The sequence below is a fragment of the Mustela erminea genome, chromosome 18 (assembly GCF_009829155.1).
Source record: "Mustela erminea isolate mMusErm1 chromosome 18, mMusErm1.Pri, whole genome shotgun sequence".
Lineage (NCBI taxonomy): Eukaryota > Metazoa > Chordata > Mammalia > Carnivora > Mustelidae > Mustela > Mustela erminea.
The window spans coordinates 50,536,264-50,679,139 of NC_045631.1; the positions used below are offsets into that span (position 1 = coordinate 50,536,264).

The 142,876-nt window shown below is 45.4% G+C and overlaps 2 protein-coding genes and 1 long non-coding RNA gene across 8 annotated transcripts; 2 read left to right on the forward strand and 1 right to left on the reverse strand.

Moving 5' to 3' along the window:
- Window positions 1-8,312: 8,312 nt before the first annotated feature.
- PRKAR1A (protein kinase cAMP-dependent type I regulatory subunit alpha) lies at window positions 8,313-30,300 on the forward strand. 6 transcript variants are annotated; one of them, XM_032320225.1, is made up of 12 exons: window positions 8,489-8,822; window positions 10,768-10,806; window positions 11,681-11,863; window positions 17,208-17,378; window positions 18,226-18,317; window positions 18,520-18,581; window positions 22,285-22,331; window positions 23,240-23,398; window positions 24,662-24,722; window positions 25,896-26,017; window positions 27,376-27,457; window positions 27,779-30,300. In XM_032320225.1, exons 3-12 carry the CDS (start codon window positions 11,687-11,689, stop codon window positions 27,949-27,951), a joined length of 1,146 nt encoding a protein of 381 aa, XP_032176116.1. In that variant the 5' UTR covers window positions 8,489-8,822; window positions 10,768-10,806; window positions 11,681-11,686; the 3' UTR covers window positions 27,952-30,300. The 6 variants fall into 6 exon arrangements, with proteins under 6 accessions (XP_032176115.1, XP_032176116.1, XP_032176112.1 ...); XM_032320223.1 differs by lacking the exon at window positions 8,489-8,822 and adding an exon at window positions 11,340-11,433 and having other exon boundaries at window positions 10,788-10,806; XM_032320224.1 differs by lacking the exons at window positions 8,489-8,822; window positions 10,768-10,806 and adding an exon at window positions 8,313-8,457.
- Window positions 30,301-34,384: 4,084 nt separating this feature from the next.
- FAM20A (FAM20A golgi associated secretory pathway pseudokinase) lies at window positions 34,385-82,057 on the reverse strand. The gene is made up of 11 exons (XM_032321229.1): window positions 81,666-82,057; window positions 44,325-44,509; window positions 43,557-43,607; window positions 42,005-42,083; window positions 39,762-39,854; window positions 38,857-38,972; window positions 38,172-38,352; window positions 37,550-37,659; window positions 37,081-37,162; window positions 36,610-36,669; window positions 34,385-34,997 (listed from the first exon to the last, which is right to left on the reverse strand). Exons 1-11 carry the CDS (start codon window positions 82,055-82,057, stop codon window positions 34,733-34,735), a joined length of 1,614 nt encoding a protein of 537 aa, XP_032177120.1. The 3' UTR covers window positions 34,385-34,732.
- LOC116577668 lies at window positions 65,556-70,089 on the forward strand. The gene is made up of 3 exons (XR_004280573.1): window positions 65,556-65,900; window positions 67,671-67,813; window positions 69,198-70,089. It is a non-coding gene; the product is annotated as an uncharacterized LOC116577668 (long non-coding RNA).
- Window positions 82,058-142,876: the final 60,819 nt, after the last annotated feature.

Below are 142,876 nucleotides of genomic sequence, written 5' to 3' on the forward strand. Positions count from 1 at the left end.
CAGCCTTAAGATCTGCTTCATTAAGCCTCACCAACAGCCATCATTAAGATGAGCGCAAATAAGATGCTTATTTCAAAGTGGAAAAGGCCCATAGGTTTTCCCAGTGCAGAAATTTGTCTATGCTTTTCTCCAGCTTGCAGCAGAGAATTTTTTTTTAATGGTCCTCTACAGTTGAGATGACCACTGCACTGTACAGTGTTGAGTTGTAAGTGATAGCCATGGAGCCGAGCCCCCTGCTCTGGGTTCCCACCTTCAGGCATGGCTGGATCAAGGTGGTCAAAGTGTGGCTAGCCAGCCTGGGCTCTCCACATGGCTGTAATTTTAACTGGGTGAGTATCTCACTCCCTGACCTGCTCACCCGCTGCTGTCTCACGGTCTTCCTTTCTTGAATGACATAAAGACTGCACTTGAAATAACATGTTGCTTTATAATTATCCGCACTTGATCTTAGCCAAAAGGCCGAGAAGCGATTGCTTTATAATTATCCAAATAGAAGTTTAGAGACTTTTATACTGTTGTTTTCCAGAAATTTATATCAGTCAGTGTTCTCACATGTAAGCAAAGAAATAAAGGCTGGATGACCTAAGTAGGAAAGGAATTTATTGAACGGGTATTGGGTAACTCATAGAAGTTCTGGGAAGGCTTGACGACCAGGTTTGGGGAAGGTGCCAGTTGGGGCAACACTCAAAATGACACTGCGGAAATAGTTGGGTAAGGACACCATTCAGGATTCACTCTATGGGATGTGACTAGAAAAGCAGTTAATGAAAGCAATGCAGTCTTGACATTCTATGTGGTTTCCCTGTGCCTTTGATACAGATCGCAAATGAACATTAAGTAGCCTGACGGCTTCCTGATTATTTATTCTTTAATCTCTCCCTGGCTGGTCAATGCAAATGAGTTCGTGTGGAGAGGCAGCCCAGAGCATACTTCCTCCCTGATGGCAGATCAGAAGTGGCATCTTGGTTTCCGGTGTCCCACCTGTGCTGTGAATTGTCCCAACTCTTCACGTCTCGCGCCATCGCTTTGTAGCCTTGGTTTCCTTCTGGAAACACTTGTTTCCTTCGATTTCTGTGACTCCATTCTCTCCTGGTGTGCTGCCTGCTTTCTAAAAGTTCCTTCTGGATCCCCCTCTTCCCTATCCTGTCAACCTTGGTCCTTCTCAGGCCACCTTCCTTCTTCCCTTTTCTTCTCTCAAAACACCTCCCCCCCCCAATGGTTTTGTATTGAATAAGCTGGTGATTTCCAACCAGCACCTGGATGGTCCCTCACAGGGGTCCCAAGGTCCCCGCACACTCCGTGTGTTCCCACGCACCTTCGCTGTCCCAGCTGTGTTCTCTGAATCAGTGAATGGCAACAGCGTTACCCATTGTCTAAGTCAGAAACCTCGGCGTCATCTCTGGATGTCCTCCTTTGTACCCACACATCAGTCCCTGGGTTCTGTCCCTCTTGTTTCCTTAATACTTAATATCTCCGGAACCTGCCCAGCTCTGCTCACCTGTATCGACGCTTTTTTTTTTTTTTTTTAAAGATTTTATTTATTTATTTGACACACATACACAGAGACCACAAGTAGGCAGAGAGGCAGGCAGAGAGAGAGAGGGGGAACAGGCTCCCCGCTGAGCTGAGAGCCCGATGCGGGGCTCGATCCCAGGACCCTGAGATCATGAGCTGAAGGCGGAAGCTTAACCCACTGAGCCACCCAGGCACCTCATCAACTTTTTAAAAATTTAAGCCATCACTATGTTTCACCTGGATCACTGCAACAAAACCCCTAATAGGTGTCCTTGCTCCAGACCCCTCATACTTCCTACTTCCTCCCTTGCTTCATTACAAGCAGTGATTAAGTGGATAGTGGGCCACTTCTCTTTACTGCACGTGACCTTTCAGTGAATCTCCAGAGGCTCTAAGAAGAAAACCCAACTTCTGCAGCAGAGGTTGGCCCATGCCAGGCCTGTGGGTTGAATCTGTCTCACCACGTGTTTTCGTATGGCCCACAAGCTGACAATTACTGCAACTTTAGTTTATTTTTTATTTAAATTCAATTAATTAACGTATAATGTATTATTGGCTTCTGAGGTAGAGATCAGAGGTTCATCAGTCTTGTATAGTACCCAGTGCTCATTACGTCACCTGCCCTTCTTAATGTCCGTCACCCACTTACCCCATCCCCCCCCACCTCCCCTCCAGCGACCCTGTTTGTTTCCTGATTAAGAGTCTTGTATGGTTTGTCTCCGTCTCTGCTGTCATCTTGTTTTATTTTTAGCTCTCTTCCCCTATGATCCTCTGTTTTGTTTCTTAAACTCCACATATAAGTGAGATCACATGATAATCTTCTTTTTCTGATTTTTACATTTTTAAATTGTTGAAAAAAAAATCCAAGGAATGTGACATGTGAAAAGGATGTGAACTTTGTTTAAAATATACAAAAAACTCTAAGAACTCAACAAATAGAAAACAAACAATTGAATTTAAAACTGGGCAAAAGGTCTTAGCAGACATACCTCGCCAAAATACAAAGATGGCAAATAAACATACAGAAAGATGTTTAATGTCATACGCTATGAGGGAATTGCAAACACAAACAATGGAGAGATGTCGCTACACACCTAACAGAATACCTGACATCCCAAACACTGAAAACGTGGAATGCTACTGAGGACATGGAGGGGCAGGAACTATCATTCACTGTTAGGGGGAATGCAAAATGGTGCAGCCGCTTTGGAAGACATTTGGGTGGTTTCTTACAACACTAAACATACTCTTATCCTATGATTCAGCAGTTGTGCTCTTTGGTATTTATCCGAATGAGCTGAAACATGTCCACATAAAAATCTACACAAGATGGGCACCTGGGTGCCTCAGTTGGTTAAGTGTCTGACTCTTGGTTTCGGTCCAGGTCATGATCTGAGGGTCGTGAGATCTGCGTCTGCCTCTGCGCAGGACATGGAGCCTGCTTGGGATTTTCTCTTCTCTTCTCCCTCTACCCCTGCCCCCCAAAATACCCTGTACATGAATGTTTATTGCCAAGTCATAATTGCCAAGACTTGACAGCAAGATGTCCCTCAACAGGTGAATGCATAAATAAACTGTGGTCTGGCCACACAATGGGAAGTGATCGGTGCCAAAAAGAAATGAGCTATGAAGTCATGAAAAGATATCAAAGAACCTTATGCATAATATCATGTGAAAGAAGCCCATCTGAAAAGGCTACATGCTGTAGGTTTCCACCTGTATGACGACGTGCAAAAGGCAAAGCTCTGGAGACAGTAAAAAGATCAGGGTTTGCTAACAGCTCAGGGAAGGCAAGGAGGGATAAACAGAATCTGGTGGACCTTTAGGGCAGTGAAACTTTCTATATGAAAACATTCTATAGGATACTATAATAGCAGACGCCTGTCATTATACATTCGTTAAAACCCATGGAATGTGCAACACCAAAAGTGAATCTTAATATAAACAGTGGATTCCAGCTGATAACATTGTATCAATATTGGCTCATCATTTGCTACAAATGTCCCACACTAATGCAAAATGTTAATAGGGGAAAATGTATGGTGGGTGGGGGTGAGATGGTATCTGGGAATTCTCTGGATTTCACACTCAATTTTTTTTGTAGACCTAAAACTCAAAAACTAAAGATTACGGATTTAAAAATTACATCAATTTCAGTGTTCCCAATGTATTATTGGAACCTGTGCATGTCATTCATTTACATGTTATCTATGGCTGTCTTTGGGCTACAAAGTCCACCTTGAGAAGTTACCATGGTGACCAGATAACTAGAAAAGCCTAAATCAGTTACTTCCTTGCTCTTTTTGGGAAAGACCGGGCTGACCCTTGGTCTAAGCCTTTCTGCGTGAGGCTGTCATTTACTCGTCCAGCTCCCTCCGCACCCTGCTGCCTCCCATCTCATCCTTCAGTCATCCGGAAAAATATTTTCCCTAAGAACCCAAACACTCTCTTGTCCATCAGTTTCCTCTACTGGAAAGACCAGGCAGGACTCCAGCAGAATTTTATGTGTCGCAGCATCTCTTTGGGACAGCCTTCTCTGACCTCCTGAGTCTGAGTTCGGTGCCCCTTTGGTGCTCCTTACCCTCTCTCACAATTCACCCTGTCTTTGAAAAATGTTATGTTCTTGCTGATTCCATGAGACTGTGAGCTTTTGAGGGTGGGGCCATGGCTCATTCTTCTCTGCATCCTTGGCGCCCGAGTGCCTGCTGTGTGGATGCCAAGGGAACATTTTTCAAGGCTTCTGAACCTGGCATGCATGCATGGATGGGCTTCAGAGTACGTGAAATCAGGTGGTAAATGTCATATGTGTGTCTGTTGAGGCATATTTTCTGGGCAGGAAGCCTGTTGTTTTATGAGCTTCTCCAAAGGGGTCAAGACCAAAAAATTTTAAATTAAAAAAATTAGATTTCCTGGAAGAGGTATGGATACATGGTTAGCAAATTGCCAATAGGGATACATTAACAAGATTTGTTGACTTCATTCATTTGAGAGAATGGAAGTTCCGGACCCTACTCAACACAGCCAAAAGGTCTTTGTGGATGAAGGACCCACCAGTGTTTTTGTTAAGCCCCATTTTCATGACCTATTGATATAAAGTTAGCATTAGTTAAAAATAACATAGGCATAGGAGATGGATGTCCAGAGGAAGAATATTTAGAAGAGATATATACAGATATCTGGGCTGAACTTGATTCATGTTTATGATGATTCATTTTACATGTCAAGTTGGCTAGTCCATGAAGCCCAATTTTTGGCTAAACGTTAAGTCTGGTTGTTGTTGAGAAGGTATTTAAGGTATTTTCCAGATATGATTAACCTTTAAATTATAGACTTTAAGGAAAGCAGATTACCTTCCGTACCATGGGCGGGCCTCACCCAATCAGTTGAAGGTCTTCAACGAAAAGATTGAGGTTCACTGAGGAAGGAGTTTGGCCTCCAGGCTGCCTTGACACTCAAGGCTGAAACATCAACTTTCTCTGGGGGTTTCTATCCTGTTGGCATACCCTGCAGACATTGGATTTGCCAGCCCCCCACTATTATCCAAGCCAATTCCTTACAATAAATCTCTGTACCTTACTTAATACAACTCTCTCTCTCTCTCTCTCTCTCATTGAAATTCATGGATTTAAATACACTACTTTGGATAAAGCTATGTTTTGGATGAAGCTGTTTTCACTTGGAAAACTCTTTATTAGACCCAGGATTGCCACTCCTCTGGTTTTGTGTTTCATTATTTTCAATTAATGCTCAAGGTAAACACCTCTCCTGAGTTTACATAAGCATTTGCCAGTGAGAAAAAGTAGGAAGACTTTTGTCATTTGAATGCTTGCTGGATTTGGGTTATGTTTGAAATCACAACCTTGAGTTCTTTCAGAAGCACAAATAATACTCAGCCCTCCCGTGTACTACAAATAGGATTTTTTTAGTCTGAAAAGTTCTCCTTGGAGATCTGAACTATGTGGATCTGTCCTGAGCCACTGGAAACTAAGCATAAGAAACAGGAAGAAATGGGCTGCCAAAATATTCCTTCCTTCTACATATAGGCTTTCTTGCTTCTACTTCTGCTTCCTGAATGCACCACTGATATTTATTTTGCTTTTAAAGTTGTTTGCAATCATTTCGCAAACATTGTAATGGCAACTAATGGGTTTCTCTTTTTTTAAAGAGAAAAATTTAACTGTAACTGCCTTAGAACCCGCTTTTTAAAATTTATTTTTGTTTTTTAAAAGATTTTTATTTATTTATTTGACAGAGAGAGAGAGAGATCACAAGTAGGCAGAAAGGCAGGCAGAGAGGCAGGCAGAGAGAGAGAGAGAGAGAGGGAAACAGGCTCCCCGCTGAGCAGAGAGCCTGGTGAGGGGCTTCATCCCAGGACCCTGAGACCATGACCTGAGCCGAAGGCAGCGGCTTAACCCACTGAGCCACCCAGGCGCCCCTAGAACCCGCTTTTGTTGTATTTTGCAGGGACATAGGCCAACGGAAAGGCTGACAGACCTTGGAATCAAGGGCAAAGGCCTCTGGAGGAGAGAAAGTGGCACAGAAACTATGGTGGGACAAGTGTCACTTCCGAAGTGTAATTTACAAGTTGTTCCTCTCCCAGCTTCGTGGCGTCACCGAAAGAGCATTTGCACGATTTGGAAACCACGGATGCTGTTTAGTTTTTCAGAACAGCTGTCTCCGTGACCTCTCCCCAGGCTCAACTATCTACTGCCCGTTTCCCTTTTTGTCTTTTAAAGCCCCAGCATCTAAGGATTTGGCAGCCTGAACAGGGTTGAGCACCACTGACACAGGAAATGGTCCATGGCTGGACTGGTGCCTGAATGCAGCTGAATGGGGACACACACCCAGGCCTTAGCAAGGAAGCAGCTGTCACTCAAAGCACTCAGCGGCTCAATGTCACCAGCTTGCTCATCTCCCTGTTGGAAGTGTCTTGACTGTCTTAGGAAGGTAACACTAATGATGGGACACAGGATAGCTTGGGCTTTGCCTTGTAGTTTGGGTGGCTCTTTGGATAGAAGAACGTGGGAGATACACTTGCACTTATTCATTGTATCCCACACTGTGCTGGGCACTTAATCCCCTATGTTCTGCAAAGGCAGAGATCCTTGCCTGGGTGTGAGCCACAACAGCCGCGTGGTCTTGGGCATGTCACTGCACTTCTCTGGGCCTCATTTTCCTTCTGCAGCACAAGCAACAGCACCTACACCACAGAGTTATTATGAGGACTAAGGTAACTATCATGTGGGAAGCACTCTGGGCAGTGCTGGGAACATGTGTGCCATTATGAGCTTTCTGGGTTAATTTCAATACAGCCCTGCTTATTTGTTTAAGATTGGGGAAACTGAGGCTCATGGAGATTAAGTCAATTGCCAGAGGTGGCAAAGCCTGCAACCAAGCTCAGATTTATCTGCCTGCCGTGTTTTCTTCTCATAACATGACTGGGCCTGCTCGGTGCTATCGAATTCCCTCTCCTGCCTGCCAGCTCAGCATTCAGTTTATTAAGCCGTTCTTTGTACCGACAAGGGTGAAATCCTATATGACTGAAGCTCTGTCTTTAATCTCCCAGTCCACCCATCCCTGGTGAAAGGCCAGTGGCCCCCCAGTGGGGGCCCTGCGGGGGAGGAGACACTTTCCTTCTACATTTCCCTCCTGCAGGCCTCATCAGCCCTTTCCGATGGTGCCTATGCTGCGTACGATTTTCTGAAAGCAGGAGTAGCCTTAACTAAATAAAAGACATATTCTGATGAGCAGGACCCTTCCTTACCAGCCTGGTGGATTTAGGAGAGCGGATGGCCCAAACCAGAACACACACACATACACAAAACACAAAACTAAATAAAAAGTAACAAAGGTGAAATTAATTTTCATACTATTTAACCTAGTCTATCCAAAAGGTTACCATTTCAACCTGAATCCATATAAAAATTATTGAGATCTCTGTGTATATTGTGTCAAGTGTTAAATCCACTGTATTTTACACACACAGCCCTAGAGCTATATGCCATGTGAATACAACAGGTACCAGACAGGAGGATACGTGTTCCCCAAGGGCCTTCTTTATCCATTTACGGATTTTATGTCTAAAACTGCCTCCCACTGCCCCTTCCTTCCTCCCCGGGCAGATACCCCGATGGAAAACATGGCTGAAGCGGTAGAGGAGCCGCCTTTTCAGCCCCCTCGAATCCGAATCATCCTTGATGAGTGGTTTTTGCAGGCAGCTGGGATTTCTCGTGGGTTCACAGAGAGGGCTGCGTCTATCTGCTCCCTTTGTACTGGTCACCACGCCGGGTCAGGCGTCCTGATGGAGGGGGGCAGTTCGGGTTCTACAAGTGCCCTGACAAGTCCTCTGCAGGGTCTCGGGCCCACAGGGACGTTGAGACCTCCACTGGCCACAGCACCCCCGGAGGGGAGAGCGGCCCGATCGGCCAAGCACACACTTGGCAGGGCTCGGATTTCCTGGACCGGATGGCGGGCCCGAGCCCGGAGGCGGGCGAGGAGAAGGCCGGGCACAGGATGCGCTGGCCGGGCGTGCGCATCCTGGGCACCCGCCCGCGCTCGGCCCGCGCCGCAGCTGCCGCAGATCCGCCGGGGCCGCCGCCTCCTCCGGGGCCTGGAAACGGCAGGAATCTCCCCACCCCGGCACCGCGTCCTCCCCCTGCGGGGGCCGCCGGGCGGAGTCGCCCACCTGTCATCCGAGACGCCCCACGTGGGGCGTCTCGGATGGGGGGGGGGAGGGGAGGGGGTGGGGGTTGAAAAGGGAGGGAGAGACGCAGGCTGAGGCGGCGAGGGGGGAAGGCCGGAGCGCGAGCGGGGCGGAGCGGAGCGAGGCGTGGAGGCCCGGGGCCGGGGAGGGAGAGCCGGGGGCTCCCGACAGCCGCGCCGGGAAGGGGCGAAGAGCGGAAGGGAGAATCAAGGGGACCCGCGGCGTCCAGGGCGGGACTGGTAAGGGGGCAGCGCCGGGCTGGAGAGAGCGGAATGGATGAGACGCGGCCGAGAGGAAAGGGCTGAGAACAGGGACGGGGTTAGAGGGAAAGAAGAGCAGAAGAACGATTCCAGGGCGTGGAGGGGCGGAAGGGGAGCTCGGGCCGCCGCGCCTTTAAGGTTGCCAAGGCGACGGCTCTGGCCAGAGCGAGGCGCATTGACGTCAGCAGCCGAGCGCTGATTGGCTGCGGCAGGGTCGTTTCCGGTGGAGCCGCCGCCGAGCCGCTATCGCACAGTAGAGCCGGGCTGGGAGGGAAGCGCCGGGACAGCTCAGCTAGCCGTAGCCTCGCACCCGCTGCCCCGTGTCCGCCGCAGCCCGTCCCCAGGTGAGTGGGGTCGGTGGGGAGCCCCGACGCGCCCCGCTTCGCCACCCCGCCACCCGTTCGGGGGCGCTGGACCGATCCAAGATGGCGTCACGGGGAGCGACCTGCAGGGGGACGGCCGCACCCCCCTGCCCCTCCCCGGCCCCGGCGGGCGCCTCCCCGCAGGCCTCACGCCCCGGGCCGCGCCCCCGACCCCGAGTCCGCGGCCCCGAGGCCCCCAGGCCGCCGGGGCTGCTCCGGTGCCGGGCTCACCGGCCGCCCGGGCCGTGCGCCCTCCCCGCGCTCCGCGGCGCTCGGGCCCCCGGCCCTCTGCGGCCATCGCGCCCCTGCCGCCTCCGCCCCCGCGCGCAGCGGCCTCTTCGCTCGCCCTCCCCCATTTCCTGAAGGACATCCCTTCGATTTTACTGGAATCCGCCATCGTTTTCCCCAGCCCTGCTGCCTGGTCTTGAGACTCGGCTGTTGTCGTTTTTCTTTCTAGAGAGTGTCTCCTTGTCATCTCCAGCAGGGGCTTGGCCTCTCCTTCGTGGGATTCCACCCCCATCCCACCCCCACCCCCACCCCCCCCCCCTGATTGCAGCCTGCCTCCTAAATTTGTCCCTGTTCCCCTCCCCTTTCCCGATCTGCCCCTCCCTTCCCTTCTCCGTCCCCCCGTCTTTTCGCCACCATTGTGGCCGTCCGACTAGAGGAGGATGAAGGAAGGATAGGCCTCCCTTCTTCGTTGTGTAGCCATGACTGTGGCAGGAGTGAAGTGAAGGGCACTCTGCTGTCCTTCCTCTCGAAAAGAAGTACGTGGTACCTCTTAACCCCTGCAGCGCAGCGCAGCGCAGGTGAGATACCAAACCGCTACTCTCAGAGGTTCTCAGGAGCCTGGGCTTTCTGACCAGAGGAAGGAAAAGAGAACAGTTCCTCGGGAGGACCCCAGAGGAGGTGTTCCTGGCAGGTCTGAAGGGGCTGCGGTCTGAATCAGCACGTTTCTCGAAAGTGTGCTAGGTATTTCCTCGCGTGAAATCCCTCTGCAGCTGATTCGGATCGCAATTGAATTGACGAAAGAAAAGATCGGAGTTGTCATCTTAGGAGTAGATACAATGCAGTGAAAGTTTGAAAGTAGTTACGTAATTTTTGGGGTTGGGGAGAAGCTAAAATGTTGGGCTCTTTAGTTTTATGAACAAGTACGGAGTTCATCTAGGTGTATTCGATTAAGAGTATTCAGTCTGTTAAATTTGGATTAAGGGGTTCACATGATGACTGCGTTAATCTTGGGGCATTTTTTTGTTAAGGTGCTGCCTTAAGAAACCAGTGTGTTCTTTTTTAATACATAATTTTGTTTCAAACAAAAAGCCAGTTTCACTTCTTAGACATGGTTCTCTCATTTCTACCAGCCCAAAACCTGATCTTTGAACGGTTTCTCTGATCAGTTGAATAAATGTATTGGTATTCCTGAAATACTTCTGAGTATTTTGAAGCATAAAAGGTCTGATTTATCATTGTTCTTGGTGGGCTTTGGTATTTGAAATGCAGAAAATTCTACTGAAGTGGATTATTAGTTCATAGGATTGTCTGACCTGGAAAAGTGTCTGGTATAAATCCAAAGTAAATGAAGCTTTTTTTTTTTGATTGTATATTTTTGAAGTAGCATGATTCTTTTTCTGTGACTTTTAGTTTAGTTGCTTGTCAGGGAGCTACAGACTTTCTCATGGTCATTTAGTCTGTTATCACCTTTATCATGAAAGTTGTCAAAACAAAATGAGTAACAGTGTAGCACTTTGGCTTTTGACCCTGGTATTTTATATCTTTTTTCTTTCAAATTTACAATTTCATCTCTGATGCGTATTGAATTCAGTTAGGGGGAGAGGACCTCACTTTTATTTTCTAATCTCAGTTGCTTAATAATTAGGAGTTGCAAGGAAGATAATTTATGACTGTTAAATTATTATGTTTTTAATTCCAGGGTAAAGTCTGCTGCTCACTCTTCTATTTTTACATCAAGGTAGTTTGAATCCTCTAAAATTCATTAAATGCAGTTTATCTGTTGACTCTTCATGTAAGTTTAAAATTTAACCTATTCTAGCATTTTTCTGTCCAGTTGAAGAAAATGTTTTGACATTTACCTCTCCAAATCTTTTATGATTTTTACTTGGTAAGGTTTTTTTGTTTGCTTTGTTTTATTTATTTTTTTTCCCGTTAAGGATTTTTTTCTCTTACCAGTGTGTTAGTGCAATGTTATTTAGGGCTGGAATTTTATAGAAGTGTCTGGAATAAAAGGCTGCTTTTATTGGGGGTTCCTTTTTTGTTTTTAAAATTTTTGATTATGCTTGTAGTTGGCTAATCAGATCCTTTGCTCCAGTGGTTTGCTGGGTGACAGTAGGACACTCCCCCAGGATAGGAGGTACATACAGGGAAGGTCAGATGCTCTTGATTGTGCTTACTTGCTTTCACTTAGAGCCAGCTTGTGTGCCCTTGTAATTCTCAGTCCTGTTTACCATTTACACACTTCCTACGTCATCATGATTTCTTTTGCAGGGGGAGAACTGAATGAAATTCCCTTAAGGGCCTCACTCCTCAGCAGTTCACCTCTGCAGGGGATAGTGGCTCATACTTCCTCCCAGGAGCTCAGGTTCTTGCCTTTTACTGTTGCTTCCTGCAGAACCCAAGTGAAACCCTTCTTTGGGAGAATGCTGTTTTCCCAAGTATTTTATTCCTGAGCCCCCACTTCCCATGTTAGGAAAAAAAAAATCTTCTTAGGAAAAAAAAAAAAGTCCTTGTGAATCAGTTGGCCGATGACTTTATTAAGCCAAAGGCCAAATTGGCATTTGCTCTTTATAAATAGTTCACACAAGCATATGTGTGTTTCTTCCTTGTAGAGAACCATGGCGTCTGGCAGCACCACCGCCAGCGAGGAGGAGCGCAGCCTCCGGGAATGCGAGCTCTATGTCCAGAAGCACAACATTCAGGCGCTGCTCAAGGATTCTATTGTGCAGTTGTGCACTGCCCGACCCGAGAGACCCATGGCATTCCTCAGGGAATACTTTGAGAGACTGGAGAAGGTAAAAATAAATGGGGGGAGAAGATGACCCTGGCAATTGTTAAACGTGATGCTGTAGAATGTTGTTAATCTGTACCATTTGGCAGAAAGGAATTCTGACCAAATAGGAAATCTGAAACAGAATTTCCAAAAAGAAATGCAGTTAAGGCATTTGTAGTGACTTTTAACTTTGTGATCAATAGAATTTATCAGAAAACAAACCCATATGCTAAGTTTAGTTGGGTAACAGAGGGCTTCTGCATGTAGTTCCTTGTAACTATTTTAATCCATAAAATTGATTAAAATAACTAATTATATACAATTGATCAGAAGTAGCAGTTGTATGACAAGAAATTCTACAGTACTTGAAAGCAGTGAATGCTTCAGCAAAACAAGTAAACTGGGTAAACCTTATCTCACCTTTTAAAACCAATGTAATGAAGCATTTGAGTCCAGTTTCTGACTGATATGTCAGAAATTCTGAATTAGAGATGTCCATATTAGTACAGATACCAATTTATCTCAGATGAGTCCACTCTGAGGCAGAGATGTTAAGATTGATGGTTGTCAGAATTTTACTTTATTTACAGTTTGGGTCAGGACGTGATTCCTCTTGAAAAAAAATTAATTCAGTTTTTATTCTTTGTTCATCCTCATTGTGTGTATGTCACTGTGACCTAAGCATATAGTTTATGCTTTTCTAAGCAAAGTGATAATCAAGAGCAATGCTTCGATTCGCTTCCCTTAAGACATGATGAATGAGAAGGTCTGGAAGGTTAAATGTTTTGAGTAGTTTGATTTGTGTTTTTGTGAATCAACAAGATGAGTTCACAGGTTTTCTTATGCATATTGAAGTTTTGATGTGGTTCATAATAATTGTGAACCAATAGGGATGCATTTCTTAGGTATATGATCATTAATTATCTAATTGTATAATAGAAATGTTTGTAATACATCCGCTCTGTTTGGACAATCTTTTAAGTAGCGTACTTTATTACTGAAAGAATCTGTTTATACTGGGATTTAAAAAATGTTTGGTAGCTCCCTGATCAGACATTTGCTACTGTTTTCTTGAAAAGCTGTTTGTTAAAATTGGTGTTTAGTAAATGATTAAAATAATTAACAACAAAAAACAACTATTCAGCCCCCATAAATATAGCCTTGCTGTCTTAGAATTGTGGTAGAAAGTCTGTTTTTCTCCTTTTTAAGCAATTTCCAAATAGTTAGTGAAATACTGTAGAGCCAGGCTGCAGTGGGCGTTCCCTGTTTTGAAATAAAGTGTGTTCCTGGAGATCTGGTCCTGAAATGGGTCACTGTAAGGTGATCCCTCTTCCTTTCGGACATCAATAGAAACCATTAAATGAGGGAATGAAGTTGGTGAGACATTAAGTGTGTGTCTTTTTATAGGGAGTGTTGAATGTGTGGTGCTAGTTTCAAAGCCTGGGCTTAACTGTAATGCTGTTTAAGCACTAACCAGCAGGGAAGGCAAGAAATCATTATTAAATAGTTTTTTTTGCGCATGGGATTTTTACATTTAACGTATTTTATTTGGCTTCTCTACCTTTTTAACAAAAGTCAGAGCTGAACATACTCTTTCCTGTAACTCCAGGATCTTGATTCACTCGTGTACATTCCTTTAGCGGGGCTTGAATGTTTCTCTCTGGGCTTTTAAGCAACCAGATTTTTAGCTTTTCAGCAGATCATTGTTCTGTACATTAGGTGTTAGGTTTATATGTCTGAAAATATACAATCACGTTCTTGTCCCCTCCTTCCCTGTGTTAGCCATGGGTCATGTACCCTCAGCTACTCCATGAGAACTGTGCCAGAAGAGTCACAGTTGGTCCATTGAAAGTGTCTGCATTTTGCTTCAGGCTTTCTCCTGGAATTTAAATTCTCATTTCCTCATATATTGGCACTTTGCCTGTCTGATAGATCAGAGGAATTTTAATAGCTGTGTCCACTGAGTGGCTCCTGCGGGCCAGGTACTGTCTGAAGTGCTTTGCATACACACATACTCATTATTTTAAATGTGTGAGGTAGGTGATCACCACCATTTTGAGAGGTAGCAGTTAAAACTAAGAAATGGAGTAATGTGGTTGTGGTCTTGCGGTGTAGAGTTAGACCTTGTGGCAGCATACAGGCACCCCCCCCACCGGCCCCCAGTTCAGTGGCTCACTACAAAAGATCTTATTTCTGTATCGCGTGTAGCCCTTCTGGGCTCAGCCCATCCTGCCTTCTTGACTCCACAGGTCTTGTTCTGGGGCTGAGTGGAAGGAGCAGTCGCTCTATAGAGCACGCTGTTGTCAAGGCAGGGAAGGGCCCGAAGCTCAAGGGGGCAGACCGCAGAAGGGGACAGTGTGGCATGTCTGCTTATATTCCATGGCCAAGGCAAGTCATATGGCCAAGCCCCAAGTCCATTTGGAAGTTTATTTCACCTACAGGGTAGAGTGGAATGGCAGTGGCAGAGAGGGAACGAGTAATTGTTGAGAACATGTTAAGTGAGTGTTGAGGGGAGTGTGGACTTAGAACTCGAGAACTTCAGAAGTGCCAGTGTCTAGTTTGTTTGTGTCTAGTGTTTTTTGTTTTTATTGCTTTTGTTTTAATAAGTGGGACAACTAAAGAGGGAAGAGACTGACAGCCGAATGACAACAGCAAGAAAAAGGATATAAGAATGTATCATAATCTGTACTAGAATGTGATCTCAGTTAATGGCTCTGAGTGGTCAAGATGAGGTTGTATCTGATTGCCGTTTAAAGATAATCCATGAAACAGTTAAAAATCACTATGCTTTCAGTACTTGAAAATTATTTTAAAAATTCACTTAGGTGTAGTTCCAAATGAGATGTTATTTGTATAATTTTTCATGAAATTTTTGTGAAATGCCAATGCCTGGTTTTGAGGGATAGAGTGTGTTTTACTTATGGTCTTAAACTAAATTTGGGGAAACTGGATTTTTACAGCTATAGCTATAGTTTTAGAGTATGAAATGGGAGAATCTTACTGGTGTTGGCATCACCAACATTGGAAAATGAAGTGAGTTTTCTGAAAAATGTATTTTAAAATATTGGTTACATATTTGCTCATGGTTCAGAATTTTACAGGTACAAAGGGTATGACAATTAAATAGAATGGAATATATTCAATATACTGCATTTTCTATTTAACTGTGTGTTAACATAGCATATAATATGTAAGATATGTTTTATATATGTACAAATTATACATTATTATATAATAATATATAAAATATTTTAAAAAGTCTCCTTCCCACTCCATTGTCTTCCTTGAATATAGCCAGTTTTCCATAGATTATATAAAGGCATTTACCTACAAATTCAGTTATAAAAGAGCTGCTTACTTTCCCAACAGGTGCATGGCATTCCATTGTATGGGTAGACTATAGTTTATTTAATCACTCCCCTGAAGATCATTTTGTTTCTACTGTTTTACTATTATAAACAACGATATGATGAATAACTTTGTACGTATGTATCTTTCCATATCTTGAAATAAATTTCCAGAAGTAGAATTAACGGATTATTTGGTCAAAAAGTAGACTCAGGCATGCCTGGGTGGCTTTAATTTGTTAAGTGTGTGCCTTCTGCTCAGGTTGCGATTCCAGGAACCTGGGATTGAGCCCTGCATCCGGCTTCCTGATCAGTGGAGAGCCTCCCTCTCCCTGTCCCTCAGCCTTTCCCCTCTGCTTGTGTGCCCACGCGCCTGCTCACTCTCTATAAATGAAAATAAATATCTTTTAAAAAAAGAAGTCAGTGCATTTGTAATTAAGTAGACAAATGTATTAAATGTTTCATTATATGTTTTTCTTACGGTGGTTTCTTTTTCTTAATTTGAAAATTAGAAAATCCAGAGAAAAGAGAAAAATAAATCCAAACCTTCCTTCCAGAAAAGAATAAAAATCAGGCATGATTTTACTAGTAGAAAATAACATCATTAATACCTTAATGGTTATCATCCTAGGCTTTGTTCCTGCATGTGTAAGTTCTTTTCTTTGTCTTGATGCCTAAAGCAGGGCTAAATACCATGTAGGAGAAAAAGTAAGCATCTTAATTTCTTTTATTATTATTATAAGTTTTTTTTAAAAAAAGACTATTAGAGAGAGTGCTTGTGCACAAACCAGGGGAGGGGCGGAGAGAAAGGGGAACCAAATTTGTGGCTGAGCAGGGAGCCCACATGAGGGGCTCGGCCTCACGACCCGGAGATTATGACCTGAACCAAAACCAAGAGTCTGACGCTTAACTGAGAACCCAGGCACCCTTCTTTTAATTTAAAAGAAATTAAAAAAATTTTTTTTTATCAAAACGTTTTCGGAAATTATCAGTGAATGCTAATAAGTTCATTTAGAATTTGAAAGATGGTTTTGAAATACTGGAGAATGAGTTAAGTGAATGAGAGTATAGTAGAGAACATAATCTTATTTATATGAGGCATAATAACTCATTCTTTACTGCAGAGTTAAGAGGAATTTCTAAGCCCTAGATCTGAAAAACAAGAATGTTAGAGTTTAGTTCAGTTTTTATATGAATTGGTTTAATGAGTTTGAAGACAACTAAACTTCTCTTGGTTTTAATTTTGTCATAAACTCTGATAATAAGAAGGCTTCCAGTTCTCTAGGAGAAGTATTGGTAGATCTAATCTTATTTAAATTCTTGGTTACCATCACATCATTTCATTGTTTGTTTCTCTTTGAGACTCCAGCAAGAATATAAATTCCACAGGCTTAGGACTCTTTCCTGTTAGTTTTGACAATATTTTCCTAGCATATACTTGACATGGCAGATCTAGAGACTTCTTCCTGAGTTAATGAAATAATCCAGTAACCCCAACATTCTTCTATCACTTTGCTGTAGCTTAGTGGTTATTTCTAGGTAATATGCTTCTTGTGTGTGTGTGTGTGTGTGTGTGTGTGTGTGTGTGTGTGGTATGTGTATGTTTGGTGGGGGCGGTTCATGCTTCATGCTGTCTGTAGCAGCATACAAAAACCCCAAGATTTTGTTTTCAGTTTTGTTACTATTGTGTACATTATAAAGCCTGTTGTCATAACAAGTGTCTCATTTTTTATTTGTGGGTTGTGTCTGTATTAATGGCTTTTCATTAAAAAGTATAGTATCTTTACTGTCTGAGGAAACAGTATGTCCTTTCAGAGTATCTCTTTTCAAACTTGACTCACTGTTTTTGCATTTGGAATTGGTATTTCCCCCTTTCACATCGGTAATAGAGGAAGAGCTTTGAAGTGATGGAGATTGGTTCTTACTGTGATAGGAGAATACCAGATTTACATCCTGAACGATCTCGTTGTATAAACTGGCAATGTTTTTGTTTTGTTTTTTGTTTTTTGTTTTTTTCAGGAGGAGGCAAAACAGATTCAGAATCTGCAGAAAGCAAGTTCCCGTGCGGATTCGAGGGAGGATGAAATCTCTCCTCCTCCGCCCAACCCTGTGGTTAAGGGCCGGAGGCGCCGCGGTGCTATCAGCGCGGAAGTGTACACGGAGGAAGATGCCGCATCCTACGTTAGGAAGGTAGGCTTGCTGCCCTCGCCCTGGGGAGGCTTGTCCAGGACCCTGTGGTCTCAGCTGACCTCCGTGGGTGAATGCAAGTGCTGTTTTGAAGAGTAAAGCGTGGACAGGAGGGGCTGTGCTTCACGCTTCACAGTTCTTGGGTACTGGCGAACAGGATTGCTGTAATCACGTGCCGTCCGAGCAAGTGACTAACGGTGATGGTCAGACAGTGAGTGATGGCGTTTGGGGGGTTTCCCTTTCCATGTGAGGTTGCAGTAGAAGAAGCAGGCCGTACTCTTTTTTCTCTTGAGTCCTGGTTTGTTTTTTGACATCCTATAATTCATGTTGTGATTTTTTTAACTGTTTATCATCTAAGTTTCATCCTTTTGACTCTTCTTTAGAGTTAGCCATCCATTTCGAGTTACGGTGTTAAATCAAATGGGGAAGAGAATTGTGCTGGCAAGAGGCTTACGAAACTAGTAGTACGTGATCACGGTTAAGAAATGGCTAAGTGTCTTAAAATGCTTAGTGCTGCCTCAGAACAGTCACCTTGGTTAAGGTGCCGATGGTTTGTTTATTTGTTGACTGAAACCCAAACATCAGCCTTTAAATACAGGCTTGGTTGTAGGCAAGGGGATTAATTAGTCAGTATTTATTGAGTACTTTAATATTTAATAAAGTACTTTAATATTGAATAAAGTATTGAGTACTTTATAGATCAAAGATACTACAAGTGTGTTGTGTTAAATACTTAACACAAAGTGGAGTTGTTTAAATACCGTAATGTATCTTGACATTCAGTTGAAATGCATGTTCAAACATGCTCTGCTTTTGATTTATGGAATTGTTACTGGACCTTCTTTTCTAGGTTATACCAAAAGATTATAAGACGATGGCTGCTTTGGCCAAAGCCATTGAGAAGAATGTGCTCTTTTCTCATCTTGATGATAATGAGAGAAGGTACGTGCAGGTTCTTTATTATTTCAGTACAGTGGTGGCCCCACACTAGTCGCATCATTGTTGCAAGTTTTAAGACTCTTAATAATTGTTTTCCTGAGGACAGTCCAGGCTGAAAATCTGGGCGCTTTAAGTCTAAAGTTAATGTTTGCAATCTGTAGAAGACGCAGATGGGGTCTAACTGGAGGCCTTCTCTCTCTTGCAGTGATATTTTTGATGCCATGTTTCCGGTTTCCTTTATTGCTGGAGAGACTGTTATTCAGCAAGGTAAGGGCTGCTCCCCTGTGTCCTGTAGTGCTGTGGGAAGTTGGTGTTCCTCCTCAGTCTACCATTTTCTTCTGTCTTAATACTACTGGATTTTCCTATTTTTCTTTCTTTCCTTTTTTTTTTTTTCTGCGAGTATAGTTGACACACAGTGTTATTTTAGTTTCAGGTGTGCAACTTAGTGGTTTGACAAGTTTATACATGATGCTGTGTTCACCGCATTTATAGTATCATCTGTTCCTTTATCACTATTACAGTATTGGTGATTGTATTCCTTATGCTGTCTCTTTTATTCGTATGATTTATTCATTCCGTAACTGGAAGCCTGTACCTCCCACTCCCCTTCACCCATTTGCCCAACTCCCCACCACCTTTCTCTTCTGGCAACCATCAGTTTGTTCTCTGTATTTATAGGCCTGATTCTGCTTTTTGATTGTTTATTCATTTGTAGGTGTGTGTGTTTGCTTTTGGTTTTTTCTTTTTTTAAGATCCCACTTAGGAGTGGAATCATGCGGTATTTATCTTTCTCAGTCTGACTTATTTTGCTTAGCATAGTACCCTTTGGGTCCATCCATGCTGTTTAATACGGCACCATCTCATCCATTTTTATGGTTGTATAATATTTCATTGTGTATATACACCAAGTTTTCCTACTCCATTCATCTACTGATGGCCGGCCGCTTCGGTTACTTCCGTATCTTGGTTATTGTAAACAGTGCTACAGTAAATAATAGGGGTCCATATATCTTTTCAAATTAGTGTTTTCATTTTTTTCTGGTTAATACCCAATAGTGGGATTATTGGATTATATGGTATTTCTATTTATAGTTTTTTTTTAAAGATTTTATTTATTTATTTATTTGTCAGAGAGAGCGTGCGCGCTCGCACGCGGCGCGAGCGAGTACACAGGCAGGCAGAGCGGAGAAGCAGGCTCCCTGCTGAGCAAGGAGCCTGATGCGGGACTCGACCCCAGGACCCTGGGATCATGACCTGAACCAAAGGCAGCAGCTTAACCGACTGAGCCACCCAGGCATCCCTAATTTTTTGAGAAACGTCCATACCTTTTAAATAGTGGCTGTACCAATTTATATTCCCCCCAACAGTGCAATGAGGGGTCCTTTTTCTCTGCATCCTCCCCAGCACTTCTTATTTCTTGTCATTTTGATTTTAGCTGTTATAACTGGTATTAGATGAAACTTCCTTGTGGTTTTGATTTGTATTTCCCTGATGATTAGTGATGTTGAACATCTTTTCATGAGCCTATTGGTCATGTATATGTCTTTGGGAAAATGTTCAGATCCCCTACCCCATTTTTTAATCAGATTGTATCTTTTTTGGTGTAGAGTTTATAAGTTCTTAATGTATTTCAGATATTAACCCCTTATTGGATATATGATTTGCACATATCTTCTCTTGTTCGGTAGATTGTTTTTTTGTTAGTGGTTTCCTTTGCTGTGCAAAAGCTTTTTATTTCGATGTAGTCCCTTGCTTTAGGAGACATATCTAGAAAAATGTTGTTACAGCCAATGGTAGAGAAATTATTACCTGTATTACACTCTCTTACAGGATTTTTATGGTTTCAGATCTCACATGTAGGTCTTTAATCCATTTCGTGTTTATTTTTGTGTATGGTGTAAGAAAATGGTCCACTTTCGTTGTTTTCCATGGAGCTGTCCAGTTTTCCCAGCATCATTTTTTGAAGAACCTGTCCTTCCCCCAGTATACATTCTCGCTTCTTTTGTCATAGATCAGTTGGTCATATACTTGTGGGTTTATTTCTGGGCTCTCAATTCTGTTCTATTGATGGGTGTGTCCCTTTTTTTGCTGTACTATTTGGATCACTACAGCTTTGTAGTGTATCTTGGAATCTATCTGGTATTGTGATACCTCCAGCTTTGTTGTTTTTTTCTTCAGGATTGCTTTGGTTATTTGGGATTTTCTGTGGTTCCATACAGATTTTAGTATTACTTGTTCTAGTTTTGTGAAGAATGCTGTGTTGGTATTTTGATAGGCATTATATTGAGTCTGTAGATTGCTTTGGGTGGTAGGGACAGTTTAGCAGTGTAACTCTTCCAGTCTATGATGAAATATCTTTGTTTTTGTCATCTTCAATTTCATTCATTAGTGTTTTATAGTTTTTGGAGTATAGCTCTTTCACCTCTTTGGTTTATTCCTTGGTATTTTGTTCTTTTTTGGTGCAATTGTAAATGGTGTTTTTAAAATTTCTCTTCCGGCTTTGTTGTTACTGTATGGAAAGGCTATTTATTTCTGGCTTTTAATTTTGTATCCTGCCACTTTACTGAATTCATTTATTACTTCTGATAATTTTTTTGTTGGTGTCTTTAGGATTTTCTGTATATAATATTGTGTCATCTGCAAATAGTGACAGTTTAAATTTCTTTACCCATATAGATGCCTCATTTGTTTTTCTTGTCTGATTGCTGTGGCTAGGACTTCCAGTACTGTGTTAGAAAAAGTGGTGAGAGTGGACATCCTTGTCGTGTTCCTGACCTTAGAGGGAAGCTGTCAGTTTTTCACCATTGAGTATGATGTTAGCTTAGCTGTGGGTTTTCATATATGGCCTTGAATATATTGAGGTATGTTCCCTGTAGAGTTCATACCTCCTCAAACTATTCCAAAAAGTAGAAGAGGAAGAAAAGCTTCCAGATACATGCTATAAGGCCAGCATTACCCTGATACCAGAACCAGACAAAGACACCACCAAAAAAGAGAACTATAGTCCAATCTCACTGAGAATGTAGTTGCAACAATCCTAAACAAAGTAATAGCATGAAGCAATGCATTAAAAAGACTGTTCACCACAATCAGGTGGATTTATTCTGTGGATGTGAGGATGGGTCAGGATTCACAAATCAATCAATATCATACACCACATCAGCAAAATGACAAAAGTCATATCATCAAACTAAGTGATCCTATTTTTTTTAAAGTTAAAATCCTTTGAACTAAAAGGTACAATTTCCCTAAAGGACTACTATTTTTCTAATATCTGATACAGTTTTGTTTATACTAACGCTTAAAAAATATTCTTATGTTTTAATTTTGAATGTCGTGTGGGATTTCAGAACCATATGTCTTCCATATGTCCTTTATATTCGTTATTAAGCACGTGCAGAGTAAAATAAAGTAGGAAGTAGCAAAGCATTTGCATTCTTAATCATACAGCCCATCTATTTATAAGGTTCTGGGCCTTCTACTGATTCTTAACCTTTTTGCCCAGTATATGGACATGGATCTAACTTTATGGGTATTTGCCTGTTCCCCTCCCCGCCCCAGCCTTTTAAAATGCCTTTTAAAATTTATTCTCGAATACTTTCATCACGGGTCTCCGTGATCCATGTCTTCTCCAGGTTGGTGACAGTCTGATGTTTTGTTACTTTCTGAGTTGTTTCTTGTTTTGTGGTTACAAATGATGTAGCAATTAAAATATTTGTACACACGTGGCTTTTTTTTTCCCCCAGAGATATTCTTCAATAGGAGATGACTAAAAACATTGATCACTTTTATGGCTTTAAAAACATATTGCTGGACTTTTTTTCCCCTGAAAGGTTATGTTAGTTTATAACACAGTTTCTCTCATCACCTGTATAAAATAAGTTTATTTATTATTTTATATTAACTTGGTAGTTCTAATATATGTTTCTTTAATTTATATCGCACATCTGACATTTTTACTCTCTTTTAGGTGACGAAGGTGATAACTTCTATGTGATTGATCAAGGAGAGATGGATGTAAGATTTAATAATAGCAAAAATATATTGATGATTGTAGAAGTTAATGTGCTGATATTTATTACTATTAAGAGTTTCTGAAGGGCTTGTATAACTCTTACATGTCAAATTCCATCAACATTTTTGCTAAATATTTTAATGATACAGAGAAACTTTAAACTACTGAAGATAATTTCTTTAGCTAGACATTAGTTTTTTTTTTTTTTTTGGAGAGAGAAAGCATGCATGCATGCTTGAGAGTCGGGGGAGGGGGAGGGGCAGAGGGAGAGAGAGGCAGATTACGTGCCCAGCACCTATGTGGAGCTCTGTCCCACAACCCTGAGATCATGACCCGACCAGAACTCAAGAGTCAGACGTTGAACCAGCAGCCACCCAGGTGCCTCTTGGTTTAAATCTTGCTGGAGTCACGGTTGAGGTGTTTGTGTGTGCTCTGTGGTAAGACAGATGAGAGAGTCTCAGTCCTACGTGGTCATTAGCTCTGAGACTTGGTATAGCTTTCTCTATTCTGTGAGTCTTGTTTACAAGTGAAATGCGGATAATAACAGCATTGCTGTCAAGGATTATTAGACAGTTCAGTGCCTCCTGCAGGTGAGATGCTTAGCACAGTTCCGTGACGCAGCACTCTGAGTGTACGTGATGGTTAATGCTGTTTACTTTTTTGTCCTGGTCATCCCTATGGGAACCTTTTTCTTATCTGGTAATTAAACCAGGTAATTCACAGACATTCCGGGTTTATTTAATTCACCCTCAAACAGCAACTGCTTTGCTATGCTTTCTCAAAACCATATATTCTATTCTTTGAAACAAAGTTCAAGATTCTGCGCCCTTAGAAAGTTTTGTGGATTTCTAATAGTCCTTTGTTTGCTGTGTATGTGGAAAAAACTCATTCTTTGTCATTTGTGTTTTAGGTCTATGTCAACAATGAATGGGCAACCAGTGTTGGGGAAGGAGGGAGCTTTGGGGAACTTGCTTTGATCTATGGAACACCTAGAGCCGCCACTGTCAAAGCAAAGACGAATGTGAAATTGTGGGGAATTGACCGTGACAGCTACAGAAGAATCCTCATGGTGAGACAGCGTGGATTTTCGCGTGCAATTTAGGATTTCAGTCTGTGTAACTGATGTTTGAGTAATATCACCAGATCTTGTAGAACGAATGTCTGGCCAGAAAAAGCATAGGAAACAGTTGTGTAATGGCCAGGTCCCATTTGGAGGTCTGTCCAGTTGCCGATCTTTACTTACTTGATCTTTGCGCTGAGATAGCTTGATAGGTGTTACTTCTAAGTGCATAAAGTGACTTAAAGCTAGTCAGAAGTAATCCGCTTCCCTAAACTGCGGGTGAGTTATCTGTAGTGCAGATGTCCCCTTTCACTGAAGGAGTAAACAAATAATAAAACCACTGGAATATTCTGCTGATGTAGGCAGACTTTTTGAGAACTTCTCCGTGGATTTATAGAGTAGCTGTAGATTTAAGTGCCAGCTAATGGCATGAGTCCTCTTGAGTGATTTCTGTAAATTTGCGCAGTGCCTGTCTGGCTGTTTGACAATATGCACTTGAGTGTATTCTGAATATTTGTGTATTTGGGGAATATGTGTGGACAGTTAAATATATACGTGTGTGTGACGACATTGCAGAGGACGGTGTTTCCCTCTCACCTTCCCCCAGGTGTATTTAACCTCACAGATAAGACACCTAGGGTTAGGTTTGGGTGATGGCACTGTTTTTGGTGGGAGGTCTAGAAGTGGTAGCAGTTTTATTTCCTCACTTCTGTGGAGGGTTGGGGTTGTGGGGAAGAACCCTGGGCTAGAAATATGTTCAGCTATAGTCACACATATAACTTTTTTTTTTTTTTTTTTAAGAACTGATTATTTATTTGGCATTTCACTAATTGGTGATTTTAGGCACCTTCTTTGGCCATATGCCTGATGTTATACTTTTTTTTGAGGAGGGGAGTGATGAGGGGGAAGGAACAGGTAGAGAGAGAATCCCAAGCAGGCTCCATGCCCAGCACACAGAGCCTGACCTGGGGCTCGATCTCACAACCCCAACATTACGGCCTGAACCAAAATCAGGAGTCAGACTCAACTGAGCCATCCAGGTCCCCCAGCTTGGTGTTACTTTGAAGAATGAGATACTAAGCTTTTTATTGAGCTGAACAGAGGATTTACCATCAGCAACCAGAAGAAAAATAATCATTTATCAAGAAGCAACAGCAAGCGTTAACTATTTTTTTTTTTTTTAAGTTTACTTAATACTCAGTATTTATTAGCTCACAGCATTATGTGATAATTAACACATTTTTGAGATGACTTTGTTTTTTTCGTTTATAGGGAAGCACTCTGAGAAAGCGGAAGATGTATGAGGAGTTTCTTAGTAAAGTATCTATTTTAGGTGAGTTTTGGAAGATTGCACAGAGAATCAGTAAATTGAAGTGTTGGTGATAGTTAAGAAGAACCTATTGCATTTCATAAAAACTGCTCTGGTTATCACCTTTTTTCCCCCCCCTTTTTTTTCTTTCTTTCTTTCTTTCTTTTTTTTTTGCTAATAGTAATGAAAAACACGTGGGATACAAAGTTGAAGTTTGACTAAGTTAGAAGTAATTTTACAGCATATTTAATTTGATAGTATATGACAGACCTCTTAATTAGAAATGGTGGGCCTGAGAAAAGCTTCTTGGATTTGTGTGCTCTGCATTCCTCTAGGAGAGGCAGAGAGGCTGAAAGTGTCCTCCTTTGACAGTGAACACTAGTAATCGTTCCCCCTGCGGTGTCTGTCTCTTTCGCTCCATTGGTGAGTTTATTGATAGGTTCAGGACAGTGAGTATTGCTAAGAATGCCTTTTCCCTGTAGAAAGATTAGGTGCCATTTTTTGACTTTTCTCTGAAAAAGTGCTAGAATTGTGAAGTTTAGAGTAAAGCAGGTTAACTTGAGGTAATTGTATATATTTTCTTTTGTGGCCTTAGGGTGTGGTTACAACTTGTTCTTCCCTGGGAGGGGTTGTGTGCTGATTCTTAGGTAATAGCCTTCTGCCATTGTTTTGTTAGAGCAAATGGACTTTTTCCCTTATTTTTCCTTTCTCCAAAAGGATTACATTTCGTTTGTGACTTGAGTTTCAGTTTGGCCTTTGAGAGCTAATATCACTGTCAGTTCTCCTTGTTGGCTTCATAAGTAAATTCAACTTGGGATTTAAATAGATAAGTTATTTCCGTGAACCTTTGGAATAGTACAGTTGATACTTTCACTTCTGGGTCTTGTAGGTTAGATTCGCATTGATGGTATTCATTAGGAAGACTTACTGATTACATTTTTTAAACTCCTTTACCATTGAGTGCAGTTGGTACAAATTAAAATGGCCACTGGACTACTGAAGTAAGGGTCTGAGGGTCGTCTATAAGTAAGGAAGATCTGGCTGAGATTTGAGGTAATTGAAGAGAGGTCCTGTGTTTAATCTGTAACACTGGATATCGAATGGGCATGGCTGTTTGATTGATTCTCCTTGTAGTTTATTTTTTGACATTTTTAGCAGTGACAGTGTGGAGAAATTCTTTTGATTCTTGCCTTTCAGAATCTCTGGACAAGTGGGAACGTCTCACGGTAGCCGACGCACTGGAACCGGTTCAGTTTGAAGATGGGCAGAAGATTGTGGTGCAGGGAGAGCCAGGGGATGAGTTCTTCATTATTTTAGAGGTAAAGGGATCTGTGTTTGATGCTTAAAAAAAAAAAAAAAGAAAAATTGTAAGAGATTTTGTAAAATTATAAGAGAAAAAAAGGGCCCAATTCTGATTTATAGTTGGATTTTTTTTTTTTTAAAGATTTTATTTATTTATTTGACAGACAGAGATCACAAGTAGGCAGAGACAGGCAGAGAGAGAGAAGGAAGCAGGCCCCCTGCCGAGCAGAGAGCCCGATGCGGGGCTTGATCCAGGACCCTGAGATCATGACCCGAGCCGAAGGCAGCGGCTTAACCCACTGAGCCACCCAGGCACCCCTATAGTTTGATTTTTTTAAAAGAATACCTGACAGTTTTATTTAAAAATTATCTTTCACTTTGAAGTGGTGCTGTTTGGTTTTCTCCCAGGTCACAACATTTTATTTCATTTATTAATTTTTAAAAAGATTTTTAAAAATTTTTTTGAGAGGGAGAGAGAGGGGAGTGGGGTAGGCAGAAGCTGACTCCCTGCTGAGCAGGGAGCCTGATGTGGGGCTCCATCCCAGGACCCTGGGACCATGACCTGAGCTAAAGGCAGACACCTGACGGACTGAGCCACCTAGGCGCCCAAGTCACCACGTTTTAAATGAGTTTGAGTCAGAATTCTGGAAGGGATATTCATGAAGTAATAGCCAAATTCTGACCTACTCAGTCCTTATGCAAGCCAAATGAAACTCAGCCATGTAGCTTAACTCTTACGGATCTGTACCATCCTTGTTAAAATCCTGCGTTTGGACTGTTTGGCAAACAAGGATTAAAGGCAGGTATTTCAGTTGTAATAGTTACTATGTTTTATATCTTCACAATTCATGGAAGTGTGTAACAGTTGCTCTCGCCTGCCAAGCAGAGCCAAAGAGCAGATTTTCTGTGACAGTGACGCAGTAGGTGCTGACGGATAATTCAGGAGTTGCTCTCTTTCTCTGGAGGGCCAGTTGGGAAGTCATCGAGGCTTTTGTGAACCTTCGGGTTTGTATTGCAAAGACTCAGCTCTTGTTAGAGTGCCAGAGTGACAGACAGTGTGTAAATGAATGGGTATGCTGTTCCTTGTAACATTTTATTTATAAAAACTGACCTTGGTTCTGGCCCTCTGGCCGCAGTTTGCTAACCTGAGTCTGAGCCCCCGGGGTTCCTCCGTGTGATGAGGAGACCCTCCCAGTGGGGGCTCCTGGTGTGACGCTTCGCAGTCGTCTTTGATATGGGTGGGAAGATGGAAATCGCTGCTGAATCATTTTTTTGGATTTTTAAGTTTTTTTTTAACAAAGTAGCCAGAATTGCATTGGACATTGTCACCCTGGTTTTAAAGTATTTGTTTTGCTGTTTGGTGATTGTATTGTAGGGTTCAGCTGCTGTGCTGCAGCGTCGGTCAGAAAACGAAGAGTTTGTTGAAGTGGGAAGACTCGGGCCTTCTGATTATTTCGGTATGTGGATTTCCTTGAACTAAATACATAGTTAAGTCACCTTTTCAGTGAGATAGCGGTCTCCATAGTCTTTCTTAGTTTTGTTGAAGTTTATTTTTTAATCGCAGTCTCTCAGAGAGAGAGAGGTTTTGGAGTGCCTGCCTTTAACCTGTTAATACTCAAGTTACTGATTGTCTCCTGTCTACCAGGTTGTTTTTTTTTAAGTGCAGATGTGTGGTTTGTCCTAGTTTACTGAGTCATTAAGACAGAGAAGCCTTGCTTTCTCACTGCCGGCGGTCCGTGTCGGTGCTCACCGGCCCTGTGTCTTTCCCCCCTCGCCAGGTGAGATCGCGCTCCTGATGAACCGCCCTCGCGCCGCCACGGTGGTGGCTCGTGGCCCTCTGAAGTGCGTGAAGCTGGACCGACCCAGATTCGAACGTGTTCTCGGCCCGTGCTCAGATATCCTCAAACGAAACATCCAGCAGTACAACAGTTTCGTGTCTCTGTCTGTCTGAGATCGGCCTCCTGTGCCTCCCTTTCCTCCTCCCCCACCCCCGGTCCGGGCTTCACCCCTGCAGACTGCTTTCTCTTCTTCGCAGCGCCACGTGGCCGCTGGTACCGCAGCTTCTCGTCTGTTTCTATTCAAAGTTGCTTTTATTGCACTGTTTTTAATTTGGAGCATTGATTGAATGCTCAGGCACAGTTAAATAAATAGAAAGAGTTCTGTGGAGACCTCGCTGTTACTGCTTCTCTGTGTGCAGTGTTAGTGTTCGACCCAGGCAGCGCGTGCCCTGCTTTCCGGTGAGGGCGCATCCCTGCGCTGCGCGGAGTACCGTAGAGTAACGGTGTCCCAGTGCGAGATTTGTTTTTTTAAGTGACATGATTTTCCAGTTATCATAAGCATATTTTAGACTGTGGCCATATATGCTGTGTTTCTTTATAGAATAAATGATTTCTCATTAAGCTCTGAGGATTAGGAAAAACAGATCTGGAAAAATCTTACTATAGTAGAAAGACATCTGCCTGTGTTTAAACTAGTTTAAGGGTGGAAAAGTGCCCATTTTTGCTAGTTATTGGATGGATAATGGTCTGTTGAGTTTTGTTTTTTGTTTTTGTTTTTTTTTCCTCTAAAGCAGAATTTTTGTCAAGCTCATCCGCCTGGTTTTGTCTGTCTCCTGTTTGTGTTTCCTCCAATTCTGAAACGTGTGGGTGTGGCTATCTGTGCCTGCCTTTGGAGTTTGAAACCAAATCGTAGACTGCAAATACTGAGTTGTGATTTAACTGTGTCTGCCTCAGCTCAAATATTGCGATTAGACCTTTCTTTATCCAGCTAGTGCCAAATATTGATCACCAGATGCTGAATCGGGAGCGAGAATTTGAGGTCTACAGTCTAGGTTAACTTAGAGCTTTGGCTGAGTGTATGACGTCCTTCAGTTGGCTCCAGGATTCTCTCCTGTGCTCCCTGGACGCTGGCTGCCGGAGACGGAGTTGGCTGGGAGAGGGCAGGACAGATGAAACAGACGTCCCAACAGAAGAGTGGAGGTGATGTTGGTGAAGGAGAAATGCCGGGGGGACACAGTTCAGTGTTGGGGACTCTGTCCCACTAACTTCACTGGGACACGAGATTTGGGAAGAAGTGTTTTATTTTGGTTTTCCCTTTTTCCCTTTTTACATCAGCTAGAATTTGTGGTGGTTGGGGGGTGGGGGTGGGTGTGTCTGTGTTGTTTCAGAGTGGTCTACAAGGCCATCCTGCTGAAAAGGTCTGCTTTTCTATTTAGCGTTTATTTTCTGTGGCAAACTTCTTTTGTAAAAAACTTGTTTTGAGTCTTAATTGTTTTCCAGTATTTTCCAGCCTTATCATCCTTATATGTTACATTATTCCATGTGCACCAATGATACCCAGCAGTTTATTTTTATTATTGTTGATTTTTTTTTTTTAAAATTTCAAAATTTCACTGTTCTGTAACGTTAGGCACTTTTATTTTCATTATGATTTATATATAATGTAGGGGTTATATTTGGGAGTGACTGCAAGCATTTTTTTCCATTTGTGTGCAACTGGCTCTGATTATTAATCCTCTCTCCTACCCTGTCCTGGGTCATTTAAATTGGTCGTGATTTAGTTTCATAGATTTGAACAGTTTTAGGTTGTTAATAAGTTTGGAGGATAGATCTGGGAAAGAGGTTTTATTTACATTTTAGTGTGAGATAGAAAGCCGCCTTATTACAAATTCTTTTATGTTTCAAAATAATCTATATTAAATGAGGGTTTTCTGACCTGTACTTTGTGTTTAGCTACCTTTTTCTATTTAAAAAAATTAAGAATAAAAGTTATGTTCTTACTAGCTTAAAGCTTGATTTGATCTTTGTTTAAATGCCAAAACTGTACTTAAATGAATTATTTAGAATGCCATAAATTTGCACAGTTCTCATATGTGTATATAATCATGTTCATGTATATTTAGATACATTTAATGCTTTCTAAATGAGTTTTGCTCTTAAATCATTTGGCTTGCTGTTTACTCCCTTTTGTAGTTTTTAATCTAAGGAATTTTAAGTCTAAATTTAATAATTAATCACATTTAAAGCTTTCTCTTTGTGCAATCTAAGAAAATGTGAGAAATCACAATTGGTGTAGTTTGTCTTAGTTGATATTCAGGGCTTTAGAAGTCATTATTTCTGGGCGTGGTGAGTGAATTTAAGAGACCTACTGCTCTAGAAAGTATAGATGGCCAAAGGACCATTTTGTATCGTTTCCTGGGTACTAGTCTGATTATACTGTGTGTGCTAATATACTCTATTCTTTTTGTTATAGATTGTCTTAACGGTAGGTGAAGTAATAAAAAAAGATTAAATAATTTAAATCCTTAAATGAATCAGTTTTTCTTCCCCTCTTCCTTTCTTTCTTGTCTTCTTCCCCTTCACCCCCAGAAACTTTGAATCTGGTGGGCAAGAATGAAAATCAAGAGTGAATTATGGGGTTAGTGTTTTGAAAGAATGTTTGTTTTCAGTGTTTTCCAATCCATTCCAAAGAATGAATCTCAGATCCTTACCTGAAGTGTGATTGAGTTGAAGCAGATCTCTTTACTGAGTAATGGAAGGAAAAGATTAAATCAGAAGCCAAAAGAGTGCCTTTTTATTCCAGACGGACTGGTTCTCTGGTCTCAGAACTTTGCCAGACTTCATGGGAGCTGTCATTTCTGGATCAGCATACTTTGTGGTTTAAATTTAATACATGCCTTTGGGTATTTTTAATGTATATTTTACATTCATGAAGTCTTACTTCTGATAGTCCTCGTATTTCTGAGATGATTAAGTTGTACTCATTAGTTAGTTGGTATTCATTCCTTCATATCCAGTGAAGTTGGAGGTGTGTCGTATTCTAGAACATTCTTTAATTTGTGCTGCTTTGTAACAGATGTACTTTTGTCTGGATTTAGTAGCCCCTTCCCTTAGCCCACTGGAGGGGGGAACATTCAGAGCCACCACAGAATATAACTGAGAAGAACTTCTTCAGATTGACTGTCCTGGTTCTAATTTCATTCTCCTAGAACTCTGGCTCATGTGGAGTTGTTTTTTGTTTTTTAATGACTTAAATATTGACATTTATTTATTTATTTTTAAATATTGACATTTTAAAATTGAAGTAGCATGATGTTTTATTTCCTTAGTACTGCTTTATCTCCAGAACCACAAATTAATAACTGAACGTTTTTGTATTTTTGTTCCGCCCAGGCAGAGTATTTCTAAATGGGCGAGGACACCATCGAGAGGCAGTGGCCAGAACACCACTTAATGTGTCCCCCACAGTCATGTCATACCGCTGCCAGTGAAGGCTGCAGCTAGGAGATTGTGAAAGGGAGTCTTAAAGCTCCCTTCTAACCTTGTGGAGCTTACACGTAGAAATCAATATTATTGTGTACATTTAATGTTAGAATTTGTTAACATTACGTTCAGAGCTGTGACTTCATCCTGAGTCGACCTAAATCTCAAACCCCTAATGAGTTTAATTTTTTCGTTGTGTGACAATTTCTGCCAATTTAGCTCAAGTAGCTTTGTGATTCTCGAAGCCACCACTAGATGGAGGGTGTTTGTTTTTATCCTCTTGGTGAACGTCAAAGGAGTTACAGTTCGTCATCCTCATTCATGGTGCTGTCTTTGTGAAGTCTGTGAATTTGTCTACCTGCTAAAACTTATTAGTAACCCCCAAATCAGTACTCGGAGCACTTTCCCTGTTCCCCACATGTGGGCGGAGCGGCAGAGACTTTGATTCTCCTGACCTGACGTGCGCGTCCCTCTGCGCTCCGAACAGCGCCGCTCTGCCCTGTGCTTCCGGCGCTGCTGCTGCCATCGCGGTCCGCCTCGCGGTCTGTCCGGGGCTACGCCAGCATTTTTGCACTTCCTGTTGGTGATGCCAGTACTTAAAATGGCTCCCCGAGTGTCGTGCTAAAGTGCTGGCTAGTGTTCCTGAGGTCGAGGAGGCCGGGATCTGTGTCTTGTAGAGAAAGTAAGTGTAGTAAGTAGCTTCTTTTAAGGCCTGAGTTATGTTGGCTTCAAGGTCAGTGTCTAAATCAGCAGTACATAGTGTGGTGTCTTGAACACACCCTAACACCTCAGACAAGGTTATGTACTGATTTAGGGCCAAAATTTAACTAGAGTCTCTCCGGAACCTCAACCTGTATTTCCTCTAGGCAGACGGGTCTGTCTCCACTAATCTGGTGTCGGTGGTGACTTTATAAAACCACCATGAGTAAGAGAACCTGCCTGCATTTTTTACAGTCTTCAAACTCAGATTGTCCTCCTGGCTTTTGGGCAGGCAAAGCTGAGTTCCTTCATGCCTCTTTCCCCACCAGTTTTTGTACTGACCATTCCCTTTCATTTTTCGTTTCATTGTCAGTAGTAATGTGAAAAGTTTTATAAAGAGGAGAATTTTTATGTGATGGGAAGTTGAACGGCGGTCCAGAATGGACATGTTGGAAGAACCTGACAGTTCTAAGAAAGTAGTCTTTTGTCCCCCGGCGTTTTTGACAAATGATAGAGTCTTAGTCTTTGCATTATTGAAAAAATAATGGAGTATTTAAGTAAAAAATTAGGTAACTTGGTACCTTACATATTGTGGTCAAACTCCATTCTATTACTCTTTGCAAAATACACCACAGCATTTATTCTAGGCCGTATAAAAGCCAGTGCCTTGTCCTCCAAGTGGCCGGATTTGAGACAGAGCTGTGGCTTACCTTCCTGTCCTCAGGCTCAGCGGTTGACACCCCAGGCCACTCTGTGCTGTTCTTTGAACATCTCTGCCTGAATCTTTTTCTGCCGTCCCTCTGTGTGCAATTACCTGGTTTCTCCGCCCGAAGACAATTGTCTGGAAGTAGGAGACCGTTCCCGGAGTGGGAAGCCCTGATCGCGGCAGAGCCCGCAGGTGATGGAAGTCTCGGGGGGAAGGGTCTACCAAAGGGTTGAGTTTGTTTTTGTTTTTGTTTTTTTTACATAAACCAACATAACTTCACAGACTGACTGAAGTGCTGTTGGGTTTTTGTAGGACTGTGGAAAGAAAACTTGAGCGTACGCTTAAATCATTGAGTTGTGCGATTTTGTGAGACCATTATTTCTGTGACCCTCGGAGGTCAGGGATTCAGCGTGTGTGTCGGGGAGGCTGGGAGAGCTGTCTGCCGACACCTGGGAAGAGCCCCGCGCAGGGCACTGGCGTTACTGTCCTGGAGACGTAGGATCGGGGTAATGCACCAGGGATGTGGGGTACCGGCTGGGTCAGAAAGACTCATGTCACTTTTCAGCAGATGACCTCTCTGCTCCCTGACCTGGCAGCCCCCTGCCTCACACTTCTAGAATTTGAGCTACTGGCCTTTAATGGGGAAGTGGATGTGCTGAAAGCAACTGTTTTTACTGGTTGGTTGACTGATGAGTCACTCCATAGTATGAATACATTCGTATCATTTGGGTTTTCAGACATGAATTACGGGATAAGAAACAGAGCCTGCTGTGACAGTTCTCTCAGATGTTGGCAGGTCAGTAGGGAGAAGGCGGAGGGGGTGGGGTCCCTGATGTGTCCATTTTTAAGGGAGGCTTCAAAAGTCAACTTGAAGGGCGCCTGGCTGGCTAAGTTGGTGAAGCATCTGCCTTCGGCTCAGGTCACAATCCCGGGGATCAAGGCCCCCATTGGGCTCCCTACTCAGTGGGGAGTCTGCTCTCTCTCCCTCTGGCCCAGCTCGTGCTCTCTTTCTTTTGTTCACTCTCAAATAAATAAAATATTAAAAAAAAAAAAAGGTCAACTTGATTGAGTCCTTTCTTGATAAAGCCGCTGAGAGGAGGGACATCTAGAGTGTCAGGCCTCTTCAGAGAGCCTCCTGCTGCTTTTGGGGGTAGGGGGGGTGACCGTTCCAGGACCTTACGGGAAAGAGGATTGTGGTGGGTGGGCAATGGGAGGCCCTGGCTTTTCTCCTGCCCGAGTCCAGGCTCATGCACCTGCTGGGCCCATTCTGCTGTTCCCCTTCAAGACTACTGGTTTTCCTTCCGGTACAATTCTTTCTCTCGTTGCTGGAGGCTAAATCTGACATAGTTGTTGTTTTGGTTGGTGTTTAAATATTCTTCAGATTGAAAACATCCCTTTTCAGATATTCTGAGCAAATTCCTCTGTTATTTTTACCCCTTGTAAAAAAGTTTCCAAGAAATTACTTTTGGACTGGTCAAGGGATTCCTGTATTCAGCTGGGCCACAGTGACTGGGGCAGAAATAGAAAGGGTGAAGTCTACTTCGGACCAGTTTGAGAGCTACCATATTTAGATTTTTTTTTTTTTTTTGGTCTGCTCCTGGGATGCCAAGTGTTTTATCTGGGTCAGAAATTATCCTTGTAAACAATTAAAAGAAAAGGAAAGAAAAGAAAAATTATCCTTGTAGATACAGTAAGGATCTGGAGGTCAGCTAGGTGTCCATGATGTCTTTTAATTTTATTTGTTCTACTCTTTCCTGGGACAAGGCTTCCAAACCTTCCAAGCCCGACTCTTACCCAGATTTCCCAGTGGACTCAGGACATGGTCTGTGGCGTTGATGAAACGGTACTTTCTGGGAAAGAGGGAGCCAAGGAGGTCCACTAGAGAAGCCATGCACCAAGGAAGAAAGTTCCGCGGATCCCTCTTGCTCTTGTGGAATCATCCCAGTGCCCTACCTCTTCCAGAGCTCTTGACCCAGCCCCTCCTGGGGCTGCGAGGAAGCAGTGGTCCGCACCCGAGTACATGGTTGGCTCCGGGGTAGTTCCTGAGGTCTGGCTTCATCCCGCCCTTAGCTTGTCAAGTTAGCCTGGCTAGAGTCTGGGGCGGACTGTTGTGCTGGGTCAGTGGCTATGACATTCTGCTCTCCGTGGGCCTCCACGCACCCCTCCACTGTCTGCAGGATGATTTGGAGTCTCCGGTCCAGGGCCAGGAGGTGGGGCTCTGTGAGGACGGGGCTGAGCTGGTCTTCTAGCAAAGACTCCCGCATCACGTCACTGAGTCTGTATTCGGCCTGGGCCAGCAGCTGCAGGTGCAAAAGCGTTTTCTTTTTTATCCTGGAAGGACAGAGCCATAGGAGGCAAATGAGTAAATGTGAACAGAAAAGCTTGCCTGAACTTCTTTCCCCACAAACAGCTGCCGTAGCTGATGTTCTGGAAGCCTTCTCCCCCAGTGTCTCCTCAAGCACATGTTATTGAAAACCAGAGAAAGGAAATAAATGACAGTTAACGGCATTTGAAGGAGATTTAAAGCCACCGAGAGAATTTTCTCGTAGGCGAAATGATGAAGAGGTTTGCCATCTCAAAAGCCATAGGTACCCTCAGCCTAAGTTGTTTCTTGCCAGTTTTCTATTTCCCTGTGTCAGACTCTTAGAGGGATGGAGATGGGGTGGAGCCAGTCTCGACTTTATAGGATCTTGATTTCTTTTTTGAGAATCTGACTTGCACTCAGATCTGTGAGCAGCTTAAGTGTCCGACTTGTCATCAACAACCACTGCCTAGCCTACTTGTAGCAGGGGGCGCTGGAGGGAGGCACGTTTAAATGAACCAAAGAAGCGGATAAAGAACATGCTTTGCTCAGACTTTTCCAGCTAGAAATGAATGAGGCGGTTTTGCTAGGCGTGCATCCCGTATTTCCAGTTAGCTCTGGAAACCGCCCCTGAGCCGGCGGACCCATTCACCAGCCTGACTCCCGACACCAGGGAGGTGTGGGAGTGGGTTAGACATTCTCTAGAGCGGAGAGGCCACGCTAAGCCCAAGTACTTCCTTTCAATCTGACATGAGTTTATAGGGCTTTTTAAAGATTTTTATTTTACTTTTATTTTTTTTTAAAGATTTTATTTATTTGACAGAGATCGCAAGTAGGCAGAGAGGCAGGTAGAGAGAGAGAGAGAAAGGGAAGCAGGCCCCCTGCTGAGCAGAGAGCCCGATGCGGGGCTCGATCCCAGGACCCCGAGATCATGATCTGAGCCGAAGGCAGCGGCTTAACCCACTGAGCCACCCAGGCGCTCATTAAAGATTTTATTTTTATTTTTTTAAAGATTTGTTTATTTTAGAGGGGGGAGGGGCAGAGGAAGAGAGAGAGTCTTAAGCAGACTGTGTGCTGAGCCCAACGTGGGACTCGATCCCTCAAATCTGAGATCACGATCTGAGCCAACACCAAGAGTCAGACATTGAACTGGCTCTACCCACCGGGCGCCCCTAAGGTTTTTATTTTTCAGGGATCTCTGTACCCAACATGGGGCTTGAACCCATGACCTGTAGTCAAGAGTCGCCTGCTGTACTGACTGAGCCTGCCAGACGCCTCTGGTTTATGGGACTCTAATCAGAATTTTACTTGGAGGGTGAACAAACGGTATTTACGAGCTGCTCTGAGTGCTGAGCGAAGCAGAGCTCTGATGAGTCGTGTCGGAGACGATCAGCCTCTGCAAGGGTGAGCCCTTCTCCGGGTGGGCTCGAGATAAACGTTAGCGACTGAAGGGTTTACAAGGTGAGGTCCTCATGCACCCTGCGCGGCCGGACGGAAGAGGGGTAGGTGGACAAGGAATGAGGTCATGCCTGCGCCCCTACCCCCTGGGGCCCTAGATCAATGAACTCGAGGACCTCCGGAGCCTCGTTGCAAGTGGGATGAAGGGCACAGTTGCCGCCTGCCCCGGCACTGGGAGCTCACCTGCAGCACTGGGACAGCGGCGACAGGATGGAGAGTTCGTCCTGGGAGTGTCGTCCAAACCTGGAAGGGGAGACGGGCTTTCAGGGTAATCCCTTCACCCCTGCACACCTTATTCCGAATGGTTTCCTCTCTCCTCTACCTCAGCCTTGTTCTGACTCCCAGCTGGGGGTTCAATGCCAGGGGTCAGCCCCTTGTCCTCAATCAGCTCCCCAAGGCCTCTGTGCAAAGAGGCTACTACCAAGCGTCATTTGTTCAGGACTGAGCCACAGAGTGAAAATGTGGAAACCTGACTAGCAGACTCAGGAAAATCCACCGTTCCTTGGCAGAGATCTGGGAAAAAGGGAATGGGACGAGGAGGGCAGGGCAACTGGGTACGTGAGCATGGAAGGGCCTCGTCCTCGTGGGCTTCCCGTTGGCCTCGAACAGCCCCACCTGGGCCACGGCAGGGGACAGCGGTGTTGTGACACTTACCCTCTGGCATTGTCAAGGTGAATGAGGAACCCATCATCCCCGAATTTGGTGAACATCTCGTAATGGTGCCGGTCCATATTTCCTGCAAAGGAGGGCAGGTGCGTCTGACCTCTCCATCCTCCCCGGGCCCGGAGGCCGGTCCGCAGTTGAGTTGGGAGTCTGAACCCAGGACTCCACGCCGTTTCCCACGGTTATTAGTGACGGTACAGCGGGAGAGGGGAGCTAAGCGAGCAGATAGGCCCTCATGTGGACGGGTTTCCCACCACGTGCCCGCCTTCTGAGGTCCTCTCTAAAGAGGGGAGCGTGTTAACCTCTGTCCCCTGGAACCCCCACCACTTCCGAGGCTGTGGGCCGTGCAAGGTTGCACAGGCTTCATGGTCCAGGCTCGAGCTCATGGCCCAAGGTCATGGTGAATCCCAGCCCCACAGCTGAGGCCGCTGCTGCCAAGCGCCTGCGCGTGGGGACCTACCTATCAGGAAGTCGAAGATGGCCATGTCGATGATGTTGAGGAGGCGGTTGCTGCTGTTGTACGGGTAGATCTGCTTCACGGTGTCACAGTAGAGTGGATTGACCTCCCACCTGAGGGGGAGAAGAAGTCCTGGGGCTGGAAAAGCCAAGATGGCAAGGTGTTGGGGGCCCTCCTCATGCCTCCCTGCACCGCCCCCCGAAACCCCGCCTCCCTGATCCCAACTCGGGGGCCTGGGCTTCCCAGGGTTTACTCAGGAGGAGCAGGTGTCCCTCCTGTGGGCCTCCCACTGTGTCCCTGTACGACAGCAAGTGCGACACCCGTGTTTTCGTGATGGGCCTGCTCGTCTGACCGTCCCCCTAGGCTGGGGAAAGCCTCTGTCCCTGGTCTCCGTACCCCCAGCACGTAGGAGGCTGTTTGTAACTGAATGCGTGAGCCAAAGGGGGAGAACAGACACCGCTGGCCCTAGGATCGGTGTGAGATCAGGAAATGCTTGGGGCTCAGGGGTCCACGAGCCAGGCTGGCAGCGAGGCCTCGGTGCTGGGGTGCAGCTCCTCTCGCCTGCTCCCCCAACCCCAGGCGGCCGGGACGTGGGCGTGGCATCGTGGCCAGGGGGCCAACTCACTCCTCTTTCCCTGCCAGCGAGTAGGATCGGATCCAGGGGTTGGGCACAGACAGCCTGGGGGCCAGGTTGAGGGACGGCAGGAAAGCGGAGAGGGAGCCCTCCAGCAGGTGGGGGTCGCCGCACACGGCGTATTCGGTCTTGCACATGTACGGGCACTTGGCAAAGAAACACACGTTGCTGGCTGGAGGCCACGGGAAAAGAGAGAGAGAAGGAATAAGAGAAGGAAGCAGCAATGCCGTGTTCCTGTCCCCACCCCACACCCCGGGAAAGTCCTCCAGGAGGGTGGGGAAGGCCTCAACTCACAGCTCGGGCACAAGCAGCAGGGAGAAGACAGTATCGCCCTCCCAGATGCCGGGGCTCGCTAGTGCTCTTAAACTGAGCATCCTGGGTGCCAATTTTTCAAATGTCTCCGAGCAGAGGAAGTGTGGGCCCCAGCCTCCCATCCAGATAATGAGAATGCTGTGCTCTCATGGGTGACATCTGAGTCCAGGGGGGCCGGCCTTGTCCAGGCCCACACAGGCTATGTGGCATCTCACCCGCGACCCTTTCCCAGGGTGGGAGAGTCTGATGCAGCATAGACGCACCCCAGTGAGGGCTGGCAGGTGCTCAGACCCCTGGGAATGCATCGGTGGCCACAGGGCCCGACCCTCCTACACCCAGAACGTCGCTCGGGCCAGTACTCTACCTGGAGACACGAAGAAAACACTCTGCAGGATTTCATTCTTGGTGACCTCTAGGATTTCCTTGGTGACATTGACTAGCCTCCCCACTGTGGGTGGCACCCGCCGGAAGTCCAGAATCCTGAAGGAGAGAGAGCCCTGTTCACGTCGGGGGATCGTTGAGGGGGTTGGATGGTCACCCCTTAGGAATGGTTGGGGGTTCCTGACCACCCCCAGCTCAGGGCGCCCTGCAGTACCGAGCTGACGGTGCCCAGGGCAAACCTGTGTCTAAGGGGCTGGGAAAAGGGGTGGCAAAGGAATCCCGATTCCAGCAAGCCTCCTGGACAAGCCTTCCTACAGTCCACGCTATGTTCTAGGTCAGAGCTCTTCATACATCACTGGGCATGCGAGTGAGCTGGGATCTCTTCCCCATGCAGGCTCTGATTCAGACCGGCCAGGGTGAGCCCGAGCTTCCGGATTTCTGAAAAGTTCCTGGTGTGGGGCCCTGGCTGCCAGTCCTTAGAACACACCGTGAGGAGCCACGACGGGCAAATGGGAGGGGAGAAAGTTGAGGATGTGCTTTCACCTCTGGGAGAAAGGGAATCTATGGGAGTGAAAGCGTTCTCCCTGTTATCAATCAGGAAACTAGAGCGGAGGGCAGGGTCAGGTCCAAGGTGGCAGCCTGAGCAGCCTGGCAGGGTGGTTAGCTTTCTTCTGCGTCATTCTTTTTACTACATGAGAGGCCTTGTGTTCTTCAAGCATGGGGTTGAACGGGACATGTGTTGAGTTCAAAGGCATCACTGAGGTTCGTGAGGAAGACAGGATGCGGGAAGGAAGAAACGCCAGGGAGGTCCCGCCTGAGGTCCTGCCCGGCGCCCGTTGGGCTGGCGGCCCTCGAGGTCAATGCCATGTCCCTGGGGCCCGACCCTACCTGTCCAGGTGGAAAGCTGCGATCTCAGCATTGTGTCTCTGAAAGTCAATGAAGTAGAAGAAGTCGGCGGGTGTCTCTTCATCTCGCTGCTGTCTGGAAAGAAGGGAGGACTCACGCCCTGGACCCAGACTCGGAGGGAGCCTGAGCGGAGGGCTGAGAAGCATGACTGGAGGGAGAGGGAAACAGCCTTTCGTGCTTTCAGTGTCCATGTGTGCCTGATGGAACGACCCGCCAGGGACGGCCCGTGGCTCCCTTGGCTGGGAGAAGATTCTCGGGGTTCCCGCAAGACCCGGTCCTGCAGACGCTCCCCGGACCACATCTCCTATCTGAGCCACTTTCGGGGACCGCGGCTGATCCTTCTAAAAGGTAGGTTAGTTGGGAAAATACACAGACATTCTTGGGCAGGTGTAGACAGAAGAGAGGCACCTCTGCCCAACCAAAGGGGCAGAGACCCAGACGTCCAGAGTTAGAGGTGGGGGATGAGGCGGGCCTTTTCTAGAAGGAAAAGCATCCTAGGGATGCAGTTTAATACAGCTGACATTTGAAGACCAGAAACTGTCCAGGTCTTAGGGTGATGGGGTGAAAAAATAAGCCCGTCCCTTCGGAGAAGCCTCCGGCTGGGTCCCGAGAATGAGCCCAACCGGAGGCTCGAGGGAGGCTGGTTCAGAGGATATTGATTTATACACATTTTGAAAATCGCTAATGGATTCCTGAACAGCACCAGGTCTGCCGGAGGGTGACGGGGCTGCTGGGTATGAATGTTCAGAAAGGTGCCTCCCAATTCTTCTGGCCCCAAGCTTGCCTTGCCTTGCTGTGAACACCCGTGCAAGAGAGGTCGGCCCTGGGGGGCAGGGTGAGGGCTGCAGAAGCAACTCAAATGTAAATATGTGTAATGTTGCCCAAAGCAGTAAACAGCTCCAGCGGTCGAAACAGTGATGTGCACTTCACCAAAACACACACGTCCTGGAAACCACGGCGAGGCGCTGCCAAAGCAGGTGTCCTGTTTTTTTTTTTTTAAAGATTTTTTCTTTATTTATCTGACAGAGATCACAAGTAGGCAGAGAGGCAGGCAGAGAGAGAGGAGGAAGCAGGCTCCCTGCCAAGCAGAGAGCCCGATGTGGGGCTCGATCCCAGGACCCTGGGATCATGACCTGAGCCGAAGGCAGAGGCTTAACCCACTGAGCCACCCAGGTGCCCCGCAGGTGTCCTGTTTTTAAAAGGTGCGGCCACCTTGGAAGGACAGGCCTCCGCGTGCGGGCGTGCCCCTCTTCTCCTCACCAGCGTTGCCGCCCGGCGCCGGGGCAGCAAGGAGCGTGTCCATGGGGCCCCCTCCGCACATTTGAACCCCTGAATTTCATCCATCAGGATCCACTGTCTCTCCAGCACCTTTTAGAATTTTCTAAAACATCATTTCCCCGTTTCTGTATGGCCCACCTAGATGGCACTTCAAATTTGAAAATCATTTTTACATCAGGGCTTCTCAGGCTTCGACAAGGGCTGATGCATTTCTCAGGGTCTCTAGTCCATAGATGACATGAAAAATACGATCTTTAATTATGGCCATAGTTTATGTTATCCAAAGATAAACTTGTACTTTCCCTTTTTAATAACGGACACGTTTGTTTTTTTGTTTTTGTTTTTGTTTTTACTTTAAATGACGTATAGAAAAAAAAAATGCACGCTTTTCCAAGAAATACGTTTTTTAAAATGATGCTGTTTGGCTTTGGACGAAATTTTATACAAATGCAGATTAAAGTTTGTGTTATGGCCCCAGGATAGACAAAAGGGCTTCTGTGACCCAATGCTGGAATTTTTGCATTCTATCCAGGAAGAAAACCAGTTGGTTTGGACAGTCTCTGCCGGTTGTTTGTAAGTGACGAGGTAGAGACGGAGGAGGGGCCGGCACTCCCGGGCCTCTCCCGCACATAAACCATGGCCAGTGTGAGTGGTTTTCCTGCCCACATCTGAAAAATGACAGTAAAGCTCCCTGCCGTATAATTAGCTCTAAGTTTTAATAAAAATCACTGCCATCCTAAGGGGCCAGATAAGATGTTCCTCAGAGAATACAGCCCCCGGATCTGGTGAGGGGTGGTGAATGGGTGAATGTGCAGATTTATTATTGTTTTTATGCCCGAATATAGGAGGAGATCCCCTTCCCAGCCTGCCCACATTCACTGATTTTTGTTCCGATTCCCTCAGGGCTGCCGCAGCTGGACGCGGAGGTGAGGAAGGCGGTCACTTACCTCATGGGTTTGAACATGGCCTTCCCGAAGTCTGAGAACCTGAGGACCAGCTTGAGGTGGACCCCGCTGGGTTTCACAACTGTGAGGGGGAGAAGGGAGAGTGAGCACTGTCTCTGAGCCTAACCTCAGGGATGCGACCTTTTGGTCCTTCAAAAACAAAAACAAAAACAAAACCCAATTGATTTCTTCTTTTTGTTCTTATGTGGTAAGATCCCGAAGACCAGCATTTGCTTTCGAAACCTGCAGGGTAAATTCTAGTGTGTCAGGACATGGAGAACGTGTCCAGGGAGGGGCTCAAGACAATCCCAAAGTCTGTTCTTACGGGAAGAGGGTAAATGCCGCAGGTTTCCCGAGATAGACCCTCACTGAAAACCCTAAACGATGTTTTCCTAAGAAGAACTGATGTCGTCCCCTCTGTGCTTCCCAGGGACCCCTGTGGATTCTGATTCTGCCACCTGTTACATGGCATTGGACTCGTTTATCTGCATCTCTCTCTAGTTCCGACCGCACACCTGGGCCGGGACAGGGTTTGGGGACTGACACACCCGTGGCGCCCCTTCCTCACCCGGCACTTGGCCCTGCCTCCTGATACTTTGCATTCTGGCTGCTTCGCTCGCTTTGCCCCGTCCTGGCCTTGCTGTGAGCCCCTCGTGGGTTGGGACAACACCTTACTCACCTTTGTGTTCTGTAACACGGCAAATGGTGGGCAGGTGCTAAGCCAAAGCAAAGGGAAGCCCCGGGCCCTACAAACGCTCTTCTTGAAGTCTTACCATCATGGCACATACTGGAATTTCTGTGTGTGATCAGTGTGTTGAAGTAAATGGATGAAGTTACTCATCACGGGCGGTGACTTGCCAGTGGGTGGCCTGGCCACTCTGGGGGCTGGGGAGCTCCGTTTCTAGGCACAACTGAACCTGACTCATGGCACCCTGGGAGCTGCTCTATCTCCTGCCTGTCTTTCTGATTCTATTCTAGTCATCGTTTACCCCAGTGGGTCTCCACTTCGGCTGCATTGGACTCACCTGGAGGGCTTTAAAATTCTGATGCCTGGACCCACTGAGCCAAGACCTCCTGAGGTGGAGACAGTCCTCAGTACTTTCTAAAGATCTCCAGGTAATTCTAGAATGTGGCCAGCTTGGGAACTGCTGCCCAGGGCATCTGCTTCTGAAATCTACAAATGTCCTCCAACTCCTTGAGGATTTGGTTAAAATCCAGGTTCTGATTTGGAACATCAGAGTGGGGACTGAGATTTTTCATTCCTAATAAGCTCCCCGATGATGCTGATGACGAAGGGGACCACATGCTCTCCAGTAGGACCCTAGGAATAGCCCCTCCTGAATGCCTTTTCTTCTGTGTGGGTGGCTATGTGGGTGGATGGGTGGAGAGAAATGTCGAGTTCTTAGAGACTGGGCAGAGAGACTCAAGCTCCTTCAGCTTCCAACCAGGACCACCACAGAGTGAACGGCGAGTTCCTCATGTTGCTGCCAGGTCCTGGGGTTTACGGGGCTGTGGTGGTGGAGGGGCTGGACAGAGGCAGGGTTGGGTCACTTACTCTGGGTGCAGTCACATGCCCCAAGCAAGGCCTTCTCGTCCTGACTATAATCTGTAAAGGAAGAGAAGGGAGTGAGAACGTCCAGTCTTGCTCCTAGGAGAGCTCACCACACAGCACCCGTAACTCTGGTTAGACCACAGAAGGGGAGATGGTGAGGCAGCCTGGGGCCCTTATCCATTCAATAAGGGATGGCTGGGGGCCCCAGCTGGCTACAGCCTCCACCCTGCTCCATCCCAGGCCCCATGCCCTCTAGCCCTTCAGTAGATGCTCCAGCAACTCCTGGTGTGTGATTGAGGCTAGTCTGGTCCTTGTTAGTGACTAGGCTGTTGGAGTGCTTGAGAACACAGACGTGGCACGGTAGGACTGTTTGAATCCCAGTACCACCACTGGGTCTCTGGCCAGGTTGCTTAATCTCTCTGAGCCTCAGTTTCCCCACCTATTAAATGGCCATGATAACATCTATGTCATATTGTGATTGTATAAAAGAGAGTTGCCAAGTTCCTGAGAAGCTCACAATAAATGGTAGCAACCACCATTCTTAATGTGTACAGAAACGCTTTCTTCTGGCTCTCTGATGCGGTGGTGATGAGATTAGAGTGATAAGATCTCATTCAAAGGGAAAAAGATCAGGGTCTGTTTTTCTTCTTACGGTCCTACCACACGTCAGAGCCAACCCTTTAATATTTCACCCTAGAGCCCAGTCGAGATGGTTTATGCAGCCTCTCCAGGAGAAAGTTAGTGCATCCCGCCTGACCCAGTGCATCTCACCAGCACTGATGGTGGGAAAGCGCATCATGTCCTTGAGGAGTTGGCTGACGACAGGACTGGACCGGGAGTACAGCCCGTGGCGGCTGATCCCCAGGTGGAACTGGACCCAGCTGGCCTCGAGTCGGAGCTGCAGGGGAGCGTCATTGGAGGTGATGTTGAGCTGCTCTTTGTACATCTTGTGTCGTCTGAAAGAGCAGGGAGAGTTTTGTTTTGTTTCCACTGGGGCTATGAGAAGTGCCAAGGCTTGCCAGAGCCCCTTCTCTGGACTCTCTATTCATTCTTTCATTCATTCAACAGCAGTAGTCAGCACCTACTTTGCACCTGGCTTTATGCTGAGCTTAGGATACTATTGGGGGCAAAACAGGCACATGTCTTCCTTGCCCTCAAAGGGCTTATAATCTAGTAAGTACAACAGGCACGTAGATGCACAATGCCATCCACGAATACATAAATACCTAACTACAAACCATGACCAATTCATCAGAAGGAAAGGGCAGATGGTTAAGAGTAAAATTAGGGACCTCATATAATCTGGCATCTGGGTCTGAAAGGGTCTGTATGCTTATACTTCCCACTCTTTTCTGACCTACGGAGTGAGGAGATGGGGGACAGAAAGGTACCTGGTGAGAAGGAAGTGGTTGGAGGGTGAGGATCCCTTCAGTAGTGCTGGGAGCCAAGTAGATTAAACAGTAAGTCATATAGGAAAAGAAGAATCCATTAGCCATTTACTGTGTGTCCTGCTCAAGAGCCTTTTCTGCTGGGGTACAAAGAAGAAAGCAACACCAGGGCTGTATAGAGGCTAAGAGTCTAGTTTGGGAGACAAGTTGTAGGTCTCTGAAATCATCAGAGGAAAATACAAGGCGGTTGTAGTTGATGGCTAGATAGGTCATTCAGACGAAAACACCCCAACATTTTGGAGACAGCAACAATGCCTACACAATGAAGTGGTCAGACGAAGACAACCATAGAGGAAGGTGGGCTTCAGCTGGATCCTAAAGAATGGGTGGTGTTTCAACTGAATGGGGTGTACCAGGGTACTCCTGGGCGGGGGATGGTAGGAGCGCCGGGAGAGGCTGGCAGGGGACCGATGTACGTGAGGATCAGAGAGCAGGTGGGGTAAGTAGGCGATTGAATAGAAACATGGAGGCCTCCAGCTGGAAGGCAGAGCAAGCCAGCGTGATGTCATCTGGCGAGGTAAAGCTTACTGTAGGGCAGGTGGGCTTGTGGGGGGAGGGAATGGGTGGGTGTTTCTACCCGTCTGTGTTTCTCAAACTGGTATTGGACCTCTGAGGTCTGTGATGGGACTGAGGTGTTTTTTTGCTATAGTTTTTGAATTCTGAATCTATCATTTTGAATTCTGCTAAGCATAAAATATCTCATAATACCCCCGAGTCAATGTTGACTCATTGTTTCGTAAATGTTTAATTAGATATGAATTCCTTCTGATTTTGGAGTTTTCGTTTTCGAGCCAATACATTTTCTTTGTTCAGGTCTTGGCGCCCTTTAAAAGCTCTTGTGTATTTTCGGCACTGTGTCCACATTGCTAACGGATAAAGACCCCGATCTATTGTCTCCGTCGGCTCAGGACGCCCAAACCAAACACCACTTTCCCGGGGAGCTTCAACACCAGCCATTGATTTTCTCACCCTCCTGGAGGCTGATGGTCCAAGATCAAGTGTGGCCGGGTTTGGTTTCTTCTGGGACCTCCCTCTCGGGCTGACAGACAGCTGTCTTCTTTCTTGTCTCCTCACGTGGCCTTTTCTGGGGTGTCTCTCCCTCTTCTTATAAGGATGCTAGTCTTGTTGGTTTCAGGCCCACTCTACATAGGAATCTTGAGGGAACACTTGCTCACCCACAAGCTTTGCTGGTAATCACCAGGAAGGTCCACTCCAGAAGACTTTCCTCAACTCAGTCCAGGGGGTCAGGAGAGAGAAGGGTTGGGACAGCAAGGCAACTGTCCATCGCTGAGGTTTCTGGCCTGAACACATTTCCGCCCACGTATGGAATTTGATGAGATTCATTGCTGTCAGGCAGGGCTGCGTACTTCCATTTTCTCTCTCTCTTTTTTTTTATTTGACAGACAGAGATCGCAAGTAGGCAGAGGCAGGCAGAGAGAAGGGGAAGCAGGCTCCCCGCTGAGCAGAGAGCCCGATGTGGGATCGATCCCAGGACCCTGGGATCACGACCCGAGCTGAAGGCAGAGGCTGTAACCCACTGAGACACCCAGGTGCCTCCCCATTCTCTCTTTAATCAGCTTCTCTGGGGGTTAAGAGAAGTACTTGGTAGTAGTCTGCTCAGGCTGCCAGAACAAAATACTACAGATCTGGTGGCTTAAACAACAGACATTGATTTCTTGCAGTTGTGTGGACTGGGAGGTCCAAGATCAAGGTATGATTTGGTTCTAGATGAGGGTTTACTTCCTGGCTTGTGGATGGCCGCCTTCTCACAGCATCCTTCCGGGGAGACAGAAGCAGCTCTCTTGCTTTTCTGATAAGGATACTAATCCCATCATGGATCCCTACCCTCCTGACCTTATCTAAACCTAATTATTTTCCAAAGACCCCACCTCTAAACACCACCGCATTCAGAGGTTAGGCTTTTGACATATGAATTTGGTTGTGGGAGCAGGAGGAAAGGAAGACTCATAAGTATTCAGGCCATAAAAAGATGAGCCTGTTTTTCCACATTTAACTCATCTGTAGAGAACACTTCCTTAACATGCGAGGGAGAACAGATGCCCCATCTAAAGGGGACAGCTGCTATTAAGTTTCAGCTAACAGTAGTCATGCCTTGTCAGTGCTCATTCATTTATTCATTCGTCAAATATTTGTTGACTGCTAGACGCTGATCTCCATCCTGGAGCTAGGGCTGTGTACAAAACAAACTCTGTGTTGTCATGAAACTTACGTTTCCTGGGAAATCATTTATTCTGAGTGTTCAAGAGACGCTAGAAATCCAGATCTTGGTCAGAGTGTAGAATCTTCCTTTTTAAAGCACGCTGGCTTAAATCTAAAAACATCCTGTATCAGCTGCGTATACACAAGGAAACGAAACCAGTATAAACCAGTATCGTGACGAGATTCCTACATTCCCTCGATCATTGCGGTATTATTCCCAACAGACGCGGAAGGGACTTACTTAGGTGTCTCCCAATGGATGAGTGGATAAAGGAAACGCGGTATATATACAAAGGAATATTATTCAGCCTTAACAAAGAAGAGAATCCTGCCATTGGCAACTGTTGTGAATGAACCCGGAGGACGTTATGCTAAGTGCAATAAGCCAGACACAGAAAGACAGACCCAGTATGATCTCACTCACAGATAGAATCTAAAACAGTCCAGGTCACAGCAGCAGAGAGTAGGATGGTGGTTGCCAGGGTGGGGGCTGAGAGGAAGGGGACATGGGGAGCCATTCATTGGTCAAAGGGTACAAAGTTTCCATTACACCGCATGAATGCCTTCTGGAGATCTAACATACAGTAGTGTCACTACAATTAACAATACGGTATCATATGCTTGAAAGATCTAAGAGTCGATTTTTAGTGTTCTCTGTACACGCTGCGGTAACTCCGTAAAGTGATGGATATGTTAATTAGCTTGTTAATTGTTAATTAGCTTGACGGTGGTAAATTATTTCGCAATCAATCAAAATGTTAAGTGTGTCAAGATATGGAGTTGTACACCTTGCAAACAGCTGTTGTCAGTTGTACCCCCGTAAATCTGGAACAACAACAAACTAGCCACCCATTCGTGTTCCGGTCCCTGTGCGCTTAAGGCACACTCAGATGTGATCTGACTCAATGCAGGGACATATTAAGACACACATGGCTCTGAGGAAGTCGGCGCACAGAGGCGACAAGGCTAGGCAAGGGAACTCTCTCTTAAGTCTTCGGTCTCCAAGAGCAGAAGAGAGACAGATGGCGGAGACTTCCCTCTCCCAAGTCAGCGAGCCCACGGCAGCCATCCAGCTAGGGGTGGGGGGGAGATTTGAGCTCCCGGCATCGTTCTTTCAAATGACACACTGTTGAACTGCTTCTATGAAAATCAGGGGAAAGGACAACTTGTTGACCAGGTCTGTAGGGCCCCTGCCAACTTTTCCTTACGTTATTAACATTTATTTTTATTTTAACAGCGAGTCGGGCCAGGCTCTCGTTCCCAAGCCTACTTTGAGGTTAAAGCTAAGGGACGGCTAACCTCTCTGGGGAGTCTGGTGGAAAGATGGCACAGTCCCGAGCTAAGCCAGTCCCCCTGCACTAGAGCAGCGCCCAAAGCAAGTTAGGAGGAGAAAGAGACGTTGGGGCCGAGCTGGCTTTTGGCAGAAGGGCTTGGGGGGGGGGGGCGGGGGAGGTTCTCTTAAGTGGCGCTCTGAGCTGATGAATTCCAGCCACCGTGGCCGTCTGGGATACAGCATCCAAAGGAAAAAGACACATGGGGCAAATTGAGTGTCGCTTCTGGATGAGGGCAAATTGCTCTTCAAGGCATACGCGTTTACCGTGAGGCGGGGGACACATGGCTCTGGCTGTTCTGCCCTTGCCAGAGCCAGCGTGACAACCTTGGGGAAAGGGTGGGGAGGGGAGAGAAAGGTATCAGGTACCCTTTACCGGCTTTTATTTATTTATTTTTTTATGGTTACGATAGAGCTGTCAAGACTAATTTATTTCTGGTTAGAAACTTTGAGTGCCCTTGGTTCCTTGGGGACAACCAGCAGGGTGTGCTGGAGCTGGCTTGGTCAGGGAGCTCAGGGTTGGCCCTGGTGGGAGCTTTGACACCATGGCAATTGGCAGAAGTGACCTACCAGGGTTTAAAAGTATAAAAGTGCTGAACACAGAATTTACCCACTTTCTTTCCTGTTTGCAATACTTAAAAAAAAAAAAAAAGTAGTTTTCTAAAAGAGCAGTTCAATAGGGCAAAGGTAGATACCGCTATGTTGGGGGCACCTGGGTGGCTCATTTGCTGAAGCGTCTACCTTCAGCTCAGGTCATGATCCCGGGGTCCTGGGATCGAGTCCCGTATCGGGCTGCTTGCTCAGTAGGGAGTCTGCTTCTCCCACTCCTTCTGCAACTCCCCCCTGCCTGTGTTTGCGATCTCTCTGGAATAAATAAGTAAAATCTTAAGAAAAATACCACAATGTTGTTAAAAAGCTATGTGTATGTGTATGGGTATGTGTGTGTGTATTCATCTCTCTCTCTCTCTCTCTAGTTTGAGGGCCTGGGTACAGCCGCCACCTTTGGATCATCTCATCGGGACAAGTCCCCTTCCTCTCGAGGGGATGGGTTGGGTTTCCAACACTTGCCCTTTGAAAGCCGCAGATCCTGCTCCTATGTATTGTATGCTTGCTCTGGCTTTGGGAGATGGGGTCAGGTCCCCTGTATGTCACCTGCACACACTACAGAGGGATCGAGCCTGGTCACCTCACCTCCAGGTTCCAGTCGGGACTCTGGAATTCATTCCCGATGCCCACAGTTATTAGGGACATTTTTATTTTTTTAAACTGTAAACAAAACTGCTTCCCCAATTCCATCTCTTATATGTGGATGATCTGATAAGTGCCTTTCTCAGTGCCTTTATTACTCAATGCCTAGTTAAACCCTTGCTTCATTTCCAGACTCCGTTCTTGGCTTGCTTGGTTGGTTGTTTTCTTGATAACCTTAATTCTCTTCCTAACGATGCTTCCCAGACTTGCAGCCCACTGGGACAGAAACCTTCAGCCACAGAACTCCTTCAAGCACCATCTCCAATGCCCCCATCTCCAGAGTGAGCATTTCCTTGACTTTCCCAAATAAACACTAAACACAAGAGCAAAACACGAGGCCTGTTCTGCCGGGTAATACTGACAATGGGAAAGTTCTCTCCCTGCTGGAGTGAGGTGACTGGGTCACTCAGACATCAGCGCAGTGAGGCAGACCAGCAGCTAATCTGCAGCGTGACGATAGAAAAAGACACAGACTTTTGTGTCCCGAAGACCTGGTCCTGCCTCTTACCTGCAGAGTGAGTGACCTTGAGGACCGGGCTATACCCACAGGACCTCCCATGAGCCTATGACCAGTGCATGAGATACCTATTCTCATCCCCAATTCACAAATGAGAAGACTGAGAACGGGGCATGGCCTTCAAAAAAAAAAAAAAAAGTAGTTTAAGCCTTCTGAGCCTCAGTTTACCTATGGTGGAAAATGGGCATGCTGACATTGAGCCTCTCTGTATTGTAAGAATGAAGTGTAGTACCATCCAGACACAGAGAAGTCATCAAAGAATGGTTGCTTTTCTAAATTATTATTATTATTACTGTTTATAAAGACTGGAGATCAGGAGAGTAGGTTTTCAAAAATACAGCTGTAGTGGGTAAGCAGAAACAGTGGCTTTTTTTTTTTTTTAAAGATTTTATTTATTTATTTGACAGACAGAGATCACAAGTAGGCAGAGAGGCAGGCAGAGAGAGAGAGAGGAAGGGAAGCAGGCTCCCTGCTGAGCAGAGAGCCGGATGTGGGGCTCGATCCCAGGACCCTGGGATCATGACCTGAGCCGAAGGCAGAGGCTTAACCCACTGAGCCACCCAGGCACCCCAGAAACAGTGGCTTTGCAAGCCAGAGCGGAGTCCTTGGAACGTCCTTTGCGCAATGGAAGGACCTCTAGGTTATCTATTGTATTAGATACCGCCAGGGGCACGCTCTCACCCATCTTTGAGGTCAGGGACCATCCATGGGACCTCAGAATTCCTTTGTAGTTTGCAGTCTTGGGGTACAAATGGAACCCCAGCCAATGCACCTTGGAGGTATTAAGGCAATATGCTGTGTTCTGCCTTCTGAGTGTTCAGGCAGGTCTGGCCTTGGAACATCCAGCTCAGTGGGAGCCTGGATCCGCCTTTGCTTGCTAGCAGGTGGGCAGACAGCAGCATGTGGAGGGTGCCAACCTCCCCTGTTCGTTCTGAGATCCTGAGGGCACAGCCACCCCGGGCGGGGGGCGGTGTGGGCGTGGCATTCATTAGCCAGGTGCTGAGGGTGCGTCAGGCAAGGAAAGGAGACAGCTGTGACTCAGAGGGCTCAAGGAGGATCTGGAAGGTTCTCAGCGCTTGGGTGAACGCCCCACGCTCCCAGTCACTGACCCCATGGCTTCAGATCTGAAAAACCTTCCCGGCGCCTAAAGTTCCTCGTCTGTAGGAAATAGAAGAAATAGAATTCACCACCTCGGCCCTGCCAAAAGGCATAGATGCCTCGATTATGTTTACAGAGACCCCGTGGGTTGGGGTCAAGTGCTTCTGGGATAATTTTGGCACCAGGCCATGCAAATGCAAATAATACTTTCTTTTGGCCGTTGCAGTGGAGAAGCCAGGGTGACACCAGAAGGGAAATTTGAGGCCCTTGCTTATTCTCCAAAAGCAAAGAGCAAGCTATTCGTCCTCAAATTTACCAGTGGCAAAGCCCAGGCTTCTGACTCCTTTCCCCTCCAATTCATTTCCAAAACCTATAATGTTACCTCCACACCCTCTAAAATTTCCATTTTCTTCCTGCTGCCCGCGCCAGCGCAGCCCTCGAACCTCTTACCTAGACCCTGGGATGTCCTCTCCCCTGATACTCGTCACTCTGTCTCCCCCTCTGCCCTCTGGGGCGCCCTGACAGTCAGACGGACAGTAAAACACAGCTCCAAGTGTGTGCCTCCCTACAAAATCCTCCTCTAGGTCTTTACTGAATCCTTCCCAGCCTTCTGGGCCAACCCCCCACGGAACTTCCTCTTTGAAGCTTTTCCAGTCCAACCACCGGATATGATCTCTCTTTCTCATGCCCACAAATTTCCACTCGACTCCCGTTTCTTCTGCTGCGCTTGCCATTTTCTGGGTAATGGCGATTTAGACACATTTCTCATTCCTTCTAGCACATCGCGGATCGGAGCAATGTCTTGTTCGTTGTTGCGTCCCTTCCAAAGCCCAACGTAGCCTCTTGCCCACGGAGGACACTTCACGTTTATTATTGAAAGAAGTCAGAAGCTCTCAGCTACCACCAACACGTGCTATGACTTGAGTATATTTCTGGTATTAACATGCTGCAAAATTTTTCAGCGATTCGATGGTCTCTAATTCGAAACGAATCTGGTCTTTCCTAGATTATTTTACCCCAACTGTCCACAAAGAAAACTTTCTAACTAAGGGAACCCCATAGGAGTGGGGCATTGACATCCAGGAGTTAGAGAGGGTAACTAGCAGAAGGGTGAGTGAGGAGAAAAAAAAAAAAAAAAAAAAAGAAAAGAAAGTTGAGTGAGGATGGGTCATCTCTTCCTGAGTTTAAACATCACAGCATCATTCACAACTAAGACCCAGCATATGGGGATCTCTCTCTGTTTTTAGCTGCATTGGGCCAAACTAACTTCCAAACAATGTTTTATAATTTATTTATTTATGTGTGAGAGAGAGAGAGAGCAGGGAAAAGGGCAGAAGGAGACAGAGAAAATCTCAAGCCAACATCATGCTCAGAGCTCAATCCCAGGACCCCAAGATCATAACCTGAGCTGAAATCAAGAGTCGGACGCTTAACCAACAGAGCCACTCAGGTGCCCCTTCCGAAGAATTAAATGCAAGATCATTTTGAAAGTCCTGGAGAGAGCACATGTCTTTTGATGGATGCTTCAAAAGGCTGATTCTCTAGAAGAAATTCGATATCCCAAGACATAAAAATGAGTGGGTGGCACAAATGATATTTTCCTGGTGTTTGGAACTTTAGGGAGCTCTCTGGGTTTTCTCCGACCTTTCTGGTCTCTTGGTCTGGTTCCCACTCAGGTTTCCTTGATCCATCATGAAGTGCTAGAATCCCAGAAGGCTCTGTTCTGGTTCTCTCCCTCTAGCCTCACCTTTGATATCCTTGTCCCCACACCCGTAGGTTTACTTGCTACTCATATGCCGAGGGCTCCCCAATTCTTACCTCCAGCCCTTTGAGCTGCTGGCCTCTACATCCAGCTGTGTATTTCTATAAAGGACCAGACAGCAGATATCTTGGGCTTGGCAGGCCGTGCCGTCTCTGTCTCGACTATACAGCTCTGCCACTGTAGCGTGAAAGGAGCCTCGGACAAGGCAGAGATGAATGGGGGAAGCTGCATTCCAGTACTTAGTCTATCGGTGAAAACAGGTGGCCACGGGCCAGTTCGGGTCTGCGGGGTGTCGCTTGCCAAGGCTGGTTTTAAAAGCATCTGCAGTCAACAAGTTCAAACCAAGCTCGGGCTTTTCCCTCCAGCCCGGGGCCTCCGCTGGGGTTTCTACCCCCAAGGGCTGCCTGTCAGGGAGAAGCTGACCCTGGGCTTTGGGTTTCCGAGAGGACAATGGGCTAAGGAGACGCTCCCTGGAGAAGCAGGGGAAGGTGTGTGGGAAGCAGGACGGGGGAGGAAGAAGCCAGACAAAGGGGTGACTTTAGGGGAAGTCCCCTCCATCCGTCTGATCCTTTGGGAGACTGGTGTGGGCTCTGCAGCTTGTTACATTCTGGAAGTTTGTCCTACAGTGCGAGGCGAGGGAGCCAGGCTTTTGTGCTCTTACCCGGGTCAGTCACTGGCTCCGCTCTTCCCAGGGCAAGAGCTTGCGGGGTCATGAGGCAGCCAGAACAAAGCACCACAAACTGGGTTGCTGAAAGCAACAGAAAGGTATTCTTCCATATTCTGGAGGCCAGAAGTCCAAAATCAAAATATCGGTGCAGCGGGTGCCTGGCAGGGGCCAACTCTTGATGTCGGCTCAGGTCATGATCTCAGGGTCCTGAGATCAAGCCCTGCATCGGGTTTCAATCTCCGTTGCGGGGGAAGTTTGCTAGAGGTTCTCTTTCTCCCTCTCCCTTGACTGTCCCCTGGCCTCCCTCTTTTTCTCTCTAAAGTAAATCTTAAAAAAAAAAAAAAAAAAATTTGGCAGGGTTGCTTGCACTTCTTCTGAAGGCTCAAGGGATGAAGCCTTCTGGTCTCTTCCAGCTGTTGGTGGCTCCAGGCGCTCCTTGGCCTGTGACTACATCACACCAGTCTCTGTGGTCACGTGGCCTCCTCCTCTTCTCTCTTCCAAGGACACTTGTGACAGCATGTTGGGCTCCATTCAGATAATCCAGGATTAGCTCCTCATCTCAGAATCCTTAACTTAATCACATCTTTGCAAAGATCTGTTTTCCAAATAAGGTAGCATTCAAAGATTCTAGGGATTTGGTGTGGATATCTTTCGGGAGCTATTTTTTTTTTTTTTTCTACCTAATGCAAAGAGTAAAACTCTCAGGGACTTCTGGCCCCTCCTAAGGGTGAGGCTGGTAGCAAAGCGTGCAGAAGCTGGAGGCTGGATGCGAAGCTGGAAGGGGCCCAGCCCAGTGGATTACACCGCTGTCCATCTGGATGAGCCAGAATCCTTGGAAACATTCTAGAAATTTCCCTCCCCCTCTCCACAATGTCCACTCCATCACTAAGTCATACAGACTTGGTGCAAAATGCTGACATGTGTTTTTTTAAATGTGGAAGGTAAGCATTTCTTATGGTCTCACTATAATAAATGTGCTCATAAAACCCATTACTTAGAATGGGGCATTTCTGTCATTCCTGAGTATCACGGCTTACTTTTCTTTTTATAGATTTTATTTATTTATTGAGAGAGAATGAGAGAACAGGGGAGGGGCAGGGGAGAAGGAGAGAGAGAGAGAGAATCCCAAGCAGACTCTGCGGCTGGCATGGAGCCCAATGCGGGGCTCCATCTAACAACCCTGAGATCATGCATGACCTGAGCTGAAATCAAGAGTCAGACACTTAACCAGCTGAGCCACTCAGGGGCCTCCTGGCTTCCTGTTTCATGGTTGTAGTTAGCAAAGAATCCTGAATTCTTAATAATTAAAAAGAAAAAAGAAAGTCAATAGCTCTTGAAATCAAAATGATTGTTTTTCAGAATGCAAGCTGATGCCGTCAGCCTCCTGCCCAGAAGCATTCCGTGTTTCCCTACTGCTGTTTGATAAGCTTCTTTACCGTTGCTGCCAGCCTGTGTTGGCGCATGGGATAGCTACGAGCCACAGGAGGCTATTTTGATTTAAATTAACTAAAATGAAATAAAATTAAACGTGGTTCCTTGGCCACATTTCAACTGCTCGGTAGCCACACGTGCCTAGTGGCTACTTCTGTGGACAGCACAGATCATAGAACATTTTCAACACCGTGGGAAGTTTTATTGGATGCCATTGGTCGACAGCCATGCTTCTCTACTCCAACCACGAGGGTACGGATCCGTCCCGCCACAGGGACTTGGAACATGCTATCTCCTCTCTCTGGGGCACTCGTTCATTCCCTCTTTTCCCAAATCCTTCTCATCTGGACTCCAGCTCAAGCCTTCCCTTCCTTGAAGGTCAGCATTGACCCACGTCAGGTCCCACGTCACAACCTCTGTGTTCCATTGCAGAATATCTTCTCCTTCGTTCATGTCAGTCTTACAATTTCACACTTGTTTCTGCTTATCAGACCCAAGCACTACAGCGGTAGAGTCTTTTTCTGTTTTCTTCTTGACACTGGATCCTGAGCATTTGGCATGTAAGAGGGGCTTAAGAGATCTTTGTGGAGTGAGTGGAAGTACTCCGCAGCTCACACGGAGTGGGCGCACAGCTCTAAAAGGAACGACTTACTGTATTTTTCTGGAAAGGCAGTTAACAGAAATCACAAGCTTATTCAAGGGAAGCTGCTCTGTATGCTTCTTTTTGGATATCACATGTTTGCCAGAACATTAAAATCTCCAGCCATTCTACCTGCCCTCCTTCCTTCTTCATCACTGTGTCATCTTTTGAATTTCCTGCTTCTCCTGCATCAGGACACACTGAGCTGATCTGGGGAAATAACCTCCGTTCTTTCTGCTGAAATAAGTCTCCCCTTGGCATCTGGACACAGAATCCCTTCCAGAAGCAGTACAACGATGCCAAGCCCTCTCAAGCGTAGCTATTTCATTTGTGCACCACCGAATTTATATTTGGGCTAAATTTGGTGGTTATGAAGCTGTTATGAGAAATGACACTCCCTCCGCCGTGAAAGCTCACACGGAGGTCCCCTGCAGAGGAATTTGGTGATAGTCCATTAATTATTTTCTAACGACTTGAATCCCTGTTCATTTCCTGGAGCTGTTCTTTCCTGAGCAGTTCTAGAAGGTGCTGTACCAGGTGCAGAGGTGTAACAAGGTTCCCTCCCTGTCCCATCGCCTATGCTAGGGTGGATGGTATTCGAGTGTTCGTGGAGCCCTGGCCATCTGCACCCAGATCCTGAACGGAGGGAGGGAGGTGGGAATGGGGTGTCAGGCCCCCAGACAAAACCCTCTCTGTTGGGGGGCACCGGGGTGGCTCAGTGGGTTAAGCCGCTGCCTTCGGCTCAGGTCATGATCTCAGGGTCCTGGGATCGAGTCCCGCATTGGGCTCTCTGCTCGGCAGGGAGCCTGCTTCTCTCTCTCTCTCTGCCTGCCTCTCCGTCTACTTGTGATTTCTCTCTGTCAAATAAATAAATAAAATCTTTAAAAAAAAAAAAAAAAGAAGAGAGACTGAGCAGGAGTCACATATCAGAGTCACATTATTTTCTTCCCAACTAAGAAGCTTTACGTTTCTCAAGGGGAAGGATCCGCCTTGGATTTCTTTTGCTTCCGCCTCAGTATTTGGCAAAGTGCTGTGCACACAGTAAATGCTCTATAAATAATGATTCCAAGACGTCTGAACAAGTTTCCTGCTGCAAAGACGCCGTCTCCAAAACACTAGGATCAAAACTTGGTAGGGGGAGTTCTTGAACACGGGAATTGCACTGGATTTTGCTCTCGGTTAGAACGGAACTCAGAAGGCTGGTTCTCCTCGTTTTATGAATTTCCAAAAGCACTCCGTGAGGAAGAAAATTTAAAAAGCATTAGAGTGAGCCTCGATGGGGCTTGGCTTTCCATTTAAATCTGTGCACCTGCTTGGTCCATATGTCTGTTTCAGTATTCTTATCCTTGACACTGGCCTTAGAAAGAACATTTATTCAGAGTTGTTTATTGTGGTGGTAATGAGTTTGGAAAACGCTTCTTCTTTTTTTTTTTTTTTCTAAAGATTTTTATTCATTTATTTGATAGAGAGAGATCACAAGTAGGCAGAGAGGCAGGCAGAGAGAGAGGGGGAAGCAGGCTCCCCGCTGAGCAGAGAGCCCGACGTGGGGCTCGATCCCAGGACCCCGAGATCATGACCTGAGCTGAAGGCAGAGGCTTAAACCACTGAGCCACCCAGGCGCCCCGGGAAAATGCTTCTTTGGATTGTTCTGTATCTCCGGTGACCAAGAAGGATCCAAGTTTAGTGGGGCCTGACATTTACATATTTGAAGGACCATTTTTTAAGAAAAAGAGTACAAAATTACGAATATAACATTAGACATGAAGAGTGGCTGTTTGTTTAAAATGAGAAGAGATATCAATGAATTAAGAGTGTCTTGAGGATTTAGAGCCCTTTCTTCTGAGATGCCCTATTTACCTTGAAATACGTCTTAACTGGGACCCGGCTCCCTCCCTATCTGGCTTTCCTCCACACCCTATGGCAACCAGCACCCACAGGGGAAGTCGGGGAGCCGGGCTGACGCTTTATCAGCATCCTGGTATATCTGCCCTGGACAGGCCGGTATGCAAATCACAACCCAGAAATAATTACTTAGTACCTAGCATGTCACTTTCAAGCACATTATCTTAGGGCAGTCTTTAGGGGGCTTTATCTAACTGGACCTTCTGGATCCCCTTGGCCGGGAGCTGAGTGTGAAAACGTCAGAACAATGGCATCGAGCAGAAGTGGCTGAGGCCGAGAAGGGCGTGGGCTTTTGGAAATGGCTTCTTCTGTTCACCATTTAAATGGACTTTATTCCTGAGACCCAAGCTTTGAGCTCCTGCTGGCGGCCTGTGCTCACCATAGAATTACGTAGAATGACCAGCCTTCGGCAGACTGCTTGACTCACCGTCCAAAGCCTTACACAGGTCATGGGCTGCTGACTGATGTCTCCCCACCACTGGGTCCCATGGGTTCAAAGAGGCCATTTCCCATTTCTTCCCTTTCTACTCATCCTCCTCCTGGTCTGTTCTTCTCTGTGCCCTCGAGGCCAAGGGAAGCCTACGGCAACTGTGATGCAATAGTAGTGGTCGGGAGCCTCAGACCCCAAGGTGACGTCCCCAACTGCTCCTCATTTCCTCGTTTTACTTCCTAAGACAGACAAGCACTCACCCCTGGAGGCTGTCCTCCAGCTTGGGAAAAGTATCTGCTTCCATTAGCTCGTGGATCAGAGCTTGATTTTTAGGGGTAGGAGATGAGTGGTGATGCTGCTGTGTCTGTCCGTTAAGAAAGAGTTTGCAGATCCAGAGAGAGGGAACTGGAGAGGCAGGTCCCGGGTCCTGAGTCCTGGCTCTACCACTCACAGCTGTGTGACCTGTGGCAAGTTACCTGACCTCTCTGTGCCTCCCTCTATCTGAAAAGCTGGGATGGCAAATGTACCCACCTTATGTGATTTTAGTGAAGATTAAATAAATTCATTGTTATTTATGTGCGTTATTATTACTATGATTTCTGGGACTCCATTATCACAGGGCTCTGTATGCCTCAGGCTGGTGGGGAAGGAGGGCGGTGAAGAATTCTGCACAACAGCTGCTTAATTTCCCAGTTACCTGAGTTGCGCTCACAAGGGTGGAAGCAAGAGCTTATTCTATATTCTCTAGGATGGCTGCTGCAGTAGGCTGAGCAATGGCTCCCCCCAAGGACACCCAGATCCTAATGCTGGAATCTGTGTACTTTTCCCTCTATGACCAAAGGGACTTGCAGATGTGATTCAGTTGGGGATCCGGGGAGGGGACGATGATCCTGGATTGCCTGCCTATCATCCCAGTGTCCTTATAAGACGGACACACAGAGGAAGAGATACAGAGAAGAGGAGGTGGCAATGTGACCACAGGGGCAGTGATCACAGTGAAGGGACCTGGAATTACCAGAAGCTGGAAGTGGCAGCAAATGAGTGCCCCCCCAAACCCCCCCAGAGCCTTAGGAGAGAACATGACCTTGCCTACACTTTGACTTTGCACTTCTGGCCTCCTGGAAAGGAAGAAAATACATTTCTGGTGTTTTAAGCCACCCAGTTTGCGGTCATCTGTTTTGGCAGCTCTAACAGAAGTGGCCACAGGCAGGTACAGCCAATGGAGCCAACAGAAACCACCAGCCACACGGAGTGGTTCTTGGCTCCATGGTTCCTGAGAGCAAGTCCAAAAGGCGTTCCCCTAAGGAAGCCCCTTTCCCGCGCTCGGGAGCTGGCACTGGAGGCGGGGACCGCTAATAGGCTAGAGAAAGGTAATGCTTCTCCATTCCGTCCCCGATTCTGAAACCTGGCTGAGTGCTAAACTCCTTCTACAGATCTGGTCGGACAAGGAAACAAGCTCCCGCAAAGACTTGAGAGCCCAGGGGCGCCTGGGTGGCTCAGTCGGTTGAGCGACTGCCTTCAGCTCAGGTCATGATCCTGGAGTCCTGGGATCAAGTCCCACATCGGGCTCCCTGCTGGGCGGGGAGTCTGCTGCTCCCTCTGACCCTCCCCCTTCTCATGCCCTCTCATTCTCTCTTTCTCTCAAATAAATAAATAAAATAAAATAAAATTTAAAAGAAGACTTGGGAGCCCATTGACAGGAAATAAGGAGGTGTTCAGCCTGATCCAAACTCAGGCCGCTGCGCCCTTGCCCTGTGGCTCCCGAGAGCCAGCCCCTCACCAGCCCCTCACACCTGTCGCCAGCACCCTTCGCTCCCTCTGGTGCTCTCGCATACGGTGGTCCACAGCGAGCACAAGGAGGCTCTTGCTCTGGGCCGGGCACTCCCCAAGCCCCGGCTCTTTTCTCGTCACAACTACCCGATTACCAATGAGGCAGGCCCACCGTTGACCCCATTTCATAGGGGAGGAGACCCACCTGAGTTAGGGACCTGTGTGGAGTTGCCTCAAGGTCACCGGCCTGGTGAGCGTTCGCTGCAGAGCAGGGACAGAAATCTCAGGGACTGCCTTCTGAGGACACCTCCTCACCACCACTCTGGTTGTCTGTCATTTTCCCGGCCATTGACAACCCTCTCGCTCCCGGGGTCCTCAATCCTTTGTGAGCAAGGATCATTGATGACTCCCAGGCTCCTCCCCAGGGAGAGGGATCCATAGCCCCACGCGTGCAACCAGGAGCCCATCCAAGTAGGGAGGGCATCACCGTGCACAGCCTTCACCCTCGGGGCGGGTAACCACGAAAGACATTAGCTACATGCAGCTGGGCATGTAGGCATGAAATGACTTGCTTAACTGAGGCGGACATCTAAGCTAAAATAAGAAACCCTCCGTCCTCATGCTCCCAAGTGTGAAAAAAATAAAGACCTTGTCAAAGTGGCTAGACTTATGCATTTCACGCAGACTCTGTTGAATTTGCTTCACAGAATGGGCTAGACACCCGTGGCAATGAGGAGGAACATTCCAGGAGCTGAGACAATGACCTCAGTGGGGAACCTGCTTCTTGATCTTCTTAACAACCTTAAGACCGATCGCCCAAGATGTGAGTAGACTGGACACTCTGGAGAGGAAACAAGAGCCATCCCCAGTCTCCAGGATCCCCAGACTCAAGTTCAGGAAAGCGCAGACCCCTTCTAGTGGGGCTACGTTTCTGCCTGGGTGCAGAGCTGAACACCGACATGACTCCCAGACATCACGGGTAGCACACAAAGAAATTTGGAAAGAGCCGCACGCTGAAACCTCTCTGGGCAAGTCACAGTGGTGGGAGAGCAGGAAAGGCTCTGGGAAGTCCTGCAGCCAGCCCACCCGTCCCGAGAGCCCTTCCTGTTCCCGGCACGTGTCGGCACCCCCTGGACTCCATGGTGCACACGACACATTTGGAAACATTAAATATCCATACCGGACCAAGGAACCCCTCCACCCAACCATGACGTGATGATTCATAGAGCTGGGGTCCCACAGCTGTTTGTCCATTTTTTCCACCGGACCGCTGCCTCTGGCGAAGACCAGAGCTTCCCAACCAGAGGCCATTTCACTCCCTGGGGGTGGTGATACTTGGAGAACTTTTTGCAATAGGGGTGGCGGGGGAGGTGCTCAGGGAAGTGTTTGAACTCCCTTTGGTACATAGAAAAGCCGAGCGCAATGGAAAATCGGCCCGAAATGTCAGGAGTGCTGACTCGGAGCGACCCCAGGCTGCAGCCACAGAATCACGAGCAGACAAGACACTGAATCCTCTGGCCATGACCTGAAAATCGCCAGGATGGGCTCTGGACTCTGTGCAATTGGATATTTTCCATAGACAGCGTGCAAGTCTTCCTCTGGGCCTCCCACACTCCTCCAGTATCTTCTGCGCAGCAAAAATTATAAATGTTTCTTAAAAAAAGAAACGCCGAATGGGAGTCAGCACGTACGGAGCTATCAGAGTTATCCCACTTCGCAAGCCCGTGGCTAAAATGCTAACACACCTGTCCCCCGCAAGAGATACGGGACGGGTCTGTTGAAATGTCATCATTTTGGTTCTTCCCAACCTCCCATTGTGCGGTCCCCAGATAAACAGAGAGATGCCTCATGTACACACAGGACGCATGCGTAAGCGTTACACACACACACACACACACACACACACACACACCACACGCTGTGAACAAAATGATACTGACGTTGGCTGGCAAGGGTCTTCTCTCTCCTGGACTGTTTTTCCTGACTGCAGAAGACAGAAATGAGGTCTAGCGGCCGTCCTTGGAGCGGACCCAGAAAAAGAGGAACCTTAAAAATCCACACCCGGGGGGTCCTCTGATAATCAAAGGTCCATCAGAAGGTACGTACTTTCAAAAAAATGTTTGAGCTTTGCCTGGAGGTCTGGCACACAAGGCAAGGGCATTTGAAGGACAGAGAAGTCTGAATGCAGGGAGATCGAAATGCAGGGGGTTGTAATCGGGGGTTAGGTGAGGGCCGGGGCGGGGGGGGCGCACAGTACATGATTTCATGGTTTGTGGGCCAGTTTCCTTGTGGCTCAGCCACGGACTGAATTCTTTCCAGTCCTTGGCCTGGAGACCTAGCTTGAGTTAGGGCTCATTTGCATGGCATTCTTTTTTCCATCTGATTTACAAACAGAGAGTGATCGCTGACCTTGGCCTGTTTTCCTTCTCTGCACGCGCAATGACCCATGGGGTAGGATAATTTATTGAGATTTTGTGTGTTTTTTTTTTTGTTGTTGTTCTTGTGGAATTTTTCCCAACTCTGATCCGAGGAGGTAGCTGGGCTTTGAGTTTCCCTGTCCCCGAGGCTGTTGATGACCGAGGACCAAGCAGGCAAACTTGAGACAGGCTTCCCCACTCCTTCTCTGGACTTTTTTCATTTTTGGTTTTTGGAAAGGCCTGAACTCCATGAAGGGATACGCTGGACAGTGGGGTTTAACAGACTGTGGGATGTGCCTACCGAAGCACAAACTATTGAGGGTAGTAGGCAGATTCCGAAAGCTGCTTAGGAAAGGGAAATTGGCTGGGAGGTATATGTCTGGTCTGTTTCCTGGGGGCGACCCAGGGTGGCAGAAAGTGACTGCATGGTGTGCCTAGGAAGGTGTGTTTCAGGTACTGGAAACCCACCCCAGCAAATAGTCCTGTGCTTATGTTTGAGCTTGGCATAGACCCAACAGAGTATCCCCAGCCACCTGCACAAGCCCAAGTGACAAACATGGACTAGGGGAGCCTCCTCACCTGTTCTGTCACCTGTGACCTTAAGCACGTCCGCCCAGCATGAAGGGGTTTGGGAAAAAGAGCTTCCGTGATGACTTCGAGTAAATAAATGTCCAACCAACCTAACAGGAAAGGGGGCTTAGAGTTTCATCTTAGACTGGATTCCTCGGAGAAAGAAACCTATCTCTTGTTTCTTTCACCCTTGTGCTGGTGGATCAGAGGCAGGTTCTGCTAGAATCCCAGGGTAATCCCGGGATCTCCGTGGCTTCCCACAACAGAGGCTCCTTTCTTACTCGTGCTACTTGTTTCGTGAAGGTCACAGCGTGCTTCAGGGACCTGGCCTTGGGGATACGCCAAGATCCCAGCGGGTGGCCTTCTGAGGCCATCAGGGTCAGGAAAGAGAGGCCCCGGAGCGTTCACTACTGGCCAGGAAGTGACATAGGTCATAGGTCACGTCTACTCTCCTGCCACTGGCTAGAACTGATCCTATGGCCCCACCTGGCTGCCGGGGGGCTGGGACCCAAGGGGAGCACGTGGATGCTGGTGCCTCGCTCTCGTGGTATGAGCTCACATAGGATGTGTCTTTATTGAGTGTCACCAACTTGCGCTTGTGAAGAGCTTATTAGACATGAATTGTGGGGGTCCTTTGCGTGGCTTCTCTTCTTCTAGCTCCCCCATGCCCTGTGAATTGGTCATCCTTCTAGTCTCTGGACGGGGAAATGAAGCTCTTTTTCCCAAACCCCTTACTACGCATGACAACGTAGTAAACAGAAAAGACAAAGGAACAGCCTGGGTGTCTGACCCGAGCCTTTTCTGCTCTTCCCCAGAGTCAGCAGGGCAAGTGATGCTTTGTCAAGGACGTACTCGGCCAACCGATGGGGTCCCCATAAAGATCAGGGAGAGGGTGGCGAGAATGCCAGACACCCGGGCTTATCTGTCCGCTGTTGGGAAGCAACGGTATCAAGATTTCAGTGAGACTTTGCCGAATGGGCTGATTTCTCAACACAAACTCGTTTCTCTCCGGCTGAAACACAATCACTTCCCCCTCTCCGAGCTGGGTTCATGCTATGTTGCAACAGACCGCTTGTTTCACTCGGGCTGACTGGTCCCCCACCCCATCCTGACCTCCCGGGGTCACTGCTCTGGCTCAGCGGTTGAGTAAGACCTACCCAGCATGACAGGGGCTTCTGAGCTGGAGGGGACTTGAAGCAGAGGAGACCTGAATTACATGGGGCAGGTTGGTGACCGTCCCCGGTGCTGCTGCAATGAAACCCAAGCCTGGAATCAGAACACGGGGGAGGGATTCGACCATCACTGATTATTCCCCCTGATTATAAAAGCAAACATTTTTTGGGTGGCTTAAAGACAACACAAACAGGTCTAGAGGGCATCACAACGGATGAGTTGAGCTATTTTTACAGCTTTTGGTGCTTACCACGAACTCGCCCTCCGGGAAGCCCACACGATCTGTGTGTCCATGGCCGAGGGCTGGGAGCTTTTCGGCCTGGCCCACCCCCAGACTGGGACACCAGGGGTCACTCTGAGAACACAGCCCCCAGGCCTCCTGCTCTTGATTCTAGTTTCAGCTATGCTGCCAGGACCCGATCTCAGATAGGAGGCGAAGTTCAAGTCAGTGTTGAATTTCTGCCTTGGCAATCCACTTTCTGGTGTAACCTCACCCCCCTGAGCCTTTCTCCTCCACCGAAGATGCGTACAATAATAGTACCTCTCTTACGGGGTTGCTGTGAGGATTAAGTGAGATAGTTTGGGAAGGAGGCAGCGCGGCTACCCTCCCCCCACCGCCGGAGTAAGGATTTCTCGGGTGTCGGCTAGGACCACTGTCACCGACCTGCGGGAGGCTTTGTTGCAAGGGAAAGGTCTGCAGTGAGCAGAGAGCAGCCGGTTTAACTGGCTTAAGAAATGCTTGTGGAAAGAGAAAAGGAGAAAAAAATAAAGTCATTTCTGGAATCCGCAGGATTCCTGTCATTTCAAGTCCTGTCCCTGGGCAAACATTAGCTGACCGGTTTCTACTCCGAAGCGTGTGTGGGGGGCGGGAAGCGATGTGATCTCTGGAAGACGTAGGCTAATGGCACCGGGACCCAGTTCCGTGTTCTGTCCGTCCGCAAGCACTAGGCGTCCAACGTCCGGGTGACCGTGGAGAAATCCATCCATGCATTTTCTGTCTCCGGAAGCACCAGATGTGGCCAAGGCAAGCCAGGGCGCTGGCTGGGCTGGAGGCCCTGGTGCTCTTCCCGTGGCTGTGGGACCTGGCCAAGGCTGCTGTTGCTTCATCAACTGAGAATCCCACGTAACTGGATAAGGCTGACGACCGACACGTGGCAAGTCACCCACATCGAACACAGAAGAATAACCAACGAGCGGTCCTTCCCCTGTTGGCAACTCAATGCTGTATGCACCAGGCATCATGCTCAAGGCGTTACGTATGTGACCTCACTCTGCCCTCCAGTGCCCTCAGTAGGTCTTACTCAACCGCTGAGCCAGAGCAGTGACCCCGGGAGGTCAGGATGGGGTGGGGGACCAGCCTGATGAAAACAAGGCAGGGTGGGTATTCTGGGCCACACTGCTGAAGAGGACACCAGGTCTCCAGAAGACAGGCCTCGGGCCTCTCGGTGACCTGTGGCAGAGCCAGGATTTCAACCCAGAACTGCCTGCTCACAGAGCCTCTGAAGTACTCTTTTTCTCATTCGTGCACCAAACATTTATTAAGCACCTACTGTGTACAAACCAGCCTTTTGGATACTGGCTTACATCATCAAAGACGCAAGCAAGCCTCCATCCTTCTATTAGACTCTAGGGTGACCATAATAGATGACCACAAGTTTGGTGGCTTTCCAGAAATTGAGTGTTCTCGCCGTTCTGGAGTCCGAGAGCTTGACAGCGAGGTGTCAGTAAGTCTCTGCTCCTTCGGGGGGCGGGGGTGCTGCAGGGGGAGAATCAATTCTTTGCTTCTTCCAGCTTCTCGCGGTTGTTGGCATTCCCTGCCTGGGAGCCCCACCATGCTCTCTGCTTTCTTGCTCACGCTGTCTCCTCTTCTGTGTCTACTCTCCCTGTTTTTCCTTAAAACGACACTTGTTTTATCCATTCATCTGTGGATGGACATCTAGGTTCTTTCTATAGTTTGGCTATTGTGGACATTGCTGCTATAAACATTCGGGTGCACGTGCCCCTTCAGATCACTACATTGTATCTTTGGGGTAAATACCCAGTAGTGCAATTGCTGAATCATAGGGTAGCTCTAGATGTGATACACACACACACACACACACACACACACACACACACACACACACACAAAGGAATACTATGCAGTCATCAAAAATGAAATATTGCCATTTGCAACCACGTGGATAGAACTAGAGGGTATTATGCTTAGCGAAATAAGTCAATCAGAGAAAGACAACTATCATATGATCTCCCTGATATGAGGAAGTTGAGATGCAATGTGGGGGGTTTGAGGGGGTAGGAAAAGAATAAATGAAACAAGATGGGATTGGGAGGGAGACAAACCATAAGAGACTCTTAATCTCACAAAACAAAGTGAGGGTGGCCAGGGAGAGGGGCGTCAGGAGAGGGTGATGGGGTTATGGACATTGGGGAGGGTATGTGCTATGGTGAGTGCTGTGAAGTGTGTAAACCTGGTGATTCACAGACCTGTACCCCTGGGGCTAATAATACATTATATGTTTATAAAAAATAAAAAAAATTATATAGAAAAAAAGGGAAAATGTAAGAACATATACAAGTTCTAACAGATTGTTATCACTTGGATAAAGTAATAAAGTGTGAGAATAAAAATAAAAAAGGACACTTGTTTTAGGATTAGGATACACCCAGATTACCCAGGATGAATTCCTCATCTCCAGATCCTTCACGTAATGGCATCTACAAAGACTTTTTTCCTTTTCCAAGTAAGATACCCGTGACAGATTCAGGGGACGAGGACGTCAATGTATCCATTCAATTGAGTACAACGCTTAAGAACCTTGTGATCTAGTGAGGTTAAATGCTGAGCTTATCAATAAGCGAGAAGGTGTTAAGTCCTGTTAAGAAGCCTGATGAAAACAAGGCAGGAGCCAGCAAAGGAGGCCTTGGGACCCCTTTAGGTCACTGGGACAGGAAAGCCCCCTGTGGGTGGGGAGCTCTGAAAGGAGACCCAAAGGGCAAGAAGAAGCCAGCTGGTTTTCTGGGGCCCAATCGTTCTGGCCCATCTGCTTGATTTTTTTGTTTTTTTTTTGTTTTGTTTTGTTTTTTTAAAATACATAATGAAAAACTGATGTTTTTGGCTGAGTGGATCCTGCCAGGGAAGTCAGGAAGAAGCATTTTCATAGATGCAGATAAAACAGTTTTCCTAATCACAGATGACAAGTAACCTTAACAGATCACTAGCTCCATCATTGCCAGAAAGAAAGGCGGCCGCCCGACTGTCATAAATCCAAGCTCATCGTTTCTGGCTGACCTCCTCAGACCTTTTAATGGATTTACAGCTCATAACAGAACAGAAGGCCACCTCGTTCGGTGACATTTTGCAATGAGTTTAACCCACAGGGGCCACCACTAAATTCTACTGCTCAGATTAGGCGTACCGTGGTGGCTTTGTTGATGGTTTTTTAATATCGAAGATGGCCATTCGGTTATAATGTCTTTTAATATTTTTCCAGCCCCCAATTTTGCAGTCACATGCCACGGCACAAGGCTGGGTGGCACTGATTACCCTTTGACCCACCTGTCACAGCAGCTCCAGAAGTATTGTGTGAGGAGGATGCAGCCCGCCCTTGGACCTTTGGCTCCTCGCTGGACGGAGGTCGGTGGCTTTGAATCCACTCCCCATCCCTCTGGACCATGCGACCTTCCCACAGAACCTTCTGTTCCAACTTCCAGGTTTAGCCAACTGCCTAGTCTCCCTCTCTGCACTGAATGATAACCCTGAGAAGCTCCCCTCCGAGCTCCTGGGCAATTTATCCTAAATATAATGCCCCTCGACATCGATCAGTAATCTCTGCTGTGGGGCTCTGCTGGTTGGCTCCGCCGGTGAAGTGTCCGCCTTCCGCTCAGGTCATGATCCTGGGGTCATGGGCAGGGGAGCCTGCTTCTCCCTCTCCCTCTGTCCCCACCCCCCCACTCTGCTGGTGCGCTCTCTCTTGCTCACTCTTTCAAATAAATATATATTTTTAAAAAAGCAGCTCTGCTAATACATCAGGCTTGTTGGGAGGCTGCCCAAAGGAGGTGTCTTTTACTTGTTTCTCTGGAACCTGTCGATTTTCTCCTTCGATAACACAGGCCAGCAGGCCTGCGAGCCAGGCCTGGGCCGCACAGGGCCCGCGGGGTCATGACCGTATGGACTTGCTGGGGGACACGGCGCCACTTGTGCTGGGGAAGGTGGAGGCTCTGGTCCTTCTACCACATGGTGTCCTCTGAGGTGCCGGACGTGAGAGAGGAGGAGAACAGGGAATTTCCAGGAATCCCTGGGTCCTCCCTGGGCCATACGCTAGCTCTTGCCCTAGAAACACGGCTAGTGGTTCTCCTGATCACAGCTAGCTCGGGGGCGGGCAGGTTTTCACAGAGGTGTTCTGAGACGTTCCTCCCTGTAGGCCCCATGGGTCTTATTTTCCCTCTGACTTGTTTTGTTCAACTATTTTATATTTATTTGACCATGAGGCATATCGTAATTGTCTTTATGATATATTTAAAAGATTATCTACTAGATGATGTTTCATTTTTAAACATTTTTTTACAGGGGTGCCTGGGTGACTCAGTGGGTTAAAGCCTCTGCCTTCGGCTCAGGTCATGATCTCAGGGTCCTGGGATCGAGCCCCGCATCGGGCTCTCTGCTCAGCGGGGAGCCTGCTTCCCCCTCTCTCTCTGCCTACCTCTCTGCCTACTTGTGACCTCTGTCTGTCAAATAAATAAAATCTTAAAAAAAAAAAATTTTTTTTTTTTTTTTTTTTTTTTTTTACAATAAAACCATGGTCACTCACGGTTTGTATTCATATCAGAACGGGACTGCAGTGGCCTGCAGGGTGGTCTCCCAAAAGACCTCATGTCCACGACCTAATCCCTGGGACCTGTGAATGGGACCTTATTTGGAAATAGAGTCTGTGCGGATGTAGCAAAGTTAAGGATTTTGAGAGGAGATGGTCTTGGATCCTCCGTGGGCGCCCCAGATCCGATGGCACGTGTCCTTCCAGGAGAGAGACACAGGAAGCAGAGAAGACCCATGAGCACAGAGACAGAAGAGGAGGTGACGGGACCATGGAGGCAGGGCTGAGAGGGATGTGGCCACAAATCAGAGAACGCTGGCGGCCGCGACGAGTTGAAAGAGACAAAGAACTGGTTCTTCCCCAGAGCCTCTGGACAGAGCACTGTGCCCTCTGCCAAGTGACCCCTGCGTTTCAGAGTCAGCCTCCAGAATTGCGAAAGAACACATTTGTTACAGGACACGAATGCCAGTGACTGAATCCCCTTCTCAGAACTTGCTCAGGAAAAGCTAACATCCAGTGGCTTAGCGATGTGACTTCCCCAGGAGTGGGAGATGGAGCTCTCCAAGTGTTCTCTGCCAAGGGGCCCGGGCCACTGAGCGACGCCGTGTGTGGCATGAAAATCCGTCCTTGATGGTCTGTTTCATTTCCTGACAGCAAATTATCCTAGATGAACCTCCTTTCTCACTCTGACATTATAACGACACAATGATTGTGATGGTGATAAACACAGCGCATACATTTTTCCCTGTGTTGCTTTGATGCCATTGCACTGAAGGAATTTTTGCAAATTTCAGCAGAGGGTTTTCCAGAAGGCGTGGCCTCTGAGGGTCCCGGCATAAGACAGCACTTTTCTTCCCAGGGGTCGGTCGTACACGGAGTCTGCTGCCCGAGGCTGGTGCCAAGGATACTGCTATATATCCAAAGACAGACTGATTGGGTGTCTTTCTATGGGGACACTCAGTCAGCCTCTTACTGGCTGTGAAGACCCATCCTTTTCTACAGTGAACTAATTACAGACTGTTGAAAAGAGCTTCAAGAAGGGGCGCCTGGGTGGGTCAGTTGGTTAAGCGTCTGCCTTCGGTTCAGGTCATGACCCCAGGGTCCCCGGATCGAGTCCCGAATCGCACTCCCTCCTCAGTGGGGAGCCTCTTGTTTCTCTCCCTCCGCCGCTCCCCCTGCTTATCTGCTCCTGCCCTCCCTCTGTCGAATATATAAATAAAATCTTAAAAAATAAATAAATAAAAGAGCTTCAAGATGCAGAAAGGATTCTACACATTCATGCCTCTAATCATATTAACAGTTATTATCAGAAATGCCCTAGAGATAAGTGAATGGAGAAAGGTCTTTGGAAATTTCCTTCAGGCTCTTAATACACCTGAGAAGTGAAAACAGATTTTCATCATTGTTCTAAATATTACATTGGTTCATAGAAAAGGAAGCGTTTAAAAATTTTCAAAGAAAGGAACACCTGGGTGGCTCAGTCGGTGAAGCGTCTGCCTTCAGATCAGGTCATGATGCCAGGGTCCTGGGATCGAACCCCTTATCCGGCTCCTTGCTCGGCGAGGAGGCTGTTTCTCCCTCTCCCGCTGCCCCTCCCCCTGCTTGTGCTCTCTCTCTTTCTCTCTGACAAATAAATAAAATCTTTAAAAAAATTTGCAAAACAAGTTTTAAACACCTGGTGGGAGCATGCTGTGTCCTCAACCCATTCAATCGGAGTGTCCATGGTCTTGGGGGTGATTAGGACCCTCGTGGGAGGGTTACAGGGAGACAGAGAGACAAGTTTCTGCTTCAGACCCCATAAATAGTCTCCAGAACAAGGGGAACTTCAAGTCTGTCCGTAAACAGGTCTGAACGAGAAGCCAAACAAGCCCTTGACCGTAAGCGGGGATGGGAGGCTGTGTCGTCTGGAACTGAGGGAGTTTTCAAGGGCTTGGAAAGGGAGGCCCAGAGGCTTCATGCAGCTGGAAGAACTAGACCAGGAGGTGGGGACCATTTCAGCGATGACTGCCGGTTGTCCCAGGAGCTGAGGTGGAGGCAGGCCCAAGGCAGCAGATCAGCCACAACGCCTCCCCATCGCTGGCCTCTGTATGCGTCTGCTCAGGCTGCTGTCACAAAACACCTCAGACTGGTGTGGCTTAAACAATAGATGTTTATTTCTCACAGTTCTGGAGGCTAGAAGTCCAAGATCAATGCGTCAGTGGATGTGGTTTTTCCCAAGGCTTGTCTCCATGGCTTGAAGGTGGCCGCCTTCTCCCTGTGTCCTCATAGGGCCTTCCTCTGTGCATAAGTATCCCACCTGTCTCTCTGTCTTCCTTCAAGGACACGGGCCATAGTGGCTTAAGGCCCCCACCCTTGTGACCTCATTTAATCTTAATCTTCATTATCCAGTCTCCCAAAAAACAGTCACGTCCTGAGGTGTACGGCAGGTTAGAACGTGAATTGTATGACTTTTGCGGGAACATGATTCAGTCCATAGCGCATCATTCGGTTTTGGGGGGTTACGTTAGACGTCTTTCTCACTGACATATGGGGCAGATTCTTGCCACTTGGAGCCACCGGCGCACTGCCCGACAACTGACCAGCAAAGGGGACCTGCTCTGAGCCTTGCTCAGGGGAACAGTACTAAGTTATTAGACTGCCTCTTCTCCGACGGCCAGGAGACCTGAATCTCCCCAGATGGCCTGAGATGTATCTAAGCAGAGGTGATAGTTAGGAAGCTCTAGCCAGGACTTCCAGGGGCTGTGCACACATCTCCTCTCTCTTGATAACCTGCTACCACCATGTGACGAATCCTGGACTAGCTGACTGGGGGATGACAGGGCCGTGGGACAGTCACAGTCATCTCAGCCAAGGTCCCAGACAGGGAACCCCAAGGAAGAGGACACATCCAGGATCAGTAGAACATACACAGCAGCAGACCACGGATGTCTCAGGGAGCCCAGCAGAGAACCAGAAGAAGGCTTAGCTGAGCCCAGCCCAAATGCTGACTTGCAGAATCATGAGCTAATAAATGGTTCTTGTCATTGTTCTTTTTTTTTTTTTTTAAATGGTTCTTGTTTTAAGTCACTGCATTTTGGAATGATTTGTTGTGCAGCAAAGTAAGCAGCGTACAAGCCCTAAAAGATGCTCTCTTACACTCCAGTTGCCGGAAGCATTGGCAAAGCTGTGGTGGGAGGCGTGGTCATTAGCAAGTGCCTTGATCTCATTACTGACAACAGCTGGGGGCTGGAGGCAGGGGTAGGGGGCTTGGGTTCTAGGCACACCGATTTGCGAGGAAAGAAGAAAAGACATTTACTCTATTTCCACACATTCCAGATCAGTGGTTTTCAAAATTCTTCCACAAGTGGAACCTTCCTTACAAAAGAAATCTTACCCAGTATTGCCAAACAAAGAAACAATATTTATAATTTATCATTATCAATCTAATAGGGTAAAATATGTAAACTCATTTTTAAAAAGCCAACCAATAAAAATGAGAGGGATAACAGGATTATGAACTCAAGCATTCAAACTTGGGGGCAATGGAAGTCGGACATTGTCTTATTTCAGAACCTGATTAATTTCTTAACACCTTGTTTTGGTAACAGTACAAAAAAAACCTGATACACACACAGATTTTAGCAGCGCACCTTGCAATCTCAGAATACTCCTCAATTAAACAAAGATAGAAGAAGCCATCTGTCCCCACGAACCACCTACCACAGGCTCCGTGGGCTGCCATGTGCAAAACACAATCGGTGTGAGTTTTCTCATGTTAAGATCATCTTGAAGTACGCTCTTTCAAGATGAAAATTAATCAATCATTTCCAGAACCCAAGAAACGCCTCCCCAAACTCTAGAAGTTCATGTAGCGCACTTGGAAAATGCCCCATATTTTCACTCTGACAGACTTTGAAGAAGAAATCTTGGAATACTTGGAATACTTGGAAAACAGAGCAGCAAGGAGCCTTCAGGGACCACAACTCAACCGTCTTCCTTTCTGAAGGAAGGCAGAATGGACACACTGGTGTCGTGGCTCCAAGCGGAATCTCTTGTCGGGAGACAGAAAATAAGCCCATGAATGAACGAGGCCTCATCAGTTTCTTCCTCGGGCTCCCGTGAGGGAGTAAGGTTGATTTGAGCCCACATGCAAAGATGCCTCACTTCTTGGGAGGATTTTAATGGTTGGTATAAAAAGTCTGCACGTGTTAGGAATTTGTTATGAATGAATTTGGTTTTATTTTTTTATTATTATTTTAAAAGATTATTTATTTGAGAGAGAGAGACAGCAGAGCACGAGAAAGCAAACACCTGCTGGGGTGGAGGGGGTTTGAAGAGCAGAAGGAGAGGTAGAGGGAGAAGCAGACTCCCCGCTGAGCAGGGAGCCCTCTTGTGGGACTCCATCCCAGGACCCTGGGATCATGACCTGAGCCAAAGGCAGACAGATGCCTGACCAACTGAACCACCAAGGAGCCCCGAATTTGATTTTAAAAAGCCTTAATTAAAACTCCAGAACAGTGTCTACAGGAGTCAGAAAGTGCCCTATGCTTAAGCTGAGACCCTTTCCAGAATCACTGGTCAGGGCAGTTCCTCCAGGACCCCTGTCCCCTGTCCACCCAGGATCACTCTGGGGGACTGCCCTTCCCCACACTGAGCCACCTGGCTGACTGGTGTTTCCAATAGCTCCGCCTCCCTGACATCCGTGATTGGTTGAGGCGTGGGCAGCCCCCTCAAAGGTGGGCCCATCACAGCCTTCTACAGCCGGGTGTTTTCTCAGAATGGGCCAATCGGCATCTCGGCTCAGACTCTTTCTTTTTGGAAATCGGAGAAACCCTTTTCTGTCTGGTCCTAGGACTGACTGTGGACTGTCGGGAGGCGAAGCTGCAGGAGGGAATCCAAACTGGGGAGACAGAAAGGACAGCCCTTGCTGAGTTTTGGGTACTGGAGTCTCATTTTCTTTTCCAGCTCGCTTTACTTTGACTTGGGTCTCTGTCCCTTGAAACCAAAGTGTACTTTCCAAAAATAATAATAAGCATTTGCACAGAATGCAAATTCGGTGTCAAATTTAAGGGAAACACAGACTTCATCACTTGAACTCAGTGGGGTCCAGTGACCCCGTTAAAAACCCCCTGCAGCAGAACAGCCGGTTAATAAAGGGGCTTGATTTGATGGTGGAGCTGCCTTTGGTCCTTCTCTAGCATCTCTGACGGCTCCGAGCGGCGCGGGATGCGTAAAAAGCAGCTACAGGTTGCACATCATCTTAACTCAGAGCGAAAACCACGAGCTGAGCTGTTACATGCAGATAAATACACGATTGCTACAGAATTTGCAGCTGTTCACCCACGGAAGAAAATGAGTCAGAAAGAGAAAACTCCCATTTGAACTGATGAAACGGAGACCCCGTGGGCCACTTGGATCGGCCAGGAGAGACCACTTGTCCCTGCGTTTAGACTCTCCATTGCCCTCAACATCATCAGACGTATTTCCCTCCAACCCACGAAGCTTGCCCAGGTACCGACAGCACGTTTGCTCTCTGAGCTCCGTGCGTGGCTTCCGGGGGCCAAACAGCACAGATGTTCTCCTGCCAGCAGAGATATTCTCTAACCTACCAACGTCTTCCAAGTTTTCCAAAATCCCACCTCTTCCCGGGCCAGCCTTTTAACAGCCCCGCTTCTTGGTCCACGGGCCCCTGTGCCAATGCTCCTTAAGCTTCTTTTACTCTCCGTATTTTGCTGAGTTTTATTACAGGTTCTTGGCTGATTCTCCGCTCTTCTCGATTCCCTGTGACTTCCCAAATGGAACCCCTCTGTTACTAGGGGATCCAATAAATTAGACATTTTTCTGACTCTTAACTTTGCCTCTTGCCCAAACCAAATTCTACTACCCGCCCCCAGGGCTTGGCCTCCAAAGTCCTGGACGCCAGCATCTCCCCAGCTCTCAAACTCCGTCTGTCCTGATTTCACGTTTCAACCCCAGGACATTCTACCAAGGGACAGGGCACAAGAAGAGAGACGCCTTGCTTGTTGTTATTTTCTCCTTGCCGTGGCTTCCATGACGCGTGTCTATGTGTGCGCCTCTAACAACAGACTCACAGTTGCTCCATTGCCTCGAAAATTCTGTCCCACTCTAGTGGCAACCGTTGAGAATGGTACCCCCGCTCGGCTTTCTGCTGCGTGCAAGCCTCCTTCAGTGGAAACCACGGGCTCTTGTCAGCCTTGAGCTTAATGAATAATCACAAGAAAAACACACGTCAGCATCTGCCAAGGGGCAGCGCCAGGAATGAGTTGGCGAAGTCAGGGTCTTGGTGCTTCCCACGTGCTTTCAGGCAAGACTTCTTGGCTGCGCTTCCTCAGAGAACAGGAAGCTAAGGAAATTCCCTCTTCCTGGCACCTGATGCCTTCTCAACTTTCCTTCAGGGCTTTTTTTTTTTTTTTTTTTTTTTTTTAAAGATTTTATTTATTTGACACAGAGAGGTCACAAGTAGGCAGAGAGGCAGGCAGAGAGAGAGGAAGGGAAGCAGGCTCCCCGCTGAGCAGAGAGCCTGATGCGGGGCTCGATCCCAGGACCCTGAGATCATGACCCGAGCCGAAGGCAGAGGCTTTAACCCACTGAGCCACCCAGGTGCCCCCTTTTTAAAATTGACTTTATTTAAGGTATTGCAATGAAGAGAACACCCAGCCCAGATCCAAATTTTAGGATCTCTCAGTAGGGTGGTTTTGTCTTAGACCTCTATAGGGAGGGGTAGGAAGTTATAGGTGGAGCGATTTTGCAGTCAGTGTTGTTTTGGTTCGAGGCCTTTTCTTTATGGGATGCAATAGGCCATTTCCTAACAGCCCCCCAATACTGTTGTTGTCTGTTCCCAATTATTTGCTCCTCAGTATTTCCTCTGACTCTGGCCCCCTCCCCGCTGGAGGGACCCCATGGGAAACCAGAAGACCACGTGCAAACTGGGGGCTTTTCATGCCAGAAGCCACAGAAGCATGCTGTTCACTCCCACAGGCAGCTACAGTCATAAAAAATAATGTGGTGCTCTAAGTGGAGGGTGCATACAGTCGGGGAGGGACCAGAGTGGCTGGAGGTAGTCGGAAAAGCCTTTCCAGAAGAGGGAAATTGAGGGCCTGTGGACTTCAAAGGATGCACAGCAGAGAGCTGATGGTTGGGACCATATTCTGGATCCAGACCCTCTGGGTCCAAAGCCCATCTGTGGTTTGCTGGCAGCGTGAATTTGGAAGGCAAGGTAAGCAATCTTCTTGTCCCCAGTCTCTTCTATGAAATGGAACAAGCAGCCCTACTGTATATTCGTTTGTTACCGCTGTGTAACAAACTACCACGAACCCTACTGGCTTAAAGTTGCACCCATCGGTTAGCTCATGGAGTTGGAGTTCAGCTGTGTTCTTTGTGCCAGCTTTGCAAGGCTGGTGTTTAGCTGTCGACCAGGCTGAGTTCTTGTCCAGAGACTCTGGGGCAAAATCTGCTTCTGAGCTTATTCTTGTTGTTGGCAGAACTCATTTCCTTGTGGTTTGGGGACCGATGGCCCTGTTTCCCTGCAGGCTATTGCCTGAGGACCAATCTTAACCCCTAAGTGTCCTCTGCCCTGAGGTCCCTTTGATTGTCAAGTCAGCAATGGTCCATCAGACCCGTATTATACTCTGAATCTCTGACTTTCTTTTCTTCCATCAGCTGGAAGAAACTCCCTCCTTTTTTAATCTTTTTAAATTAAGTCATTTATTTGAGAGAAAGAGAGTATGTGTGTGTGCACCAGCTTGGGGAGGGGCAGAGGGAGAGGGAGAGAGAATCCTCAAGCAGACTCCATGCTGAGCAGAGAGCCCGATGCGGGGCTCGATCCCAGGACCCTGAAATCATGACCTGAGCCAAACCCTCAACTGACTGAGCCACTCAGGTGCTCCAAAGCTCCCCACTTTTAAAGGCCTGCTGTGACCAGGTCAGGCATACTTGGATAATCTCTCTATCTCAAGGTCAACTCATCAGGGACCTTAATTACATCTGTAAAATTCTTTAGAGCAGTTCCCAGGTTAGCACTTGGTTGAATAATGAAGACAAGTGTGTGTACACCAGGGCTGGGGACCTCACGTGGCCATCTTGCAATTCTGTCCGCAGTATGCACTTGCTTCGAAGGAAACTGTAAAGCCCAGAAAGTTAGCAAGTTTCTGTGAAGTACTGGGGCCAGATCAAGCACGTTTCAGGTAAGAGGTTTGTGGGCAAATAGTTAGGCAGTTGAGTTCCCTGAACTGATGAGAACTTCCCACTGTGAAAAGAGTGTTAAGGGCTGGGAACAAGAGAACAGCTGACAAACATCCTCCCGTGCTTGGCCGAGGGTTTCATTTTGATACACTCGGGACATAGGAAGTGCCTGTACTCCTCCGACGAACAACACGTAAGTCTTGGCTGCAGTCAGGGCGGTAAAGACCGAGCTCTGGAAGGAGGAAGAAGGGACCCAAAAACGGCCTCTGGATTAGCCCTCTCAGAAACCATCTGTTTGGAGTTTGTGGCTCTGAGGAGAGTGGAGAGGTTTCCTCCAGCTACAAGTCCAGGGATGCAGAAACCGCTAAAATAATAGGTCTTCCCAAATCAGTCAAGCAAAGCCCTAATTGGAAAAGAGAGATGGAAGTCAGGGCCCCCACTCCCTCTGCTAACCACACACAGGTCTGGTCGAGGTCCATGTGCTGCCCGAAGGAGGCCGTTTCCTTTCTTAGCGGGGCGGGCATCACTGATGGAAGAATCGGACAAGGGCCCCAGATCCTGGTGGTTCTGTGAGAAAACGCAAAGTGGCCACTATCCAGAAGAAAAAGCTGGACATGTAGCTGCTTTGCAAGTTGAGTTGCCTGCTCCCGATCTATGTTCCTTATGGTCTGGGGCCGGCCTGAGACCAGCAGGAAGGAGACAAAGGGGCAGGTGAGGGGAGACACCGAGGGGTGAAATAAAGTGATTGATTTTTCATTCCACCGAAGCCATGGCGGGAAGCAGCTTGGCCTTCAAACCCCCCTAGACCAACCAGTTCTCATTTCCAGCTGACTTCTTTTTCACCACCCCTGGCTCCTTCTCCCCTCCCTCCCCCTCCCCTCCCCCTCTGCCCCTCCTCTATCTGCCCTGCCTGCTGGATCTTCTCAAAGCTTCCCGGGAAAGACTTGAGCCAATTTACTCCCTTTAAACAACTGTCATCTTTGAAAAGCTGCCCAGTCTCTTTGCTGTGATTTTCAAAGGGAAACTCAGGGCGAGGCTTTGCTTTTGGTGACAGCAAGTAGGTAGGAGGAGCGGGAAAGAAAGGTGCTTCCTGTCCCTGGGCTGGTGGGAAAAACACAGATCCACACATCCAGGCTTCTGAGAAATGCTGACGCTGTAATTGTAGGAAAAGACAGCCTTCCCATACCTGAGAGATCGTCAAGGAAGAAAAGCAGAGAGTAGGGAATTTGTATTTGTGTGCTAGCTGATGGAGTTTCGACACCGGTGGGGTTGGAGGGGGATGACCCTGTTTGACCTTGACTGTCAAGACCAGAGGGTTACGGAGGGACCAACCAAAGATCCGTGGGCAAAGGGCCAGGCCAAGCTGGCCACTTGTGACATGTCAAAGGACAGATGTTGTCCGGCTTGGGCAGCCTGTCGGCAGAAAAGAAACCCAGCCCATCGGCCAGGAAGCCGCGTTTCTAGAAGGTAGAGGAGAACAACAAGGTGAGCGGTTACCTGTGCCCCAGGTAAGCCCTGCCTTCCGGCCTCATCTGGCTGGTTGGTGCCCGGCCTGAAGTCCTGCAGACTACACTCCCCCTCGCTCCTCGATCCAGTCTTGCTTTTCGCTTCTCAAGACAGGTGCCCAAGGGGTCATCGTGCCTGAGAGAGCCTGGAGTTGCCTCCCTCGTTGTGATCAGCGACCAACGACTTGGCAGAAACACTTTTTTCCCTGGTTGCATGTTCAGCTTGGATTGTGCCACACTTAGTTCCGTTTTTGAGGGAGGAAGGAGAGGACGGGAGGGCGGACCAGTGGGTAGGGGAAGTCTGCAGAACACCCTGAATGTCAGCCCGGGAGACTCTCCGGGACGCACAGCATATCTTTTGCATTTGAACCTCACCTTATCTTGACATGCAATTAACAAAGACTGATGGAAAGCCTGAAACATTCAACATGATGTCTAAGCTCCATCTTCCACCAAAATCAAAAAGGAATGTGCTGGGAGGAAAAAAAAACCACAAAAACCAAAAACCAAAAACCAAACAACAACCAGGTCATTCCCTACCTTCTGTTGGTAATGAGCTCACGTTGTTAGAAAGATACCTTCCAACTTCACACCATGACTTATTGGCGTGGCGGTTAAGAAAAAAATATATTACTCAGACTAACGGTCGCTTCTGGGCAAGGGGTGAAGAATGCTGATTTGGCTTCTCTCGCTGCCTGAAACGCTCCTGGTGTGGCAGATGGCTTGCTGCTACAATTATTTTGGATAGCAGTTAATGGTAGGTAATTATTGGCACGGTGGCATCCGTATAGGTCTATAACTCTCTAGTTTTTAAATACTGGCTGGGTTGCGGCTGTAAACAAGGAGGGCTTGTCCGTGCAAGAGAGACACAACTAGTAAGGTCATTCGCTGTTTCTTCCTTTGCTAAGTATTTGCTTGCACAGAACTCTGGAGCCTTCCTTGGCCTGGGGTAGCCAGAGAAGCACACAGCAGCATGGGTGCGGGCTTCATTGAAACTTCCACTTGCTATCTAGTCATTAACCCACTCTCTGGCTTCAGGTAATGAGTTACTCTCTTTGACAACAGAGCTCTGGGTGTGCTTCAAATTCACACTGGCCACTGAGTCCTCCACATTTGTTCTTAACCTTGATGCACGTAATAGGGCATAGGCTTATTAGAATCCTCCCGCTGACGTTTGCCATACAGGTCTGGTGAAGGCAGGTGTTCTTTGCAATCCTAGGTCAAGTTTCAACCCTCGAGAATGCAGCTTCCTCTCCTGCTTCAGCCCACAAACCTCGCTTGAGGTCTGGAGGTAGGAAAAGGAAGAGGAAAAGAAATATCCTAGCTGTCGCATTTCAACCAACCATGCGAAACTACCCTGTTAGCTCCGAAGACAGCAAGGTCAGCAGCCCCCATGGGTCGACCCCTCTGTTAAATGACCAAAATCATTTCTGTCCAGGAAATGTGTTTTTGTGACACACGATGGCGTAGAAATCAAGCTCAAAAATCGATGGTGGGAAATGTCGGTGAGAAAGATTTTTGTGTTTCTGCCAAAAATATTCTCCTGGACTTTCCTTCAAGATCCGGAGGAACATAAGGAAGTGCAGGGCCACAGAAACGAGAATACATGAATGCTGATTATGAAAGCAAACGACTTCGCCCACAGTCCCCTCATTCTGGAACCTTCCACAGATAGGTAGACGATTTTCTAAGGGCAAAATTTCCTCGTCCATTGATCCCGACGCCCACATTACTGATGAAATCAAGGTAATGTTGAACAGGACAGTGTCTGAGAAACACTCTCAAATTGCCTTTTTATTATACCCAATTAGCAATGAAATGGAGAACCACCTTTTTTCTAATCTAAAGTCATCAGCCACGGAGCTGCAAAATTCACCACAGCGATTTCCGCCAAGGGCTCCCCATTTCATCCCCTTTTGCTTTCTGAAAGTCCTTCCCTCCCTCAAGCCCCAGCCGGCCTTAGCGCTACAGAATAACGAGCAAACAGTTAAACTGGGCTAGCCCTGGGCGGCCACTGAGATTTATGGTCGACCCATTCTCCGCAGGGACTATAAAACCCTCTGATGACATCTCATTTTGAAATCTCTTGTAGTAAGAAAAGTAATGGGTGTGGTTCAAAATGAACTCTGGATGCCAGTGATATTTAGACAAGTCTGTACTTCGAAACAGTTCTAGCTCATGTGAAGATCTCTGTCATTAACCCCGATCTCAGTTTTGACTATCCTTCCCACTCCAAACTACCCCCTTCCTGCCCTTTTACAAATATGTTTTCTTAAGTGAGTCCTAAATAGGTTTGGGCTCCCCCGCCCCCAACCTCCAGCTACATTTTGCTTTGGATTTTTAGAAATTTCCAGGTAGCTTTCTACCTCCTCTGTGAAAGCATCAAGTCTCAGATCCGTGTCAGCCCAAATTACCCCAATGCTAAAACCACCTTCAAGTTAGAGCACCGGCCAGAGGGACAAGCCGGGTTTTAAAAAGAATAGGTCGGTGACCAGGTCAGGGAACTAACAGTTTACTTTGCGTCCCAGCTGACCTCTTGCAATCTCTGACCCGGGCAGAGGAGTAAGTTAAAAGAAAGAGCTGGGTGTTCAGGGAGTAGCATTGCTTTCTGGAAGGCACCCAGGCCCAAAGCGGAGTGCGGAATTCGAACCAGGTCTGGAGTTGCTCTCTTTGGGAACCTTTTCCGGAACACCCGAGTCCAGCAGCGGCTTCCCAACATCAGGACAAGGAGAAAGAGGGGGACAACGGCCCAGGACAGTGCAGCGGGGCTAAGGGGTGAACAGGGAGCTGGAGGGAAGAGGCTGAGAGCATTTCTCCGCTGTGGGGCTGCACTGAAACTTTCTCCCCCTGAGATGCACTCGGGCTGGACTGTGCCGTCCGCCAACAGCTGGTGGGGTCCGGGCAGGGAACACGAGCAGCGCCGGGCGCCCAGCGGGAGCTCCGGGCGGGGCAGCGCGCGCGGGGGGCGCCCGGCGCCCGGGGTCCTCACCTGTTCCAGCGGGCCACCTTCCTCCGGTAGTACCGCAGCGCCTCCTGGCTGGCCAGGAGCGAGTCCTCGGGTCCGAGGAGCGGCGGCTCTTCCGGGACGCGGTACAGCGGGTGGGCGAAGAGGGCCTGCAGCTTGGAGCCGCGGCCGCCGCGCCGCTCAGCGCCGGGCCCGGCTGGGGAAAAGTTGCGCGCGGCCGCGCGGGTGTTCGGGGAGGCGGCGGCGGAGTCCGGGGCCGGGGACGAGGCGCGCCGGGCGCACGGGCAGCCCGGCGGGTCCTCTCGGGGCCGCAGCTGGCGCCGCACCTGGGGCCAGAGGTGGAAGTAGAGGTCGGCGGAGAGGAGCGCGCCCAGCAGCAGCAGGGTCAGCAGGCGGTCCCGGCGCAGCCCGGGCATGGCCCCGCCGGGGCGCGCGGGCGTCTCCGGGGACCCGGGCGGGCGCTGGGCGCCGAGGGCCGGCCGGGGTCGACGGGGCCGGCGTGCTCACCGCGGAGGATCGCCCCCCCTCCTTGGAGGGATGTCGCCCCTGAACTTGGGAACCCGCGGCGTGCGGGCTCGCGGTGCTGGCGGGCGTCCCTGCTCCGCGCGGAGTGGAGACCAGAGGATGGTGCCTCTGGGCCCCTGTCTCTGGCACCTTCTCTCCCCGCGCCGCCCGCCCGGGAGCCCGCTGCAGGGAAGGGCTGGGGGGCGCGGGTGTCTGCTGCCCCCCGCGGGCGCACGGGCGGCGGGGCCGGGGGCGGCGGCGAGCGGGAGCTCGGGGAGCGGGCGGCGGCGCTCGCCTCCCGGCGGAGGAAGGCGGCTGCGGAGCCTGGGGCGTCTCTCCAGAGGATGCTGTCGCTGGGCGGCTGCGGCGACCGTTCCCGCGGCTCCTTCAGCTGATGGCGGGGACGCCCGTGCCCCCGGCTGCTCCGGGCGAGCTAGTCTGCGCGCCCGAGTCCTCGAGGCAGAGGTGACGCCGGGCCTCCCCCGCCTGGCCCCGCGCCCGCCCCTCCGCCCACTCGCAGCTGGCACCTGCCTCTGGCGCAAGCTCGCCAGCCAAGTCCCGGGGCCGCTGCCGGCTCTGCCCTTGCACCTTGTCACCCAGCCGGCACCTCGCGCCCATCCCCCTCGCCCCAGGCCTCCCACTTTCCCTGCTCGGGGCTCAGTCCCTGCACTTTCGGGGACTCAGGTTGTGTGTGTGTGTGTGTGTGTGTGTGCGCGCGCGCGCAACCTTTTATTTTCATTTTCTTTTTTTAGAAAAAAGACAATTCCCCGAAAGTGTTTCTTTAGTAAGATTTGTCATATATGTATGTGTGTGTGTGTGTGTGTGTGTGTGTGTTGTCTGTTTCCTCTTCCTATCTACCCCGCCCCCCACCCCGGGCACACACTAGGTCCACAACACCTACGTGTCCCGTGCCTGGCACCTAGTAGGCACTCGGGAAACACCCACTTAAAGAATAAAAAAGTTTGTCCTTTAAAAATAAGGCACCGATTTTACCTCGAATCTTGGTGATTTACTGTTTGGAAGGAGTTTGATTCCAACTGTGCCTGCTCTTTACAAAGAGGAAATTTCTCTGGCACTCAAGGAGGGAGGGGCCTCCCGATGACCCCACTCTGAACTTTTGCATTTAGCTTGGTGTGAAAGTAGTCCACCCAAATGAATCACTGGACAACACATGTTAGACTTTCCCCTGGTAGTTTGAGAAGTAATTTATACTCCCCCACCTCATTTCCCTTTTGAGGAAGAGGGAGGGGGAGGGGGCAGGCCAGGCCTGGACTCCTGGCTCCTCTATTTAATGGGGGAGGGCGGAGTGGGGAGGAATTGAAGTGCAAGTCTGTTGGGGGAGGGAGCCCCACTGAGCTGAATGTTCCGGAAAACTCATGTTTGCTACTAGCCGCTTGCCCAGAGAGTGAAGCTTCCCATGTAGGCCAATCCTACTCTTTAACCGCCTCCTTCCTTTGGATGGAGTCAGGAATTCTCAGACACACTTTGGCTTATGGGTTCAGAGCAGAGTTCCTTCCCCTGTGGTTCAGGGGAAGAGTCTTAGCTGTTTGCCATACCCTCATCTGTAACTGAATGAAATAATAGGACTGACCCAGTAGGGTTATTGAGTGCTTGGAACACCCCTGAGCACGTGGTGCATAAGTATGTGATATGTGTATGCTAGAAATATTATGACTTCTTGGTTCCTGTAGCGCACTGGGTTAAGTTAGATACTATTTATGAACGGGACAAGATTGATAAATCGTGAGAAAGGAAGATATTGGACAGGGATCTCTTTCAGGAGCATATCATGGCCTAAAAACTCAGTCCAAGTGAGAAACCCCACATTGATACTCTTGCCACCTACTTTCCTCTCCTGGGTATTGATGTGGGAAACAAAGGCAGAAGAAAAATTATTAAATTTCCTCACTACCTACAGCCTGTTGACAAGTTCTTGAAACAGGCAGAGTGACCTTCCTCTAGGGACTCAACTGCCTCGAAGTTAATACTTTGCTAAGGGCAAAAGGCAATCTTAGCCTGGCTCCCAGGATCCTGTAAATCTACTTTAACATATCAAATTTCCTTTAGAAGTTTCTAAACCCCGCAAGATACATGTTGGCAATCATTCCCCAAGCATAGGACAGACTGATATACATCACGACTAAGGTTTTATTAGATGGTAATAAATGACCTTTTTGCAACCATAGCTAGCCCCCTCAAGGTCCTGCAAACCTTGCTTCCAAAATTCCTTAGAGACTTACACTACCCCAGACCCCCTCCCAATTTGAAAGTATATAATGGGCCACTCCTTGTGACCCCAGTGCAGCTCTTTCTGCCTACAGGTCCTGCCCTCTGCTTTAATAAAACACCTTTTTGCACCAAAGATTTCTCCAGAATCCTTTCTTGGCCGTTGGCTTTGAACCCGAATGTTCTTTCCTACATCAGGAATGGTGGTGGGCATTTGTCCATCTTGTTGTTGCATGATCCCCTTTGTGTTATCTGGAATCAAATTTCAACTGCTTCCCAGTTTCTGAGAAACTTTGCAACTCCTGATGGTCTAATTAGGCATCATGGCCCGAGGATGAAGAAGTCAGGCACTGACCAGGATCACAGCTGCGCCGGCTCTGTGGCAAGCTGGTGTGCATTCTTCTGGGCTGGCCAAGGTCGTGGGTAGGAAGCCGTCCGCATCCCGCGATTCCAGTCCTCCCCTACTCATGGGGTTACGCTCCCTTCCTAGACCCTGTTGTCTGGCCTCAGCTCAGGAAACAGTATTTCTAACTTGATTAGGGATTATCTTAAGCACTTTTCCTCTGCTCTATCAAGGTCAAGGGCAAAACTGCACGTGGAAGTCAGATGTTAAGTGTAAATGAGGTTGGGGCAGGAGAGGGGAAATCCTAGGGGCAGAATTGGCCAGTCGGTTGCGGGTGGCCTCAGTGTCCTCTTCCGTCTCTCAGAAATGGGTCTTGCCCTTCTGCTCCTGCTCTGACTCTCCTCATCTTGGCCCCTGGCTTCCTCGTCTACATCCCTTCAATCCACATCCAAGTTATCCCCAACCGCTGTTGACCAGAGCCTGACATGCTGTGTCAAGCCTCCCCTCGTAAACCCATCCCCACCTTTCCGTTCCCACGGGACTTCAGTGCCGTCAGAATCTCCTCATTTGCTGCTCAGACTCTCGCAAATAGGTTCCTAACTGGTCGCCGAGATTCCAATATGGCCCCATCGCAGTGCCCACCTGTGTGAGGATAGATTCAAAACGTTTGCCAGAGTGAGCTTTCTAGCACGCGGGTACAACCACGATGTCCTGTTGGAAAGCCCGCACAACGGCTTCTCATCGCGTCTGGGTTAGGCTACTCACTGTGACGTGGTTCTTCATGGTTTGGCTTCTGCCTCCCCTTCCTGCTTCATCTCTCAGCTCTCCTACGTCTTTCCGGTTTCACCCCATAATACTTTCTGCATTTCCCCCAGTGCTTCATGCGCTAGTAGACATGCCTTTATTCAAAAGTTCTTTGGCATTTCCCCACCTGGAGAATGTCTGTTGTCTGCCCAAGCTATGGCCACGTGTCCCAATTTCTCTGATGGTTTTCCTCATGCCTGTTAAGCTCAGTACCGTGTGCTTTCAGGGACTCCCATAGCTCTTTCATTCACTCCTATTAAAGCACTGACCAGGTCACATTTAGCTGTTTGTATGCATTAGAGGTTGAAGGACACCCTCCCACCCCACCCTGCCAATTTATATGGTGAACTCCTAACCCTTAATACCTCAGAATGTGATCTTATGTGGAAATAGGGTCATTGTAGATATAATTAGTTAAGATGAGGTCATACCAGATCGGAACGGGCCCTTAAACCAATATAACTGGTATCCCTGCAAAGAAGGGAAATTTGGACATGGAGCTAGGCACGCCAGGGGTTCTCCATGAGAAGATGAGGACAGAGGTCAGAGTCATGCTTCTACAAGCCAAGGAACACTGGAGAGAGCCAGCAAACCACTAGAAACTAGGTAAGAGGCAAGCAGCTTGTTTTCTTACATAGTCCTTGGTAGAGATTAGCCCCATCAACATCTTGATCTCAGACTTGTGGCCTCCAGAACCAGGAGACAGTACACTTCTTCTTCTTCTTCTTTTTTTTTTTTTTTTTAAGATTTTTATTTATTTATTTGACAGACAGAGATCACAAGTAGGCAGAGAGGCAGGCAGAGAGAGAGGAAGGGAAGCGTGCTCCTTGCTGAGCAGAGAGCCGGACGCCAGGATCATGACCTGAGCTGAAGGCAGAGGCTTTAACCCACTGAGCCACCCAAGTGCCCCTACACTTCTGTTTTTTAAGCCCCCAGTTTGTGGTCCTTTGTAACAGCAACCCTAGACACTGACGCAGTACCCGTGTCTGCCTTCCTCACTCGAGCACAGAGAGGGGCTTCCTTATCTCTGGGCCCGAAGCTCCGAGGACTGGGCCTATCACTTATGGGAAAAGTTTGAGCTCAACGAATGCAGGGAAATCTTTGAGGTCAGGGACCTCACTCAGGCTGTCTCTGCAACTGTCGGGTATTACCTAGAACCTGGGACATGGGAGGGGCTTCATGATGGGTGACAATAAAATAAAACATGGTTCCTGCCTTCAAACACCTTTTATGATTATTAGAGGAAAGAAATCTGTCCGTACCTACAAGAAAATTGAGAAAAAGTCCGAGGCTGTATGCTGGCCTGATGAGGGAATCCGTGCCTTTGCAGGCATTAAGGGAGCAAATGGAAAAGGCACTTGTGTTTCCTTTCAGTCGAGCTAAATATCAAGCTCGTTACTTCCAGGAATTAAATCACAAGGACAACAGAGTCAATATTTAAACACAAGAGTTCCTCAATCTGTGAAGGTTACACTCTGTTTTTATCTTGCACATGTCTGCATGTTGCTGAACACACAACTAGTTGTTTCTTGTTTGTGTGGTTGGTTTTCCAGGCCGGATTGTAATTCTGAGGACAGGGCCAACACGCTTTCTTCTTTTTCCTGCTTCTATGGGACCTCGTGCCTAGCATGGCAACCAGCTGAGAATGAATCCATTCCTAAGGGATGAGTGCTGTTTGTGTGTGTGGGTCTAGGTGTGTTTATGTGTGTGTGTGTGGGGGGTGATTGTGAAGTGTATTTAAAGTAAAAATCTGGACTTATAAAATCTGGCCTTAGATCAATGTTGGCTGTTACATTTAATTGGAATAGTTAAGTTTTAGGAATCTTAACAGACCTAGTGAAAGGATGGTATGTAAGAGACATGAAATAAACTATGCTGACTGCCGCTGTCTGTGTCTCCAAGAGTTATTGTTACCATACCGATGTGTGAGGGCTGTGCTGCTGCTAACTTCTAGCTGTCCCAGCGGTCCCTGAGAGAGGAGGAGAGCCGCTCGAGTACTGGGAATGGCGGATCCTGAATGCAGTGAGAATAAGAAATGATTTGGTGTCATACCCAGTCTCTTTGAGCTAGAAAGAACAGAACTTTCTTTACGTGACCAAGACATAATGTTTCAAGGTAGGCCAGACATTTCTCCCAGTGCAGCCTATGCATCAGAATCACCTGGGTGGGGGAGGGGGGTTTTACAAAAATGCAAATTCTAGGGTCACACGCTAGATCTGGGGAATCAGAATCTTGGGAAGAGGGCCCAGGAATGTATAATTTCGACAAGCTGATTCTTAACAGCTTATACTTTTCTGTGTACCCTGAGGTCCAATTCTGATAGACGTTGAAGCTGGGGAATCATCGGTTGAGAGGATAGTGCTAATGAGAACAGGACATCATAGAGGTCATTCCACATGACCATCCAACCTGGGTCATGAGGTCGTGAGGGAGCTCCTGGAGAGAGTGTGTTTGGTCCAAGACGAACTAGCTCAGCTACTGCTGCCGGAGAAAACAAAAGAAGCAACCCCAGTACCAAATGATGGATACGTAGCGTGATCTTACTATAAGTGTCATGTCTTTGCTTATTAGTACATTTCCTTTGGGATACTGAATTACCTTCTCTGGCCTCAGTTTTCTCATCTGAAACATGAAACACAGAAATGAATGATCTCTGAGGCCCCATTCAGTTCTAAAAAATAACGATTTTACCATGTTTTCTTGTATTAAGCATATACTAATCAGGCTTTTTTTTTTTTCACAACCTATTCTCACTATAAACCAAGTAATAAACCAAATATTCTTACTATAAACCAAATATAAACCAAATAGCGAGCCGGCACATTGTACAGGAAACACTGAACTGAGAATCAAGCTTAGATTTTGGTCCTGGATCAATGACATAAGGGCAAAGTATTTACTGTCTCTGGGCTTCATTTTCCTCACATGTGCGATGAATATGTTAAGTTAGACAATTTCAAAATCTCTTTCCAGAATTAATTTCCTCCAGGAACGATGATGAAATGTCAATGAAAACCGAGAGAATCCATTGCCAGCAGACCTGTTCCAACAGAAACACGAAAAGCAACTTTTTCAGATGGATGGCAAATACTACCAGAGGGAAACTTAGAGCATCAAGAGTGAAGAAAGAATAACAGAAATGATAAAAATCTGAGTAAATAGAATAGCAACTTTGTTGCGACTACAAAGGAACAGCCTGAAGGTGTCACTTCCAGTGATGGAACAGTTCTGTGTCCCTGTTGTGATGGCGGTCCCATCCATGTGTACCTGTGTTAAAATTCAGAGTGATACTTTTGAGAAAGGTCAACTTTTTAAATTTAATTTTTTATTTTTTTATTAACGTATAATATATTATTAGCTCCAGGGTATATGTCTGTGAATTGCCAGGTTTACACACTTCACAGCACTCACCATAGCACATCCTTCCCCAATGTCCATCACCCCACCCCCCTCTTCCTAGAAAAAGTTCAACTTTATTGGTCATTTTATTCTTCTAACTCTGTATTAAAAATAAAATAAAATTTAAAAAAGCTTGTATGCATTTATTCAAAAGAATTTTCCCCACAGTCTGACTTATGATAACAGAGAATGGCAAAATAGGTAATGGTCTATCCACAGGAATATGTAAGTAAGTTGTGGTATGCTTATACAATGGGAAACAGCAGTTCACAGAAAGGAACTACAACTATATTTTCTGTGCAGGGACACACCTTAAAGTTGTAAATGGATACGGATACTTTCATATGATATACATATGTGTGTCTACAGTGTATCTGTGTGTGTAACTGCAACAGTAGGATACTATTTAGATAAGCTTCGAAACTGGTAGAGTACTTCTTGATATTACTTACGGATAAATATATACGTAAAATGATAAAAACACACATGAGAATAATGAACACAAAATTCAGCTTCGTGGTTACTGGTTATATATGGGATTGAAGTGGGGGGTGGGATTATTGCCGGTTATATGTGAGGCTTTGAGAGTATCCATAATGATTTATTTCTCAGAAAAAAAGAGCCGAAGGATATTTTACAAACTTAAAATTTGACAAAGTTGGGGGGCACGTACACGGATCCTAGTCGTCTTGTTCCTTCTACTTCTCTGTATACTTAGAATATTTCATTAAAAACCTTGTGCCTTGTGGCTTCCTATCCTGGGTCAGTCTATCTTCTTAAAGAGACCCATGAGCTAAACTGTTGGGCTTTGATATTGAGGTTAGGCAAGTTAATAAAGGTCAGCAGTCAAGAAATTTGCACTGTTTTCTTTTCAAGGGAGATACATGATAGAGGTCAAAGAATATGTAGAAGCACAGTCTTGACTTAAATGAGCTGTGTGTGTATCTTGAATTGGAAGAAGTCTGTACCCTCATGTGTGTAGCTGCCTTCAGATGAGGTCATTCTTCTAGGCGGTACCCTTGTGTCTGCTCTGTGAGTTTCATCCACCCGACTGAACAACAACAGCTGTGTGTTCTCTGTTTCAGTTTTTACAACACAACTATTTTCAGAAGGCAGGGTGTTGGGATTTTGTTGGGGGGGGGGGAGTGATTTTTAGACAATCATGTCTTAAAGTATTTTAATTTTGTCTAATCCACTCCTAATCCACTCCATGAATTCACATCCATTGGGTGAGACAAACACGAAACCAATGAAACCCACATAAATATCTTGTTCTGGCTCCAAGTTTAGTCTCAGACCATCAATACAGCTAAAACAAGTAGGAATGACTCCAAAAGGCTTTGAAAATTAACACTGGTCTTAACTCAATAACTTTCGAGGGAGCGGAGCAGTGAGAATCTGGTTACTGAGCTCCATGATGGTTAGCGTATCTTTCTAAACATCCCGAATGCACGTGTCTCTCTTCACAAAGACTACAGTTTGTGGTCTCATATTCTCCCTTTCTTCCCATCCATCTCACACCCTGCAAACTCAAGCCCATTATGCCCATCCTCTGCTCTTTATTCTATCCACCCTAGTCTTTCCATCGGTAGGGCTGTTCTTGCTGCCTGTCATTTTCCTAGATGCCTCCTGCACAATTCAGCCCAACAGAGGGTTGCTGGCTGACTGGGTCATTAAGGACGCCTCCCTTCCTCAAAGGAGCATTTCAAATATTTGTAGCACAATATTGTACTATTGTAATCCTGTCACGCTTCTACCGCGTTCCCCTGATGGTAAGGAAAAGGCAAATGGACCCTATGGTCTTTGCACCCTACCTCTCTTTCTTCCCAACTTTTATGAACTAAAAATTGGAACTGAGGGTCCAGCTCATGGTTTTACACATGCTCTCAAAATGAGACAGGGCATAGAAAGACACGGTTCTCCTATCTTTGAAGATACAGGAACTACAGCGGTCATGGCCGGACACATGTGCTGAGCACTCATTTTTTTTTTTTTTTTTCGGTGTTCTAGGTGCAACCTTAATGAGATGAGTCTGTGGCCAGGACTGGGACCTGTGCTTACAGAGAGATAAGTCCTCATCAAAGTTGGTTGCTCAGCTGTGTTAAAGAAGGCATCAACTCTGACTAGCTGCAGTCCTGCGTAGTCAGAGGGAGGGCTCAAAGCACCTTAGTTTCATTACATATATATATGTGTATATATATATGGGATTGAAGTGGGGGGTGGGATTATTGCAGGCCATATTGATGCGTAGACATGCCCATGGGATGAAGAGAAAGTGCCCGAGGCCATGCTGGAACTGCTTAGAAACCACTGCTGGTGGTGTGTGTGTGTGTCCTGAGGTTGTGGTCGGAGCTGGGTCTCCCTTGCTGCATTAAAAAATTGAGGACTGGCACCCAAAAAGGGAGTGTCTTCCTGCCACTACTGTCTTGCCCAGTGCCTTCCACTGACGAAGCCTATCATGTGCCAATCCACAGCAGAGAAAGTTTTGCAGGATCCAGCTCCAGGGTCACAAAACAGGGGAAAGAAGGGTCAGTTTGGAACCAAGACACAAGAACTGGCAGATTTTGACCTCTGAATTCCATTTTTTAAAATTTAAGGGGGATAATTAAAAATGTGCCCAAGTAATTAGTTAAAGAATGATTATTGCAGTATAGGAAAAAAAAAAAAAAAAAAAAAGGGAAAGCAGCCCAGTCTTCAAATACGGAGGATGGCTTGAGTAAAATAGTGGTTCATCTATAAGATGAAGACATATTCATTTATAATCATGAAAGATGTTTATACTATTAGGTTAAAAGTGCATTAATAACGACTTTTATATTGTGGCCTATTAAAATATTTATCCATATATTTCCATGTATTCATAAAAAATCTTGGAAAGGTTTGGTATCTCATTTGTCAACTCTTTGGTATGATATCTGGCTCATAGTTGTTTAGTAAATATTTACTGAACAGATGCATTGTTTTAGTTTCCTGGGGCAGCTATAACAAATTGCCACATGCTTGGTAGCTTAAAATATCAGAACTTTATTCCCACAATTCTGGATACCAGATAGCTGAAATAAAAGGCTATGTTCCCTCCAAGGCTCTAGAAAAGGCTTCCTTGTCTCTTGCAGCTTCTGGAGGTTACAGTATTCCTTGGTCTGTGGTGGTATCTCACTGCTCTTTGCCTCTGCCTTCACATGCTCTTCTCCTTTGTCTATGGTTTTCCTCTCTTATAGGAACAATCGTCTTTGGCGTTAGAGCCTACCAGATAATCCGGGATGACTGGTGAAGAACCTTTTCACAGAAGGTCACTTTCACAGGCTCTGGGCAGATTTATCTTTTGGAGGGTTGGAGAACCAGCAGCATTCAACCCATTACGTCTCTGCATGAATATATAACATTTTATAGTGGTTTCCTTGGGTGGTAGGGTTTATGAATGATCTGAATTTTCTTTTCTATTTCTTCTCCTCCTCCTCCTCCCCCTCCCCCTCCTCCTCCTTCTTCTTTTTCTTCTTCTTTTTCTTCCCCTCCTCCTTCTTTTTGCTTACCAGTACTTTTATGACGTTGATGCAAAGATCTTCATATTACTTTTGAAATAAAAAGAAAGCGAAAGAGCACTTGGCATAGGAAAAGTGAAGAAATACACGGAGAAGTCCTGATTTCATCATCTTCAATAGATGGGTGAACCCATAGTTCACGAACTCCCTAACAGCTATACCCACTTAGTGAAGGAAACAGTCAGAGAAAATAAGCTTTGGCGGAGGGGCAAATTCATCACAGGAGACCTTTGTTCATTAATGCTCGGGGCAAAGCTAAAGAGTTCCTAGTGGAAATCCTCACCTCGCCTTCTGGGCATCTGAGTGGAGCAAACCTGTGGTCTGTGCCGCATTCACCTTCTCTAGCCACAGACCGAGTCTGGAGTCTCCATGCATTGTTCTATTTCAGTGCAGACCTCCCCTTCCTCCTTTTCTTCCTTGTTCTCATGCTCTGATTCATTGACGAATTCCTAGGAAGATGTTGCTCCATTAAAATAGGAAGATCTGTGACGTCAAAAAGCATTTTAAAAAAGCTCTCATCTTCTTTTACTGACAGAGGCAATCTTTCCAAAAGGGAAGCAAGGAAAACAAGCGAGTTTGGGCGGAATTACCTTTTTATTTCTCTTAAAGTTGTAGATGTTTTATTTCCAGCCTCTTTTGAAAAACTCACCTTTTTAAAAAAAATTTATTTTTTTAATATTAAGCATAAAAGTTTAAAGCTAGCCTAAAAAACGGTTGAAAACAAGGGCTGAACTCAAGATTCGAAGTGTCTCCTGGGTAGGAGATAACTTTTTAAAATTCAGGTTAATGAAAAATAATAGTCACCTCTTACTGTAAAGAAAAGGAGAGCCTTTACTGTAACCCTTAAAGTCATTGACAGTAGTGACATTAACATGTTGAGATGTCAGTTAACGTATTATGAATGAATAATAATGAATGCGTGAATATCCAAAATGTAAGAACGGATCACTTTTTTTTTTCATTATTGAAATATTTTTGTTTTATGTACAAAGAGTTAACATGAAGGTAGGTATTTTGGAGAAACGCAGTAAGGCACAGATCTTGGATGACCCACTCAAGGAAGTTCACTTAATCCACCTTAATGAACCTGTGTCCTTCGCCTACCAGTGAAAACACTGGCAGCTCACATTGGGACCGTATTTCCGGGTCAGACTGTGCTGGTTTGAGCAGATGCGACAAGAATGAGAAACTTGGCTGAATTTTCTTGACTCCAGTAGAGCTGCTGGTGACCCATCTTGCTTTCTTGGGAGCGATGAGACAAAAAAATGGTAGGATACTAGATTCTAAGAAAAACTGGAATCGTTTTTCTGTTAAAGGCCAGATAGTAAATATTTTAGGCTTTGTAAGCCAAATGGTTTCTGACGCTATGATGCAGCTCTATCATGGTAGTAGGGAAGCAGCCACTGATAACACATAAATGAAGGCACATGCTGCATTCATTGGAACATTCCAATAAAACTTTATTTACAAAACCAAGATGTGGGCCAGATTTACTTCATGGGTAGTAGCTTGCTGACCTCTGAAAGAGGACCTCAGAGAGTTGCAGTAATATACCAATAATAGTTGCTTTCCAGAACTGGAGAAAGCAGATTTTTATCTGGTCTGTTGTTTCCTTGTAAGAAGGAAAGGCCAGTATATCGGCAGATCTATGTGCTTTTTGGGAAGATTAATTTGGGTTAAGTGGTGATTGACGCAAAAGGAAGAATGGGAAAATGAACCTCTGTATTTGTGAAATAAATGCTTTGATTCTCAGAAACAAGAATCTTTTCAGTTAATCCTATTGGCAATACTTTTGGCCATTAAACTCTGGGAACACGTTTAATATTTGCCTTATAAGTTCATCTTATTATTACTTAAAATTTTTTTTTTTTTCAAGTAGGCTCCACACCTAGCATGGAACCCAATTTGGGGCTTGAACTCACAACTCTGAGGTCAAGACCTGAGCTAAGATTGAGTTGGATGCTCAACCAATTGAGCCATTCAAGTGCCCCATAAGTTCATCTTATTAAATAAAGCTTTTGCCATACAGAGTTATGTGTTGAATGATTGTGGTTTATGTCATAGTATAGCTGAGTTGGGAAAATAATCAGTAATCACGTACACAAGGGATTTAAAAGGAATCACTTTACCTATGATTTATTCATTCTTGTTCATTGTTTCCTACATAATATCTGATTGCAAGATAAAATTGAAGAGGAGAGTAAGACAATAGAAATGAGTGATATTTTGGAGGGATTGTTGATGGAATATGGTTATATTCTGGATTAAAAGTGATTAAAAAAAAAAGAAAAAAACAAAACAAAACAAAACAAAACAAAACCCAGGGAGGACTGAGCACATTATTTGGAAAGTGAATTGCTCTGAGTACACATACTTGTATTTGGTGGCATCAGTTAGTTGAGAAATCTCTAACTTCCTCCATCTTCACTTTGAAATTGGATGATTTAATGCTCATACAACCAAATCAAATAATGCACATTAACTCATGTAGCCTCTTAATATCCTTTGTACCAGTTGGGTTCTCTTTGATGCAGAAATGCAGAGATAGGTGTGCAAAAGATTTACTGCCCAGAGGGAGCCATCTGACTGCAATGCGGATCTGACAGTCTCTACTAGTTGGGTGAGGAATTCTGTAGCAAAAAGTGCTTATTAAGGGAGTTCTGTGTTGGTGGGGATTTGGGGCCATGCATTGCTCAGTCACTGGCAGGAAGTGGTTTTGGCTACCGTTGCCTCACTCAGTTAATGGCTTTAGAAGCTGAGATGGAGCCAACAGCTGGAGGCTGTCAACTAGCCATATATCTAGGCAGTGAGTCCTTTCTTGACGGGAGACCTGAGTGGGCACATCTCTATGTTTGACACATTCTTTTAACTTTAAACTTTCTCTTCCCTTCAAGTCTCATTAGCTGATTTGTCTTTCTCTGCCCTTTGCAGTGAGGTTCCCAGAAATCTCTGCTCGTTCCTCCTCTCTCTCTATGCTATAGACCCTTTCTAGAAGATTTCTTCTGATAAAGCTTGTTATTCTCACCCATGCCAGGGATTACCTATATATTTATAATAAGTTATAGTTGGGGGCATAAAACAGAAAGGTCAAATAACAATGGTTTAAATGTACAATGAATTTGGATATTCTCAGTCCAGTGGTGGAATGGTGGCTCCCTGTCCAGAAACCCAGGATCCTTCTATCATTCTACCCTGGAATCCTAGTGTATGGCTTCCATATTCAAGATCACATCATCATCACAATAGCTGTTGGGGCTCCGGCTATCTATCACATCCTTGATGGGAGAGTGGAAGAGGAGAGAGAGCCTACCTCCGGTCTGAGTCATCCCAATTTAAGTGGTTTTTCTGGAAGTCCCTTACAACATCACTATTTAATCTTTGGTTACACCATAGTCACATGTCTACATCTAGCTACCAGGGAAGGTAGAAATGTAGGGTCTTTGTTTGTTGTTTTTTAAAAATTCTAGCCTCTGTAGGAGAGAAAAGTATGCAAGAAGAGGACAGAAATGGATTTTGAGGATCTAAATCCATTGAGTCTCTCACACTCCCAAACAGGTGTTTCCTGATCATAAGTTTCTTCTGAGTTGAAAACGTGTATTCTTCTGTCTCCTAGACATTTCCACTAGGATGTCCCCAAAGCCACTCAATCTGAGCATGCGTTAAACTGAACTCCATTATATTGACCCACAAGAACGATTATGTTTCCTCCTAATTACGCCGCTGACGATCTGGTCATCCAAAATCTCTCATTTCATACTCTTCTTTTCTCCTCACTTTCCATATTCAATCTGTCTCATAGTCTTGTGAAAGCTTTTCCGGTTATTTTTCAAATAGGTCCTTTCTTCCCCATTGTCATTGCCAGGATCTTGGTTTAGGACCTCATTATTTTTTGGCTAGAGGACTTCTGTATTGCTTTATTCGTCTCCATCTTGAATCTTCTGATCCATTCTTCATGCTATTGCAGAAGTTGTTTTTGCAAAATGTAAATCTGATCTCATTGTTCCACAGCTTAAAATCTTACGCTGTTTACACACAAAGGCCAAACACTTTAGGAAGGCAGATCTCATGGTCTGATGACTGCTCTCATTTTGGCTTTATCTCTGGCCACTTCCTGTTATATGTCCTGTTTTAATACCTATACACCCTTGCAAAGTAGATAGGATAGCTAGACAGCCATGAGCCCCCTTAAGACCTAAATCTCAAGTTCTGTCTTTCCTTTTCCTAATGCCTCACTCTTCCCTGGGAGCTCTAAGTTAAAACTTATAGTCTTCTGATGATGTGTTCAAAGGGGTTTTTAATCTTTAGAAAGATTACAAAAGGCTGGCTGATATTAGGGGAAAGATGATGAGTTTGGATTTCAACATGTTGCATTAAGCTGCTTATCTGAAACCCAAATGGAAACATCTAGAGTTAGGAGATTCTGGGACTGGGAGAGACATTTGGAGATAAGGATTTTAACGAGGTCAGCAAAGACTTCACAATTTGTTCTGTGAGTATGCCTGAGGTAGAGTTCTGAAGGAATGCTTCAAATTCTTCAAATGCTCCAAATGATGTATCTGGCTGCAAAAAATACAAATATAGCCAATAGTTGTTCAAATACACCTAGATCCATTGTTATTCAGGCGTCTGGGTATTTGTTGGATTGGCTTGGCAGTCCCTTGATATCAGGGTAGAGTCTTGGCTTCTATACTCCTCTCCTGACCTGCTGTCATGGAGGCAAGGTGATGTTGCTCAATGGTTCTTGGTCTTATGTGGCAATATCCCAAGAAAGAAGGGATGGCCAGGAAGAAATGATTTTCTCCTTACATGACTCTTTTATAGGAAATACGAGATTTCCCAGAACACCTCAGAGGTCTTTCCATTGTCACTGATGAGAAACAGGCCACATGCCCAACCCTCCACCAATCACTGTTAAATGGGAACAGTTTGCCATGATTGGACTGAGCTCCCTGTTAGTGGGATAGCAAGTGAGAATGGCAACCACAAGTGCTTGCCACAGAGTCTATCAAGATCCAGGACTCAATCACAGTTTTGAGAGGATGAACATGGACCTAAGACTGGTGGTGTTGGTCAGGTAGCCCTCTTAACATAAAAAGAGGGGACAGAAAATGGTCCATGGTGTCAAATGTAGTGATGACGTCAAGAAGAATGAGTGAACAGAGACTGAAGAATGTGACACGTGGAAATTGTTGGTGAACTTTAGGAGCAACGCCTTCTGTTGGATGCTTGGGTTGGAAGCAGAAAGTCATGGAGTAACTGGAGGAAACCAGTGACGTGAACATACGGGTAGAACATGTACAATGATGCCAGGTGTTTGATGGTGAGTGGAAGGCAGGTGAGAAGGCAAGGCAGCCAGTGATGGGCAGCAAACACAGTGAAGAGTGAGAGGTATTCCACAACACGAAGATCCGGGTTCGTGGGTAGGCGGGTGGGAGGGAGTCAGTGGGGAAAAGGAAATAGAAATCATGGAAGAAATGGAAAGCAAGTGATGTCCTAGATGCTACGGAGGATAGAGGTGACAGGTTCACTTTTTAGAGGAAGAGAAGGACTTAATCAGAGGGTGGAAGGAAGGATGACAAAGGCTAGTGGATATTTTGAGACGCTGACAAAAGAAACACGAAAGCTGAAAATGGATCTTAGAGAAGCAGGAGGTTTGGTCATCTCAGGAACTTACTGAGGACTAAACGTGGAGGGCAGAGAGAAGGAAGAAATGGGTTAAAAGTGATGGACTGAGGAGAGAAGACAAGGCGATCTGGAACATCAAGAACCGGGAACAGTTTACAAGTCGAGAACAGAAATTAAAATAGGAAGAAAAAAAAAAAACCTCCTGGGAAATTAAATTTGATGACCAAAGGGAAAAGGAAGCCAGAAACCTATAAATTTCCCTGAGAAGGGAAGGATGTATAGATGAAGAAAAATTTGATGTGAAAAATCCATTTTTGGCTTTTCCCAGCTTCCTGCTGTTTGTGAAACAACAAATAACGTTTCTCCAAACGCAAATGTTTCAATTTTCTCAGCTGAAAGAGGCCATGTTACTGTGATACTATTTATAAAATGAAGCTTTGTTTGTTCAATCTTACTCAGGATGACAAAGCTGAAAATAAGTCTCTGGGACAGAATTCAAGTCAGCTAAATCAAGGACACATCTAAGGTACACATTGGCTGTACCAGCCATGAGGCTTTGAGATGACCTAAAACATAATACCCTTTAACCCGCCTTAATTGGAAAGAGTTAAAAAATAAACATAAGAATCAGACAGACGGAGATGAAAATATCACCTTTTTTCCCTCATAAACGGAGGGTAGAGAGGTTAGTCTGGTCTGTAGGTTTGTCTACGCTCCCCCGGATCAAACTTGCATTCCTCTCCCAAGCTGGAGGCCTTCTTCTCTGGAATGGTCCTGCCTCAGGAAACCTCCTGGATGACCAAGAAGACGTGAGAATTCAGTGAGAATACAGGTAAACAGTAGGTGGCTGTTTCCTCAAACTGAAAATGAGCCAACTCAGATCCTTTTGCCAAACTCATGAATCAAGGAAGTCATCTGCTGCTTCTCTGGAAGGGGGAGTCATTGAGGAGGGGAAGAGAGAGCCCTGAGTCTAATTAATGTCTTCCCCACAGAATGCGTATTAAGCATCCCTGCTCAAACAAGGCACTGTGTCCGGCCCAGGGGTACGAGGGAATAGAAGGGTAAATAAGACATGTCCCAGGATTCAAGAACTTACGATCTAGCCCAAAAGAGAAGAAATAAACAGACAGAAACACAGAGACTTGGGAGCTTAGGGCCGGTGGCATTTGGTGTAGGGGAAGGGAAGAAGGGAAAATGGGAGTTGAAGGGACCCAGAAGGTCAAAGCCCTCCCAAATTTCACTAAGGAGTTTGGTCTTTATGAGACAGGACCTAAGAAGGCAGGGGAAGCTTCTGAGCAGAGGAGTGAAGAAGTGGGGAGGGGAGTGGACGGTGGTTGAGAAGGGAAGACAGGCTCAGGGTGAGAGGGAATGAGGACTTGAACGAGGTGTAAATCAAGAGAAATGTTGGAGATAGAAACCACAGTGGAGGGTTGGATATAGGGTATCAATAAACATGGGGCAGTTAAAGTGTCTTCCAAGGCAACGCAGGGAAACTCTGTCTTCTCCCTGGGCCCTTTTCTAGCCTATGCCCTGCAACTGTCACGATACCCTTTCCCACTCACAGTCCCTTGCACCAGACTACTTGTTCATGCTATCCCCGTGGCCCCAAACCCTGCGCTCCCGAGGGCATCTGTGTCATTGGCAAGGGTAAGACTCTGCACCGGGTTTTGTCTGTATGCTGTGTCTCCCGGGCTTGCCGAGTTCCACGTTTTCCATCTGGATTTTCACAACTCATGGTTTCTCCCCACCCACACCCCCATCCCCATGGAGTTCCAAGGAACCCAGTGCAGGGGGTGGGGCAGGCAGTCACAGACCTTGCTCTATTCTCCTTGAGCCTTCCTTTAGCACTTCTTTTTGGTTCATTTGCAAAATTTCCTCTTTCAAATGCCTGCTACAAATAGAGAAAGCTCCCATGCCTATGAAGGGAGACAATAATGGGTATGTCTGTATGTATGTCATGTGTGCACATGTGTACGTGCATTTGTGTGTGTATATATGTGCACACGTGCAGGTGTGTATGTATGTGTGTCTGTGCATATGTGTATATGTGCATGTGTGTGTCCACACTAATGTGTGTGGAAGTGTGTATATGCATACATATGTATGTATGTGTATGCATGTGCACGTGAATATCTGTATGTGTGTATATGTGCGCATGTGTGTGTGTATGTGGATGTGTGTGTGTGCCTGTGTTCATGTCTATCCTAGCAGCAGGCGGATCAAAATACTTGGCTACTCAAGTAATTGCAACAAAGTAGTGTGAGTGTGGTTTGCAGAGAGGTAGGGGAGCTGTGGAGGCCGAGGAAAGGGGCACTACAAGATTCTAGAACAGAGATTCCCAAGCTTTGAGGGTTCACAAAGTTCTCAGTGTTTTAGTAACTCTTTCCTAGCAACATGGAGCAAATACCTAGGAGTTCTGTTTATTTAATGGCCAGGTCCAAAACACTAAGAATTCAGGTCCTAATGATTTGGTAGCTGTTTTTTTTTTGTTTTTTGTTTTATTTGTTTTTTGTTTTTTTTTAAATACACATCCTAGAAAACATTTTTCTTTTATTCTTAAAAACTATTACAATTGATCCTTGAGCAATATGGGTTTGAACTGCATGGGTCCATTTATTTGTAGTTTTTTCGCCAATAAATTTAAGACTGCAAATGTTTTCTTTCTTAACGATTTTCTTAAATTTTCTTTTCTCTAGCTTACTTTACTGTAATAAGACAGTACAAAGACATACAAAATACATGCTAATCACTTATGTTCTCAGTAAGGCTTCTAGTCAACAGTAGGTTACTGGTAGTTAAGTTTTTGGAGAATAGAAGTTGGAGATTTTTGACTGCGCAGGGGTAAGTGTCCCTGACCCCCATGTTGTTCAAGTGTCAGTTGTTCTTATTCACAACATACGTGTGCCTGTTGAGCTGCACAGCTTCTAGAACCTTGGAATCAGACTGGACACCGCCATTCTCATGAGCCCTCTCCACATTGATTTCTCTATGGTGGTACTTGCCTTTTTACATCACATCAACTGCCCCAAATCTAACTTCTCTCAAATGATGTCACCGAAAGGAATGCAGTGACCTAATGTTGAAACTGCAAAGTATCTTTGATTAGGAACTCTCAAGGTGTCCAATACATGTCAGCCATCATTGGATTTCCCTTGAAATGTAAAGATACCCCAGAGTTCTCCCTGTGAGTTCCTTACAGAGCCCTGGGGCCCCTTGACCCATTAGTGTAGGGGGAATCAAGGAAAGCCTCTTAGGACCAAAGGAGGTTTGAACCAAGACACTAACCATGAGAAGGAATAGTCCAGGCAAAGTGGTGCTGGTGACAACCTCGCAAGGAGGGCGATATTTTGTGAGAAAGTCTCATTCATGAAAGAATGTGATGACCTTGAGCAACTTACCTGCACTTTAGAGTACTTATCCTATCTGATTTTTTAAAAAGAATTTATTTATTTATTTCATAATGAGAGAGGGAACGCAAGCAGGGAGAGTGGGAGAGGGAGCAGGGAGCCTAATGTAGGACTCGATCCCAGGACCCTGGGATCATGACCTGAGCCAAAGGGAGACTGAGCTTCCCAGGTGCCCCATCCTATCTGATTTTATACAAAAATACGCATTCTTTGTAATATATATTATAATTATATTGTAATATAAGAGACATTATTTGTTTTATATATTATGTAATATAGGTAGTGTAATATATAGACACACATATATAAATACAGTATACATATAAATATATACTCATATCCAGTTGTTTTCTCACTGCTGTGGGGGACAAGCAAGGTTGCTCATGGACGGAAGCCATAAAGGGTGTTCAGTGGAGGCTGTGAATCTTGGATTTGTAGCAGAACTGATTGGCATAGTTTTAGAATTTCCTCCAGCCGTATTTGGCAGTCTGGGGACAGGAATAGAAAAAAAAAAGAAAAGAAAAATGGTTGGCATTATTCAGTGCGAGGAATAGGCAAAAGAGATGTGGCAGAGAGTCAAGGGGTCTGAGGATGGGAAGATTTAGAGCGCTCACTGTCTTAACCTCAAAACCTGATTTCCACAATGCTTTTGGGGAAGATATTGTTGGCAGGGAGGCCCTCTGTGGCCCTTTATCCCTGATTTGTAGTATCTTGTGATGACGTGCCTGGATGTAGTTCTCTTTTTGCCTCTGATGCCGTGCCCTAGTATGGTCTTCCACATGAGAGGCTCTTTTCGCTCTTGAAAATATATATTTTTCTACTTGCTGTTTTCCGTTTGGAACTAGAACTCGTGTTCGCATTATTTGGCTGTTGGACCTTCTGGACTGATCTTTTCTCTCATACCTCTTCCCTCTCCACCCAATCTTTTTCAACTCCTTTTTTCTGTTTTTGTCTTTTTCTGGAAAAGAAATTGTGATGAACTTTATCTTCAAGTTCCTTCATGGAAATTTTTATTTGAGGTACTTTATATTTACTTTTTTTGTTCTCTGATAAATAAATTCTTGTTTTATGGGTACATCATCGTCTCATAGGTCTCCAAGGATGTTATTTAACATTTAAAAAATCCTGAACTCTGTTTTCCTTTCTTCCTCCCTCCCTCCTGTCTTTCCCTCTCTCTCTCCTTTTTGCATCCTTTCTCCGTTCCCTCTGTCTCTGTCTCTTTGTTTCTATCTCTGTCCTCCTCCTCTGTTCTTTTTTCTTTTTTTTTTTTCATAATTATCCCAACTTCTCGGCGCATTGAGAAATAAGGCAAAAAAGTAACATAGACGTGAGATCAAAATACCACTTTTGTTAAACTATTGGACGCTGAGGTAGGGATATGGCTTAGAATGAGAGCCAAGTGGACCTGACTGAACCCCAGAATTGTAGACTTCCGTATGCAGTCACGGGCAATGCTGGACTGAGACAGGCCTCCTCTCATGGTAAGACTTACATCGGGGAAGAGCAGGAGAAAACACTGTCTCTGTTGGACAGATTCTCCTTCAAAATGGAAGTGATGCTGAACAAAGCCTGGCCAGTTCTTCTTCCTCAATTTACCCTTCCTGCTCTGTAGGAGGATCAAGTCAGGGATTGGGAAAGACCAAGCGTGTGTCACATTTCTAATTAGAAGGAGACACCAGAGCTTGGTAAGTTTCTCTGCTAATGTCTCCTTGGAGAAAAGGGTCATTGCCTGGCTTCTGTCCTCCTGTACCTAGGAGAAGGTGGAGCAGGTGAAGGTGTTGATTGTTATGAATATTGCCTTCCATCTCATCTCCAGGATTACTCCTTGTGTCCCCCTCCCACCCTCTGTGATATCAGGTACCCCCGGTTTCTGAGTCTCTCTGAGGTTCTCTCCCCAGTCCTCCGTTTTTGTTTTTGTTCATGGCCGCCATGCCCTGTTAAAGAAGTTACTCCTGCTTGCTTTCCATTCTGTACAACTTTGTTGCGCGTGGGTTTTCCTTCTCCTGGAGTGTCTTCCCTGGAGAAGTTACACTTTTATTCCTTTTCTTTGTAAAGAGGTGCGCAAAAGCAAAAGCTCTGGATTTTTATTCTCGCTGGGCCACAAACTAACTATATGACTTTGGATACTTGTTAGAAGGTCTGAACATTATAATATGTGTAAAATGCTCAGATCCATGACTGACACAGTGATAACCATTAGTTTCATCATCATAACCTCATTTCCTTCTTAGCGGAGTTTTGGGAAGGAGAGGGTGTAAATGTGAGTGTTCCCTCGCCATCTTTGTAGGTGGTCTTCATAGTTCTCACTTTTATTGGTGTTTTGTCCGGATTATCATTTCTGTGAAGGCAAGGGTCCATGTTTCTCTTATCCTTTACTGTATCATTGCACTAGGCACACCACAGAGCGTGGAGTATTGAGTTCAGACAATATTTGTGAGCAAATTACTGAAAACAGATTCACTCATAATGGTCATGTAGGAGGCAAGATTGTACAGGACATAAGAACAAGAGATTTTGAATCAGCCTTGTTGAACCTGAATTATTGCTGAGTCATTCACTTGTATAATCTTGTACATGTTCTTAATTCCTCCCATTCTGAATCTCTTCACCTGTAACATGAGGATAAAAATAGTGCAGACCTCCTAGAACTAATATGAGGACCAAAAGAACTATATTGTGTGAAGCACTTAGCATGATGCCTAACACACAGTCATCACTCAATAAATACGGGCTGCTGTTACTGCTGTTATTCTAATTGTTTCTTTTCTACATGCCATCATGGGGCTGGGCACATGTAGACACATCATTTATTGAGTGTCTAGGGTTTGGTGTTTCCTGTACTTAATCCCATAGTAGTGATGAGTGTGGTTTCTAGAGTCTGATGGCCTGGGTTTGAATTCAGGACTCAGCTGAATAATTTTGAGTGAGTTACTTAAGCCTCACTACCAATGTTTGGAGAATGAGGGTAGGCGTGAGGCAAACCCCATAAAGCTCTTAGGACATAGCAAGCTCCTAGCACGTAGTAAATACATGCTCGTAAATGCCAGTGATGATGATGACAGAGAAGGTGGTGATGATGATGACAGTGATGATGGTGATGGTGATGACAACAATGATGTCAGTGGCCATGTTGACCATGATGCCAGTGGTGAGGATGGTTATCCTGTTTTGGGAAGTACTCGAAGGCAGAGGGGTTGGATATCCATCTGTCCTCCTGATTGTGTGACCTTGGACAAGCTACCTTCTCTCAAATTTTAGCATCCTCATTTGTAAAAATAACAACTAGTCCATGCGGCTGTTGGGAAGTTTGGGTGGGACACTATATATCATTAATTCCGGGATGCATATGTTTCTGCAACCAGGGATGCACCTTGTGGTTCCTGCCAGATAGGTGAGCGTAAGTTTGATATTTTATTCAGCAAGTATTCATCAATGGAGAAATGGCCGCAGCGCCATATTTTTTCTTGCAAAACAATGACTGGTTCATGGGATCTAAGAAAGATATTCAGGAGTAGATAAAGGCATGTTATTTATTTATGTTTTCCTCAACTACGTGCAGGAGGCTTTCTTATCCCATGCCAAGCAATGCAATTGAAAGCAGGAAAAATTGTGAAATTCCACAGATGCGGATGAAAGACATGTCAAAGCTGTGAGAAGCTGTTCTGATTGATTGTAGCAAGATCAAGGCAGCATCAGCATCAAAACTTGCAGAACGGGTGTCAGTGTTAAAAGAATAGCCCAGAGGGAGAATCGTTGATAGCGTGAAGGGTGATTTTTGTGTGGGAAGAAAGTGGACATTGATGACTTTAATTGGAAAACCAATTTAAAACATTCAGACTCTGAATGTTTGATTTCTCTCATATTTTTTTCTCATTAAGACACAATATATAGTAAACAATCGTTAAATTGTAAGTCTAAAGCAGCTCTTTCAGTAGGTAGACAGTAAAAATTCATCTCCTAAATTTGCCGATGTCTTATTCATTTTAACAGGTGTAGAAAATAACAGTATGTCCTTTGGTTGATGGCATTTTAGATTTGATGAAGACTAGTCAAACATGGAGAATTCTCTGCACCATGCCATAGTTACTGTATTTTTGTCCCATTTTACCCCAATAGGATTTACAAAAACTCAGAAAAAATACATATCAGTGGTAGCCAGCATTCAAGAGGTTTCCTAGTGATTCCTGCATCCTGGCTTTCATGCCCTTATGTGATTCCCTTCCGCACTGAATAGGGCTCACGTGTGTGGCTAATAGGACATTTCAGCAATGACAGAGCATGGCTTCGTAGGTAGGTCATTCAAACATTGTCGAGTCCGTCTTGTTGGCTTAGATCACTCACTCTGGGGGAAACCAGCTATGGTGTCATTAGGCAGTCCTAAGCAGGGGGTATAATGAGGAGGAAATGAGCCCTTTTGCCAACAGCCGCAGCGGTTATAAATATTTATGTAAATAGTATCATTCTCTTTGTGTGTGTTTCTATAACCCACTTTTTGATACAATAAGCTTGTGGATCACTTTTCATGTGAATAAATAGAGACCATCATTGAGAATGAATGCAAAGTACTCCTTAGTGTGTACCTGCTGTATTTTGCTTATCTAATCCCCTACTAATGGACTTTTAAGTGACTTCTAATCTTTCTCTCCTGTAAAGGAGGCAGCAATAAACAGTCTCGTATAATTGCTAGTCTTGTGACTGCTGATGGAAAGGTATGCTCATCCACATTTTGATACGTGTTGGCAAGGCACCTTCCAGAGGTCTTGCCCATCACTGTTTTATTTTTGTGTAACAAAACGATCTCTTTACTTTTCGAGTCCTGTTATCTTAAAACCTAGTAGCCATTTGTTTCAAAGACTCGGCATCGCTTTGTGTCATTTTTCTATAATTTGACTAAAAAGATAAAACTTTAACTGGAACACACAGGTTTTTTATTTCCTTCTTTATTAGGAATAAAGTGACATCTTTTCTTCAGGGGTCAGGTGGTTGAGGTAGGGCTTATTCTGGATAAATCTGTATTTACTAGTCTTATTCCTCAAGTTATTCATGACTCGTTCTTGGAATAAATGCAAAAACAAGCACATAGAAAGAGACAGATTAAAAAAAAAAAAAAAAAACAACTCATGTTCTTCAATGGCTTCTCTACCATTAGTTCCACCCCAGAAGGGTTTGGATTTATGACTTTGGTGTGTACCCTTCCATTCATTTTCTTTTGTATTGTGCATAGACAGACACGTAGTTCTGTTGTGTGTTGGCTTTAATAGAAATGTGATCCTCATATATATTTTGCAGAGTACTTTTTCCATCCAGTACTATGACATGGTGGCCTCTGACAGTTTCTTTCTTCTTCCAGACTTAACCTCATTCTCCATAACGGATATGGAGTATCTAGTAACATGGGTGTAACCATAGCTTGTGGAACCATTTCCAGCTGATGGACAGTTAGGTTGTTCCACTAGTAAAAAAGATAACGCAGTCAGCAACTTTGTATACATGTCTCTTTAGGGGATTCTTTCCCTAGGAGAGACAATAGAAGTGGAAACTCCATCAAAGGAGAAGCATATTTGAAATATAATTGCATTTATATCAGTGTTTCTCCACCGTTTTTTCATTATTACCTTCTGCTAAGAGGAAATTAATTTAAACAAAATTAGTAAATTTAGGACGCCTGGGTGGTTCAGTTGGTTAAGCATCTGCCTTCAGCTCAGGTCATGATCCCATGGTTCTGGGATCCAGTCCCACATCCAGTTCCTTGCTCAGTGGGAAGCCTGCTTCTCCCTTTCCCTCTGCAGCTCCCCATGCTTGTGCTCTCTCTCTCTCTCTCTCTTTCTGCCAAATAAATAAATAAATCTTCAAAAAAACCCCTAAATTAATAAATTAATGACTTAGATGAATTAAAATAAGAATAAATTAAACTTCTTTCTGATGAGACAAATCAAGAGCCAAAGATTATGATTTTGTGGGGGCAGAGTTGAACATTGTAGCATCTAAGATATTTTTTGCCTCCAAGAACCACTTTTGCCCTCTTAAGAGCAATATTGCCCCCGCTGAGAATGCACGATTTGGATAAACACAAGCGGACAACTTTTTGGTTTGGTGAGCCTATCGAGAAGACATCTCTTTTTTGAGGGAGCTGTAAGATGCCACATTTAGGTCTTAAACTCTTGCAGCAGTTAGCACTTGTGGCTTGCTGAAACTCTTAAAAAATATTTACCGAATTGAGCCAAATGTTGACAATACAACGTCTAAGAGCTCATCGTCTTTACCATAAAGCACAGCAGAGAAACGCTACTTAATTTGTTCTCCTTCTTCAGCCACTAATTGATATTGTCAAGAATCACTAGAATATAGAGGGAAAACACACGGAAAAGAAATAATTGGGCTCCAGGCTGTCACTCCTGGGAGCTTGCTCACGCATTCCTTTTGTAGTAGCTTTGCATGTTTAAGGAGAATGGAATCTGGCATAGGAGGCTCCTCCTTTGAAATACACTTTGCCACAAGTAGGATGTCAGGAAAGCCAAGCCCTCACTTTGGTTATGTGAGAAAAACCTTGATGGCTTTGAAAGAAATCGGGGCCCTTCAATATTGGAAAGCTGCAACACGAGAGCCATGGCATTTAGAAATAATTACTCCTAGCTCTGTAGTGTGAACCTAACAATCATACCGATGTGAAAGGAAGGGGGGCTTTCAACCATCACAGGAAGAAGACTGAAGTCATTAGCAGGGAGTCTTGGAATAGGGGCACAGACACAGCTGCTATCTATGTGTGTGTGTGTGTGTGTGTGTGTGTGTGTGTGTGTGTGTGTATGTGTGGGTGGGGTGGTGACGGGAAGGGAGGGAAAGGAGGCTTATGCCTCTGTGTTTCAGAAGAGCTGTATTCTCATCTCTCTGCCCTACGCCGGCTGTGTTATCTTGGGCAAACTGCTTGGGGACTCTGGTCCCCAGCTGAGCTGGAGGAGCTGGGAGCCAAAAGGTTTTGCTCAAATCACTTGGGTGGAGAGATTTAATGTCAAAACATTTAGAACTGCAGCTGAGAGCTAATAAAACGCTAATGTCGGAATGAGGAGGCTTCCTGGAGTTGTAAGGAACGTTTTTATGCATCTGTGAATGTTTTTATTTCCATAGTTATGGTTTCACTTTAATGTGGATTAGGAAAAAAATACAAGCACATCAAACTACTGATTTCACAGACAGTACTTATTGCTTAGGATGTAGTTTTTAAAAAATAAATTTGTTGTAAATTGATTTAAGTAAAAATAATATGTAAGGGTTGTATATGATTTTTTTTTTTTTGAAGAGTGTAGATGCTTCTGGAATGAATTAAGTTTGGGAGCAGTGATTTATGCCGTTCCTCTCTGCCACTGGCTACACTAGCCACCCTTCAGCGTGCACCTGTCAGAAGAGGTTAAAATCATTCACTATGTCTTCTGTAGGTGAAAAGGAAGAACATGGAAGGAATTTCCAAGATGAATTTCAGCGCCCTTGTTAGAAACCCAAAACGCAAAAACACTTCTTAAAAATAGTAAAGCTACCATCTGAGGGTGCACCAGGCCGAGCGCTATTCTAAATGTTTTATGTATGCGGTTTCATCGAATCCTTAAAACCACCTTGGGAACTAAATTCCATTTCGATTATCATTGTCCCCATTTGACAGATGAGGAAATGGAGGCCCAGAGAGCTCTTTGCTTAAGGGTCTGGAGCTAATAAGGAAAGAGGGCAAGATGTGAACTCAGGCAGACGAACCCCGTGTTCTCCATGCTTATTATATGATTCTACACAACTCCCACCATGAGACATCCCTCCTGCTGGAGCAGTTGGGACCTCATTTTTTTTTTTTTAAGACTTTATATTTTTAGAGAAATTTTGGGTTTAAAGCAAACTGAGAGGAAGGCTCAGAGATTTCTCATAACCCCCATAACTCCCCTCCCCCTGACCCCGCCACTTCCCCAAAGCCCACCCTCTCATCACCTCCCTAGAGGGGTCCGTTCGTTACACCTGAAATATCCACAGTGACGCATCATCATCACCAAGAATCCATAATTTACCTTCGAGTTCATTCTTGGTGGTGTGTGTTTATGGGTTTGGCCAAATGTCTAGAGACACATAGTCCTCATGATAATATCACACAGACTAGTCTCACGGTCCTCGAGATTGTCTCCAGGCATTTTCGCCCTGACTTGAGGGGGGGTGCCCAAGATCCAGCATCTCTAACAAGCTCCGGGGGACATTGTTCCGGCGGTCCTTGGACCGCACTTGGAATAGAAAGAACCTTCTGTTTTTGCAGGAGGCATGGTTCCTGTCCTGTCTTCACTTAAACTGTCTCCGTGGCATCAGCTGAGCTCAGCCTGTGCACGAAGCTGGATACAAATTCATGGCAGGGAAACATGATATTTGGCAATCGGTGGGGATCCAGATTCAGCACATATGCGTCTATGGATTTCTCCCTTCCTTCGTTCGTTGGCTAAAAAGGGATCATTTTTAGCGTTTCTCCAAGAAAAACGCCAACAACTCCCTCAGGTCCACAGGGCACAAAGGCGTAGCCCTCTCTTTTTAGGGAAAGAGGGTTCCTAAGGCACTTGGAGAGGGTTCAGCATTGGTCTTGGGCTGCAAACTGGGTTTTTAACTTTATGTAACACTTTGGCCCTTTTCCTAAGTGGAAGTGTTTCGAAATTGTTTGACGTCCCTGCTCTGGGATGTCTATAAAGAGACAAATTGTCCTTTCATATGAGCTGACTTGGCAGGAGAGCGTGGCCTGTCCCTCTCGCTGTCCAGAAATCGCCTAAACCTGTGGCCTGTAACCTCTTCCTTTTTGATCCTTTCCCAGGGTCCACTTGGAGACCGGAGTCTGCCAGTAATGCTCCCTTGGTTTGCATTCAACTGTAGGAAATTGTCGTAGGTGTAACTGTCAGCCCAGGATCCTCAGTGTACGAGAAGAACAACTTACATTTTTGAAATTCAGGCTCATTTCCATTTCAAGCCCCCATGTCACTAGAGCGGAAAACATTTAATTGCAGTTTTCTTCCTATTTCTTCCTATTCTGGGATTGGATTTAAATGTGGGGGAGCTAGATGTCTGATGATCTTAGCTACTCTTTAATGTACTCTCTCTCTCTCTCTCTCTCTCTCTATATATATATATATATATATACATTTTAAAGATTTTTATTTATTTACTTGAGAGAGAGAGAGAGAACACAGTGGGGGAGAGGAACAAAAGGAGAGGGACAAGCAGACTCCTCTTGGAGCAGGGAGCCAGGACGTGGGGCTCAGTCCCAGGATCCCAAGACCAAGATCTGAGCTGAAGGCAGATGCTTAACCGGCTGAGCCACCGAGACACACCAATGTACTCTTTTTATAAGGGTGTTAGATGAGACATCTGCCACCCATTCTGGTCCACCCTCATTGGCCCGAGCATGTCACCATAGAGACTTCCTTGTTCCCATTCATATGCTTCCTACGTGGCTTTACTTGCGTTCAAGATTTCCAACAAATATTTTATCTAAGCTGAGAGTCCTTTCTAGGCTAGACTTTTAAAACATTAGAGCCAGGAAAATATTATTTTTCCCTAGTTTTGAAGTTCAGTCTCATTTCCCTTTCAAGCCCCCATGTCACTAGAGTGGAAAGCATTTTTTTTTAAATTTTAAAAATATTTTATTTATTTACTTGACAGACAGATCACAAGTAAGCAGAGAGGCAGGCATAGAGAGAGAGGAGGAAGCAGGATCCCCGCTGAGCGGAGAGCCCAATGCGGGGCTTGATCCCAGGACCCTGGGATCATGACCTGAGCCAAAGGCAGAGGCTTTAAACCACAGAGTCACCCAGGTGCCCCTAGAGTGGAAAACATTTAATTGCATTTTTCTTCCTATTTCTTATTCCTATTTCTTCATTTACATCATCCCCTGAACCAATAAGCATGCTGTGGGGAGGAAAAAATGGAAGAAGGGCCACCAAAGAGAAAACATGGGTTCAATTTGAAATAGATGAACTTGCTACAAAATCTGGTGCCCTAGATGAATGCTGTGGATCTAGGTGTCTTTTTTTTTTAACTCTTTTTCCACCCTGGACATGTTTTAATGATGCCATCATTCCCCTAAAAGTGAATCTTCATATTGTTCTTCTCTATTCTGGTTCACACAGTGTCTACCCAAAGAAGTGTGGAGTCCCAAGCAGAGGGAGATCCAGAGCTGGAGAAGGAAGGAGGGTAGCAGAGCATACGTGAGAACTTTGTAGGGTCATGGCTTGGAAAATGCAGTTGATCTTGATTGGCCCAGCTATGGGAGTTTGCAGCAAGGGTGATGAACTAGTGGTCATTAACCAGTGATCAAGATAATACCAGTAGCAAATTTGCCTCACTGTGTATTATAGGGGGTGGTTAAGGAGAATGACTTTGGAGTGAAAAAAACCTCCATTTGATTTCTGGTCCTGACACTTCTTCTAAAGTTGACTTTGAACAAGGTACTCCACCTCGCCGCTTTTTAAAATGCGGATAATAGGAGTATGTGGTAGGACTGTTTGAATGTTTGAATGAGATACCGTAATGCATGCTTGGAGCTTGGTATAATAAGTGTCTGACCTTTTGCAAGCACAAAATTAATGGTAACATAATAGAATCGTACACATTGGGTTGGTTTTCTGAAAAATTCCTCCATTTAGTTATCTTCTAGGAGCTCCTTTGCGTGGTCCTTATTTATGAAGATGCAAAAAAACCCTAAGAGGGACAAAGATCTCTATTGAAGTATGCTTAAGGTCTTTAAGTAGGTATAGCCACTGATGCAGATCCGCCATTGTTCCCTCTACCATAGAAATTATGGTGCTAACCCACTTTATTTTGAACACGTTGATTTAGAAAACCCAAGACCCTGGTTTTAATACACAAGACTTGATGCAACTTGTGGAATATTCCCAAATGCTTGTTGTGGGAAGACTAGGTTAGGCCATACTTGTGGAATCATAACCAAAAAGTAAGACACCTGCTTTGTCGTTGGCAAAGGAAAGGATATTTTTCACCCGAAATATGCAGCTTATTTACGTGAATTGAGGCTGGATGTTTACAAGCTGCAAAGTTATAGACAGTTTTCCAAAAGTCCATGAGCAGGGACTGGTAAAATTTCTAGTGCTCTAAACTGAGTCTTATCATTACAAAGTTCCTGTATATGGATGACTCTCAGTCTGTTGTCACTAGCATGGTTTGGGGGCCTCTGCTCCGAATTTCTGGACTCCTTTTATCTAGGAACCTAAGCTTAACAATGACAAACATTTACCAGCCTCTGAGTTCCAACAGATTGGTTGCTATTATGTCACCCAGCTCATCTCCTGGGATGTCTCCATGGAGGCCCTCTTCCTATGTATAGACTCTCTTTCATTTTTTATATGTTCTACCTTTGCTTTTTTTTCTTTCTAGCCTACTCTCAGAAAAAACAAAATAAACATCATGGATATTGACCCATATCACCTGGTATGGCAGAAGATATATCTTTGTGTAGTAGTATAATAAAATTTACCTCTTTCCAAACTTCTTGATTTTTTTTTAAAGATTTTACGGATCCATTTGGAGAGAGAGAGAGAGAGCACAGCAGGTGGTGAGACAGGGAGAGGGAGAAGCAGGTGATATAAGAATTCTAAGTTTGGGGGCACCTGGGTGGTTCAGTGGATTAAGCTTCTGTCTTTGGCTCAGGTCATGGTCTCAGGGTCCTGGGATCAAGTTCTGCATCGGGCTCCCTGTTCAGTGGGGAGCCTACTTCTCTCTCTCTCCCTCTGCCTGCTTCTCTGCCTACTTGTGATCAAATACATAAATAAAATCTTAAAAAAAAGAAAGAATTCTAAGTTTGTATGCAGTTAGTAATATGTCATCAAAATATATAAGGCAGTACAATTTCCATGATAAAAAATAAAACATAATGCAGTTGAAAACTATATCTATAAGACAAATATGGACAGAACTACGACTGTATTGGAAGATTTTAGCATATCTGTCTCAGTGGCTGATAAAATAAGTGAATAAAGAAAACCAGAATCCATATACAAAATTTGAAAAACACAGTTAATAAACTTATGTATGTATAGAACTAGGGACCTGTACATAACATGTAGTCAACAACTAAAGAATACAGATTTATTTCAAATGCACAATAAAAATTATATGTGGAAACATAGAAGAAATCTCATCAAATTTAAGAATGCAAATCAATGTTTGACTTCTAAACAAAATGCAGAAAAGTTAAAAATCAAGAACAACCAAGGATGCTGAAATAAGTAGACAGGCATATCGAAGAAGTGAACCCCGCCCTGCACATCACATCATATATAAAAATTAATTCAAAGTAAATCTTAGACCTATCGGTAAGAGCTAAAGCTATAAAATTCTAGAAGAGTCCATGGAAGAAAATCTTCATGGTCTTAGGGTAAGCAAAGATTTCTTAGGATAAAAAAGTGTGTTAATCATAAAATAAATGAATCTATTAGACTTCATCAAAATTAAAAATTTTAATTCAAAAGGCGATGTTAAGAAAATGAAAAGCAGACCATAGACTCAGAGAAAATATTGACAATGCTTACATATGACAAATGATTTATGTCAAGAATAAAGGACTCTATATAGCTCAATGATAAAAGGACAATAACCCAATGAAATTGGGCAAAAGATCTGAATGGATACTTTATAAGAGATACTGTAATGGTAAAAAAGCAATGAAATGATGTTAAACATCCTTAGATAAATGCAAATTAAGACCACTAGGATGGCTAAAATTAAAAAGGTTAACACCAGCAAAAGTTGCTGGGATGTGGAAAATTTAGAACCTAATTTATCACTGCTGGGAATGTAAACTTGTAGAAACTCTTTCAAAAAAAAGTTGGACAGTTTCCTTTCTCTCTTTTTCTTTTCTTTTTTAATTGAATTTTTTCCCCTTTGTCTTTTTCACTCCTCCCCTGACCTGCCTCCCTTCTGGCAACCAATTTGTTCTCTGTATTAAAGGGTCTGTTTGATTGTTTTTTTTCCTTTGTTCATTTGTTTTGTGTCTTAAATTCCACATATGAGTGAAATCATGTGGTATTTGTCTTTCTCTGATTTTACTTGGCATTATACCCTCTACGCCTACCCATGTTGTCACAAATGGCAAGATCTCATTCTTTTTTTATAGTTGAGTATAACCCTCTTTATATATATCACATCTTCTATATTCATTCTTCTATGGTGGATACTTGGGGTGCTTTCATATCTTGGCTATTATAAACAATGTTACAACAAACATAGGGGTGCATAGATCTTTCTGAATTAGTGTTATTGTTTTTTGGGTATAAATATTCAATAGTAGAATTACTGGATCACACAGTAATTCTGTTTTTAATTTTTCAAGGAGCCTCCATATTGTCTTCCATAGTGGCTACACCAACTTGCATCCCTACCAAAGAGTCCATAGGATTCCTTTTTCTCTGCATCCTTGCTAATCCTTATTTCTTGTGTTTTTGATGTTAGCCATTCTGACAGGTATAAAGTAACATTATATCAAGTATCATTGTGGTTTTGATTTGCATTTCCCTGATGACTAGTGATGTTGAATATCTTTACAGGTATCTGTTGGCCATCTCTATGTCTTCTTTGGAAAAATGTCTATGTAGAACCTCTGCCCATTTTTTAATCAGATTTTTTTTTTTTTTGGTGTTGAGTTGTAGAAGTTCTTTATATATTTTAGATATTAAGTTTCTTATAAAGTTTATACCTTTTTTATATGAATCAGAAGTTTCATTCGTAGGTATGTTCATAAAATAAATGAAAACATACATCCACAAAAAGGATTGGACAGGAGATTTTCCCTGACTTATGATGAAGTTCTATCCCAATAAAGTCATTGTAAGTTGAAAATATCATTAAGTCGAGAAGGATACCTAACTTACTGAATATCATAGCTTAGCCTAGCCTACCTAAACATGCTCACAACACTTGCTGGGCAAAGTCATCTAACATAAAAGCTATTTTAGCTCATGTAACTTACGGAGTACTGTATCGAGAATGAAAAACAGAATGAGCATGGGGGATAGAATGGTTGTCCATGTATCAGTTGTTTGCCTTTCTGATTGCTGGGTTGATAGGCTGCCGCAGCTCACTGTCCCCACTCAGTATCATAGAGTAGATCAGACCTCATATTGCTAACTTAGGAAAAGACCCAAATTCAAAATCCAAAGTATAGCTTTTATTGAATACATATCACTTCTGTACCATGGTAAAGTCTAAAAACCGTAAGTCAAACCATCATAAGTCTGGGACCCTATGTACGGAGAGATGTTTATTGTAATTTTATTTATAAGAACAAAAACATGGATGTAACCCAGATGTTCGTCGGTGAATGGGCAGATTGTGACATGTCCATTCAATAAAATACTCTTTCAGCGATAAAAAGAAACAAGCTACTCATCCATGTAACAACATGCCTGTGTCTTGAGAACATTATGATGCATGATAGAAGGTCAAGGGTTTATGACTTTATTCATGTGAAATCCTCTGGTAGAGGACACTAGTCTTATAGTGACCGAAAGCAGTTTAGCAGTTGTCTGGGGCTGAGGGTAGAGACAGAGAATATTTTCGATTGAAGAAAATGGTCTCTAACTTAATTGTGGTGGAGTTTACATAAGTGTCTACATTTTTCAAAACTCACTAGACTGTATATTAAATGTGTTCATTATATGGGAGGCAACTATACCTAAATAAAATTGATTTAAAAAGAAAAAAAATCGATTAAAAATATTCAGAAATGTGCTTCTAAGTAAACCATGGGAAGAAGAGGCTACAGAAATAGAGTAGTAGGAATCATTAAAAAATGGATTCAAAATCCATTAGGTTCATCTGGAACCTAATTTTTCATGGAGTTCTAGGGTAAACTAGTGTAAATTTAGTGGGAAATACGATTGTTTCCAAATTATCACTGTTGTTGTTAAGGGGGGGACAAGATCTACAGCGATGTAAATAATTGGAGAGAGGTGCTGTTAGAGTTCTAAATGGTTGAACTAAGCATCAGCTGTAGTCTGGGCTGGAGAGCCCATATCACCTCTTCTAGTTTAAGCTATAGATGCCTCTCACTGCAATTATAGCTCTATCAGAACAGGCACGTTATAGGTCCTCCATAATGCTCTGCATTTCGCTCACGGGGTGTACAACGTTGTGTGCTGTTCCCATTCCCTGACTTCCAGGAAGTGGGGAGAGGGAATATTTGACTCAACTCCAAATGATGGGCAATACTGACCTTTGGAGAGAAGAAAGCTACATTCAAAGTATCAAAGAAACCCCTGCCAAGGTTTGCCCTAATGATGCTACATCCGTTAAATCTGCCTCTCCTTAAATTCATGTTTCTAAAAAACATGGAACAACAGAGAAAATGCCTGTGGAAGAATGTTAAGTTAAAAAAAAAAAAAAGCAGATTAAGAAATTCGGGAGACACCTTCATCACAACTGTATATAAAGCAGATGGATAAGAAAAAGGATGGGAAAAATGTAGCAAATTCCTAACCCTGGTAGAGCTGGGATGGGAGGATTCAGGGTGAAATATATTTTCGTTCTCTGATTTTTTACCAAAACAAAGGAAATTCGAATGCATCAATTCTGTTCAATGGCAGGGCCCACTTCCTCCCTTTCAGAAATGCCTGTTTGTGAGGCAAGGTGGGAGGGAAGATTGAGTGTGTTGACTTTGACAGGAAGGACTGAAATTCACCATTTGCTTTTCAATCTTTAAGTACATAATCAAATTATACAAAGGTCAACAGCAGGCATCCTTTCCAGCCTCGAGTCTCAGAAGAGAGGTACCAAAAGCTCTCCTTCCCAAATTCCCTCTCTCACTGACCCGCCATGACCTAGAGATTTCAGGGCTGTGGCCAGGAACAGGGTTCTGGTCTGGAGCAGAAAAAAACGGGGAAGGCACATTAGCCCTAAGGGAGCATAGGAGCAGGGAATGAGCAGGGTTTTCTCATGAGATAACTTCTTGCCCAGAACCAAGAAGGAAATCAGCAAGGCCATACACCCTGATAACTCAGTCTGCCATGGGCTTGGACACATCCTGTCCACCACAGCCCAAAGGAAGCTTGGACTTCAGACTTAGATAAACGTGGGAGAAGAACCATTTGACCTTGGACAAGTTACCTTCGCTGACCCTCAGCATGCCCCTTGAAAAAGGTGGGTGGTAAAAGCTATCAATATTATCCAGACATTCCCCCCCCCCCCCGATATTTTAAACATCAGAATCTCACTCAGGCCAACTTCAGCACAACAATGGAGACTTTATCTGATGGCTGTTGGAGTGACCTCTAACTGAAGAAGAGAAAGAAGGAGGAGTAGAAAGCCACCAGCAACCCAGAAAACGATGATGTCTGCTTTCCTTTCTTTGTCCTGTCTTCATGCTCCCACCCCACCCTCCAGGCCGGCTTCTGAGCTAATTATGGGGGCGGGTGGGTGGGTGGATTGCTGTATAAACTTGGCTGTGAAAGTGGTTATTTTAAAAATACTTGCTTGGGGACTTTCCGTGTTGGTGACACAGGTCCTCAGAATTGTCTCTTGTATTGACTGAAGGGCTACAGTTTCTGCTTCTTGTCTTGGCTGCTACGAAAGGCTGCCTGAAGGGCCTGGAAACAGCCACGCCATGTTTTCCACTGCATCGAAGTGGGCCGTTGGCCTAGGATGAGATGTGTCCGTGTCCTTCTTCCGCACACTATTTTGTCCTCCACAACCTGGTTTTGCTGGGTTGTAAAATTTCAACAGCTGGTAAAGAGTGAGGGGAGTGGATGAGAAAGCCCCCTCCACTCTTTTTTTTTTTAATTTGCACAACTGCGGAGGAAATTGTTCATGACAAGGACTAATGTTTTGTGAATTAATATACCCCATTCTTCGTAGGCATGATTGCAAAGAAATTGACCAGAGCGGAGGGGGAGGGGAACTAAAGCCAGAAATACTAACAGATTGATTTTCATCTTACCTCTATGGAAAAATTTTACCCTGTGAGTCAGGACATGCATCCGTGAAATATAAAATTCTCACTTTTAATGACTATAAAGAAGGTCATTCTACTGTTTCATAGTTAAAATTGACAGCCTTGATCCGCAGAGTGGCTGGCCTTTTCCAAGTTCCAAGAAGAGACACTGACTGGACCAGCTTGGGCAAGCTGCCCCTTTCTAGACCCATCATCTGGGGCCACATCATGCAAAATGGCTTCCAAGGGTTCGCCACTCTGGATAAGGGGCACAGCGACAGGGGCATGGGATGCTGGACCTCCCCTTTGTGAAGCATCAGCCCCACATCCTCAGGAAGTGAAGACTGGATTTATGTTAAAACCCCAGCACCATATTCGACATGAAACAAAATGAGCATTTGTTTCTTTTCCTGAAGCATGGCCCTGTTTCCTGAGAGCTCAGAATGACGGAACCAACTCTTGGTTCTGCTGATGTCTCTATGCTGGGGCGGGGGTAAAATGGTACATGTTTCTAAAAAAACCCCAAGAAACTGTTGAAGTAAGCAAATAGCTGTCAGGGGTATCTTTTAATTTCCATTTTATTCATGAAATACTCACTCCTGGTACTATTTCAGGTCTACACAGAACTGAAGCTCGACCTCCTCAGGTTATTTTGAGAATCCTCACGGTAGTCCTTTGGAAAGGGGGGACATCATAATCCCCACGTCACAAACATGTTCAGTGGCACTCAGGGGAGTTCACCTTGGAAACTTGTCCAAGGTGATGTGAATTGGGGTGCAATTTCACTCAGATCCCGGCATTCCTGGCCTAATGTCATGTTCGCTAGACAAGGCAGGGTCCTTTTAGGAGTTTCATACTCATCAATAGCTCCAGACATTTATTTCAGGAGAACTTGGTGTCTGTTCGAGATTGGCAAGGTTTGTTCAGTCCATAATGACTGTTGGGTGTGGGCTAGGCATATGGGTCCTGCCCTGAGTTAAGCTTAGGGGGCAGCTTCAGGATTATAATATTGTTGAACAAATAGTTCTAGGGCTGTTTAATTTATTTTATCCTAAATCCTACTTAGAAAATGTATTGAGTATTTTGAATTAGACCAGAGAGAAGGGAAACTCGAAAACTTTCCTACCCTTTGACCAAGCGTTTTACTTGAAGATGTTTCTAATTTTTTCACCAGTATAAACAACTTTGCAGTGAACCTTTTTTTCCCCTTCTTCTTCCTACACACATCTTTGTAGTACTGTTTCTGGTATTTTCTGTGGATAGTTTCTAAGAAATGGAATTTGGGGGCGCCTGGGTGGCTGAGAGGGTTAAGCCTCTGCCTTCCGCTCAGGTCATGATCTCAGGGTCCTGAGATCTGCTCAGCAGGGAGCCTGCTTCCCCCTCTCTCTCTGCCTGCCTCTCTGCCTACTTGTGATCTCTGTCAAATAAATAAATAAAATCTTAAAAAAAAAAGAAATGGAATTTTGGATTCCAGGTATATGGGATAATTAATTAACTAACTAATTAATTAACCAACTAATTAATCCACCAATTAATTACTATTTAAGGGTTTACAACCATAGCAACAGTATGAGAGTGTGTTTGGTCTTGCTTTCGTACTAACAGTGCATATTATCAACATCTGATAAATATTTGCTGTAATAATTTTGATCTCTTTAGAGTTTAAATGAGGTGTAGCGTATTTTCATGTTTGTTCATGATTTGTGTTTCTTTTCCTATAGTCTGTTTTTACCCTTCACGCAGTTTTGTTTGTTTCCTATTGAGATGTTTGCCCATTTCTTATTGATTTGCAGTAACTCTATATTTGATATTATTTCTTCATCCATTGTAACAGCCGAAAATATTTTCTTCCAGCCACTATCGGTCTGTTTGTTTTTAACCTTGTTTTTGGTGCCGTTTGTAGTATAGATTTTCTATTGTTGTGTTGTCAAATCTATCAGATCTGTTCATTTACACCTTCTCAGTCTTATATCTTGCTTAGGCAGGCTTTCTTAGCCACAAATCAATAAAAATATCTTTCTGTTTTTTTTTTTTCTAATGCTTTTGTAGTTTTGTGGTTTATCTTTCGGTATGTAATCTATCTGGAATTTGTTTTTGTGTACGGCATGAGGGAGGGATCTAACTGGTTTTTTCAAAACAGAAAATCTCGACACAATTATTAAATACTGTTTCTTTTTCTCCTCACTTTAAAAAATGCTACATCATCTACAATATGCTCCCATATTCGTGCTTCTGTTTCTGGGCCGAAAATAATTGATTCTCATATGTAACTGTCACCCAGTCAGGATTAGACAGATTTGCAGTTTCCGAATTATCAAAACCAAACTACTTTTCTTTTTTTTTTTTAATTTTTAATTTCTTTTCAGCGTAACAGTGTTCATTGTTTTTGTACCACACCCGGTGCTCCATGCAATCTGTGTCCTCTCTTATACCCACCACCTGGTTCCCCCAACCTCCCACGTTCCTGCCCCTTCAGAACCCTCAGATTGTTTTTCAGAGTCCATAGTCTCTCATGGTTCACCGCCCCTTCCAATTTCCCTCAACTCCCTTCTCCTCTCCATCTCCCCATGTTCTCCATGCTATTTGTTATGCTCCACAAATAAGTGAAACCATATGATAATTGACTCTCTCTGCTTGACTTAGTTCACTCAGCATAATCTCTTCCAGTCCCGTCCATGTTGCTACAAAAGTTGGGTATTTGTCCTTTCTGATGGAGGCATAATACTCCATAGTGTATATGGACCACATCTTCCTTATCCATTCGTCCGTTGAAGGGCATCTTGGTTCTTTCCACAGTTTGGTGACCGTGGCCATTGCTGCTATGAACATTGGGGTACAGATGGCCCTTCTTTTCACTACATCTGTATCTTTGGGGTAAATACCCAGTAGTGCAATTGCAGAGTCATAGGGAAGCTCTATTTTTAATTTCTTAAGGAATCTCCACACTGTTTTCCAAAGTGGCTGCACCAACTTGCATTCCCACCAACAGTGGAAGAGGGTTCCCCTTTCTCCACATCCTCTCCAACACATGTTGTTTCCTGTCTTGCTAATTTTGGCCATTCTAACTGGTGTAAAGTGGTATCTCAATGTGGTTTTAATTTGAATCTCCCTGATGGCTAGTGATGATGAACATTTTGTCATGTGTCTGATAGCCATTTTTATGTCTTCATTGGAGAAGTGTCTGGTCATATCTTCTGCCCATTTTTTTTATATGATTGTCTGTTTGTGTGTCCATTTACTATAGCACCAAGAACCATAAGATACCTGGGAATAAACCTAACCAAAGAAGTAAAGGAACTATACTTGAGGAACTACAGAGCACTCATGAAAGAAACTGAAGAAGACACAAAAAGATGGAAGACCATTCCATGCTCTTGGATCAGAAGAATAAACATTGTTAAAATGTCTATACTGTCTAGAGCAATCTATACTTTTAATGCCATTCTGATCAAAATTCCACAGTATTTTTCAAAGGGCTGAAGCAAATATTCCTAAAATTTCTATGGAATCAGAAGAGACCCCGAATCGCTAAGGAAATGTTGAAAAACAAAAATAAAACTGGGGGCATCACGTTACCTGATTTCAGGCTTTACTACAAAGCTGTGGTCACCAAGACAGCATGGTACTGGCATAAAAACAGACACATAGACCAGTGGAACAGAGTAGAGAGCCCAGATATGAACCCTCAACTCTATGGGCAAATAATCTTTGACAAAACATGAAAAAACATACAGTGGAAAAAAGACAGTCTCTTCAATAAATGGTGGTGGGAAAACTGGACAGCTATATGTAGAAGAATGAAACTCGACCATTCTCTTACACTGTACACAAAAATAAACTCAAAATGGATAAAAGACCTCAACGTGAGACAGAAATCCATCAGAATCCTAGAGGAGAACATAGGCAGTAATCTCTTCGATATCAGCCACAGCAACTTCTTTCAAGATATGTCTCCAAAGGCAAAGGAAACAAAAGCGAAAATGAACTTTTGGGACTTCATCAAGATCAAAAGCTTCTGCACAGCAAAGGAAACAGTCAAAAAAACAAAGAGGCAACCCACGGAATGGGAGAAGATATTTGCAAATGACAGTACAGACAAAAGGTTGATATCCAAGATCTATAAAGAACTCCTCAAACCAAACTACTTTTCCTGAAAGGAATAGTCCTATCTTAACTCTGCTAATGCATTTGCCACTCAGATCTTCAGCATTTATGACTGATTTTCTTTCTTCTGTTGCACGCTGTTCTGTGTTACTCCTGAAATATCTTACCACGTGAACAGGCCCGATTTCTCCCATAGGCGGTGCAGGTCTGGTAGCTTTAGCTCTTGCATATCCCCCGCGACACTTCAGTTTTATGTGGAGCCCTGAACTTAGCCAGTTTCAACAGACTTTGCCTTTGGATTATTCCTTAGCCTTGTTTTTGTTTGCTTCCAGGAGAAATCACAATATCCTGGGTTCTTAGAAGTGGGAAGGAATCGTAAGTCCTCAGAAGCACATAAAACTTCCCACTCCTAGCACTTCTGACTTTTTGGTTTGAGGGTTAGCCCTAGAATTTGAATTTTTTAAAAAAAGATTTTATTTATTTATTTGACAGACAGAGATCACAAGTAGACAGAGAGGCAGGCAGAGAGAGAGAGAGAGAAAGAGAGAGAGGAGGAAGCAGGCTCCCTGCTGAGCAGAGAGCCCCATCTGGGGCTCGATCCCAGGACCCTGGGATCATGACCTGAGCTGAAGGCAGAGGCTTTAACCCACCAAGCCACCCAGGTGCCCCTAGAATCTGAATTTTTTAAACACTAGCTAGTTAGTCTCTCACTAGTTAGCTAGTCTCTCACTTGTAAATAAGGTGATAATTGGACAACCAGAGCTGTGAGAACAAAACCTCTGGTGTGGCAAATGATTCTCCAGTGCCGCTGCTTCTAGTTTCTAACAAGAGACGCTACAAATAAACTCCTGAGTCTTACTATTCCAAAGACTCCTTGGACATTTACTTCAATGCAAAAAAATGGAGATCTCCTAACAAAACAGAACCAGCAAAGCCAAGAAAAGAAAGAAAAGAAAAATCTCAAAGCACTAGATTGTGAAACTTCTCTGTTGAGTGTCTTGTACGCTTTTAGAATAAAGGAGAATTAGGCATGACGCCTTCAAGAGCCTCCTCTGAAAGCACCATCAGAAGAAAGATTCCAATGCTAACATCAGTCTGTTGCCGTGGAAGCTGACCCAGAATGAACCACTGCTTCCTTTTTCACCACCATCTCTTCTGGAAATTATTAAGAAATGGATGCCAGAGACAGGAATTTGAGAAAATGCCAGCAGTTTGCTTGATCTGGCTCTTTAGAGATGTAAATGTGCAAAAGGAGTTACAAACACGATGGATAGAATGATAATATTTTATCCTGTCATCTCTGCATCAAAGCTTAATTGGGTCTTGCTTAAAAAAAAAAAAAGACATATGGGTGCTCTGTTTTTCAAGAGGAGAGGAGACGTCTAGATCTTTTACTTCTGATAATTCAAGTCCAGACTCCACAAATTAGTTCATTTATAAAGGATTCCATTTCTCAATGCCAATGTATAGACAGTCCCCCTACTTAACGAACGTTCAACTTAATGACCATTTTTGGGGGACTTTACAAAGTGTAAAAGAAGAATACATTCAGTAGGAACTGCACTTCAAATTTTGAGTTTTGATCTTTTCCCAGGCTAGTGATAAGTGATACCAAAAGTGATCTCAAGTTTTTTCCTTTGGCTCTTTTAAAGAGAGGTGCCTGCTGCAGGTTCAGTTGTGTCCTCCCCATCCACATAATTCAAATGTTGAAGTCCTAACCTTCAGAACTTCAGAACGTGACCTTATTTATTTTTTATTTATTTATTTATTTATTTATTTAAAAGATTTTATTTATTCACCTGACACAGAGAGATCACCAGTAGGCAGAGAGGCAGGCAGAGAGAGAGAGAGGAGGAAGCAGGCTCCCCGCGGAGCAGAGAACCCGATGCGGGACTCAATCCCAGAACCCTGAGATCATGACCTGAGCCGAAGGCAGTGGCTTAACCCACTGAGCCACCCAGGCACCCAGAACGTGACCTTATTTAGAAGTAAAGTCATTGCAGATATTGTTACTTAGGATGAGGTTAGACTGGAGTGGGGCCCACATACATGGAGAAGCCGCATGAAGATGAAGGCTGAGATCAGGGTGATGCACGGAAACAAAGAATTGGCAAAAATTTCCAGCAGGCCTCCAGAGGCTAAGGGGAAGCATAGAATGGATTCTCCTTCTCAGCCCTCAGTAGAAACCAATCCTTCCAACCTTGGTCTTAGTCTTCTGTCTTCCAGAACTGTGAAAGAATACATTTCCTTTATTTTAAGCCCTCCAGTGTTTGGTGCTTTCTCATGGCAACCCCAGGAAACTAATACAGGCTTACATTTACTTTCTTGGAAAGTAGTTGATTTTTCAGGTATGGATGGTTGAACCAGAGGAATCAGCTTTGAGGCCGGGTCATTGGAGACAAGTGATAAAGACTGATTTACAATCGGATTTAATTAAAAGCAAACTGTTATTCAACACTTCCTCTGGAAGCATCCATACTGGATGCTCAAGGGGGCTTTAACGGTAAGATATGGATCACCTCCTTAAGAAACAGTCTAAGAAGGGATAGGAAAGCATAAGAAAAGCAGACATAGCTCCATAAAATTGTCCTGTAAGATAGGTCCAAATGCTCCTGGACTTAAGCATAAAAAATTATGTTGGGACGATCAAGACAAGTTTTTCTTTTCTTTCTTTTTATTTTTTTTTTTTAGAAGAGACCATATTTGAACTAGTCCTTAAACACTGATAAAATTTTGATGGGTAGAAATTGTTGGGAGAAGAAGGAGAGAAAGTAGAGGGAGAAAATTTCAAAGTTGTTTTATTCTGTTGTGAACCAGAATTGTGGGGATTTGAAAATATGATGTTTATAAAGTCCCACTTATGGCACAAAATTTGGAATTATTCTTATTCCTCAAGTTACAAACACAGCTTGTTGTATAATTTCTGAATGAGTAGGACTGAATGGATAGTAAACTGTGTTCAAATTGTTACTAAATGTAGATGCCTCTTTCACCAGTAAAGCCAATTATTCACTCTTCCATGTCGTTACTGTAATTATTCCAGAAACCAATCTGTTGTTTGTACGGTTTGGAAATTCTATGATTGTAGCAATTATTACGCTATTATTTTAACACTTATATAAATAATGTATGATCTTTATGTGTTATGTGTTATGTTATGTATATTATCTAAACTTTTATTATGTGCTGGTGCTAAGCCCAATATGGAAAAATGTGCCTAAAAAAAGATAGATAGCTTTGCAGCTATGTTAGATGTGGGAAAATGCTCCAAAGGCAATGGCACAGGGGTTATCATACACAATAAGGGTAATTTAGAAGAATTCTCTCTGCAAAACATGAGAGCTAATGTTGAAAAAAACCCAAACAAGTGGGTACACCTTAGGTTCACAAAAACTCTGTAATTGGACAAAATAATGAGGAAACATGGAAAAACGGATAGCTACCCATCTGAAAGAACAGCTTTGCTTGCAGCTTTATGTGCTCAGAGAATATATACTCCAAACTTTGTAGATGTTTCCACAGGATAATTGCTCCTGAGATACACGAATTGAAGAAACACACTCCTTGTGCAAAATAGGACTGCCTTTAGCCAAGAAGGTCCACCAGGGTGGGAGGCAGTAAGGGTGGAAAAGCTCAATAAGCTAGAGAAAAGATGAATGGGTTAGCTTGGTGGGAGCATGGAGGAGCAGGAATTGGACTGGAAAAGGGTCTGAGGAGCACCCACGATCTGCCTCCATCTCCCAGGTAAAGCAGGCAGTAGGGCAACAACTGAAGGTTTTGAGGCGGGCAGTTGTGTTGTATCTGAAAAGGTAGATGCTTGCCAAAGCTGAACATTAAGTGAATGATTCCTCAGAGCCATCCTGTAGAACGTTATAACTACCTACACGGGGCAGACATCATGTGAGATGTACCCAGGTCCAGAGATCCAACACAGGTGTGCTCATCACATTTCTCTCCTGCCAAGATAGAGTATGTCATGTCCCCCACCCCTGCCTTTGGCAGAAGGAGACATGACAGGTACTTGCTCCTGATTCCTGGAGTCTCCGAATTCTAGGGAATCAGGGAAAGCAGCTCTGTAATGCTCTGGGTTCATATAAATGGCAGCTCTTTTTCTTTCCTTTTTTTAGTGTACATTGCTGGCAGAATCACACAGCTGTTCCCTGAATCAAAGATCAACTTGTGAGATTAGTTTTTACTGGTGGTGTAGGGTTAATTGCTTCTGTAAAACATCTGTTCCATAATTAGAAAACAAAGATTCCTTTGCCTCGACTGAGTATAATTACTTTTGGCTACGAGAGGGAAAGTTTCGGGATCATCATCAAAATGCAATGAGGATTGTTTGCAGGGGGATTTTTCTTCTCTATTTTATTCTTTCTAGAAAAGTAGCGAGGAGACTGTAGGAAGATCTGTGTTTATTACTGCTTTATAGGCTGTAAAAGAATAAAGCAAAACTCCCCAATTGAGGTAGGCTTAGTAATACAGTTGAAGCAGACCCCAGTGAATTAAGTTCAGTCAATTCAAAGGAATTCCATTTTGGAAGGAAGTGAGGTCATATCAGAGTTAGGGGTTTTTCCAACCAAGCCCATAAATAGTGGCAATTCTAGGGCATCATTCACCCCTTTGAGTTTAAGATCTGCTCTGGCAAAACATGACTATTTTGGATGCCTGGGGTTTGCTCTCATCTGCAGTTCAGGTCCGTATCCTATGGGTGGAGCCTGACTATGATTCCATCTCCCTAACAGAGGGCTACTGTCATGTTTGATTGTTGGCTGTCTCTCTCTCCTTCTCCATGTGTCACTTCCGCCATACTCACCATCACATGCCTCCACCCCCTGAACTCTCCATTCTTCCTACAGTTCTCCCTACATCATAACCAGGCCCTGACCTGACTCTCTTCCTTCAGCCTTGTGAGCTCCTCAGGCTCGACCCTACTCTGTTTTCCCTAGTTTCCTAAAAGCATTCGCTTCAGATTTTTCATTTCTGCCTTGCAAGTTTCCCAAACCAGATTCCCTCCTGGAGCTAGTGTAATAAGTTGTAGGACATTTGTTCCTCTCTTTTTACACTTCCAAAGTCCTTGTCCTATGCAGACCACTCTTCCCCTGACCAGGAATGCTGGTCAATACTTATTCCCTCCCAGGGGACTTCATCCTTTTCCTTCCATTACCTTCTATTTGTGGGAATTTGCAGGGCATATCCTAGTCTTCTGAGCTCCAGATCCATGTAGTTAACCAACTGAATAGCTCCTCTTTGATGCTGTCTTTTTTCTTAGGGCTTCTATATAAAGTCCAGGCCAAATGGCTGAAAACAATAGAATTTGCTAGATAACATAGTGATGTTAGAATTACTTTTCTTGGTAAAAACAATAGCTTTTCAGCTAGCATGAGGATTGCTATGAATGAGCTCTCACTGGAGGAAGGAAATTATTTGGGTTGTGTGTGTTGGCAAACATGGTTTGGAGGAGCCCCTTATCATGAATGAGCAAGGTATGAGAAGCTTGCAAGGTGGTAGCCTATTCTCCTAGAGTGAGCATCTGAGGCCAGGTCCTTGAATGATCTTGTGTTCAGCCTCTGACTCTTGGACGGTTCTGGGTTCCTGAATCCAACTGAGAGTAGTCGAGTGGTGCTTCTGGAAGGTTGTGGTGGTTATCTTGGCCAAAACTTTTCTAATTAAGGTCCCAAAAGGCAGAGAGCTGGGACTTCATTTAAATCTACAACACAGATTACATGACCTGTTTTGTCTCTGCTTGCCAGTAAGTGTTGGATAAATGTCCATGCAGGAGGGAGAATTTGGTCTGACATTTTCTTTCCTTATGACCTAATAGGAAGGTTGGAAAAGAATAGCTAAACCTTCCCCACCCTAAATTTTAGCATCTCTCATTACGTACAGAAGGAACTTAGAAGTTGTTCGAGACCCTTAGGTCAGCTCACAACATAAGTACATGTAAACAACTTCAGCCATCAAATTATGAATTGAAACAGACTTAAAGCAGACAAGTATGAAGTTCTTTATTTGGACGACTTAGAGGTGTTGCTCTAAAGGAAAATGTCTTTTACACTCCAGGAAATATCTAGTGGAAGGTGGAAAAGGAGGAAGTCAAAGATTAGCAGACGGCCACGTTAAAAGTCAAGAGGGCAAGGATGCAGACGCCCACTCTGGGAAGACAGCTGTGGTTGAGCTGGAGCCCTTTTGAATCCAAGGGTCATGATGAGAAGACTGGTTGGGAAAAATGTGTTCCATCGCAATTATCTTTGCCCATAAGGATTTGTGACTTATTTGCTTCCCTTTTTCCCTTTAAAAAAATTTATGTAAATTCAATTTAGTTAACATGTAGTGTATTATTAGGTTCAAGGTAGAGTTTAGTGATTCATCAGTTGCATATAACACCCAGAGGTCATTATATCCAGTGCTCTCCTTAATGCCCATCACTCAGTTATCCCATTCTCTGACCCCACCCACCTCCCTTCCAGCAATGCTTGGTTTGTTTCCTATGATTAATTCTCTTATGGTTTGCCTCCCTCTCTGTTTTTTGTTTTTTTTTTTAAGATTTTCGTTTATTTGAGAGAGAGAGAGAGAGAGAGAGCACAAGGTGGTGGGAGGAGAGGTACAGGCAGAGGGAAAGGGAGAAGCAGACTCCTCACTGAGCAGGGAGCCTGACATGGGGCTTGATCCCAGGACCTTGGGATCATGACTTAAGCTGAAGGCAGCCACTTAACCAACTGAGCCATTCAGGTGACCCTCTCTCTCTGTTTTTATCTTATTTAGTTTTTCTTTCCTTTTCTATGTTCATCTGTCTTGTTTCTTAAATTCCACATATAAGTGAAATCATATGGTATTTGTCTTTCTCTGATTGACTTATTTCACTTAGCGTATTACCCTCTAGTTCTATCCATGTTATTGCAAATGGCAAGATTTCTTTCTTTTTTGATGGCTGTGTAATATTCTACATATATGGACTATATATATATCATCTTTGCATCTCTTAAATCAAGACCAGACAAGAGCCAGATACCAGCAAGTCCATGACAGCAGTGACCTACCAAATAGTAGGACAGTGTGGTTAAGGACAGACCCCTCTGGTGTGAGGAAACAGCAGTTAGGGCTCAAGCCCTGCTTTGTCATTGTCTTCCTGCTCTGTGTTTCCTCTGGTTTGAGATGCAAAGTTGGCATCTTGGGGACCAAAAAGCAAACAGCAAACAACTCTCAAGAAGAGATTTTATTCTGGGGTGAACATTGTCTCAACTAACAAAATATTCCACTGTGTATATTAATCTCTGGACAGGACAGTGGTAAGAAAGAAAAGTGGATCAATGAGGGAAGGATATGCCTTCCACTCCTCCTTCCCTACTTTGATTTTTTAACGTTGTTCAATGGATCCCACATGGACTTCCTTTCACGCCAAGGCAAACTGCTTTATTTCTTATTCAGTCATCACAGCGTACTGGTCTGTTCCTCGGCTTCCGGATGGATGGTGTTTGCAACCTCAGCAGGGACATGAAGAAAGAGAAAGAAAGAAAGAAATACTGATTGGCTAGTCCAGAAAGGAAAGGGCTAGGGACAGTATGGTTTTGAAAAACTGAAAGGAACAGCTGGTAAACCTTCCTGAAGGCTATGGCTTTTCGTTTTCCAGATGCTAACTTCTCTACCTTAAAAAGAGGCACAGAGAGAATCATCCCAGCTGGGAGGTAAACCAGCTGGCTGACGGAATAGCAATGATGTATGCATTGGCTCATCTCCTTTCCTGCTCTGTGGCAGGGCCTGACGTCTTTATACATGGTGTAATAGCTCTGGAAACCCAGAGCACCTTTCTGTGAAACGCTCCCAGGCCATCCCGATATTTCCAGAGTATGGAGGTCCAGGACTACTTTTTAAAAATTAATTAACTCTCCACTTCCTTATTTATTTTATTGAGGTATAGTGGCCATAGAACATGACTTTCAAGTGTACAACATATGTTCGATATTTGTACATATTAGGAAGGGATCACCACAATAAGTCTAGCTAACATCTGTCACCATACAGAGTTACAATTTTTTTCTTGTGATGATGACTTTTGAGATCTACTCTCTTAGCAACTTTAAAATATGCGATATGGTATTAACTATGGTCCTCATGCTGTATGTTAGATCCCCATGACTTAATTATTTTATAACTGGAAGCTTGTGTCCCTCATCCTTTGCCTCTGGCAACCACCAATCTGTTCTCTGTATCTACAGACTTGGGTTTTTTTTGTTGTTGGTTTTTTAAAAATTCCACATGTAAGTGAGATCATATGGTATTTTTCTCTGTGTGACATTTCCCTTAGCAAAATGCCCTCAAGGTTCTTGCATTTTGTTGTAGTAGCAAGATTTCATTCTTTTCTTTCTCTCTCTCTCTCTCTTTTAGAGAGAAAGATGGAGAGAGTGCAAGTGTGGGGGATAGGAATAGAGGGAGAGGGAGAGAATCTCAAGCAGACTCCTTGCACAGCACAGAGCCCAACGTGGGGCTCATCTCACAACCCTGAGATCATGACCTGAGCTGAAATCAAGAGTCGGATGCTTAACTGACTGAACCACCCAGGTGCCCCAAGATTTCATTCTTTTTTTTTTTTTTTTTGGCTAAATAGTATTCCATGATGTGTATATCTTTATCCATCTGTCCATCAATGGACACAGGTTGTTTCCATAGCTTGGCTATGCTGAATAACTGCAACAAACATAGAGGTACATATATCTTCTTAAATTAGTGTTTTCATTTTCTTAGATAAATACCCAGAAGTGAAACTGGTATCTTATCTGGTAGTTCCAATTTTTTTTTAAATTAAAGTATAATTAACATAGAGTGTTATATTAGTTTCAGGTGTACAATAGAACAATTCAGTATTTCTGCACATTACTCAGTGCTCACCATGGTAAGCATGCTCTTAACCCCCTTTGTCTGTTTCACGCATTGTTAGTTCTATTTTTAATTTGTTGAAGAGCCCCCCTACTGTTTCCACAGTGGCTGGATCATTTTACATTCCTTCCAAAAATGCACGAAATTTCCAGTTTCTTTACATCCTCACCCACACCACTTGCTATCTTCTGAGTTCTCTCTCTCTCTCTCTTTCTTTCTTTCTTTCTTTTTTTTTTTAAATAGTAGCTGAACTAATGCATGTGAGGTGGAGAGAGAATACATTTGAAAGTAGTTTTGTTCTCTACTGGACGCCCTGATGATGGTATCTTTTTTACCTATGTGAGTATGAATAAGAATACTTCTCCAATCTATCCTTTCGTGTCTCACTCTGGTGCTGTCGTTACATGAAGACTAGGCAGGCGGATCCAAGCAGAAAGACACCGTCAGGTGCCTATGGCATGAGAAAATGGGAGAGAATCAAGCAGGGCACATCTTATGGGAGCAGGGGAAGTTCAGTGCAAGTGTGGACAGGGCCCAGCTGAGCCGGTGAATGCTTCGTGGTAGACTGGCCAAATTATATCCCTTGGACTGAGATCCTCATTAAAGGCCTACACCTCAGAGACATTTTGGCCGACCGAGGTGCATCATTATGAAGACCAGGCATGATAACAGTAATTTAAATGAAGTTAAAAGAGCGGTCTAGATGAGAACAGGTACTCATGTTTCAACCGCTCTCAAGAAGTCTCCATGGGATGAAGAAAATTCACTGGAGGAATAAGGAGCAAAATCATCTTTTGAAGGTGACCTTGACCAGCCGTGGTGAGCGAGGTTGAGAAACAGGGAGCTCGTTCCACATCTTGAAGGGTTCTGTTGTTTTCTTTCAAGTCATGCCAGTACAGAACCATTTTCGGCAGCAGCTGGGTCTACCCTGTGACTCAGTCATGTTCTGTCAGAGCTCTGCATCCAACGCTTACCTTGTCTTTGCTAGCGTAGCTAAGTGGCCACGTAGTCCCCCAGAAGGGGAGCTGCAGAACCACTCTCTCGGGGAATCCTCAATGGAGAATGTGGCATATTTCCCTGCACCTGTCCCTAGCTGTGCCTCACTGCTGTCTTTCATACCCTTTGTACCCATCAGGGTGACGGTAAGCTTCTTGGTAGAAAAGGAGGGGTCATTTTCTTGCTGCACTTTATGACACCCAACAGAGGAAATGCACAGCATAGGTGTGGGAGTTTGGCTGACCTGTGGTAAAAAATAAACATGGTTTCCTGTTTGCCTCTTATTTTCATTCCTAAGTGATTATGAGGAGTTGCTGGTACTTCCTGCCAGGACGAGCATTTTATGCAAGCAAGAAGGTGTCATTTGGGGACCAAAAAGTATCCATAGGAAGAACCCTGCAAAAATCTTCACCTCTCATTCACCAGTATCATTGCTTAGAGTAATACTGAGTATCTTAAACTGGGCAAAATCATTGTATTACTTGGAGGGTTGGAAGAGGGACACGTGGGAGCGTTATAATTTTCTCATGCATCGGAATAGCTTGAAGCTATTCCAAGCCAAGAAAATAATCAGCTGTCCGTTCGTCCATCTCCACCCATTCATCCACCCAACCTCCATCCCTCTTTCAGTTGCCTTTTTACTCCCAACTAATTTTACACAATCTAAGATTGATCTCACACAGTCTTGTGACTTTTTAATAATTCCAGGTGTACAGACTAGCTTTCCCATGAGACTGCAAGCTCCTGAGTGAAGGGAGACCATGTAATACTTGAAAACGTTCTCATCAGCATGTAAAGCTGATAAGGCCAGGTGCCTAACAAGTGTACAACATATTGTGTTAAAACTGAATGAGCCCCGGGAGCTGGTCGCCCCCTACCTCCCCTGGCAGGTAAAAGACCTCCAAACCAAGCCCCCCTCCTCTTTCTCTGAAAGACTGCTGCGGCATGGCTGTTTTCAGACTGATTTACAAGATGGGCAAGACGGCCTCAATTACTCAAAACACACAATGCTACCTCAGGGAATCGTCTGCCAATTGCAGGAGAGCCTGCTGACATCCACTTTTCGTTCTTGGAGCTTTCAAACCTCCTGTCTGCCCTCTGCCACGAACACATTCGCCTCTGAGTCACCTGGCGGGCTCGCTAGCATCATCACTGGTCCCTGGTAACAGCTGCCGCGTCAGTGCAAAACCACGCTTGGTGTCCAAAGCCTGGGCGCTATGTTTCAGTTTCATTCCTCCAGTTCTTAGCCATTCAGTGAGTAGCCTTTGAGTACCAGGCATTGGACTGGGCATGGGGGAATACAAAGGGACATTAATCCGTAATCACCACTTTTTAGGAGAGCAGAGCCTTCAAGATGGACAACAGATAACTACAATTCATTATGATAAACATCGTAACAGTGGAGCAAAATAGAAAGGAGCTGATTCCACTGGCAAGCCAGGTGGAGGCTTCGCCAAGAAGGTGACCTTCCAGTTGAGTGGGAGGCCCCCAGGGGAGAAGGAGAGGCAGGGCAGTGGTGGTCGAAGGGATCTGTGCGCACAGCAGCGGACGAGTGGAAGAGTCCAGGATACCCAGTGGGAAGACGCCACTGGGTGTGAATGGAGGAGTGTGGGTGTGAGGAGGTGGAGCTCAGAGGAGGTGGAGGGAGCGGAGCCACGGGAGGGGAGGCTGGAACAGGTACAGAAGGGCTGTGAGTGGGTGGCATGCTGAGCACGTGGGCTCTTGTTGATAGACAACGGGGAGTCATTGATGGAGTGGGGAGACAGAATCACATTTGTGCCCAGAAAAATCTACTGAGAGAATGGTTAGAGAGCTATTGTAGGTGTAGAGAAGGAATGATGAGCGTAAATTTAAGATAGAAGAGGGAGGCTGGAGATGAGGGGCATACTTAGTCTGAAAGATGCTTAGGAGGTTGGAGCCATCGGTGGGTCACACACACACACACACAAACACACACGTTAAGATCGACTCCAAGATCCCAGTTCCAACAGCATGGCAGCTTTATTAAATGAGATGGGGGAATGTGGGAGAGATTGAAGATGTGGGAGGGAGTGTGATGTTTTGGGCTGGACGTGCTGAACTAGACCCACCCAGGCAAGCCTGCAACTCAGAGAGGGAGGGACAAACGTACAAAGGGTGTCCTTTTGGGGCTATAGAGCTCTGCACTTGGCTCACAGATCACAACTTTAAGGCACCATGGGAAGCTTTTTCTTCTTGGGCATTGGATCAGCTTGGGTACGAGTGTGTCACTGAAATGTTCTAACAGCCTGACCTTATGCAAGCTGAATGAACCTCAGGTCCCAGGCTGCTCGCACATCCGAAAGATGGAGGATGTTTACACCCATCTGTGGTGTTGATGTACGGATCCACAGTGATGTGGTGAGGTGCTGAGACCCAGGAGACCCTCTGCAAACACTGTAATCAGCGCGGGGCAGAGTTCTGAAAAGACCGTACTAAGCACTCGCATGGGCTCGGTGCAAATCTAGTTATACCCAAATTCTCAATAATTAAAACAAACAAAAAAAAATCCAGAAGATCCTTCTGCCTCCTCAGCTAGGTGCAGGGTTTCATTATGCTTCCCCAAGCCCTATTTCCTCACCTTAAATTATTCCTTGAGAAAGGCCTCTGCTTCTGAAGGACACCGGGCCCTGACATTCAGCTCGCGGGTTCCCTTTCCTGGCATTCCAGAAAAACAAGTGTTGGGAAAACAAAACAAAACAAAACAAAAAAACCCAAAGCCTACTGTCCACACAGCAGTCCTCAGCGACTTCTGCAACTGCTCAGTTACATGGCTATTCACGACACGCAGATTATAGGGTTATTTAGCTAAAGGCTCTGTGGCTCGACCAGATAAAACTAAATAAAAAAGAAACATGCAAACGTTGGATGTTTTTGGAGCATATGGCAGCAGTTAACTTCTAGTCAGCAAGAAATAGGAACAAAAAAAACCAAACCGTGAGGGTTTCTTTTTTTTCCTGTTTTGTTTTGCTTCTCAAGGATGTGGATTATCAGGGACCCAGGAGTGCTTAGAAGGAACAGCCTTGTTTGGGAATACCTTGTATGAATAAGGCGGATAGAAGGGAGGGATTCTTGCAGTGTTTACGTGGGCCTTGTTTGGGTGGCTGTTGTCAGGCCTGTGTTCCGGAACTTATGTCGGGTGGTGGTCTAAATAAAGATCTTGAGGCCAACCTGGGCAAGTAAACCTATTCCAACAAATGGCCACCATGTACTTGGTTGCCAAAGCCAGAAACCTACAAGCTATTTTGGAAACCTTTTTCTCCCTCACCGGTGGCATCTATTCAAACATCAAGGGTTGCCAGGGTGCCCCAGACCGGGCCTCTGACCCGTGGCTGTCTCTCTACATCTTCTACCTCCCCCGCTGGGCCAGAACATCATATCCCTAGCCTGGACCATGGCGCTGGTCCCCCAGTTAGGGTCTCTCGTCTCTGATTCTCTGGTTCTCTCCATATGGTAACTGGGGGTCATCTTTTAATAGGCAAAAACCACATGGCTCTCTGGTGGTTGAAACCTTCACTGGATTCCCACTGCCCTGGAGGTGCGGTCGAGCCTTTGCTGTGGCTTCTGAGTTCCCTCCCAACACCTGACCTCCCCGTCTCAGTTTTCTGAAAACATTGTACTCATTCACCATCAGGACCCCATAAGAACGGTTCCCATGCCCGGAAGATGCCTCTGTTGTGGCTGACTCATCTTGACCTCAGTTTAAATGTCACTTCTTCAAAGAAGCCTTCCCTGATTTTCCCAGGAAAGTCTAGTCCCCCAGCCAGTATGCCACAGAGAATCCTGCATTTCCTGGTGGCCATCCCCCATGGAGCATACTAGATTGCCACTCCTTGCTGGTCTGTCCTTCCCACTACCTGTCCGGCCCTTTTGTGTGAGGAAAGGAGACCACATCTGTCTCGTTCCCTGGGGTAGCCCTGGACGGTGCCTGGGACACTGTAGGGACTCACTCACACATTTGCCAAATGCATGAATGGGCCGGAGATACAGATACTTGCCAGCCGATGTGAGGGCATCCCTGGGGAAGAGGCTCTTGGAGCTCCCGCCCCACGTGCACCGGGGAGGACGCATCCCCACAGCCAGCTTGAGCAGGGGACAGTCAGAGTAGAGACTGCATCAGACCTAGCACAGTGATGACTGCCATGTTCTGGACCTCAGAGCTCGTGGGTGGGGGTAGGATGTGCAGGCAACGGGTGCTGCAGGGGCGATAGGGACGTAGACTGGGGGCTCCATGCAAACAGGGATTGTCATGCTCACGGTCAATGCCCAGGGTCCGAGCTCAGAGGGCCCGTCTCTGCTCTTCCTCACTCCCTATCCCCCTGCCTCCCTCCCTGATCGGTCACCCTTAGGATCCACAATCCCGTGCAAATGTAAACCCCCAGGGATGGGAAAGGACCTCTCTCCGGATTACCAATTGTGACCACACATTCTCCCCAGCCCAGGCAAGCCCAGTCCTTCCTACGAGCTTCGCAGATTTCCTCTTCTTCCTGCCACCTCGAAGCACGGGGGAGGGTTTCCGAAGGCACCCATCTCTTACTCTATCCAGTGACGTCGTGGAGGTCATGGTGACAAAGCAGATGGAGAAGTTTAATTAACAGACAACAAAAAACGACAGTGGCTAGAGTCTCAAATGCAAGGTGCCCCTGAAACGCAAAACTGGAACGAATCCCATTTATTTGGGATTTCCAGGCTGGCTTCCTCCTTGTAAATTGCCAACTGCTGCGGCTTCCCTCCACCGGGCGGTGCCTCCCAGACAAGGCTCCGGACACCTGGCGGTGCTGTGGTGCGGCCTAGGGACACCGCTCCTCATAGCAGAAGACTTTTTTTTCACTTTCAGGGTGAAAAGTAAGGTGTCAGAGAGAAAGGCGGAGTTTCCAGGTGGCCGTGAGGGTGCGTTTTGTTGGCTAAGGGGTTGCTATGGTGGAGTTTGCTGCCCCAGTCCTATCCCTCATCCCTTCTCTCGAATTCACTGCACATGAGCAGGCGCACACGTCTGTGCACACGCAGAACGCCCCACCCACGAGCACCTGCACACACACGCACGCACACCTGCGGGCATATGCACTCACCCACACACTCAGGTACACACACATGTACACGAGCCCAGATTTGAGATTTAGCGTCAAGCTTCGGAGAAGGAAAAAACAGACGGCTCCCACCTCGTTCTCACTATGTGCCAGACCCTTCCTCCACCTCGCCTTGGTGAGAGGCTCACCCTCGTCTCCCTGTCTCGCCTGAGAAGGGCCGAGGGCACGTCGGGTGGGGAGCTCAGCGAGCTGCGGAGCTCCAGCATCCCATTCTCTAACAAGGCAAGTGAGTAAGCATTTCCTGGCTGCGATGGTAGAAGCAGGAGTCAGTCCCAAACCAGAGAAAACGCTGACCCCCAATTCTCTTCCCCCCAGGGAACAGAGATGGGCAGGCAGGCTCACTGCGGAGGCAACCCCAACTAAATGCCCCTCAGTTTTATGGACCCTGAGTCAGAGGGGAGGGGAGGGGGGCTGGGAGCGGGAAAGTACTGGGGACTGAGGCCGGTGGGGAAATGTCAGTTTTACGCCTCGCTCTGCCCGGCAGAGGCTCTAAGGAAGGGCCTTGTCTCTGCAAGGCCCCCGGCAAAGAGATCCAGGAGTAAAGGTGGCCGGATAGGGCCCCAACTGTGAGACAAGCATGGGGCCACAGGGTCCTGAGTCTGACTGCGATTCCCTGTCTGTGGTCAGGCCTGAAAAGTCACACCGAGGTTCCAGACTGCTCAGCGTCCCATGCATCTTGCCCCAGGTCCCAGTGGTGAGGGGCAGAGCTGGTCCTCAAACCGACCTTAAGCTTCTCACCATCCCAGGAGCCTGCTCCCCATCCCCCTGCCTTTCTCCTAACTTCCTCATCTCTGGAACCTCCGGCTGCCAAAGATCCAGCGGCTCCTTGCAGGGTTCTCCCCATGGAGCCCCCCCACCTGCCCCCCTCACCTGCCGGGAGGCGGGGGCCCTCACTTGTACGTCAGAGCCTCAGAAGGCAGCAGCCAAAATGGAAAGACGTTATCTGCAAGCAGTGGCAGACGAATCCACTGGTGTTTGTCAGAGAGGCCTGGGTGACGTTATCAAGACAGCTCAGAAAAGAGCAAAGATCCCAGAAACCGCAGGGCAGAATGGGTAAGAATGCATGTGCTGCTCTGAGCAAATGTGGAATGGAGATGTCTGCTCCTCCTGGCTGTTGGGCAGAGGACAAGCCTGGGAGGGCGTGTCCAGGCCCTAGAGGGTGCTGGTCTCTACCTGTACAGAGAGAAGGCAGGTATGTGATGGCACTGTTAGACTTTCCTGGATCTTAATAATAGGGGTTTATCCGAGTGGAACAATAGTGTGGATTAAATGAGCTAACTCCACAAAAGCTTTGGGCACAGGGCCTGGAACGAATTGATTACGCAGCATATGCTGGCCAGTTGCGATCATTATTACTTCTCACTTATGAATCTTGCCTTGCTCGAAGCTGAGAATGGAAGAAAGCTTTGTCTACGTAAATCTTGCTTTGTGTATTAATGGGTGCCTGCAAAGCTGTATGTGAATCAGATATATTGCTGGTTGTGATTTAAATTGATGGTTCTTCCTTTTAATGCTGGAACACATGGCTCAGAGTTGAATATGCTCTCTCTGGGTCTCAAGCTTTCAGTGGCTTCCATTGTGATGGTACAGAGCTTTTCTCTGCTTTGGTGTGGGTGGAAGGCTACACCTTGTTTAAAAGAAAGCATGCCCAGGTTGGATAGTGTTGATGTCAAGCCCTCACTGGTACCCCTACAGAGCTTGGCCTTCTGGACAGAATCCTCTCCTTGAAAGCAGCAGCAGGTGGGAAGGAGTGGCTCACAGAATAAAAGGAGAGAAAGCCAGAAATTTAGACACAAACTACCAGGTTAGGCACAAGATATGCAGGAGGGTTTCTTTTTCTTTTATAATATGAACTTAAAAAAAAAAAAAAGATTTTATTTATTTGAGAGAGAGAGAGAGAGAGGAGACCGTGAGAGAGAGCATGAGAGGGGAGAAGGTCAGAGGGAGAAGCAGACTCCCCGTGTTGCTGGGAGCCCGATGCGGGACTCGATCCCTGCACTCTAGGATCATGACCCGAGCTGAAGGCAGTTGCTTAAGCAACTGAAACACCCAGGCGCCCCTGCAGGAGGGTTTCTTAATACAGATGGCCAATTAGCCTGCAGGCAGGTAGTGATTGGGGCAGCATTAGGCAGCCCTCTACCATAGATCCTTCTAGAAAAGGAACTGGATAAGTTCCTGCCTCCATGTGTAGCCCAAGGACTGTGCTAAGGACTTTGCATTTTCTCATTTCATCCCTCTGATGAGAGCCAATATTTTCAACATTAAGGCTGTTTTACAGAAGAGGAAGTCAAGGCTCAGGGAAGTTAAGCTCCAGATTCCTTGGCCAATGGATAACGGAACCAGGACTCAAACGCTACAGGATTCCAAAACCCACATCCCTATTATGAGATCCCCAGAACCCTGTCTGTGCAGAGGAGGCAGAACAAGGACCCTGCCCCACCGGGCTTCCTTGCTGGTAATTTCATCTCCAAGAAGGCAGACGAAGCCCACTGAGAGATTTTCCACTTGCGACTTAAACCAGAAGACTGGCTGGGAGCACAAGGGTGAGGGCAGCTTTGGGGGACAGTGACCACTGGGTAAGAAGGATACCACAATGGTGAGACAATAGGTTCTGGAGCACCATCTCCTGGGTCCAAATTCTGCTTCTGTGACTTAGTAGCTCTGTTCCTTTACCTCGCCTTGGCTCTGTTTTCCTCTTTGGAAGATGGGGATAATAGTACCCACTTCGTAGTGAGCTCTCAGAAAGCTGATGAATCAATACATTTAGTACTAATGGTAAGTATTAGTATGCAAAAAATTTTGACTGTTAGTATTATTGTTACTTCAGTTCATTTTTGTAATGGAAGATGTAGATGGACATAATCATAGACTCAGGACCTTAGGGAAAAAAATTTAAAAGCCTGAGGTCAGCAAAGCAGGTACCTTTGCCAGAAATTATAAAGGGGAATCTGGATTAAGGCAGCTCAGCAAACTTTTCCTGTAAAGGCCCAGATAGTAAATATTTTCAGCTTTGGGTCTCTGTTATAATCAGTCAACTCTGCTATTGTAGCAATAAAGCAGCAGTAGACAATATGTAAACAAATGGGCATGTCTGTTTTCCAATAAAGCTTTATTTATAGAAACATGAGGAAAGCCAGATTTGGCCAGAGAACCACAATTTGTGGATCCCTGGCTCAAGCAAACTGGGAAACACTAAAATATAAAATTCTGCCTGTGTAATTGTAAATGATTCAGTAAAATGAAAAGCAAGCAGGCAATTAATCAACACAGTTACAAAGGCAGTTGTTTACCTCAGATTGAAAGAGGACATTTTCGCAAATGACATATCTGAGGGTTAGTATCCAAAGTATATAAAGAACTTATACAACTCAACACCCCCCAAAAATAATCCAATTAAAAATGGGCAGAAGAAATGAACAGACATTTCTCCAAAGAAGACATCCAGATGGCCAACAGACAAGAAAAGATGTTTAGCATCACTCGTTATCAGGGAAAAAGCAAATCAAAACTACAAGGAGATGTCCTCTCACACCTGTCAGAATGGCTAAAATCAAAAACACAAGAAACAAGTGTTGGTGAGGATGTGGGAAAAAGGAACCCTCATGTACTGTTGGTGGGAATACAAACTGTCACAGCCACTGTGGAAAACAATGTGGAGGTTCCTCAAAAAATTAAGAATAGAACTATCCTATTTTCCAGTAATCACACTACTGGGTATTTACCCCCAAATACAAAAACATTCATTCAAAGAGATACATGAACCACTATGTTTATAGTATTAGATACAATAGCCAAATTAGGGAAGCAGTCCAAGTGTCCATCCATAGATGAATGGATAAAGAATAGATAAATGTACATATCCACCTGGATGTTGTCTTTGGAGAAATGGAATATTATACAGCCATCAAAAAGAATGAACTCTTGCCATTTTTAATGGCATGGTTGGAGCTAGAGAGTATAACACTAAGCAAAATAAGTTAGAGAAAAACAAGTACCACATGACTTCACCATATATGGATTTTAAGTAGCAAAAAAAAAAAAAAAAAAAACGAGCAAAGGTGGGAGAAAAAGAAAGAGAGAGAAAAGCTGAGAAGCAGACTGTTAACTATAGCAAAGAAACTGATGGTTACCAGAGGGGAGTGTGGTGGTGGGATGGTTGAAACAGGTGATGGGGGTGAAGGAGGGAGGACCAGGTGTTGAACAGAAGTGTTGAATCACTCTATTGTACACCAAAAACGAACATAACCCCATGTATTAACTATACTAGAATTTAAAATGAAATTAAATTTAAAAAGAAACTCCAAGGGAAAAAAAAAGGCAAAAGAAAGGGGACCTGTGCTCCAAGGAGGAGGAAATGCAGTGTCTTCTGAAAGGCATATAGCTCGGAAATATGTGAAGGTCTATAGCTATATGGTGGTATCAACAGAAAGATGAAGCCCTCCATGAATTTGTGCAAAATGTTAAGGATTTTTTTTAAAGAAAGAATAAGTTTTGTTTCTGTTTTGGGGGTTGTTTAGTATGTTTAAGAGATGGCAACAAGGGAAGGATGGGACACCTTCCTGGGAACAGCACTATAATGAAACAGAAGCCATGGCTTCTCTAACTGTGGCTACATGGAAAGGGACCCAGAAGTGGACCAGGGGTCCTATCAGGAGATGTCAGGCAATGGTGGCAAAAGACAGCCCAGTGAAAACTAGGGAAAGAGATCAAGGCCCAGAGGAAACCCGGCATTACCAAAAATGGCAAGAGAATGAAAAAACAATCTAACAGCGCCCAGATGCAAACACTAGCTGTCTCTAAACAGTGTGATTTGGGTCATTGTTATTTTCCTGATTATTCAACTTTTGAGTAGTTTTGATTATAAGCACCCATTGCTTTTAAAATCAAATGAAAATGAAAGCCGGTTAAGATGGCGGAGGCTTCCTGGAGGAGCAACCTTAGGATGGACGCTTAAAAATCATGAGAAGATCATTTTCACCCAGAGAAAATAGAAATTTCTCACTGTAAGTCTGATCTGCCAACTAGTGATGTGTCCACAATGTCCACAGACATTGATTGATCCATCAGTCATTTTATTACTTTCTTTTAGTGAGGGCAGAACATGCTTCCTGGTAAACACCCAATACTTGCCTTACCAGTTTCCCTTGGGGTTATGGCATGGGCAAGCTGCACCATCCTGGTCAAGAATTGCTGAAAAATCTACTGAGTGGCTCCCAGGAGAGGTTCTCCTTGTGTGTGCACACGTACATGTACATATATGTGTGAGTGTGTGTACACATGTGCATGTATTTGTAGCATGAGGAGAACATTTGGCCTTCCAGTGTTTGGTGTATTCATGTGAGTATGTGGTGTTTGGTGCAATGGCAA

What these genes read in the sequence shown, in the direction of transcription:
- PRKAR1A (XM_032320224.1), top strand. Translation starts at nt 11,687, where the DNA reads ATGGCGTCTGGCAGCACCACCGCCAGCGAGGAGGAGCGCAGCCTCCGG. An exon ending in CCGCATCCTACGTTAGGAAG is followed by an intron (nt 17,379 to 18,225) that starts GTAGGCTTGCTG and finishes CTTCTTTTCTAG; the next exon opens with GTTATACCAAAAGATTATAA. An exon ending in AGTTCTTCATTATTTTAGAG is followed by an intron (nt 26,018 to 27,375) that starts GTAAAGGGATCT and finishes ATTGTATTGTAG; the next exon opens with GGTTCAGCTGCTGTGCTGCA.
- FAM20A (XM_032321229.1), bottom strand. Translation starts at nt 82,057, where the DNA reads ATGCCCGGGCTGCGCCGGGACCGCCTGCTGACCCTGCTGCTGCTGGGC. An exon ending in AAGGTGGCCCGCTGGAACAG is followed by an intron (nt 44,510 to 81,665) that starts GTGAGGACCCCG and finishes CTGCTCTTTCAG; the next exon opens with ACGACACAAGATGTACAAAG. An exon ending in CATCTTCGACTTCCTGATAG is followed by an intron (nt 37,163 to 37,549) that starts GTAGGTCCCCAC and finishes CCTCCTTTGCAG; the next exon opens with GAAATATGGACCGGCACCAT.